The 140,705-nt window shown below is 41.0% G+C and overlaps 10 protein-coding genes and 3 long non-coding RNA genes across 28 annotated transcripts in view; 6 read left to right on the top strand and 7 right to left on the bottom strand.

Annotated features, from left to right (window-relative positions):
* tango2 (transport and golgi organization 2 homolog (Drosophila)) overlaps positions 1 to 9,539 on the top strand; it is an 11,200-nt gene extending 1,661 nt beyond the window's left edge. For 2 of the 3 annotated variants that reach the window (XM_046841422.1, XM_046841424.1), the window contains exons 3-9: positions 2,149 to 2,237; positions 3,654 to 3,773; positions 3,997 to 4,111; positions 6,052 to 6,119; positions 6,305 to 6,455; positions 8,107 to 8,211; positions 8,953 to 9,539. In XM_046841422.1, coding sequence (XP_046697378.1) covers positions 2,149 to 2,237; positions 3,654 to 3,773; positions 3,997 to 4,111; positions 6,052 to 6,119; positions 6,305 to 6,455; positions 8,107 to 8,211; positions 8,953 to 9,073 — 769 coding nt within the window. In that variant the 3' untranslated portion in view covers positions 9,074 to 9,539. The remainder of the gene's footprint in view (positions 1 to 2,148; positions 2,238 to 3,653; positions 3,774 to 3,996; positions 4,112 to 6,051; positions 6,120 to 6,304; positions 6,456 to 8,106; positions 8,212 to 8,952) is intronic. The other variant, XM_046841423.1, reaches the window with a different exon arrangement.
* A 1,467-nt stretch (positions 9,540 to 11,006) lies between these two features.
* Positions 11,007 to 16,988, top strand: tmem150aa (transmembrane protein 150Aa). Its single transcript, XM_046841425.1, has 8 exons — positions 11,007 to 11,101; positions 11,846 to 12,108; positions 12,195 to 12,242; positions 12,340 to 12,426; positions 13,666 to 13,733; positions 14,135 to 14,262; positions 14,342 to 14,519; positions 14,776 to 16,988. Exons 2-8 carry the CDS (start codon positions 12,044 to 12,046, stop codon positions 15,036 to 15,038), a joined length of 837 nt encoding a protein of 278 aa, XP_046697381.1. The 5' UTR covers positions 11,007 to 11,101; positions 11,846 to 12,043; the 3' UTR covers positions 15,039 to 16,988.
* A 110-nt stretch (positions 16,989 to 17,098) lies between these two features.
* On the bottom strand, positions 17,099 to 19,270 carry rnf181 (ring finger protein 181). Its single transcript, XM_046841426.1, has 6 exons — positions 19,147 to 19,270; positions 18,863 to 18,978; positions 18,359 to 18,492; positions 17,867 to 17,982; positions 17,628 to 17,702; positions 17,099 to 17,549 (listed from the first exon to the last, which is right to left on the bottom strand). Exons 2-6 carry the CDS (start codon positions 18,946 to 18,948, stop codon positions 17,490 to 17,492), a joined length of 471 nt encoding a protein of 156 aa, XP_046697382.1. The 5' UTR covers positions 18,949 to 18,978; positions 19,147 to 19,270; the 3' UTR covers positions 17,099 to 17,489.
* A 434-nt stretch (positions 19,271 to 19,704) lies between these two features.
* LOC124380820 lies at positions 19,705 to 21,287 on the bottom strand. Its single transcript, XR_006924734.1, has 3 exons — positions 21,072 to 21,287; positions 20,360 to 20,503; positions 19,705 to 20,227 (listed from the first exon to the last, which is right to left on the bottom strand). It is a non-coding gene; the product is annotated as an uncharacterized LOC124380820 (long non-coding RNA).
* A 2,456-nt stretch (positions 21,288 to 23,743) lies between these two features.
* On the bottom strand, positions 23,744 to 27,113 carry LOC124380379 (vesicle-associated membrane protein 3-like). The gene is made up of 3 exons (XM_046841301.1): positions 26,339 to 27,113; positions 25,259 to 25,399; positions 23,744 to 25,001 (listed from the first exon to the last, which is right to left on the bottom strand). The coding sequence occupies exons 1-3, from the start codon at positions 26,351 to 26,353 to the stop codon at positions 24,843 to 24,845; spliced, it is 315 nt and encodes a 104-aa protein (XP_046697257.1). The 5' UTR covers positions 26,354 to 27,113; the 3' UTR covers positions 23,744 to 24,842.
* Positions 27,114 to 28,670: 1,557 nt separating this feature from the next.
* vamp5 (vesicle-associated membrane protein 5) lies at positions 28,671 to 35,111 on the bottom strand. Of its 3 annotated transcripts, XM_046841297.1 has the most exons (4): positions 34,950 to 35,111; positions 33,410 to 33,534; positions 30,363 to 30,506; positions 28,671 to 29,771 (listed from the first exon to the last, which is right to left on the bottom strand). In XM_046841297.1, the coding sequence occupies exons 1-4, from the start codon at positions 34,951 to 34,953 to the stop codon at positions 29,622 to 29,624; spliced, it is 423 nt and encodes a 140-aa protein (XP_046697253.1). In that variant the 5' UTR covers positions 34,954 to 35,111; the 3' UTR covers positions 28,671 to 29,621. The 3 variants fall into 3 exon arrangements, with proteins under 3 accessions (XP_046697253.1, XP_046697254.1, XP_046697255.1); XM_046841298.1 differs by lacking the exons at positions 33,410 to 33,534; positions 34,950 to 35,111 and adding an exon at positions 32,827 to 33,179; XM_046841299.1 differs by lacking the exons at positions 33,410 to 33,534; positions 34,950 to 35,111 and adding an exon at positions 32,854 to 33,176.
* A 3,191-nt stretch (positions 35,112 to 38,302) lies between these two features.
* vamp8 (vesicle-associated membrane protein 8 (endobrevin)) lies at positions 38,303 to 42,593 on the bottom strand. Its single transcript, XM_046841300.1, has 3 exons — positions 42,391 to 42,593; positions 39,655 to 39,819; positions 38,303 to 39,536 (listed from the first exon to the last, which is right to left on the bottom strand). Exons 1-3 carry the CDS (start codon positions 42,415 to 42,417, stop codon positions 39,351 to 39,353), a joined length of 378 nt encoding a protein of 125 aa, XP_046697256.1. The 5' UTR covers positions 42,418 to 42,593; the 3' UTR covers positions 38,303 to 39,350.
* Positions 42,594 to 42,713: 120 nt separating this feature from the next.
* LOC124380381 lies at positions 42,714 to 45,719 on the top strand. The gene is made up of 4 exons (XR_006924672.1): positions 42,714 to 42,754; positions 44,942 to 45,066; positions 45,353 to 45,555; positions 45,638 to 45,719. It is a non-coding gene; the product is annotated as an uncharacterized LOC124380381 (long non-coding RNA).
* A 555-nt stretch (positions 45,720 to 46,274) lies between these two features.
* LOC124380376 (KRAB-A domain-containing protein 2-like) lies at positions 46,275 to 49,017 on the top strand. Of its 3 annotated transcripts, none has more exons than XR_006924670.1 (8): positions 46,275 to 46,392; positions 46,680 to 46,882; positions 46,965 to 47,036; positions 47,254 to 47,486; positions 47,588 to 47,694; positions 47,782 to 47,833; positions 47,916 to 48,009; positions 48,182 to 49,017. XR_006924670.1 is itself a non-coding variant. In XM_046841296.1 (7 exons), the coding sequence occupies exons 2-7, from the start codon at positions 46,827 to 46,829 to the stop codon at positions 47,970 to 47,972; spliced, it is 576 nt and encodes a 191-aa protein (XP_046697252.1). In that variant the 5' UTR covers positions 46,275 to 46,392; positions 46,680 to 46,826; the 3' UTR covers positions 47,973 to 49,017. The 3 variants fall into 3 exon arrangements, 1 of the variants encoding a protein (XP_046697252.1); XR_006924669.1 differs by having other exon boundaries at positions 48,176 to 49,017; XM_046841296.1 differs by having other exon boundaries at positions 47,255 to 47,486; positions 47,916 to 49,017.
* Positions 49,018 to 49,090: 73 nt separating this feature from the next.
* Positions 49,091 to 52,145, top strand: LOC124380380. The gene is made up of 3 exons (XR_006924671.1): positions 49,091 to 49,332; positions 49,472 to 51,640; positions 51,765 to 52,145. It is a non-coding gene; the product is annotated as an uncharacterized LOC124380380 (long non-coding RNA).
* Positions 52,146 to 52,295: 150 nt separating this feature from the next.
* On the bottom strand, positions 52,296 to 59,502 carry ncaph (non-SMC condensin I complex, subunit H). Of its 4 annotated transcripts, none has more exons than XM_046841294.1 (18): positions 59,322 to 59,502; positions 57,674 to 57,884; positions 57,495 to 57,585; positions 57,318 to 57,407; positions 57,122 to 57,239; positions 56,810 to 56,961; positions 56,335 to 56,524; positions 56,179 to 56,261; positions 55,894 to 56,099; positions 55,664 to 55,809; positions 55,473 to 55,579; positions 54,781 to 54,900; positions 54,570 to 54,677; positions 54,310 to 54,438; positions 53,997 to 54,107; positions 53,774 to 53,850; positions 53,373 to 53,448; positions 52,296 to 52,772 (listed from the first exon to the last, which is right to left on the bottom strand). In XM_046841294.1, the coding sequence occupies exons 2-18, from the start codon at positions 57,877 to 57,879 to the stop codon at positions 52,713 to 52,715; spliced, it is 2,070 nt and encodes a 689-aa protein (XP_046697250.1). In that variant the 5' UTR covers positions 57,880 to 57,884; positions 59,322 to 59,502; the 3' UTR covers positions 52,296 to 52,712. The 4 variants fall into 4 exon arrangements, with proteins under 4 accessions (XP_046697250.1, XP_046697248.1, XP_046697251.1 ...); XM_046841292.1 differs by having other exon boundaries at positions 56,810 to 56,964; positions 59,322 to 59,501; XM_046841295.1 differs by having other exon boundaries at positions 56,810 to 56,964; positions 57,495 to 57,582; positions 59,322 to 59,501.
* An 8,803-nt stretch (positions 59,503 to 68,305) lies between these two features.
* Positions 68,306 to 116,852, bottom strand: tacr1a (tachykinin receptor 1a). Of its 6 annotated transcripts, XR_006924710.1 has the most exons (8): positions 116,171 to 116,852; positions 104,246 to 104,440; positions 94,959 to 95,109; positions 94,106 to 94,302; positions 80,259 to 80,450; positions 70,409 to 75,035; positions 68,624 to 68,708; positions 68,306 to 68,534 (listed from the first exon to the last, which is right to left on the bottom strand). XR_006924710.1 is itself a non-coding variant. In XM_046841824.1 (5 exons), the coding sequence occupies exons 1-5, from the start codon at positions 116,572 to 116,574 to the stop codon at positions 75,023 to 75,025; spliced, it is 960 nt and encodes a 319-aa protein (XP_046697780.1). In that variant the 5' UTR covers positions 116,575 to 116,851; the 3' UTR covers positions 69,270 to 75,022. The 6 variants fall into 6 exon arrangements, 2 of the variants coding, with proteins under 2 accessions (XP_046697780.1, XP_046697779.1); XR_006924711.1 differs by lacking the exons at positions 68,306 to 68,534; positions 68,624 to 68,708 and having other exon boundaries at positions 69,270 to 70,585; positions 71,423 to 75,035; XR_006924709.1 differs by lacking the exons at positions 68,306 to 68,534; positions 68,624 to 68,708 and having other exon boundaries at positions 69,270 to 75,035; positions 80,255 to 80,450.
* An 8,240-nt stretch (positions 116,853 to 125,092) lies between these two features.
* Positions 125,093 to 137,169, top strand: zgc:110329 (uncharacterized protein LOC550500 homolog). 2 transcript variants are annotated; one of them, XM_046842030.1, is made up of 8 exons: positions 125,093 to 125,407; positions 127,712 to 127,897; positions 128,014 to 128,052; positions 128,175 to 128,270; positions 129,035 to 129,154; positions 130,120 to 130,170; positions 130,599 to 130,715; positions 134,533 to 137,169. In XM_046842030.1, the coding sequence occupies exons 1-8, from the start codon at positions 125,321 to 125,323 to the stop codon at positions 134,863 to 134,865; spliced, it is 1,029 nt and encodes a 342-aa protein (XP_046697986.1). In that variant the 5' UTR covers positions 125,093 to 125,320; the 3' UTR covers positions 134,866 to 137,169. The 2 variants fall into 2 exon arrangements, with proteins under 2 accessions (XP_046697986.1, XP_046697985.1); XM_046842029.1 differs by having other exon boundaries at positions 127,978 to 128,052; positions 134,533 to 136,663.
* Positions 137,170 to 140,705: the final 3,536 nt, after the last annotated feature.

The raw sequence follows: 140,705 nt of genomic DNA, 5'->3' as shown, positions 1-140,705 counted from the left end.
TCGTCTGACCAAGGAGAATTGCAACGTGCACTTTTCACTAAACTAAACTCTTCTGTTTGGCTGAGTTTCCCCCTGAAACTTCCGAGGCTGTTGTTCTATGGTCCTTTGAAGAAAAAAAAAAACATCTTTGATGTTCATCTTGCTTTGGTTAAAACCCCGGCCTCGTTTACAAACCGTCTGATTAAAGATAAAGCAGCACTTGGTTGATGTTAATGAATACAACACACACACACACACACACACACACACACACACACACACACACACACACACTGCAAATGCAAGTGATGAAAGTGTGTAAGTGTGACCTTTGCCACAGTTCCAAGCTACGAAGCCTCATCCCTCAGCTGTGTGTGCGTCTACAGATTCTAGTACATAGTGTTTATCCTGAGACAAACCTCAAGAAACGTTTTTTTTCCGCCCAAATACCGTTGGTTGTGACATTCACAATGTACTTCGTCCTCGTTTGTAAAAGTGTGCGGAGTAAACATCGACTAAAAAACATTCCCAGGTTTATTTTTTTCCCGCATTTACTTTTTTGTCCTCAATCTGCCATCCGACTCCTTGTGATGTCATTAATAGGAGCTATAACTCTGATAATGGCGTGTTTTACGAGTTTATGTTGTCACAACATCGCAGGTTCCCATGGATCCGAGGGGCAACACTGGCTCGAGTATTCTCAGCAGAGATCACGTGAAGTCTTGAGAAATATCTGCGTCTGCTTGATTTTGAAACCGGTACATGGAGGATCGAGCAGTCCTGTCCTCTGGGAGATGATCTAGAATATTCCATTATAGTTACCACTGGCTTAGGAAATGTATCGCGCCATGATTTTATCACGTTTGGTTCCATCTCCGGAGGTTCTGTTTGATCCTGACTGTTTAATGAGTGCAGGCGATCAGAGCAGAGGGATGGATGTTGCTGTGCGTCTGTGTTCGCTAATCAATCGAAGGACTTTAGCCTGTTCGTTAGCTTAACGACGTTCCGCGCTGGGTTTTTACGACCGTTAAGAGCTGTGGCGTATCAGACTCTCTCTCAGACTCACTCCTTTCGTCTCGCTGTGCCTTTCCTTCTCTTTCTCACTTCCTTCTTTATCTCGATATATATCTTTCTGATTGTGCAAGTGATTTTTGTCCCTGTGGTTTCATGGTCCAATCTAATTTTTTTCACCCAGCAGAGAGGAGCGAGTTGTTTTCTCAGATTGAGTGCCGTGGCCCTGCTTTCTTACTGGAGTGAAATGAAATGGAGCAGAACAGATGGAGGCATTAATAGACTTGACTTCATAAACCACATGAACTCCAGGTACATTCGAGTCCTGTGAAGCAGCTTCCAGAAACTGCTTTCATTTCATCGTCACAAATGAATGACTTATAGTGGTAGCTTTGAGGCCACGCCTCCTTTACAGGGACTGATTGGTATAAAGCCTCCTTCTTCAGGACTGATGGTATAAAGGCCATGCCTTCTACACTGGGACTGATACTGTAGGTATAAAGGCCACGCCTCCTTCTTCAGGACCGATGGGTATAAAGGCCACGCCTCCTTCTTCAGACTGATGAGTATAAAGGCCACGCCTCCTTCTTCAGGATTGATGTTATAAAGGCCACGCCTCCTTCTTCAGGACTAATGAGTATAAAGGCCATGCCTCCTTCTTCAGGACTGATGTTATAAAGGCCACGCCTCCCTCTTTAGGACTGATGGGTATAAAGGCCATGCCTCCTTTATAGGGATTGATGGGTATATAAAGGCCACGCCTCCTTCTTCAGGACTGATGGGTATAAAGGCCACGCCTCCTTCTCCAGGACTGATGGGTGCAAAGGCCACGCCTCCTTCTTTAGGACTGATAGGTATAAAGGCCACGCCTCCTTCAGGACTGATGGGTATAAAGGCCACGCCTCCTTGTTCAGGACTGATGGGTATAAAGGCCACACCTCCTTCAGGACTGATGGTATAAAGGCCATGCCTTCTATACTGGACCTGATAACTATAAAGAACACGCCTCCTTCACTATAACTGATATGCATAAGGCCACGCCTTCTTTAACGGGCCAGGCCCCCTTACGTTCTTTTTTGTTTCTTTCTTGCAAATAAAACCGAATCTGCATTAATTTCTTCTTTCCTCTTAATAGATCTATTTATATTTCTCTTGCAGGCTCATTTTGGCCTCGAACAGAGATGAGATTTACATCAGGCCGTCCAAAGCTGCCGACTGGTGGGGCAGCGGCAAAGACATCCTCAGCGGTAAGAGCACAGTCATGTGACTTTGACCCGCGTCGTCATCTTTATTGCTCACTATATGGTTTATAGCACCTATATATAATATCCCACTACATACCTTCTATACATACTGGATCAGTTCATATGAACACACCTTTGTGTAGACGAGTCCAAGTGTAACTTGTTTTTCAGTCAGAGCCGTAATAAATAACCACCGATGTGAGAAAAGAGCACGTTTCTCGTACCGGCTCGCTCCGCTTCTCAGGGATGAGTGTGAGTAATTGACTGATCACAGGATACTAGACGGCCTGAGGGAGAAGGTCCGGGGTCACGTTGTCGTTCGCTGGTCTCTGTTTGTGCCACTTATCATGGGGTCAGTGACCGACAAGGGCCTTTAATTGAAGGCCGCGTTGATGCGAAGTGACAGGAATGAAGTGCAGAGAGGGAGGGGAGGAAGGGTAAGAGCGGAGGAGGGGGGGTTAATCTGCTGAAAGAGGGACGAGAGGATGAATGTTGATGAAGGGCGACGCAGAACATGGAGCCCACGGGATTCTCAGGGCAACGTGAGCGGCTTTGAGAAACAGATCCGATGGTCCGCGTCATGCTTCTTTCCTACGGGCGTATACACCAAATTATATTTGTTTTGGCTGTTAAAGGTGTAGTAGGTAATTTTATTATTGAATTATTGAATTGATTCTTTTTTATTATTGTTTTTCTTCTCCTAATGTGTCGATCCCAACCCACAGTATCTTACCTCACCTGCATGATGTCTAGAAAATGAATGACAGGAGCACAGACACTAACAAACCTTTCATGGTTTTACCATTGCAACATGAATGCTTCGTTCTGATTGGCTGGAACGTGTCCGTACATCTTTCTGGTTATTCGCAGTCTTATTTATGTTTGCTTTCGTAATGCTTCAGTAAGAAATAATAGCATTTCTGAAGTAAACGTTCGGGAAAGGGGAGTCTCCAGCGTCAGGGCTTTGAAACATTGACAAGACGAGAGCGAAAGTATAAACCGGCAAAAATGAATTCGCGTGTCAGTCACTAATAGACTGGAAATATCTTCACTTCAAGGCGTGTCACACTCTGAGGGTATTATTCCTCACCTAATAGTCGAGCCTGTCTCTTAAAAATCGTATAAGATTCATTAAACGCGCTCTCAGGAGACGGGGGGGTTCGAAGTCTTCAGGAAATTAAACGCACTTTCAATGAAGTGGATATGAATTATTTAAAGAAAATTCTATCTCGCCGTCGTTTGAATAATCCCGAGCGCAGAAAACTAGCCAGGTTTAATCATATGGAAATCCTTTTTTTTTTTTTCCTTTCCATCCAGGGGCTTCTTCTGTCCGAGCTGGGTTGTTCTAATGTTCCTGCAGGTGGAGGTTACTGAAATAATGTAACATACATTATTGTGTGTGTGTGTGTGTGAACTCAGGTGTGGATATGACGGAAGGGAAGGAAGGTGGATCCTGGCTCAGCATCAGTAAACGAGGCAAACTCACAGCTCTGACCAATTACCTGGAACACAAGAACAATCCGGAAGCTCTGGGCAGAGGTGGGACCTTTCACTCTTCTGAAAATTTCAAATAAACAATTCAAAAAGGAACTAATGTGTATACGTTGATGTTTTAGGAAACATTTTCCTTCCAATGACCAATCACTGAGCACTATTGCTTCCAACAACCAATCATTGATCCTCAGTAGTTTCACCTGTGCAGCAGTTTGTACTTATTTACGTTTCTTTTCATTATTTAATTATTTCATTTATTTGCTCACAGGGTTTTTGGTGACGAATTTCATGACCGAGAACTTGGACAGCTTCTCGTACCTGCGCAAGCTGTCGTCCGAGGGTCACCTGTACAACGGCTTCAACCTCCTCACCGCCGAATTCAGGTATCTGCTCAACAGGAGTGAAGGGGGTTCCAGAAGTGCAGAAATAAAAAGCAGAAGGATAAATAGGGTATGAGGTCATATGTACAGGGGTGAGTGTGAATAATGCACAGAAAGATACCATCTTTTTTTTCATAATGAAGAAGATCTGGATTTTTTCCCCTCTCTCTCTTTTGTGATGTGGAATAGAGCTCTAAAAGAAGTAATTATGTCTGATCTCAAAGGTCTAATCCATTGATCTGGCCACCTGCTCTCGCTGCTCTTCTGAGAACTGGATGGACTTTAAGAAGCCTGTTTAGAATTCAGCTCCACCGCCGTTCCTTCCAGCACACCCAGCACACCCAGTACACCGTGTCCTCTGGGGCTTCGTGGGCTCTTTGTTACAGTGAGGGGGGTTTATATTTGAAGAGCTGATTCCAGCAGACACAGCTGTGGGATTAGGGGATCTGAATAGTAAAGCGTTGGCGTGGCCGGAACAGACGGATGGCATGGTGTTCTGGAGCGTTAAAGAGGTTCATAGAGTAAAAATTATTCGTTTCGTATCAGTATCCGGGAAGCCGTGAGTGGCTCGCAAAGTCGTAGGTCGTCTTTACAACATCTGGAATAGCAGCAAGTTTTAGTTTACATCCCCCCCAAAAAAAGGAGCCTAGCAACTCAATACGACTCTCCAGCTTTGAAGGTCCACTCACTCATAACTCTTATTCCCACTGACCAATCACTAATCACTAGTTTTTCCTCTGACCAATCACTGATTCCTATTGTTCCTGATTACTAACTATAGGCTTAGCACTGGTGTTCTGAGAGAACCAATCGATGATCACAATTGCCTCCAACAACCAATCACTGATCCACTTTTTTACCAAAAAAAAACAACCACTTCATTTCCCCCCCAAAAACAATCACCGATCTTCATTTTCCCCAAAAAAAAACCAATCACTGATCTTCATTTTCCTCCAAAAAACAATCACTGATCTTCATTTTCCTCCAAAATCATTCACTGTTTCTTCCAGTCATTTATCAGTATTATTTCCTCTGACCAATCACTGCTCACCATTGTTCCCACTGACTTATTATTGATGGCCATTGTTTAAAAAACCAAGTCACTGCTCACCATTGTCCAGAAACAACCAATCACTGATCAGCTTTGCTCGTCCCACACCACTACCTCTTTTTCTTTTCTTTCATAGTCTTATACGCTTGTTTTTTATTTGTGTAGAATGTTGTAAACGAAGAGCTTTCCCCAGAGAAAAACATTTCTCCACACAGAGCGGTAAATTCGAACGCTTTCACTCAGAACTCAGTGTTTACGTGATGGTATACGATAGCAGCCGGGCGATGATCTAAAAACTCCCCACGTAAACACGTTGCGCAAACGCATTAACGATTTTTCTCGCCAGTTCCCGCGTCTGGATTGACCTATCATGCTAGGAAGCCGCTTATCAGCCGCTCTCTGACCTTCGGCCGTGGGTTCCTCTCTGTCAGTACAGACTTTCCAGAAGATAAGGCTGAGCAACGATAACACGGGCGACGATAACGCTCCACGTGCGCTGTTAACCTGACCTGTAAAAACGATTCTCTGAGGAATTTCCTTTAGCTTAGCCATTTGTCATCAAAAAATTATCTTAACGGAATAAAAAATCGATAAAAATGTAATATCACAATTTAACTGGCTAATATACTGATTTACTTTGTAACTAATGATCCTTTCACAGGAACTTGCGTGTCTCCGTGTGACATCTGACCTCCGCGCTCCCTGGTTGTTAGCGCTGATCCTGATTAGCATGCTAGCCGTCGTCTCCTCTCTCTTGCTGCTCGTCGGTGTGTTATGGCTCTCGGGGGCCGTGCCAGTGTTGGATGGAGATAAATGGAGTGTATAATGGCGCTAATTTGTGTGTTTAGTGTTCGCTAATTGTGTTTCATATACCCGTGTCGCCCCCACGCAGAGCCAATGAGGACACTGTGTGTTACTATGGAAACAGGGGCAGTCCGGAACCTGAGCGCCTCAAAGCAGGTTTGTTGTGTTTCTTTCTGGACAAGCACACACACAGACACACACAAACAGCAATTTGTTTCCATGTACTGTACATTGTATGTTGTATACTTGACAGAAATGCATGAGCAGTGTGTCTTTGTGTGTGTGTGTGTGTGTGTGTGTGTGTGTGTGTGTGTGTGTGTGTGTGTGTGTGTGTGTTTCAGCAGGAATCTATGGTCTCAGTAACTCTCTGTTGGACACTCCCTGGAGGAAGATGCAGCACGGTAAACAGCGCTTCACCAGTGTGGTGAATAAAATGCTGCCCCCTGAAGGTCTTGTCCAGGAACTGCTGCAAGTCCTTAACGACGAGGAACTGTGAGGACCTGTCTGTCTGTCTCTCCGCCAGCCTGTATGTGTGTCTCTCTCCATGTCTGTCTTTCAATCTGTCTGTCTACCTCATATTTTGGTCTGTATAACTGTCTCTCTGTCTCTCTTCCTGTCTGTCTCTCTGTATATCCTCCTGAATTTTTGTCTGTCTATCTGTCTATCCTCCTGATTTTCTATCTGTCTATTCTCTTGATTTTCTGTCTCTCTATCTGTCTATCCTCTGGATTTCTATTCTTCTGATCTACTGTCTGTCTCTCTGTCTGACTGATTTTCTTGTTGTCTCGCTGTCTGTCAGTTACACACCGTATATTTATTACTGCATGTTTCTGCACACTCGCATTCCTCTTACACACTGAACACCCCCCCCCCCCCCTCCCCTTCATCCCTCTGATCGTGTGCTGTAATCTCGGGGTTTTCACGTCGGCGTGTTAGAAAGGTATTTCCGAAGATCTTTCAATCGCCTGCAGTCTGAGGGGGCTGATTAATGAACTCCTCGTCTGGGCAGCAACTCGCATCTGTCTGATCCGACAGATTTCCTTGGATCTGACTTTCTTTCACACACACACACACACACACACACACACACACACACACACCTCTGTCTTTCTCTACACCTCATTATCAGTTCACAAACACAGACGGCTGTAGAGCCACACGAGTGCGTGAGCACGTCTTAGCGGTGTGTGGACTAGATGGAGAAAATGGAAACTGGAATGTTGATGAGGTGTTAATGTGTGTGTGTGTGTGTGTGTGAGATTAACCCAGACTAAACTCATATACAGCTATAATGAGCTTTAGAAGTGTCTTTGCTACACACACACTCACCCACACAAGATATGTGCATTCGTTACTACTACACGTGAGTGGCATAGTGGATCAGTCCATCGAAGTTTGCTGTGGGTTTATATATAATACTTCCACACCAGCGAGTATTAGGGGGCCAAGCATTTCCCCAAGATCAGTGCAAATTCAATTCCAACGGCGGTCTAATAGATACAGACATGCTAGTTTTTTTTTTTTATGTAATGTCTTGCGCCAAAGCGGTATTAATGTGCAATCATCTCTGCCAGACAAAAACATCCACGGGCTTCACCGGGGTCGTTCCTCTGTTTGTTTCTTACCTACTTGTCTCTTACTTATCGTCTGTCATTATCAATAAAAAGGAAAAATATGAGCAAATCGACTGTAGGGCTGAAAGTCTTGGGACAGCCAACTTTCACAGCCGTACTGTATGTGGTTCGTTCCCAAAAGTTCGAGACACACAATTGTATGAGATTTTACCTTCAAACTAGCAAAGGTCTGCTTTCACTGGGCTGGAAGTGTGTGGAGGATCTCCTGCTATGACCCTCAACCCTGTTGAACGTAATGGATGTTAACCCTGACTGCACCCCAGGCCTCCTTACCTACATCACTGTAGTAACACCTTTGAAGCACGAATCTCCACAAAAGTCTAATGGAACATCTTCCCAGAAGAGTGGAGGTTATAATAACAGGAAATAGAGACTAAATGTGGAACAGGATGTTCAATCTTGTGCTCAGGTGTCCACATACCTTTGCAGGAAATAGGATGGACTGAAAGTATTAAGTAATTGTATAATTACATGATATATTTCTTTCTCCTTTCTTTGTTCTCCCTCAGAAATACACCAGACAGCATGCAGGAGAGTCAAGGTGAAGGCTACAATAAGACCTGGCTCAAAGCTCTGTCCGCTGTGTGTGTACGTGCCCCGGGTTACGGCACCAGGTAGGCGAATTGGTTTTCTTTATGGGAGTGCCACACAGGGCCTCTTCTTCCAAGAGGAAGTGGTAGTAAAGGGAGGTGACAGCTCACTGATTAAGACATTAGACTTCAAATCAGAAGGTTGTGTGTTCAAATCCTAGCACCACTAAGCTGCCACCACTGAGCAAAGCCCTTAATCCTCAACTGCTCAGTTGTATAAACGAGATAACTGTGTATAAGGACGTCTGCCAGATGCTTAAATGGTGTGTGTGTGTAAACTCAGAAACAAAAAGCTGTTGCCATTCATGTAATAATTAAATAAAAACAAAAAAACGAATGAATACAAAGTATACAGATTCCCTATCAGCAATAACCATATCAGCCAATCATTATTCAGGTGGGAGTTGGGTTACGATTAATCGGTTTTGATTGTCGATTGATTAAACTATCGGCAAAAAGCCATACAATAGTTTTTCCGGTTTGTGTCTGTTTCTGGAGCGGCTGAGATTCGTCATTATACTGTACAAGAGCGGCCTCTAGAGGTGAAATACTGACTCAACTTGCTGTTTGCTTTGACAGTAAGACTGTGCCCTGCACCTCATTCATGTTATTTTTTAGTGCTTAAAATGAAAATGAATAAAATTTGAAGAATTTCCAGTGAAATACTATGGATTACAAATTACAGAATTCAATAAAATTCATTTAAACCTATTGTTGATATTACAGCTGAAGATTCACCCATTCTTTGTTTCGTTTCGGTTTCAGGACGAACACCATCATCCTGATTGACAACGAAAACAACGTCAGCTTTACCGAGCGCACCATGTTGAACTGCGACGTCACCCAGTGGAGCACACGGTCCTTCCAGTTCAAGCTGCAGGAATAAGCAGGCCACGCCCACCACTGCCACTCGTGCCTTTTTCCCCTCGTTCCATTTCACTCTTAGACTTTTTCCCCCTGAAGGCGATCGGAGGGCTTTTTATCTGCAGGCATCGCTGGGCAGGTTCATGAATTCTTCGTCACGTGGCGGACCCTGATCATGACGTCTGTGGTAGTTTTGAATGTTGCACTAAATGTTATTTTGGCCATAAAAAAAAAAAAAAAAAAACTAACTACAGTTTCTCAACATTGATATGAGGCGTGTTATAGTAGAGTAGTGTTATATTGATCTCTAATTGTTTTGAAGGCTTTCTGCCAAAGAAACCAGACTGTTTATTTTTTCATTAGGAGACATCAGTGTTTCATTAGTCACCTGGTATAAATGGTTCAGCTCACGTATAGCACAACTCAGGAACTGCACACCATGTACAGAGCTCTGATCACCACAATAAACCTTATTTCACCTTCCAAAAGTGTACAAACTGTGGCATGGAGCGTTTTCCACCCCACGTACAACATGTACCAATTTAAAAAGCAATATATGCTCTCTCCAAAACCACACTGGAAGCCCCTGCATAGCTTTTTCAAACATCTACTAAACACCTTGACAAGTCCCATCACTTCCACAACAAGCCTGCTGATAACCAATGAGTCCTACAGCAGGTTTCACCAAATCCAGATCATTCCCAATGGTGTTAAACCACAATCACTTCCACAGACGTTTTGACCAACCCCAATCACTTCCACAGATGTTTCAACCAATCCTGATCACTGCAAAGGAAGATTTGACCAACCCCAAGCACTTCCACAGATGTTTTGACCAACCCCGATCACTTCCACATATGTTTTGACCAATCCTGATCACTTCTACAAATGTTTTGACCAACCCCAATCACTTCCACAGATGTTTTAACCAACCCTGATCATTTCCACAGATGTTTTAACCAACCCCAGATTATTTCCACAGATGTTTTGACCAACCCCAATCACTTCTAAAAATGTTTGACCAATCTTTATCACTTCCACAGATGTTTTGACCAATCATGATCACTTCCACAGTTATTTTGACCAATCCCAATCACTGCCACAGATGTTTTGACCAACCCCAATAACTTCCACATATGTTTTAACCAACCCCATCACTTCCACAGATGTTTTGACCAGTCCTATTCACTCCAAAGTGAAAGGAGCAATAATTTAGATCCCAGACATCCTCATTAACATTAAAGAATTTATCCAGACTGCTAACTGCTAACAGTTTGGCAAAGTACCACACCACAGTCAGGTGTCCCAATTAGTTTGGGACAAAGACTTTGTAGTGTCTTGTTAGTGCTCTTTTGAGTGCACAATATATCCAAAAATAAGTGCACCCCTGACCCCCAAACTGTTGTCTTAGAATGTCCCAGCATAGCGATGCTCTTGTCCACAAAGCAGCGTGGTGTAGGACGTCCGGTACAGATGCCTGATATCTCCAATCCCATGGAAGGCCTTCAGATGACCCCCAACCTCCTCATACACCACAAATCCCCACTAACATCTAGGGGAAAGTTCTTCATGGAAGAATGGAACTGACAACACACCGAATGCTGAGGTGGAACACCTACAACATATGACGACCTGCACAAACACCTGACTAATATCAAAAGATTGCATCCCTCATTGACGTTTTCTCTTATTTGACTGTGCGTCAGTAAGGTGTCTAATGACGTCATGTTCTCTTCAGAGCTGAATGTGAAAATTTGACTTATTTAGGTTTAATAACATTTTTATTTAAGTTTGGTTTTTTTTATTTTTATTTAAACAATCGTGTACTTTTTTCTACATTAAAAGTAATTTCACGTTTTTGTGGTAAATCATCGATCTGATGCATAACACGACATGCATTATGGGTAATGTAGTCCCTAATTTTCGCCATCTTTGTTTCCCGTGAATGAATAAAGCCTGCTCGGGGAACGACATTTACCAGAATGCGGGACTGGGCGGAGAAACCGGATGTAGGCGTTAGCTTTAAAGCAACACCACCAAGGTTGTTCAGGTGCGTACCGAAAAAGAATAGCGGCGCGCGAGGTATGTCTGGAATAGTTTAGGGACATTTTATTTTAGATATTAAAGATTAGTTCGCAACCGTTTTTATTATTATTTTCCGTAAAAACGAGGTGAAGACAGAGGGAAGCTAGTCGGCTAATTCCCCAGCACAGTGTAACAGGCTAGCGAGGGTTAGCTGTCATGTAAGGCGCCTTCGGTACCGGCTTTTTACCATTAATATCGTTCTCATTATATTCATTGTAGTCAAAACTATTAAAAAATAAATAAAATCAGATTAGTCGGACATTTTTAGCGTTAATTTCGCTCTCCGATACAGAAATCAGGCGTGAAGTAGTTTAGAGCCTGAAAACGCATTAAATCAACGCGAAAGTTGGACAAAAATAGTGTCTAACTCTTCAAAACAACCAATAAATCCACTTGCTGTGAAAGAAAACCTCGGATAGGATTTATAAGTTACTTTCTCCTGTAGACCAAGGTCTGGAGTGAGCTTTTTCTCCTACCCGTGTTAGTGCGCGCCTCTGTGATTCGCTGCGAGGGTAAAGGGAAGAAATGTGGCCAATCAAAACACAGGACGTGGAGTTTCCGTAGCCAATCATAGAGCCGGGGGCGGGGTTTGCCGGGATGTGATTGGGCAAAAGAGAACTCTTGGGCAGTATTATTACGTAATAATGCTTTAATAAGCATAACGTTCATTTACTTCTGTTTACTCTTTTATTTTTTTCTCTCGTTACAGGTTTCTCTCGTTTTCCGGACCTGGTGGTGAGCTGAAAGCAGCGCCTCGTTTCCGTCCTCCTCTCATGTCCGTCCTTTCTGTATCCCGGTCCATCAGTGTCCCCTTTTCCTCCCCTCTCCCTTCCCCTCTCCGTCCCCCCTCGCACCCTTCTACCCCCCGTATCTGCCCCCCTGATGTGCAGGACCGCGAGTTGGACTCATGACCGCGTGGATCATCCTGCCCGTCAGCCTGGCCGCCTTCTCCATCACCGGGATATGGATAGTGTGAGTGAAGAAGCTGCTCAGTCCTGCTTTGGGCATCATGATGGACCTTCATTTATCTCTCTCTCTGTGTGTGTTTGTTTATACAGATATGCCATGGCTGTGATGAACCACCATGTTTGTCCAGTAGAGAATTGGTGAGCGCTCGTACACACACACACACACACACACACACACACACACACACACACTGTAATTCTGTGTACATTGTTCATGTTCTTTATGTCACTGAAGGTCCTACAACGAGACGTGTTCAGAGCAAAAGGCTGAACCGGGCTTCCCAAAAACCTGCTGCACCATCCAGGACATCCCTCTCATCAGGTCCACCCCACACCACACACACACACACACACACACACACACACACACACACGCGCACACACGCACACAAAAACACATAAAAAGGTAAAGTGCAGAGCTTTAGCCTTCCTAAATAATTCAAGAGAAAACTCAGGCCAGGATTGTAATATCACTGACTGAGTACTGATGGAAACAGAAGATGGATAGATGGATGAGTGGAGAAGTAGGGGGATGGAATGATTATGTGGCAGAAAATGAGTTGATGACCGGTGGGTGGACAAATGGGTAGTGAGAGGATGAATGGAAAAAAGAATGGATTTATGGACAAGTTTACTTATGGATGGACATGTGGATGACTAGAGCTAGACAGAACGGCAGATTCTGGAATAGATGTAGGGGTGAATGGATGGACAGACAGACTGAGGAATAGATGTACCGGTGGATATATGGACAAAGATGGATGGATGGATGGATAGCTGGATAGCTGGATAGCAGAGTTGATGGGTGGACAGACAGATGTCTGGATGGAGAAGTGGATGGATAGACACATGCATGGAGGAGTGGATGGATGAACAGAGGAGTGGATAAATGGATCGACAGATGAACAGAGGCATGGATAAATAGGTGGATAGACAGGTGCATGGAGGAGTGGATGGGTGGACAGATGCATGGAGGAGTGGATGGGTGGACAGATGCATGGAGGAGTGGATGGATAGACAAATGAATGGAGGAGTGGATGGATGGGCAGATGAATGGATGGATGGACGGACAGATGAACAGAGGAGTGGATAAATGGATGGACAGATGAACAGAGGAGTGGATAAATGGATGGATAGCTACATGGAGGAGTGGATGGATGGACAGATGAACAAAGGAGTGGATAAATGAATGGATAGATGCATGTAGGAGTGGATGGGTGGACAGATGAATGGGGGAATGGATGGGTGGACAGATGAATGGAGGCGTGAATGGGTGGACAGATGAATGGAGGAGTGGATGGGTGGACAGATGAATGGAGGAGTGGATGGATGGACGGACAGATGAATGAAGGAGTGGATGGATGGACAGATGAATGGAGGAGTGGATGGATGGACAGATGAACGGAGGAGTGGATAAATGGATGGACAGATGTATGGGGGAGTGGATAAATGGTTGGACAGATGCATGGAGGAGTGGATGGGTGGACAGATGCATGGAGGAGTGGATGGGTGGACAGATGCATGGAGGAGTGGATATTGACTGTGTTGTTTTGTGTTGCAGTAAATGCGGCTCGTTTCCTCCAGAGAGCTGCCTGTTCAGCCTCATCGGCAACGTGGGAGCCTTTATGGGTGAGAGTACTGCATCACACACACACACACACACACACACACACACACACACACACACACGGTAGTGCTGAGAGATACACTTCTAATGAACAAGGGAAGTGATGCATCCGTCTGGACATTACAAGGGTGTTTATTAAACCTCTAAAACACACACACACACACACACACACACACACACACACACACAGAGAGCTGCTGTTTTGAGGAGAAGCTCTGAGAATGCTTAATTTGTTTGAGTTTTGAATTTCAAAACGGCTCTCGCTCTGTCTGGAATCTGTGCTCTCTCAAACACTGGAAGTTCTCTCTCTCTCTGTGTGTGTGTGTGTGTGCGCGCGGGGTCAAGTAACACGGCTCGGTTACGCCTCACTAATGCCCTTTGCCTTCTCATGTTGTGTGTTCAGTGGTGATGGTGTGTCTGCTGCGCTACTCTCAGATCATCGAACACAGTCATCACTGTTGGACCAACACGAGCGGCCTGGTTTCCGGCTTTACCAATGCCGTGGGACTGGTCATGGTGGGAAACTTCCAGGTGAGTGCTGCACACGACTCTATCGCTCCCTCTTCATTCCTATCTGAGCCTGGATTGAGAAATCCGGTTGTTCCTGCAGGTGGACCACGCCAAGACTCTGCACTACGTGGGCGCGGGCGTGGCCTTTCCCGCCGGCATGCTGTTCGTGTGTTTGCAGTGCGTGTTGACGTACCGCGTCGCCGTCACGCCTCTCGATTACCTGATGGCCCACGTGAGGGTGGCGCTCTCCATTGGGTCTCTGATCGCTCTCGTCCTCAGTATCCTTCTACCACCAAACTACCTTCACACACCAAATCGCACCTTCACCAAACAAATCACACCATCCAACACCTTCAAACACCAGACCATCTTCAAAACACCATGATCTCCAACAATTACCATCCAGTACCTTCTACCACCAAACCACAACACCTTCATACACTAGTCCACAGCTATAAATACTGGATGATAATTAGAAGGTTCTCTAATAAGAAACGTCTAAATCCGTTGCGTTTCTTTAACCGTGCGCGTCAGGCGGCGCCTTCTTCATCCACGAGAGCTTCGTCCTGCAGCACGCCGCTGCCATTTGCGAGTGGGTCTTCACCGTCCTCATCCTCATATTCTACGGCACCTTCACCTACGAGTTCGGCTCCGTCACCAGGGACACCATGATGGCCGGGCTTCAGAGGAACCTCCCGCTTGGGGGCGGGGCTTCCAGGGAGCTGAAGACTCCGGGCAGGAGCAGCACCACATCTACACAGCTGAACTGCATGCCGGAGAACATTGCGATGCTTTAACCAGACCACACACGCGCACACACACACACACACACACACACTGCTGCCTTGAAATAAGTCCCAGAATTCCCCTGTGCTGCCCGGTTTTACTACGATTGATAGACGTGATATTAAGCAACACCTCTAAATTGTTACCATGGCAATTAAAAGGGGGTGTGGCCTAGACAACGCTTGTGGTGAACCTGGCACACGGTGCTTAGCTGCTGTAACGTTAACGTCCTCACACACACACACACACACACACACACACACACACACACACACACACACTAGAGGGATTTGTACCGTTTGTCTATCCAGTGTCCCTTTTTTTTGTTGTTGTTTTATCTCCTCCCTTGCACAAGGGGCCGTATTGTAGCGGCCTGGAGCTGCTCGCTGCCGCACGGACATGTTTGCACGTCACGCATGAACCACGTTATGGCAGTTATTCCCCCCTCCCCCACACACAATCAGGAATTGATAATCGAGTAGTTGCGACAGTAATCACTGCCTTATAGAGAATCATATTTATGCCTGTTTTTAAAGATAATATATAGAGATATCATAGGTTCTGTTTTTTTTTTTTTTTTGGGTGAAAATGTTTTTGGCATTATCCATCATACTCGCGCCATCCTCGTCACCTTCCTCATCCCTGCATCTTTAATCTCGGAATGTCATGCCAACGTCCTTTTTTCCCACATTTCGTTCCGTTGCCATGTCCACGTGTGTCCAGTCTACCAAAGCCATCGCAATATTTTGAACTGTACAGCCGGTTTTTTGTTGTTGTTGTTTGTTTGCGTTCTGACTGAAGTGTCAACTCTCTTGGGGTTCTCCAGGCTGGATCCTGGAGAATCCGTGTTCCTTCACCGGGAAGCTTTCCGTGGCCTTAATCTTCTGTTGCTTCAAAAACAAAAACGCTCGGTCGCGTCACTCCTTCGATTCCGCGTTTGCCGGATAGACGCGTCTTTTTTTTTGTTGTTGTTGTAGGATCCCGCTGTGGGGGCTCCTCCGTCTCCACAGGATTCCGAGGAACCTGTTTACCTTCTCGGAGTAGCGAGGACCGTTTCTGAGAAGCAACAGTTAGAGCCGGGCGATCGCCATCCTCGTCGTCATTTTAATATCCACGAACCGTCCAATCAAATGCAGGGTTCCGACACCGGAGACTCCTTTCATATCAGCCGTGGACACTGAGCCACACCCAGTACGAGACGTCTCATTGGCCAGTGAACATGCTAATCAGAGTGCTAAAGTTTTTTTCTTTCTTACAAACCAATTGTATTATACACGTGTGAACACAATCATCGAGGATCAGAGTCACATTCTATCCTCCTACAGAGGAGTTTCGTCGCCTGTTTTTTTACAAAAGAAAGACGTCTCTCCGTTCTCGCTTCCGTCACAGTCTGAAGTGCAGCACTGCACCCATCTTTTTTATCAGATTTTCATCAGGCTGGAAATCGACTGACCAGCGAGGGAGCAATAGAGTCCGATTTCATCCGCGTTCACTTTACACCAAAGTCTGCACTACATGTGTGTTTTTTTTGTTTTTTCTTATAATCTAGCCAACCTGCCATTTTATTCGTTCACTCGTCCGCCAGACAATCAGGAGTTCTCCAGTCTGCCCATTTTCTTTTTTTTATATATATATTTATGATCTATAGAAAACATCCAGCCAGTTATTTAGGGTGAAAACTTGCCAGGTTTTTTTTTTTTTATTTAATATTTGTTTGTTTGTTTGTTTCAGCCTGTTACACTTTTTTCCTGCTGTATTTAAATGTATTTTTTTATCAGCACAATTTGTTCAGAAAAAAAAAAAAAAAGGTTCAAATTCCAGAAACCCGAAATACACACCGGTGCAGAGTATTTTTTACTTTATAAAATCACGTTGTGCAAAAAAAACAAAAAAAAAAACAAAAAAAAAAAAACCTGTTTCGATGATTTCCATCTGAACGATTAATAAATACATGTGATTTACGTGTGTCTTTTTTCTCTTTTTTTCCCTCCAGAATAAAAGTATATTATTAATAGAAATTGTTTCATTTTGCACATTTATTCATTGGTTTAGTGATTAGGGGGAAAAAATGTTCCATAAAATAATATTTTATTAGTTTTTTGAAAATGTATTTATAAATGATAAATGTGTGCTGTAGAGATATCATTTCCGTTTCCCCAAAAATCCAGACGACATGAAATATAGCCACGTTATTACATTTTCTTTTTTATCTCCGATGTTACAAAAAAATATCCGGATTATGAAGTAACCATGACGACTATGCACTTTTTTTTTGTTTGGAAAGAACGTGATTTTTATGGACTACAGGACACTGAGCATCGTTTCTATTTTATATAAGAATTATATAGAAATAAATTTGGTCCAACTCACTTGCATCTGAGAGACAGCAGCTTGTCAGAGCCACATGCCAACACTAAAACCCTGTGTTTAAACTGTTTGTGTGTGTGTGTGAGGGATGTGTGTCAAGTGTACATGGCTCCATGTAGATCCCCCAGACGGTGTTCTCTCTGCCTTCTCCGATCCTACACACACACACCATATATATATATATAAATAATAGATCACTGTATTTTTGATTGTGTGTGTGTGTGTTTTCTCACCTTGTCCTTTTTGAACTCTTCATAGTCAGGGCTATCGGTGGGAAGCTCATGTCGACACAGAGGACACGAGTTAGTCTGCAACACACACACACACACAATACTCATAAGACAGACTGTAGTGTGTGTGTGTGTGTGTTTTTCTTTCTATGACTGTCTGAATCCTTGTTCTTTCTTAGCATCTCTTTTTCTCTCAGACAGTATCCATGATTCTTTGAAGTGTGTGTGTGTGTGTTCCATACCTTTCCCAGCCAGGGCAGGATGCAGCTGGAGTGGAACAGATGTTTACAGGGCATCTCTCGCACCGTCTCCTGCTCCTCGAACTCCAGAAGACACACAGGACACTTCAGCCCTTTATCTACTCAGAGACAATCAGATACACACACACACACACATTTGAGACACAACCTGAGGACGAGTTGGTGACACCGGGGCCCTCTAGCAGGCATCCAATAACTTCCTGTCGTTCGATTCGGACGGTCAGAGAGCGTCGCTATTCAGAGCTCGCGACCTGCATCTGTAGCAAACTGCACAAGTTCAAATACACTCATGTGGATTTAATGTCTGTTTTTTTATTATTCCACAACGAGAAATCGATTTGGCCGCATTTCCAAAGTCGCGAGGAAACGTCCCACAGTTGATCAGCTTCACCGTTTACCTGAATTTCTAAATCCCCAGGAAAAGCGTCACGCACAGAGAAGAGCCGTGGTGTGAAGATGTTGCGAGGTGGTTACCTGCTTGCTGTGGCGAGATGACGACCAGAGGAAGATTCTGCACCTCCCTCTTGGCCGCAGGAGGAGGGAGACGCTGATCCCACTCCGAAACATCCAGAGAGCCGAAGTCCACGTCCAAACCCTGCATCAGGGACCTGCAGAGGAACAGGAGATGAGACGCAGTGACTGAGATACAACCGTGCACTTACTTTTCTCCAACAGCTTTACAGAACTTAAGAGTGAGAACTAACATGAGCACTATGAGAAACGTCCTTTCTACAGCGCAACATCTGAGATCATCACAGATCCAACACCAGCTTCTCCATGCCAGAGGCTTTAAACACTCAAAGAGGTCCAGTGTCCAAACACTACATGGAGTGGACTCCAGATGGCGCTGTTACGTCTATAGATGGTTCGGGATGTTTGGAATCTGAATCTGAACTTCTTTAATGGTCCATAATCTTCATAAGGTGAAGCTGGATCAACCCCGTGTGTGTGTGTGTGTGTGTGTGTGTGTGTTATAACCTGGCCAGTTCCAGCAGGGCGTTTTGTCTGTATTGCTCCTCAGGGTCTGTGGGCTCACAGTCATGTTCATCAAAATACGAGCTCATGATGAACACACACACACTCACTGCTCAGTCCTGTGGACACACACACGCGCGCGCGCGCACACTTACAGCTCAGTTCTGTTCTCAGTTTCACTGTCGGTGTGTGAGATTTTAATAAACAATTAATGAATTCTTATGTTATTATTGATCATTTATTGAAGATTAATTGACAATTAATTTATAATTGATGAAGTTTCTCACCGTTTCTGATGATTTCCGCCTCAGTGTGTGTGTGTGTGTGTGTGTGTGTGGACGGTATAAACTCTGCAGTATCATCCACACACACACGGGCCTGGTCCCAAACTCCTCCTCACTCACTCCACATGACCCCTACACACTACCGAAAACCACTAAACACGCGCCCTATCTAGTGCACTTAGATAAAACACAACTAGCTGTTTGAGTAGCAGCCGAGTTCGTCACTTCCGGTATTGAGTTTCAGTTTGTTCAGGGAAAAAAGAAAGATATAAATCAAATCTCAAAAAAATAAATAATTGCAGTAATTAACATAATTTTTTTTTCTCCAGAAAAATAACTAAAAAAAATATTTAAAAACATTATAGTCAATAATTTCTGTAAAAACAGCTAAATAAAGCAACATGAAAAAATAGTACATTGTATTATAATATATTATGTCTAAATTTTTTTGTAAAGAAAAATCAATTCTTTTTTTCTTTTATGAGAATATACATTTATTTACATATACAATATATACATAAATACATATAAAATAATTAATATTAGAACAGCTGAATAAAGCAAGAATATACATTTGTACAAAATAAAAAAAAACATAAAAAAAAAGATTTAAACTTAAAAAGAAATTAAAAAAAAAAGGAGGAAATGACACTCCTCCTCCTCATTATTCCTCCACTCCTGCTTCATTTGATTCAGTACTTCTTTTAATTTCAGAATTATAATTTTGAGATTGTTTTTTTAAATCGATGAAATATCTTCTCTAAGGTTTGTACCATATTATCTACTAAAGCTCTTTTTTGGTCTTCACACCTCCAACACCAAAAGCATGAAGCTAAAGCTGGAGAGTGTGTGTGAAGCTCAAGAGCACCGTTCTGAATCCTTGGAGGAACAAAAAGGAAATTCCACGAGCTGGTCTGGTGAGACATCATGAGAACCAGTGATAGTGGGTCCCAGTGATGATGACGCTGACGACGATGCAGACGATTAACAAAAACAAAAGGCAATAACAACACGTCTTCCAGTTTACGCAGTGCTGGTCCTGGTGTTCATTCAGTCTGAAGGTGGTCCTTTTGAAGAGCCGACTCTGGAATAGGAAATTATATATATATATATGAGATTGTGATTTTTCACAAGTCTGGGATGCGCCACTAGAGAGTCTTTATGATTACAGCTGCAGCAGAACTACAGTATTTCTACATAATGAAATCACACATACACACTCCAACAGCCGCTCGGCTCTCACGTCCAGATCCTGGAGGTTTTCCCCACGCACATTTATGTTGTTCACGTTATTCTGCATGATGGTCTGAACCTCGTCTAAATCCTGATTTACCTTCTGCAGCAAGGTCTGTGTTTCCTCCTGATTATAACACACACAACACACACCCAAACACACCCACACACACACACACCCACACACACACACACACACACTCATCAGTGACTGTTCAAAACCAGGAAACTGCTACAGAGAAATTCAGATACACAAACATTCTTTTTTATAAAAAGTAGTAATAAACAGATAAAGATTACACCTTTGTCAAGGGGGGAATAATATTACACTCAGGAGCGTTAATTATTTTCTGAAAACACCATCCAGTGGTTTATTCCGTATTTCTTTATCTAGCTATCTTTTTTTCCCTCTTTTTTTTGTTATATAGACAAATAACAGTAACCATGGTAACAATCTTCAAGGTGTTATTTCCCTCAAAGGTGAGCGCTGTAACAGTAAACTTTTTTTTTTTTTTTATAAAAACAGTTGTGAAGGAAAAGAGCTTCAGATTTCACATACCAACAGCAGCTTTACACTGGACCATGTAAAACATCCTGTTCTGCTTCAAATCTTTCAAAAGTGCAACAATTACTGAGGAAAGAAAGAAAAAGAAGAAAGAAAGGAAATGAGAGAAAAAAGAGGAAAAAATACTTACCATAATTGTTCTCTTTTCTGTGCTCTGTTCACTGAAGGACGTCTGAATGGCAGCACAGAAACTCCTGTAGCTCTGATCCTGAGCTCTGGTCTTGATTGCCTTATCTCTTGTGTGATTGTGTGTGTGTGTGTGTGTGTGTGTGTGTGTGTGTGTGTGTGTGTGTGTGTGTGTAGCTAGGGTTTGTCATCCTCATATAAAAGCTTTATCCAAAGCTTTCATATGAACTTTCATATGTATAAAAGCTTTCTCACCTTGTGCCGATGACTGGGTTGCCAGATAATCTGGACATTCCACACCTGATTCAGCTCATCAGTCATGTCACACACTTTAAAACACACACACGCACACACACACACACACACACACACACAAATTCTTTACCCATTAGAACTTGACACACTTTAATTCTTTATATTTAGATTTAATCAAAGATCTGATCCAGAAAAATAGAGTTTAAACATACATATTAAACAAAATATGAAATGTGACTGTGGAATTTCTGGCCACAATATTTAATGAACACACATTTAATGCTAAAGTTATTAAAAACAAAAAGCAACAAATGTCTCCCAAAATAAGTGTTTCTATGTTTTTCTTAAAAAAAAAAATGTCATCTATCTATCTATCTATCTATCTATCTATCTATCTATCTATCTATCTATCTATCTATCTATCTATCTATCTATCTATATTTATATATAATATCAAATTAATAAATCGGGAGAAAAAACTATGGAAATAATTTGAACAAACAAATAAATAATAAAAAGATGTGAACAATCATTACAAAAAAATGAACAAAATATTAATAAAAAAAATTTATTTAATATTTGAATATAAATTATTTTCTCTTTTTGAAAGCATATAAAATAGGGAAAAATAAGAGAAAGAATGATTTGGCTAATATTATTAATACGGGTACTATTAACATAATTAATAATATTAATAATGTGTAATATTAATAACAGTATTTTTTTATTTACTAACAGTAATAATTAAAAACTGTTGATTTTCCACAGCATTGCTCTGTCCACACAATCCGTCAATCTGGCAACCCTGTACTGTGCGATTTCAAACTCCTGGTAATGAGTGTGTGCTCAAGATTGTGTGTGTATATTTCACTCGCATTGTTCCTCAGGCCAATCACTTTCACTTTCACTTTCTCCAGAGACGAGGGGAAATCCAGATGTGTTGCATCACTTCGGTATTTCCTCAAGCTAACAAAGCTTTTATTTCAAATGTCATATTATTCATCTTCATATCCCTTTTGTCCCAAATTCAAGCCTTTGTGATAGATGGGAAAAAAACAGTGTCATTAGAAAAGAATCCACGGCGTGGTGTTGTGATGAAGTGGATCTACATCACACCACCTTTAGATTTGATTTATGATGATTTCCTATAATATCATAACCCCTAACTTATCACTGAACCAGACTCAGATTTATAACAGTTTCCTGATAAGAAGAGAAAAACCCCAAACGTCATATCACTCTCAGTTTCAGCCACAAAACGTGCGATGCGCAAAAAACTACATCGCACACCTGCCCAGCTGTTGCCGTTAATTACTGTAACACCGCTGTTTCGCTTCTGCTTCTTTGTCAAACTGTAGTTCTGTTTTTGTGACTTTGATCAGACATTATGTTCACGGTAGTTGGTCCTACATCGGTTTGACTGAGGAGGGTGGAAAGAACTTCCGCACCAAATTCGGGCCATGTCCTGCTAACGCTCTGTAAGGAACTCCTGAAAAGTGTATTAGAATCTATTCATTCAGGCAGAAGTCCAGGCAGGTGGTACAGGTCTTACGCTCTCTTGATTATTTGCAGAAATAGCAAAGTCTTTATACCTGGCTAAAGAAAAATTGTGCAGTTCATGGAACTTGGGGTAAAACATGGTCTTGGAATCCTTGGACCCCACACCAAATTCAGAGGTTGTGAATGCATCATGCTCCAGAACTACCAGACTCCAGTCACCTCATACCCTAATGATAGTGCCCCCATCCCCCAATAAAATAAAACCTCTTTGACCCAAAGTGACCCTCCAGACTCTGAAAAGTAAACAGTGATACAATATGATACTAACGGGTTTAGTTTGAACAATCAGCACCATTCAGTAAAAAAAAACCCTAAATCAGATGATCTTAAAAAAAAAAGGAAGTCGCACAAAAGATAAGCGAATATACATCGTTTTGATTTGACACTGTTACAACCACAAAAATCCCCTTGAGTACATTTTACAATGTTCATCATCGTGGTAAAATATCTGTTCTCCTTTTAACTGTAGCTGCAATCGTGGTGCATGGGTGGTGCTGTAGTGGAAAAATAATCAACAATGGAGAACCGGGTTTCTGAACCAATGCTGATTGGAGGCTACTGTTATTCTACTTCTTCTTCTGAGAGAAAAAGTCTGGTTAAAAACTTCAGAAGGTTCCAAGGTACATTTCCACCAATCTATCTCCATTTAGAACAATCTATCTTCTAACCATGGGGTCAAATTTGTTTTAGGTCATAACTTTTTGAAAGTGTGCGAAAACCATCCCCGGAGGTCGTTCGTAAACCAGAGGCTCAAGTGTGTAACTGGTTTGCCATTTGGGGGAATACCTGAGGTAGATTCTTGAGCACAATATAGAGAAGTGAGAAATCGTGTGGCATTCCACATTCACGCACACAATAAGATGCAAAATACACAATATTTTAATAAAATCCAACAAAAAAACAACCCTGAAAAACCAGAGATGTTCATGGTTATATTCTTATATTTATACAAAAATGATCAATTGTACAGAAAAGGTGACACAAGTAACATTCTGAAGCAAAAACCTGGAGTTTTTGGGAACAGCCCTGTAATTTCATAAAACTATAAAAAAAATTGCTAGATGAGTGTGTTTTCTATGTACTCTATCTAGATTCTGCTTTCAGAACGTTTTTTTGAGTGAGAAGTGTGAGACTATGTGGAAGATTTGTTGTAGAGCTCTGACAGATGCATTGTCTAGATAAACAACTTCCAAGAAATGTGAAGTTCACAATAACAGTAAATACTGTAGGGACAAAATGTGGGATGGGATTTTCAAAAAAATGTACATACAAATCTTTTGTCCATTGACTAGATATGAACATATATATAAGAAAAAAACTCCCTGAGACAAAATGAGAGGGAAAAAACCTGTTTCATGAAACTAAAATGAAACAGGAAGAAGAACTAAATATGCGTAAATATACAATGGATACTGAAATCTGTAACGACTGAAACCCGGAGATAACATTTAGCGTGTGCGAGGTTTAGCACAGATGTGATGCTAACACAAGGACCGTATTCGGCCATTTTGGATTTCTCCACATTTTTTTCATCAACATTTTTCCACCTCTTTGGCAGACATTCCTTTTTTTTTTTTGCCCTGTCTGTCTATCTGTCTGTCTGTCTTTCTGTCTGCCTGTCTGTCTGTCTGCCTGCCTGCCTGCCTTTCTGTCTGTCTGTCTGTCTGCCTGCCTGCCTGCCTGTCTGTCTGTCTGTCTGCCTGTCTGTCTGTCTGTCTGCCTGCCTGCCTGTCTGCCTGTCTGCCTGCCTGTCTGCCTGCCTGTCTATCTTTTAAAGACATGAAGGGAAGTGTTTAGAAATTGTATAGACAATAGATTTAGAACAAAAAGAAAATGTGTATTATTGCGCAAACATCTGAAAACATTTGAAATCCTCAGGAACTTAAACGACTGTTCTTCTTCTTCTTCTTCGTCATTGGCTTCTTGGCATTTTTCACTAGTGTCTCTGATCTCTTCATCCTTATTGTAAAACCCCAACAGCGATGCAGATGATGATGATGACCAAAGCAACCAATGCTAAGGCGACCACAACTATCTTCCAGATCTTACATTGCAAACCTGTGTTTTCCTTTTCCATCTTGTTTCTCACTCTCTTCGATGTCTTGTGAAACCTTTTGCTCTGTAATAAATAATATACCAACAAACATATTTAAAATTCAAGTTCGTATTTTGTCAATTGTATGTATGTACAGTATAGCTTAGGAACGTAATGTCCATTTTGTCATCTCACCTACATAAAAACAACTCTACTCAAATCTACTGGTGATTAGATTTTTTTTTTGGTTGAACTTTTTACGTTTTGAAAAACCTGAACGCACAAAAATGGGGAACAGCTAACGTCATATACGTGTGCATATAAAAAAACGTCATTCTTACACTCTCAAGCAGCGCCTCAGCTCTCTCATCCAGTCTCTTGAGTTTTTCCTCGCGCTCTTTCACGTTGGTGTAGTTGTCCTGCATGATGATCCGGACCTCCTCCACATTGCCCTGAAGCTGCTCCAGTTTGCTTTGTCCCTCCTTTTAAACACAAACCCAACACACACACTGAGAACGCAAAATATTTCGAATGAAAACCATCCATGTCCATTTCCAGTATGAGCATTGAGAACTTCTGAGGACATTACCCACAATAACTAGCTTAAAAAAAAAAGAAAGAAAAAAAGAGCGCCACCTTCAGGCCAAAAATAAACGTTTTAAATGTTTGAATTTTTTAAGTTAAAACAGAATTCTAAAAAAAATAATACAATAGTATCAGGGGTGTTAAGAAATATTGGTGTTTGAAGTTGTGTGTGTGAGTGTGTGTGAGTGCGTACATACGTAGCTTTGGAAACCTTAATTAATAATAAAAACTTTATTTAATAAAATTGTTGGACTCGAACGCACTCGCTTTGTTTTCGTTTTTTTGTTCTCACGTGATTTCTCGTTTGCAATTTGTTAAATAAACGCCACAGAACAATGGCTGCAATGTGGAAAGACTTGCATTTCAAGACCCAAAAATAGCAATGAGGAATCGATGTAGAGCGTTTTCGTCTCTCTAGCTAGCATGAAATGATTGTGATTGCTTTACATGATTTCTCACATGCATCATTTATTTCACATAATTCATCTAAAATCACACTAAATCGAGTTCTTTTGGACAGTTTTAGATCAGAACATATATATTGACATTATGTTTTATATATATATATATATATATATATATATATATATATATATATATATATATATATATATATATATATATATAAAATCCCCTCAGGCCACACCAGACTTTTGACATGAAGATGTGAATGTATATATACATGTATAGACCTGCAAAGACCTGCAAGGTGCTTCAGGCGTCTCATAACATTTAAAATCACGGCATACCTTTACGGAACATGAAAGCAGGGAAGGTGAAGCTATACTTTGAAGTTGATATTATTTATATAAAAATCTAAATTACAAATACTTTACCATGTCGGTGGTCATTTTCCTCTTTGTCTTCTTTTCTTCTAAAGGATGTCCGTTCCTTGTTTCTCGTTAAGATCTTCTCTCTGAACTCACTTACAGTCATCTGAGCTCTTTTTTAAAGGAGTGTTTGTTTTCAACCTGCGTGTACCTGTATACGTCACGGGTTGCCAGTTTCAAGGCAAACATGATTCAACAATGTATGTTTCCTAAGACCACTGGGTCCTCGTAAACATACATTCTTTAGATTGTCTACGGGTTCTTTTAAGCATTTTCATTTATGTTTTATTGTCAGAAAGGAAAAGAGATACCTATTTATAAATATATGTATTCCATTAAAAAAAATAGATGCTTTTCTGCAGCCTGTAACTAACTTTCCGTCTGGTTTTCTCTTTAAAACGATCACACAGGGAACCACAGACAACTGATGCCATTTGCAAGGCAAATTATGGAGAAACATTGATGCAAAGGTGAGTAGCCTGCAGGCCACATTTACCAGTTAGACCTCCAACCATGCCAAAGAGCCAGTGGCGAGTTCACAACCAGGAGAAACCTTTTATCATTACGTCGCTGAACCCTTTACCTGGGGATAGGACAACTCTCCGCCACCTCCTATCGCTGGATCCAGAATCCCTGCCAAAGACAGAAGCTGTTCCTCTTAGCCTACTTTGCTAACTCGTAAATACTCTCCTGCCCATTGATTAAAATGCCACTAAGAAATCTTTACATCCACAAAGCAAATAATTGCCCCACCATGCTTTTCTGCATGCAAACACTATACTTAAATTTGCTTTCTTCTTTCTCTTTAAGGCTGACTCCACCCCCACTTCCTAGGAACAGTACATTTGGCCATTGTCACCTCATGATGCTTGAGGTGCCCGCTAGCCTGAACCTGCCCCTGTCTGTTTCTTGTGAACTGGTTTGTTGATTTCATCTGCTTTAGACCTGCTTTATCTTCTAGTGCTTATAAACAAGGTAAATATATATGATGGCCACATGGAAACATTCTTCCCACACCAGACTGATTAGTCAAAGCAGTATTAATTGGTTTGGACTTTCAGTATCACCATAAGCTAGCGTTTGTGCATTTCTGTTGCTGTTTTAATACTGTGGGGGGCCAAGGGTTTATAAACCAGCTCAAGGTTTGACACTAGTTATTCTACCAAATGTAGCCTCTTTTGACCCCCCCAAAAAATCTGATCATTTTCAAACAGAAAAGCTGGTAGATTCTGGACATCTCAGTCAGTCTCTGTATCAGTTGCCCAGAAGTAAACAGGATCACCTCAAAGGCTGCAATGAACGAATGAGTAGATTGCATATCCCATTGCAGTCCTTTTCTGTAGTTGTTGCCACCCACATTTTCTGGCACCTGGCCTACTGAATCTGAAAATAACCAAAGTATTAACTTGGGTGTCTCTGTTTGCAGGGTCGAAATGAGGAAGAGCTTTAAAAAAAGATCAGGATGAGCCATGAAGCAGATGTTATAAACCAAACATTTAGAGAAAGACTGTACCATGTTTGGAACTCTGTGGAGCCAAATAAAAGTGTTCTTGCACAGTTGTCCTACTTGGTTTCTGATATTCAAGGACTTTTTCAAACGCTATGTGGCTACGCTACTTTTCTTCTCTAACCCCACTCTCTAAATAGACTTGAAAAGGTTTACATTTTCCCCCTCTTTTTTCTAACGTTCCACATCAAGTGTGCTCTTGAATTGGTTTCCTCTACATGTACCTTGCCACCATTGTCCTGCAGAGGGCAGTACTGCACTGATGAATCTCTCTTCATAGAACTTCCTGCTTTAAAAAAAGAAAAAAAAAATTCCTTTCTGTTTCCAGCCATCACTGATAATAGAATCTCTATGAATAGCTTTGTGTATCTTTTCCTTACATATTTTCCCACAGAGCAAAAAAATGTGATGTGCAATAGGTCCCAGTCTGCTAACTGTGATAGCAAGGGCATGGGCCATATCTCAATATACTCAACTATTGAGAACTCCTCAGGATCTCAGAAGACGAACAGGAATCTGTAGATCATAATGGACAATTTTGGTGGACAAACTTTTCTTGGTACCACATCCCTCATCTCTGGGTTTTTAGCTTGTTCACACAAAAGGGATTGCATTACCCTTGCCTAAACCTTTATTTCCTGCTTCCCTGGATCTAGTTGAAGGTTTGATCATTAACTTCTGAACTCGTAATCGACTGTAACAATGATTTGTTCCATCCAAACTCTCTTTCACTACTTTTCTGAGGTAAATTTCTTGCTCGACAACATTTAAACGTGTTCAAAATAGGACTTTTAACATAGCATTAGAAAAGTAATAACTCAGGCAGCAAAATGAACGAAATGTTTTGTATTTAGGACAAAAATCATCATCGGTCTTACAAACAAATTGACAACTCAAAAACGACAAAAGGAAAAAAATACCACATTTGCTTTAATTGTAGCAGCATGAAGTTCGGACGCACCTGAATCAGAGGCGAAAGAACGTGGCTCGCAATGCTGAACGACAACAAGCTTTTGTGAAGCGTTATTTACTTTTACAGGCAATAGAAATTGGAATCTTTGCAAATTAAACAAGCTTGCACTCTTAGAAAAGAAAGTTCAATGCTAGGTTGTACGGGTGGCTAATCGGTTTAGCGAAATAACATTCAAAGTGGGATCTAATTAGATCTTTAAAAAAAAAAAAAATAGACACCCATTCAAGACTGAACTTCGTAGTAGCATTTAGTAACAATTTCTCCACAGAATTTTATCCTACGTTGTGGATTTTCCATTCAAGGTTCCTAACAGCGACCCGTTTTTTTTTTTCTTTTCTTTTCTAAGAGTGTCCTGACAGGATGGATTCTTTAAGTTCACCATTAATAATCCACAATCACATTTTTTGAAAGTCTTCATTCCTCAGTTTGAAGAGTAACACTATGACCAACACCATCATCCAAATCCATTCCAGCAGAAATGCTTTCGAAAGTGGTTTCACCTTCGGCTTCAGTGTCCTCATCCACCGGCTCCTGTTTCGAGTCCAGATGTTTGCACAAAGGCGCAAATAGGTCAAGTAGAAATGAAAGCAAAAGACGGCAGCAGCTAACGTCCACAGGTACCACCAGATCTTTGAAGGGATGCCTCGGAGATCTGAAGACGGGACAAAGGCGACGCTTGAAAGTACTTTGAGCTTTTATGAAATGATCTCCGATTTTCCTGAGCAACCCGCGAAAAAGAAAAAAAAATAACAAAGCAAGACGACTCTTTCTTCTTTTTTTTCCCAGCAAAATTTGTATTATCTTTCTTATTAAGAAGACCTAAGGGAGACCGTGGTGACGATGATGATGACGGATATCAGGACGACTGCGCAGATGACTCCTATGATCACCTTCAGCCTATTGTTCTCCCATCGCTTCTTTTGCTTCACTTGGTTCGCAGTTTTGGAAAAAACTTTGCTCTGAAAGAAAAAAAAAGGCACAACCGTAAGAGACCAGGAACGTACTATTCTCCGTTCTCCGACATTCTTTTTGTTTTTATTGAGATTTTTTTTTCCTCAAAAAACGAGTAATTATTTCAATTCTAAATGCATGTAGTTGACTTTGATGAAGATAATAATTGAACATAGACCAGCATCTGTGGAAACTGGTTGACCTCAGAGCCCAAACTTGTCCCTCACTCCGACCCCTCCAGCTGAACACACACACACTTTGGTCGTTTCTCTCATGACAAAAAAGGAAATAGCGTTCTAAAATTACCCCTATCAGCAAAAATAAATAAATAAATAAATAAAATATCAGGATGTCAATCCTACATTCCCCTTATCAACTAGTGTTCATTTATAGCCTTCAATATGGCATTTCCTGTTCTGGCTTATAACAGTGGAAAGGATTATTAATGACACTAGAGTCTGAGAGCCAGAAAGCATGATTAGTTTGTTTCCTGGTTTCAGAAAGTCGGGCAAGAGGATGTGACCTGACTTACATAACAAAAAGAAAAGAATAAGAATAGAAAATAAAAACAGTGTGTGAGGGATTATTGTAATGGTCACCTGTTCCAGTAGATTGTCAGCTCGGTTCTCCAGGTCTCCCAGTTTCCCTTCCCTCTCACTGGCCTTGTTCAGGTTGTCCAGCATGATGCCACGCACCTCCTCCACGTCATCCTGAGCCTGCTGCAGCTGGCTTTTCCCGTTCTCCTATACACAAAAAAAATTACGTACGGTAAACGAGACAGAAAACAGGAAATGGAGAGTCTAACAGGAGAACAGGAAACAGGATAAGATCATAAAACATTACGGCAGACCAGGAAACAAAAGAAGGTTACGAAGCGCAAGGTCAGACCAGGAAATGGGGAAGAGATGGTAAAGCGCGAAAGGATAGCAAAGAAAGGGGACATGAAGAAGAAGCTGGAAATAGCAGAGAAATAAACGATGAGACAGTGAGAGGACATGATGAGAGACTGGGATATTGGACGAGACACTACTTCGGAACGTGATGGAACACCGGAAAACGAAGAAAAGACAATATGTCTGGACATATGATGGGACACTAGGAAACAAAAACAAGGTCATAAAAGAAATTATAAGACACTAGGACATGAGATGAGACAATATGTAGGAACTTGATGGGAGACAGAAATAGAACAAGACAGTATGTCAAAAAATGATAGGACATTAGGAAACATATGAAACAACAAATCAGGACATGATAGAAGACGAGGACATGATGGAAGACTTGGAATACATCAAGACATGATGGGACACACAGAATTAGGAATAGACAGTATGCTAGGACATGAAGGGACACTAGGAAACAGAGATGAAACAAAACAGAAAATGGGACATTATGGAAAAAGTGGACATGAACACGAATGTGGGAATAAAATTGTGTAAAAAAGGGAGATTACAGATGTTTGAAAATGTTATGCAGACCCAGAAGAGGAAACCGGAAAGGGACTGGTCAGTAATGTCTTTGGGGAAGAGCGAAATGTCACAGGAAAAAAAAAGAGGAAGTGAGTCTGGATGTTACAGTAGGACAGGGGGAGAGAGACAGTAATCTAGTAAGAAGGAACATGGAATTGAAAAACTGGGCAAGGGGTAAAACCCCCAAGATTGTACACTGAGAAAGACAGGAAACACAACAGGGACAAAGAACCCAGGCATGTAGCGAAAACCTTGGAAAGAGGACAGGAAGATGGGAACAGGAAGTAGCTGTGACAGCGCTGAATGCTAATAAGAAGCTTTAAGATTCCAGTCAGAGGTTTAAGCTAGTTTACAGCATGATTCAGCAAATCCGGGGACACATAGGAAAGGTTATTGGTGGACGTGGTCCAGGCTGGTTGTTGTAATTTGGGGGAATGTAAGACTGGATGCTTGCCCTTGTGTGTGTGTTTTTGTCTTCTCTCTTTTTCTCAAGCAAATACAAAAGACTGAGTGCAAAGCCTGGGCCACTGTGTACCACCAGAGTGGCCTCACAATACCCTCGCTGTCAGAGTGCCACGGGTTCAAAATGGAGGCATTTGGAGTCGCTGACCTGCAGTGACCTCTGAGACCGTTCCAGTCTCATTATCATGACAACTCCACACCCAGGGACGTAGCACAAACGCCGGCGTGTGCGCCCGAGAGATAGCTAATCACCCGGCGAGACATACTGTGAGAAAAGTACACGCCCGTGTTTGCAGGCAAACCTGCCTCGGATTTTTTCGTCTTGTAAATGATGGATGCATCAGTGCCTCTAAAAACAGGAAATACCTGCGTGTGGGGGTTACGATAGCGAGAAACCCCCCCTAACCGCGCTTTTGCCGGTTCAGCGAAGGGCACCCTGGTGCATTTCTCACTGTTCCTTCCACAATACGCCGCCCTCCCAGCATCAGTGTACGTTGGACTCCTTCCAATCCACACACACTAATAATTCAATAGGGCTGTCTATAAGCTGGAGGTGTTCCAATCTACACACACTAGTCACCTTATAGGTCACTTTACCCAGCAGGGGGTTTCAGTGTAAACATGCTAATCACTGTAATCGCTACGTAGGTTTCTCTTTAAGATGGACGTGTTCCAATCCAATCGATACAAATAAATTCCCATATCGGGCGCTATAAAATGGAGGTGTTTCAATGCACAAACACACTAATCACTATATAGGGCACTATAAACTATGTGTTCCAATCCACACACACACACACACACACACACACACACACACACACACACACACACACACACACTGTAATTACTGTATAAGGTACTTCACCCTGGAGGCGTTAGAATAAACACACACTAATCAGTATACAGAGCATTATAACCTGGAGGGAGGTGTTCCAATCCACACACACTAATCACTATATAGTACATCAGGTATAAAAATATTGGAACATAATCCCCAGCAGGTGGGGCGGCTGAGTCACTGTTACCCCAAAGATTTACCCCAATTCTGATTCTTCATTCTGTAGTCACCGCATGAGCTTACACACACACACACACACACACACACACACACACATACACACACACACACCAGCGAGAGAAACAGCTTCATCTTCACCATGGCTCGTGCTTCTCAGGGTGGAGTTTTCCTCCAAACACATCCAGGGAATACAATGAAAACATTGAGGGTCTGAACGAGGCAACGACAGGACGTGCCCAGTCCAAGCACTTCCTCCTGTCACTTCCCGCCTTCTCTTCCTCTCTTTCCTCTCTTTCTTTCTCTCTCTGTCATTCCTCAGGAGTGGGAATTTCCTCTCATCTCACTCCATCGAAGAAAAACCTCCATCCCCTCATCTCTTTTATGAGAGAAATTTGCAGCTGTCCAGAGACATTTTGGCTGAAGCATGAGACCAGCTGCAAGAAATAAAAAATAGACTCTGTGTGTGTGTGTGTGTGTGTGTGTGTGTGTGTGTGTGTGTGTGTGTGAAGACCATGTCTATCATCCAGTACTTATGCAATACCAAGTGCTCAGTTTTTTCTTACACACAATCAGCAGATATTCTCAGAGCTTTAAGGGTGTGTGTGTGTGTGTGGGTGTGGGGGGGAATGGGTGCACACAAGTTCAACGACAATACAGAAGACAAAGAAGGAAAGAAAAAAATAATGAAACTCACCATCACTGTCTCTGTCCTTGTCTCTGTATCCGTGTCACTCAAGGACGTCTTCTTCTGGACGTCTGAAATCCTGTCAGCTTCAAACTCTCCCACGGTTCTGATCCAGATGTGCGTCTCCTTATTTTCTTTTTTGTACGACAGAGAGAGAGAGAGAGAGAGAGAGAGAGAGAGAGACAGAGAGAGGGTGTGTGAGTTCTCACTTCTCAGCAGCTCCTCTGAGTGCACTGCTGTGTGTGTGTGTGTTTGGTTTTTAAAGGGACCTTCTCAGCTCTGTGGTTGCACACGTGCTCGAGTCTGTCCCTTGTCTCAGGGTTGCCAGATTAAACTAAATAAACATCCGACTTCAAATCCATTATGACTAAGGCATAAAATAATAATAATAATAATAATAATAATATATATATATATATATATATATATATATATATATATATATATATATATATATATATATATATTGTAATCCTATACATACATACATACAAAACCTTATTTAAATATATTTATTTCATTTTAATTTTTGTGTACATGCTGAAACAGTGCTGAAGGTTTTCCAATCCATACACTAATCACTATATACACTATATTTCCAAAAGTATTGGGACACCTGACCTATTCTGCTCTATGTGGTTCATTTCCAAACTGTTACCACAAAGCTGGAGGCACTCAATTGTCTTTAGATGGCGCTATAATAAAATTTAGCATTCATTTGTACTTGGAAACTTAAACCTGTTCCAGCATGGCGATGCTCCTTTGCACTATATAGATCATTATGAATCAATACTTTTGGAAATATAATTTCCCAAAATATTTAAACTGAAGGTGTCCTAATAAACACACGCTAATCACTATGCAGGGCAGTCGGATGTGTTCCAATCCACACACACTAATCACTATATAGATCATTATAACCCGGGTGTGTTCCAATCCACACACACTAATCACTATATAGATCATTATAACCTGGATGTGTTCCAATCCACACACACCAATCCCTATATAGATCATTATAACCCGGAGGTGTTCCAATCCACACACTTATCACTGTATAGATCATTATAACCCGGATATGTTCCAATCCATACACTAATCACTATATAGATCATTATACCCTGGAGGTGTTCAAATCCACACACATCACTATATAGATCATTATAACCCGGATGTGTTCCAATCCACACACACTAAACACTTCATAGTGCACTATAAATTTGATGGGTTTCAGCTGACACACTTACTCCACTACACAGCACAATAAAATGGAGGTGTTCCAATTTATGCACATTCACTCTACAATTCATTTCAAACTGAAGCGTTCCGATAAACGCACCGTAATCACTAGGCAGGGAACAATAAACAGGGAGTGTTCCAATTTAAACACATTAATTATATATAGCACTATACGCTGGTGTTCCAATTGGCACATACTCGAATTAACCATCAGGCGTTCCAATCTGCACACATTAATTGCTTTGTAGGGCACAAAAAGCCAATTTTCTGTATGTAGCACTAAAAGTTAGAGGTGTTCCAATATACACACCCATCAATCACTATGTAAAGCACCAGGGATGTGTTACAATCCACACACACTGTCCGGTCTTCTGACTGCTCGGTGGGCTGCGGAGGTCGAATGAAGACTGCTCAGGGTCCTGGGCTTTTTTGGTCTTGGTGGAGAAGGTGCACTGTGATGTCACAGATGTAACTTATCATGAATGGTAAACTGTGAACCTTTTCTACACACACTAATTAAACACTCTATCACACTCCATCCACTAAATATTACACTAGAAGCTGGAGGTGTTCCAATCTACACACACTCTAATTACTATACATGTCTATGCTGTAAAGACCAAACCGAAGCAGCCAAACACAGTCAAATCGCTCAATCTGGCAACCATGTCCACTACACTTTCAGTTTCCACTCTGGCTGCTTGCCTCCTCCACCCAAGTGTGAAAGGAAAAAGATTTCCAACGGCTCCATCCTTCTGCCCCGATCGGGTTTCATGAGCAAGACGGTGATCGTTTCAGAGCTTTCAGTTTTTATTTCCTGGCCCTGTGCAAAAAAAACAGAACTTCCCCCGTGGATGAAGCAAGTGGCGTTGCATTAAACGTGGGTGTTACTTTAGTCTGGTATTTCCTGCACAACTTTTCAACCAAGCGACACTATGCAGTGCAAAAGTATTGGGCCCAAAATGTCTTCACCATGAGATTTCAGGAGGTCCGAACCTCGTTCCTGCATGACAGTGCCCCTGTGCACAAAGCCAGCTCCATGAAGATCTGCTTTCCATGGGCTGGAAACGTCTAGAAGATCTTGAGCAGTGTGCTTAACATTACTTAACCCCCCAACACCACCCCCCTCCCTTTGGGCTGAATGAAATCTCAGAAATCTCCACAAAGATCTAATGGAACATCTCCCCCAAAAGACTGGAGGTTATGGAGACTTGGTATGGAATGGTGTCCACAAACCTTTTGACTTTTTTTTTTGGGGGGGGGGGGGACCAAAACAGAAACTGAAACCGCTATTGAAGAAAAACGAATCATGGAAAGACACACACACACACACACACACACACACACACACACACATTAAGAATTTCCCAAAATATCTTAGTCATTTAATTAGTAAGCTATTTCAGGAAATTCTCTGTGTGTGTGTGTGTGTGTGTGTGTGTGTGTGTGTGTTTCATTCAAGAGACATTCTTTGTTTCAGGGTCACACTGACTTAGAAGTGATGCAAAAAAGAAACAATCATTTACTGTCATTTGATTAGGAGTCATGATGCAGATCTCTTGAATAGAACACACACACACACACACACACACACACACTGCATGACGGCAAGACCTTTAAAATTCTACTTACCCCCCTCTAGAACAATACACACATTATTTCTCAAACTGGCGTGTGAAGGCACATGGGTTTTCTTCCTGTCACATGTTTCTCTCTCCGTCACACTCGAGCTGCACCACCATCATCATCATCACTGCAACCACATCCTCCATCACAACATCTGAGTGCAAACGTTCCTACACCCTTCGACACCACAGCAATGCATGCTGGAATATCACTATAGTGAAAAACTATTTCATGTCATCTGTTATTAAAGGAATGGAACGTGGTCTCATGATCAACCTGAACTTACTTGAAGTTGAAGGGTCTAACTTCTACACACGGACATTCTCCATCTAGTGGAGAACAAACGTCAGTGCAGCCATAAAAAAATAAATATAAATACATTTGTTGACACCTGACCATAAAACAAGGATGAAATATTTTTCATCTCAACCCACCACATAGTAAGCTGTTATACTAATCTCCACTTTTTATGGGAAGATTCGATTTACCACTAGATTTTGTGGAGATTTGTGCCCATCCAGATGCTGATGGAGGTCCCAAAGCTGTTCAATAAGGTTGAAGGCCGGAGAGATCTATAGCAGGAGATCTTCCAACCCATGGATCTTAATAGAGCCGGTTTTGGTGCCCGTCATGCTGGGTCTCATAGTTCAAGTGAAGGGAACGTTTCATGCTCCTGCATCCGAAGACTGGAAAAGTCGGCTTTCCCAATACTTTTGGCAACACAGTGTACATTAAACTGCTTGTTAATTCTATACGTTATTGTTTATCAATCACATTTTTACATCACAGTTCTGGAAGGAGTCGTCAGTAACAGTCATTAGGTAGCGCTATAATGCTTTCCGGTATTTTGTAAAATGGGAATAAACGATCATCAGGATACTGCAAACTTGATGTTCTCGATGAGAATATACACAAACACACACACACACACAGATAGACGTACACACGCTTCAGCGTTCATGACATCAGTGGTTTTTATTTGTTAAAAATTTCTCTACAGGCTTTAGATGAGATTTCTATAGAACTCTTGATTAATACATCCAAATCCCCAGCGCTGGTCAAGTATTTGATCTGTACCTGAACCAAGACACCCCTTTACACAAACTGGCTTGTGACTGAGAAGCTGAATTTAACCGGGTGTTGTGGCGCACGTTCAGAATAAACACGCATTTCATATATATATACGAAATAGAGATATTTACACGCACCGTATTAGCCCTTTATTGAGAATTAACGAGGCAGTGTACATTAACGAGGAAGTCATTCGAAGACGATAAGGCACCTAATAACAGCTTTAGTACGGAAAAGGAAATAAATAGACTCGAATATGTAACATTCTACCCTCCTCTTATGCTACAGCGGTGAGATTTCGTGTGGGAGAAAGAGACGTAAATATTTACACGACCGAGCATTTTTCACCTCGCGAGATTCCCACAGATCGACGACCAGACCACGAAAAGCAGACGTCTAGAAATTTAGAAAAATAGGTTGAGATTAAGACCCGATTCGACTATTGCACTATTTTCACTAACGGTTTAATTCTCAATTATTTTCTACTACATTAATATTATTAATCACAGTAAGACAGTTGGTAGTTCATTAAATCAAAGCTGTGCAAAATGTAAAAAAAAAAAAAAAACTAAAAATATCAATAATGTTGGAATGTTTTTTTTTCTCCTAACAACAACAAAGAGAAATATCTGGAAAGTTCAAGTTAAATCTAAGACCCATGTTAAAGCAAAGTGCATTTGCGCTATTGTTCGTTCTGATTTTAACTGTAACTTGGCCTTCAAGCATTTAATAAACAGTTATAACATTAAAAAAAAAAAAAGTAAAAAAAAATACAACGAAGTACACTTTTTTTTTTCTTGTAAAAACACAGACGCATGGCCCAAACCCTGGAAAAACTTTACAGGCTCACTGTATCATTTGTATATTTAAGATGTAGACATTTCAGGGTTATTCCAGAATTATTACAACATCTCGCAGAGAGTTTGCCATCCAGCATTCAGTGATTCAAAATGTAACCTGAAAGTATCAAATTTCTATCCATTTTTATTTCAAATAAACATTTCCAGCATTCGGGTTGAATTTCTTGATAGTTGTAACAATAAAAATTCGAATTTCCTTCGTTCATTAGTCAGAAATAATTCGTTGTAACTTCGTCCAGGAAAAAAAAACGAATCCCTTTTCTGATATTTTTCACTTCGATTGAAAAAATTGTGTTACAACTTATTAACCGTTAATATTTAAACTTCGTTATAACTTTAAGTCCCTGTGATTAATTTCTCATCTTTATTATTTTTAATGAGTGGGAATTGAGTTAGAAAGAATTGTAAAGATATTAACTTAACGGAAAATCTAAATGTAATAACTTGTAAAATATATAAATATATATATATATATTTTTACAAATTTTTTGTTAAAAAATCATTATATATTATATATTTATAACTTCTAATAAATATCCTTAAATTGTTTAATTCAACATCGAATTTCTTGAAGTACCAATGTAGAATTTCCAGATATTGTCACTAAATGTCGCAGCGTACAGCATATACAATAACGCCCTTTTAGATTTGGGTTCCTTTTCTGACACATTTTCAATATGCACTTTATAAACCTCTTTCGTTCAGATTTTCAGAAATTTCCAACATAGGATTTTCTTGAAAGAGCTACTTTTAGCCGTGGAATTCCGGATGTTTTGACGCATCACTTTTTATTGTTTATAAATTTCAGCATGTAACCATAAATGTTGCTTTTTTTTGTTTGTTTGTTTGTTTAGAAAATCCTAAGACCCCAGAATTTCACAGGTTAAATAAGAATTGGTTGTTAGCTTAGAATGAGGTTTTTTTTTTAAAGAAAGATAAAGGCAAACAGAATTTCGGTTGAAACCCTGATCTGACACTACACCAGTTCAGGGCTTTATGATATATTACAATCTATATGAATGTTATAAATTACATATTTATTTGTCTCAATGAGCTTGTTTTCGAGTTTCAGACTATTTAGCGTCCGAGTGGGATTTTTTTTAACGATCTAAAGTGTGTGTGTGTGTGTGTGTGTGTGTGAAGGTGTTAATTTCCTATTTGGGAGGTTTGGACGTGGGGGTGGTTGTCGGTGTTGAGCTGGTGGGGATCACTCCGGTAACCAGCAGCACGATGATGAGCACGATAATGATGACGACCACGATTATCGCCACGACCAGCTTGACGTTCTTCCACCAGTAGGCGCGCGCCACCTTCTGTGATGTATGCTTGAAGTTCTGCGCCTGGACACAATCAACAACGAGAAGCAACATTGCATCAGTTGTTTATAGACAGTAATCGCAACAGTTTAAGCACCTTTTTGCTTGTAGGTGTGTATGTAGTGCTTATTGGAGGCCTCACCCCGGCCTGGAGGTCCTCGGACTTGTCCATCAGATCATCGAGTCGCTCTCCACGGGCCAGGATTCGCTCTACGTTCTGCGTCATGATGTCCTTCACGCCGTCCACCTGAGACTGCAGCGACTTCACGTTGTCCACCTCCTCCACCGGAGCCGCCGCTCCCTGCTCCTGCATCACCACATCGACAAACATCAGTAACGCAGCTTTGAGCTCCGGGTTCTACCATTTTCCCCTTTCGCAAGTCCCGGGTTCTACCATTTCCCATTTTTCATTAACTCTTTACTGAAACAGTGATGGAGTTTCTGAGAAGTGTACGCTTGAAAAATTTGAATTCGGTCCACCAGGGGGCAGGAGAGATCACACCACATTACCACCAAAATGCCAGCTTACACTCGTTTCTCTGATTTGAAGTTATAGATGGCGTGATGATCGAGTTTCGCGAGAGAGGGGTGGGGTGGGGGGGATGCGGGGGAGAAAAAAAAAAAAAACACAAATTTAAACGCTGTGAAATATTTTTTTTAATTATTATTTCCCCCCGGTATAAAAGCGTTTTTTCGGGTCCGAGTCGTGTTTTAGTGAGGCACAAAACCCCTTCATCAAAAGCGTAATTATTGGCACCCCCCCATGAATATTCGGTTGTGGTTTTAACAACCTGCTGTAACACTCAGGGCAATGAATCAGCACTAACGTGCGTAGCGTGCTTGTGTGTGTGTGTGTGTGTGTGTGTGTGTGTGTGTGTGTGGTTGTATATATACAGTTACTCCAAGCCACAAAATAACACCATTTTGTGACAAACAGGCCGAGTGTGATGGTGTTACTTAGAAAGCAGAAACTCACGCTCTGAGACACTTGATACACTTCTCTCTCTCTCTCACACACACACACACACACACTCTCTCTCTCTCTCTCTCTATTTCGGTCAAGATCACCTGCTAAGTCATTAAGGTAAGAGCTCAGATTACACAGCACAAAAAAACTCTTATTTACCGGTTCAGGAGCAGCGTACGGGTTCTCCAGGTACATGTTGTGCGAGAACATGTCTGAGTGTCTGGGAGTGTGTGTGTGTGTGTGTGTGTGTGTGTGTGTGTGTGTGTGTCTCTAACACTTCACACTGGCCAAGCCTTCACAAACAACAGGGGCGGGTAACCGGGAAACCAAACAGCTCTCAGACGTAACTACCTTCAGCTCATTGTGTGTGTGTGTGTGTGTGTGTGTGTGTGTGTGTGTGTGTGTGTGTGTAGCAGAGCGCTATCATCTAACATCTGCTACTGAGAGAGACATAGAGAAAGACAGAGAAAAGACAAACAGAGAGAGAAAAAGCAACAGAGAACGGAAACAATATCAAGACAGAGAAACAGAGCGCGATAGAGAGACACATTTCCATCTTTCCCCCTTCAGCTGCCCTCTCCCTCTATCTCCATGTCCCGTCCTCATTGCTCCACTTCTATATACCCCACATCTGCCCCTCACACTCTCATACATTATAAACCTAATAAGTTATTGAGCATGCAGTGTGAGTGGGCGTGGTCAGGGGCGGGGCTTTGTAAAGATTTGGCGTAGGAGCAGCTGTGATTGGTCACAAACTTGAGTGAAGGATGTGCTGATCCTAGTCTGCTGCACTCAGAACTCACCTGAGCTCCAACACACACACACACACACACACACACAGTCCTCAGGTTACGCCACGTCTCCGATCAGAGCGGCGTCTCCTCCGATATCCCTCACATGACACACCATCACCTCTGGTTCCTCTGCAGCAGTGACTGTGGTGAAGCCCTGACACTGGAGACTCCTTCCAGAAACCTCTCCAGACAAAAAACGTCATCCCCTGAGATATTTTATATATAAATATATATAAAATTGGTTTATAAAGGTTGGGGTCCTGTGCTGCGTCCGCTCTGAGGTCGTAGAAGTGGTTACTATAGAAACCATAGCATACAAATCTAGATCGAGAGACCAAGCTGGTATTGTGTATTTTAGAAATCTGTACAAACGAAGCGTGCAAGCAAACAAACAAACAAATCGTACTTTAAAGGGGAGTCGATAGTTTGCTGCTTTTGTGCGGGGAAACGACTAGAAAGTAAAAAAGAAATTGTACTAGATGGTGGTGGGGTGCAGACAGACAGACAGACAGAATTCTGTCTGTCTGTCTGTCTGTCAGTCAAACCCTGATGAAACCTGAACCGCTGCATATCACGAGAGTGAAGCAGAAAAACCTTCATGCAGGAATGGAGGCAACAAAACAAACAAACAAACAAACAAAAACAAAATTAGGCGACGACTCGCTCTGATACTCGCTGTGTTGTTGGGCAACTTTTACTCAACTTACTCGATACCCACACACACACACACACACACACACACACACACACACACACACACACAACTCTGTAATTGGACAGAAATATTTGGGCAGTGTGTTTTTGTTTTATCTCCCACTTTATTTCTAAATAAATACACGTTCTTGAACGTGGTTAATTAGTATTCATATTTATTTAGATTTTTCTCTACACGTTTGCGTCTCTTTGGAAAGTGTCGCTCTGAAACATGCAGCACATTTACTTCCAGAAAACACACAAAAACCAGCACCACGAATCCTCAACTTTCTTATATCATGTTAATAATAATAATACAAACCATTAAACACACATTTTTAATTAAACAATTATTATATCTACACAAATATAAACACCATGTAAAAGTATTTAAAAGTTAAACCCGAGTGTCCGGGGCCCGTACCAGACTGTTCGGATCTCCGACTCCCATCTTCTCCAAACTCTGCTGATTCGATAAACTGCAGCACAACCTGGAGATAAACACCGGCTTAATCCACCGGCGGTTTGTTTACTGACCGTCAAACACTTTAGCACTTTATTCAATTAAAAATAAAACACACACACGAACTGAGCGCGTCGCACAACTTCCGGGTTCCTCCAACTTTTTCTCTTCCTCATCCAAAACCGGTGCGATTCCCATTTCCGCCACTAGAGGCGCCTCACAAGTCCTACTTGTTTGTGATTGGTTTAAAGTTCGAACTGCTCGCTGACGATTCGCACAGCGGACAATCCGATCAGCCAATAGTAGCGCACAAGCCGGAAAACAGGTAGGAGAATAAATTCTTTTTGATTCGTGTCTGAGCAACAGGTTTAACCAGGAAAAGTTGTTTTTTTATGAATGTTTTTAAATTACATTTTATACATCATTAATAAGTGAACATAATAAAAACCTTGCTGTAAAATGCCGCTAATTGTAGTAATGGAAGGGAATAATACAGTGTGTGTTTTTGTTTCTTCTGTAACGCGTGTTTCGGATGTTTGTAGGTGGTATGTGACCCACACAATGCGGAAAGACCTGAAAAACAACCACCCAGGAATAGACTCAAAAAGAAATGATATAATTGTTGTTCCTCTTGTGTGCGTCAGTATGTCTTATTAAAACAGGTGCGACAGTGACGTCACCAAGTCACGCCGGTGTTGTGCCTAATTCAAACCCCCGGTCTGAAATCAACCCCCCTACGCGTGCACGCGCACAGTACCGTCGTATTTCCTGTAGATGGCACTAAAAACACGGAAAATTGGGTCAAATGTTTTCCTGGTCCTAACGCCAAAAGATCAATTTGAAGAAAACGCACAGAGCTTCCTGTAGATGGCAGAATAAACTCAGGAATGTAAAAAACAAATTTAAATAGTTAATTTCCTTTTATTAACATGGACATAACCTAACACCCCCCCATTTCTTTTTCCTTCATACTCCGAGTTGACAAACTTGCTGTGATACACCTACACAAGTAATAATATATGTGTAAAATACTACATTTAATTTAACAACATGGACAGCTGTATTATTTAGGGGGGTATTATTTAGGCAAGCTGAATGTAAATCCCCTGCCTTAATTCTTCAACCCCCCCCCAGTTCTATTTATTTTTCTTCCATAAACAAATCTCTGTCAAAAAAAACAACAACAAAGTTTCACTTTTTTTATTTGTTTGCTGTCTTTTGGTTTGCAAAGCATTAAATAAGATTTTGTGATTCTGTAAAATAAATAAATGTATAAGTATTAATTGAATATTAATGGACAAAGTCGAAAGTAAGATATTTTCTAATAGTTTGGAAGGTTTACCAATGCAATACTCAAAAAAATATATATATACAGCTTTGCTTTTTAAAAGTTATTTCAACTTTGCTGTACTTGCTGTACAATTTAAAGTGTCATGTTTTATCCAACACTCGATCACGTGAAGGATTGACCAATCAGGACACCGTGTGCCAAAGAGGAGGCGCAAAACGGTAGCAGTTTTCCCTGTGTAATTAGTCTTTAATGACAGATATTGGCATTAACACTTTATTTTCAAGATATTAGTGTGTAAAATAATAATTTCCAGGTGTAAACAGCAGGACGTGAAGAAAACACATTCGTGTTGAATTCTTCAGGTGTAGCAAAGATTATAAGACAACTAGCTGGAGGTCATGAAAGTTCCAAAAGCTTTTTGTTACAAATGAAATCAAACTAAACCAGAGGTGGAAAGTAATAAATTACTGTACATGTACTCACGAAACTGTACTTGAGTAGTTTTTTGTGTACTTTTACTTAAAGTATTTCAAGTAATTAACTATATCTAAATCATATCTGTTACTGAATAATAAAATACAATAAAAATGATGCAAGGGGGAAAGGACACTTTCGAACTACACTAGAATCCCCCTCCCTACCCCCCACTGTTAAAGTAAACACCTCTGAGTAGAATATTTCATTACTCTTTCCACCTCAAAATAAAAGCAAACAACACCACAACAAGTAGGAATCACTTTGAGAGATTTGTGTATGTGTTGTGTACGCTAGAGGATATTGTGCTCCTAAACACTATTCACATTTTTTGGTTTGTCAGCTATAGTAGATTATCACAGCCTTGCAGATCAAAAATGATATTATTTCCTTTTTTTTTCAAATATTTAAATTATTTTTTTATTTGTATATTTATTTATTTATATTAAAATGTCTCTGTCTATCTTGAATTTAGTTGAATAATGAATAATGAATAAATCACATTAATATGTTGTAACATTTAAAGGTCCTTTCTGTGTTAGTCTACATCAAGAGGGAAACATTTCATTGTTACACTTTTGTTACCTTTGGATGTAAACATTTTAAGATGTTACACTTTTAGATGTTACACTTTTTTTTTACCATCATACTATCAATTAGTAAAATAAGATATAGAAATCTATGCGAAAAAAAAAACCCTGTTGACAGCCAACCCTTATTTATTCATTTGTGCTTTTTGGGCTGTAGATTATGGATCCTACAATGTATAGTGCTATTGTAACCTACAAAACAGGCGGTGGAGATCCTCTGGGATTATCCAAGGACCAGAAGTCAAATTCTCGGAAAAAAAACTGCTATTTTTGACATTGAAGGTATTTTGACATAAGACTATGTGATAAATCAATATTGTTATTTTTAAAACCCTTTTGCAACATAAAATGTAGCTATATATTATTATATTCCATTAGGATCATTTAAGAGAGGCCTGTTATTTTTATAATTTAATGTTATGCTAAGCTTTCTTTTTTACACAATTTGTTTTACATTGTTTGACAACAGACCCGATGTACAGATGTCTAGTTTTCTCTATTTGTACTGTATAATTGTAATTCTTGATGCTTTAATTAATAGGTATTGTATTGTTACTATATCATTCAGATAGTCAGCTCTACTACAGAAGATACAAAGGAACTGCCCGTGAACTGAGATTAAAGGTTGGCTGTGGTGCAGAGGATGCAAATAAATGCTTTATAGAGTTTCACGCTAGCAGCATTGGTGCACATTGTGGACAAAATAAACCCAAAGATGCCATATCCAAAAGGTTTTACTGGCCAGGGATGTCCGAGGATCTTGACAAATGGGTAATGACACTGATCAAAGTTAACAAATTGAATAAAATCTTTCTTTTCTTTTGATGCTTACTGATCATTTCTTTTTAAACAGGTGGCTGAATGTGTGGCATGTCAGGCCACTAAAGCATCAATTAAAGAAGAGGTCAAAATTACACCTATACAGGTAATCTATCTATCTGTCTGTCTATCAATCCAGGTAATCTGGTAAATACAGGTAAATACAGGTAATCTATCTATCTGTCTGTCTATCAATCCAGGTAATCTGGTAAATACAGGTAATCTGTCTGTCTATCAATCCAGGTAATCTGGTAAATACAGGTAAATACAGGTAATCTATCTATCTGTCTGTCTATCAATCCAGGTAATCTGGTAAATACAGGTAATCTATCTATCTGTCTGTCTATCAATCCAGGTAATCTGGTAAATACAGGTAATCTGTCTGTCTATCTTGAATTTAGTTGAATAATGAATAAATCACATTAATATGTTGTAACATTTAAAGGTCCTTTCTGTGTTAGTCTACATCAAGAGGGAAAACATTTAATTGTTAAACTTTTGTTACCTTTGGATGTAAACATTTTAAGATGTTACAATTTTAGATGTTACACTTTTTTTTACCATCATACTATCAATTAGTAAAACAAGATATAGAAATCTATGCGAAAAAAAAACCCTGTTGACAGCCAACCCTTATTTATTCATTTGTGCTTTTTGGTCTGTAGATTATGGATCCTACAATGTATAGTGCTATTGTAACCTACAAAACAGGCGGTGGGTATCCTCTGGGATTATCCAAGGACCAGAAGTCAAATTTTCGGAAAAAAACTGCTATTTTTGACATTGAAGGTATTTTGACATAAGACTATGTGATAAATCAATATTGTTATTTTTAAAACCCTTTTGCAACATAAAATGTAGCTATATATTATTATATTCCATTAGGATCATTTAAGAGAGGCCTGTTATTTTTATAATTTAATGTTATGCTAAGCTTTCTTTTTTACACAATTTTGTTTTACATTGTTTGACAACAGACCCGATGTACAGATGTCTAGTTTTCTCTATTTGTACTGTATAATTGTAATTCTTGATGCTTTAATTAATAGGTATTGTATTGTTACTATATCATTCAGATAGTCAGCTCTACTACAGAAGATACAAAGGAACTGCCCGTGAACTGAGATTAAAGGTTGGCTGTGGTGCAGAGGATGCAAATTAATGCTTTATAGAGTTTCACGCTAGCAGCATTGGTGCACATTGTGGACAAAATAAACCCAAAGATGCCATATCCAAAAGGTTTTACTGGCCAGGGATGTCCGAGGATCTTGACAAATGGGTAATGACACTGATCAAAGTTAACAAATTGAATAAAATCTTTCTTTTCTTTTAATGCTTACTGATCATTTCTTTTTAAACAGGTGGCTGAATGTGTGGCATGTCAGGCCACTAAAGCATCAATTAAAGAAGAGGTCAAAATTACACCTATACAGGTAATCTATCTATCTGTCTGTCTATCAATCCAGGTAATCTGGTAAATACAGGTAAATACAGGTAATCTGTCTGTCTATCAATCCATCTATTCATCCATCCATCCCTCTCTGACAACCAGAACACGTTATATTTAATTGCACATGTATGTAATAGAATACTTACATAATTTACTAAATATTTTTATCAAATTGTAATTTTTATCATATTTTTTGCAAGGTCACACAACCCTTCGAACTTTTGGGATGGATCTGATCGGGAAACTCGCTTGCACAGACAGTGGCAATCAATATATATGCGTAATAATTGATTACTTGACCAAATGGCCACAGGCTTATCCACTCAGGAGTAAGTCTGCAGAGGAGGTCACAAACTGTATTATCAAGTTTTTCAATCAGTTTGAGGCACCAAAACGCATACTCACAGACCAAGGGAGGGAGTTTGTTAATCAGGTAAATCCAAGCTGTAACATACCATACAGTGCTCAAATGTACTTTGAAAAATATTTACCTATATTGACAATAATTAAATAACAATTTTGTTTTATAATCAGATCAACCAAAATGTGTCCAAAATTCTTGCCATCAAAAGGAGTTTGTGCTCACCCTATCATCCCCACACCAACGGTCTAGTGGAAAGGATGAATGGAACCATACAGAGGTACTAAATTTATACATCAATTTTAACACAAAGATCCTTAAATTTTTTTACATCCACCTATATGAAAATGTAATGTGTTTATTGCAGAACTATAATGGTGTTTGTAAGGACTGTTAGAAACCAAGTAAAGAATACACAGGTATTTATATATATCTTCTGCTAAAACTATTTTAATGTTAATTATTTGATGAACACCGTGATGCTGTTATGTTTGGACTAAGGACCAAAAAACAGATGACAACAAAGTTATCTCCTTTTTATATGATGTTTGGTCGTGAGGCACGATACCCTTCTCAGGTCCCAGAAGATTATCAGGTGGGTTGTCTTCTATGTTTTGTTTAATTTTTAATTGTATGTATCGCATTCAGTATGAACTTTGACTAACACAGCACAGAGTCACTTTAAACACTTTAATAGCAGCACAAGGACAGTTCACACTGGGTCATTTTTATCTGTAATTCTATCAATGTCTCTGTTGAAGCTGTAGTGGGAATTGAACAAATGACTGAGGACGTCCTGAAACTCAATGAAGTTCTTCAAACTGCACTTACCCATACTGCTCAGGTCTAAAAAAAAAAGACAAATAAAGAATATAAAGCAAAGAAAGTGAAATTCTCTGTGGGTGACAAGGTGCGGAGATGTAATGTTCGGAGCCAGCAGAGAAAAGGTGAAAAATTAGATCCAAATTTTTTAGGTCCATACACAATTAAAGACATTAAAGCAAGAATGCTGATCTGATAGATGAGAGAGGGGTTATTTTGCCAAAAATCAATATTGACCACTTAAGATTATATATTGAGGAGATGCCACGCATTCCACACAAGATTGTATCCAGATCAACAGACGCAAATCCATCACAAAAAACCTGTCCAACTGCTGAATCATCTGCAATCTCAAAAGTGACAGAGTCATATGTCACCACCGCTGTATCTGCTCCACCATCACCAGCCATCTCCAGAAAAGCTACATCACCTGTCTCCCCAAGGGTTTTACCATCACCTGCTATCTCCAAAAGAACTGCATCACCAGTCTCACCAAGGGTTTCACTATCACCTGCTATCTCCAAAAGAGCTGCATCACCTGTCTCAACAAGGGTTTCACCATCACCTGTCATCTCCAAAAGAGCTGCATCACCTGTCTCTGTATCTGTGTCATCATCACCTACCACTAGAGCAAAAGCTGTACAGCACCGCCTCATCAGCAGTAAGTCAGCAGAAGAATAATGCATGTCAATCTCTTCATTATCTAAAATCTAAATTCATTACTGTTTAAAATCTTAAAAGGTTATGCTGCCATCTCAAAGGTGGGCTTTGTTCCTAGATCCTCTGGGAGAAAGTAAAAAAAATAAATAAATAAAAAAAAACATAAAAAAAAAAAAAAAAAAAACCAAGTTCAGCAAAACGGACACAATGCCAGGATGTAACGAGGTATTTGAAGTTGTTCATCCAAAAAATGTGCTTCTGTACAAAATTCATCTTTACAGGAAAATGACTTATTCCAGTATCACAATCATGATGATTTGATATGTTAAGGGCTTTTATGCGACAAAAGGGATGCAATTTTTCAAGGTGTTCCTGCGATACACTGCCTCACCCAAAACAGCAAGATGGCACATCGAGTGGCATCTTTGCTTTGAAAGTAAGTGATTTAAAATCGATAAATTATTTAATTACCCTGAACTTATGATCTTGGAGAAGGACAAGTTAGTTGGTAATTATAGTGTTTTATTTCCCTTTATAATGAAATTGCTTCTTTTATTATTATTTTCCTCTTTTAGTTTGCTGAATTTGTACTTAGAGAGGAGCCAATTGTTTTAATTAACACAAAAGAAGGAGTGGAAGACTTGAGAAAAGAAATAGCTGTCACTCTTCTCCAAAACAGTGGTATGTGTAATGTACAGTATCAGTCGTAACATTACTATTTTAAATATTTCTAAAAGAAGAATCTTATTTTCATTAAGCCTGCATTTATTTGATCAAAAATAAACTGAAATATAAAAAAAATAATAATGTGTTGTGAGATGCTATACAAATGTAAAATAATGGTTTTCTATTTTAATATATTATAAAATATAATTTATTTCTATGATGCAAAGCTGAATTTTCTTCTGCAGATTGAAGTGTCACACAAGCCTTTAGAATTCATTCTAATATTCTGATTTATTACCAATGGTGGAAACAGTAGTGCTGATTATATATGTATATATATAATTTTATTTATTTATATTTATTTTTTTTTTTTAAGAGAATACACTACAAGTTTGGGTCAGTGTTGAATTTTTCTTTTTTTGTTTTGAAAATTTTGATTGTGAAGGCTTATCATTTTAGAAACGATTTCCATTTTAGATGAATGCTGGGGTTTTTTTTTTACATTCTTAAATTAATCCTGAACATATCATAGCAGCCTCTAAAAAAAAGGAGCACAACTGTTCATGATCAGCATTCAGCAGTAAGAATGCCTGCCTCTTCTACACTCTACATTTCCTCCCTAGTTATTAACTGCACATCCTTCTTAATCACCACACCTCTCTGCCATCATCCTCACCAACTCATTTGACTACCTGCTTGTTTAGCAGAAATTTACCTGTACCAAACGTTGAAATAGGATATATTTTCTTTTGCAATGTACATTCACTGACTGTACATTCAATGCAAATCATATAACCTTCTCACTTGAATTGGTTATTTTAGATGACCTGAGCCAGCTGTGCCATGTCTGTGGGGAGATAAGTGGTGATAATATCTGGGTATTACTGTTTTCTATGGGCAAGATTATTCACTATCTATCACAATTTAATTATTGGTTACAGTGTCTGTCTAGTGCCTTGAAGAAAATTATGTCTTCTCTACATTTCAGATTGCCTGTGACTGCTGCAATCGGTGGTACCACCAATCATGTATCCAGGCGACATCACAAGTGCACTTTTTGTGTCATGCCTGTCAAAAGTAGAATTAAAGGAGTAACACTTTTTACACACCTCTTCTATTAGTGGATTTTTATTTTGCATGGTTTTGTTGCATGAGCTTGGGATTTTTGTACATTTTGAAAAATAGAGCTGTCTGTTTAAATCGAACAAAACTTTGTGCGTTAAATATTATTACTTGTGTAGGTGTATCACAGCAAATTTGGCAACTCTTCATTATGGGGGAAAAAGAAATAGAGGGGGTAGAATTCAGGCAGGGGGTTTACATTCAGCTTGCCTAAATAATACCCCCCTAAATAATACAGCTGTCCATGTTGTTAGATTAAATGTAGTATTTTACACATACATTACTTGTGTATTAACGCTAAATAAATACGCGGTTAGAGTTCACACAGGTGGTTTTAAAAGCAAATGATTACATTCCTGAGTTTATTCTGCCATCTACAGGAAGCTGTGCGCGTTTTCTTCAAATTGATCTTTTGGCGTTAGGACCAGGAAAACATTTGACCCAATTTTCCGTGTTTTTAGTGCCATCTACAGGAAATACGACGGTACTGTGCGCGTGCACGCGTAGGGGGGTTGATTTCAGACCGGGGGGTTGAATTAGGCACAACACCGGACACATCACCTTTCGTGCATATTAGCTGTGCGTGCATTACGACACTTACTATTGGCTGCGGCAAGGAGTAAATTAGCATATGCAAATGAGGTAACGTCGCGATATCGGCATGTAGTTCTCATAAAGCAACTAATTAAAATATACATCATCACTTGTTATCTGTTTTTAAATCAAGTATGTAGGCGGGGCATTGGAGCTCAGGAGGATCCAGACTCCATCAGCTCCAGACTCCTTCAGACCTGTGCAGACCAGCATGTTTGGTCTGAGCCTTAATCCGGGAAAGGTACCACAGGTATAGAAAACATCCTGCGTGAGACCTGTACCAAAGACATCATGCCCAAAAGACTTTGGGGACTACAGTCCAGTGGCACTGACTCGCATCTGATGAAGACCTCCGACCTCTGGTGAGCCCATCAATGGATCCATTTCAGTTTGCCCACCAACCTGGTATTGTAGTGGAAGACACAATCTTCCTCCTAATAAGTGCTTTTTCACAGTAATGTTTTCACATATTTTTGACTTTTCTAGTGCTTTTAACACCTGCACTCCTAAGGGATAAGCTGGAGTACATGGGAGTGGACCATCATCTGTCTACCTGGATATAGGATTACCTCAGAAATCGCCCACAGTATGCGAGGACTCATGCCTGAGTCTGACATGGTTGTCTGCAACACTGGGGGTCCTCAGGGAACGGTCCTGGCCCCGTTCCTCTTCACTGTCTACACTGCAGACTTCATGTTCAGCCCAGCAACCAGTCATTGGCAGAAGTTCTCTGATGACTCTGCCATAGTCAGACTGATCACAGAGTACAGAGGACTGATCCAGAGTTTTGTGGACTTGTGCCAACAGAGGTGCCTCCAGATAAATGAGGAAAAAACAAAAGAACTAGTGGTGGATAATATTCTCGATCTTCTCAAGGAAGTAGGAGGAGCTAAGTACATTATGCAAATAAGTCATCACTAGTATTCTGGGTTTTATAAAGGATGTGGTTTTTTTTAATCTACATGGCTTCTGACCGCTGATTGAAGGATGCAGCGATTCACACACTCAAAATACAAGTAATATTCAGAGATTTAATGATGTTTAGAATAGACATAAAAGGAAAAACCTGAACAAGGTAACGGGGCTGAAACGAACCAGTCGAGACATAAAAGAGAATTACAGTTCATGAAGGTATGCGCGGGTCAGACTAATGATAGAACCAGGTGCACTTCGTTAGATCTTCAGGGTGAAACTGAACACACAGGTTCCGTGTTACTGTTCCACATGATGCTGAAGGACACGTGCTGTCCTGTACATCACAGATCATAACGCACTTCAATCTTTTTTATTACAAATTGGCACCAGAGGAAACATTTTTTACTGGTAAAATAGCTGCTGTGGAATAATAATAATAATAAAAAAAGACACTGTACACTAAAACAAAAAGGCATTAATAAAAAGAAAAATCTCTTAAAACATAAAAAAAAAAAACCCTCAGTGTCCCTGTTTGATGATGATGTCTGACAGGTCTTCCACTTTGTGAAGCTCCAGATTCTGCAAGGGACAAAACACGTAAGTTTTGATGAGCGGCAACTCGCTCTGTACAAACGACATCTATGATTACAATGTACAATATGCAAATGAGTAATTACTAGCATTCTGGTTTTCATAAAGACAGTAAGGTAATTAGAATATGCAAATGAACTGTTACCAGCATTCGATTTTATTTTTTGATCAAGACAGTAGGCGCTAATCTGAATATGCAAAAAAAGTGATTACTAGCATTCTGTTATTTTACAGACAGTTGGAGGATCTAGTTAGGATATGCAAACGAGCTGCTACTAGCATTCTGTTTTTTATACAGGAGGAGGGGCTAGTCAAAATAAGCTAATTACTAGTGTCCTCTTAACTAAAGGTGTAGGATGAGCTCAATAGAACATGCATGTTATCCCTGACTAAAACAGAAGGGGGAGCTAGCTAGCTGCAAATGAGTAATTGCTAGATTTGTTTAAAAAAATAATTTGTATTCTACTTTTACTGATGTTTTGTTAGTGATTTTCCAGCCCATGACGTTTTAAAGTGGAAAGCGTTGGCAGATGCTGGGCATTTGATGATGTGGGAATGAATGGCCGTGGACTGATTTTCAGGACCTACCTTCTCGTTGGCGAGGTGCAGGAGAGCGACGAAGGCCAAGGGCACAGACAGGTTACTGGCCATGGTGCTGGGCAGCCTGGAATACACAACAAGCCAAAAGGCATGAATTATTATACACACGACGGTTTATCTATAATTGATCGGGTGCGTGAAGGAGAGCCGGCGCGTGTGAAAGATGCATGAGGATTAAATAAACGGCCGAGGCGTCACAGGTGACGGGGCGGCTCTCCTTCACGACAGCGAGGCCTATATCAATATCCACATAAAATCAGTCACAGCCGGAAATCCGGCAGATATTACGGCTTTTCTTTCGTCTGTCGATCGATGTTGCTATGGAGACGGTCATATGAATAGCTGAAATCACGCAGTGGAATATACTATAAACTCTGGAGTTTCCTTACTTTCTTAAGAGCGTCCTGGTGGACTGGCTGAAGGACTTCTCTCCTGGGACTTCTGTAGAATCCTCCCTCTCAGCATTCTTTAATAAAAAAAACAAAAACAAAAAGCGCAAAGAGAGCAAAATGAAAAATGATGAGGGATTTTGTTATTATTACTAATATCTCCTCATCTATACTGCTGTGTGTGTGTGTGTGTGTGTGTGTGTGTGTGTGTGTAACAGAATACCGCAGCTGGTTTCTCTGGGCTGTCGGTCAGGAGGCTCCACATGCTGTTCTTCAGGCGCTTCATGTCCATCTTCTTGGCTGTCTTGGCGTAATTAATCTCGATGATATTGACCTGGAACATAGATAAACACAGCATCAGTTCGTTTCACGATCCTCCGAGTCAACGTTTTCCCACGTAGCTCCCGGTGGGATCGCATTCGCAACAAACGCGTCCAATCACGTGGAGATGAAACCAACTCGACTGCGCCCCTGAAGCTTAAGTTAGTATTATTATTATTTCTCACACATTTTTTGCTTTTTTTCCTGGCACGTACTTTATGCGGCTCGGGCACCAGGCAGTCTTCCCCGTACGTCGAGACGCCGTCCGTGTCCAGACTGTCCGTCACGGGCCGAGAGTCGTCTGATCCGGCGAAGCATTCCGCCTCGTCGTCGCTGTCCCCGACCTGCCACGTTTCACCACAAGGGTGCACAATGTAGCAAAAACAAAACAAACAAAGAAAAAAAAAATGATCAGAAAAATAATTGCATGGAATAAATAATACCACTGATATCTCGTGTGTGTGTGTGTGTGTACCTGCAGCCGTGGGCAGAAGTTTGCAGTGTCATTAGCGTTGTTATAGTCGTATTCTCCGATGTCCTCTGCTAACTCACCTGATATCCTCTTCTTGTCTTTTACAATCAGCTGTGTGAGAGACAAACAAAACAAAACAAAACGAATAAAGTTTTGGTTCTTCTTGCTGAAGATTTGTGTGATTTCGAGCGGCAGGTTGTGTTTAGCGCGTCACCGTGCTGGCAGGTTTAAGGCTGAGCTGCGACAGGTTGCTGAGCGGATACTGGAAATCTGCAGGCAGCGTCGTCTTCTTGTTGCTGGTGTTCAGGGCAGATTTACTGATGGTGGTCGCTGCCTGGAAACGACAGACACGAGCCATGGGAGGGTGGAAAAAAAAAAAGGAAAAGAATTCGGTTTTAGAAACCTTCAGGAAAAATGCAGGAGCATGAAATGTGTATGAAAGGAAAAAAAGGAATTTGTTGTACAATTTTATTTCACAAATATATTTATTTCAGGTTTGACTCAATAGCACTCATTTATAGTTGATGCAAAAAAATAAAATAAAATAAATAATTTTTTTTTTTTAATCTGTGAAGTTTGTGTAATCCAGCTTCATACTATTATCGTTTATAAAAATATAAAAGCATCAATTACTCGGCATATAAACTAAATAAAACAAGAAACAATCCAATCCAGATGCTTCCTTTTTCCCCCCGATAAATTATATCAAATCCTAAAAAAAAAAAAAAAATTAAATACCTCAACCCCAAAAAGAAAACTGATATATGTATATTAAAAAAGAAAAAAAAAAGAAAAAAAAAAAAAAAAAAAAAAAAAAAAAGAAGCGTTTATATATGGTATAGCAGGATCTAAAAATAAATAAATGGGAACTGGTGCCACCCTATCCCATCATCACAGAGATCTTACTCTGGTTGTGCGGAAGTAGTTGTGAAAGTGGACGTCCTCGCTGAAGTCGATCACCAGAGGATTTTTCGGCGCTCGCTTTTTAATGTCCTTCTCCGGCTTGTGATCATCTACATGGAGGAAAACAATAAAGAACATGTTAACGTCGTGTTCCTCCTGTAAGTCACGTAATCACGTTATCGGTATGAACTCACGTTTGTGTGTGGGTTTGAAGAGCCAGTATCCCGGGCCGACCCACGTGGCCATGGTGCGAGGGCTGAAGTAGGAATACTCCCTGGGTTTGTCGGACAGCTGCAGGCACATGGTGGTGATGTCGCCTTCTCCGATCGGAATGACCCCCCTGCACAGACGCACGTTCGCATCAACACGACCGGCTGCAGGTTTATACGGGAATAAAATGTTTATCGGACGTGAACCCCCTCACCGTATTTTCTCGGGGCTCCTCCTAGAGCAGGCGTCTTTTTGCTCGTCAAAGTGATCCCCGTCCTCGGGTCCTCCGTCGTCTCCGTCCGCGTCGAAATGGTCCCCGAAATCCGGGGCGCCGTCCTCGTCCGGCTCGACGTCGGCGTTAACGTCGAACGCGTGCTCGCCCTGCTTCATCTTCTCCAGCAGCTGGTTCAGGTTGGACGTCTGTGGAGACGAACAGGGAAACGATTTGTCTTCCACTTCAGTTGAGCCGCTAGGGCTTCCTCATGACACGCTCCATTACCTGATCCGCTGTCCACTGGGTGAAGGAGAAATCTTCTAGAGACGGGCAGATGGGCATCTTCTCCTCCAGACTCTTTAAACTAACTGCGGGTACAAAGGGGAAATCCTCAGTGTTCACACTTGACCCGCGGAGACAGAGAGGTGTGTGGTGCAGTACCTGTGAAGGGTGAAGCAGGTGTGAGCTGTACAGGTGAGGGTGCAGCAGGAGGTCTGGAGTTCAGCAGGGTCATGTGGGAGGGGAACTTGAGCTCACAGCGACTGTCCTCACTGAACAGCACGGACAGAAACACTCCGGCGGTACTGTTCTCATCGAAAGATGCGGCCATGCGCTGGAACATCGGGTCCACCTGCAGCACGTACCACACGTTAATACAGTTTACTGTTAATACAGTTTACTCCGTCTTTCCTCCAGTAGGATTCTATCAATCACTGTGTAGAGAGGCGTGGCCTCAGGGGCCATTATACACAGTGAAGGAGGTGTGGCCCCAGAAGCCAATATACACAGTAAAGGAGGTGTGGCCCCAGGAGCCAATATACACAGTAAAGGAGGCGTGGCCCCAGGAGCCAATATACACAGTGAAGGAGGTGTGGCCAATCAGCAGATGTACTGATGATAATCTGAGGTCCTTTACCTCACACTTCATCTCTGACTCCGAGAGGTTGATGTTGCCCAGGTTCTGCTCCACTGTCTTTTTCGGGGGTCGTTTCTTCGGAACCTGTTTGGTGGTTGTTGGATCGCTTCCACTGCCCTCTGCTGCCTCGGCCTCTTCTCCTGCCTCGTGGTCTGCTGCAGTGAGAAACAAAATAAGGAGATAGATATAAATATTGGATTGACTTCTTGACATTGTAACAAAATGAAATAAGGCATATCAATGCATAATATTTCAAAGCAGAGGATATCAGAAGGTCAGCCGTTAATTACTGGCAGAAACACAAACACACACCATCTTTGGGTTTGGTCTCGGAGCCCAGTCCACCCAGAACTCGGTAGGCGTCGGCGTGAACGGCATCCACCCTCACCGCATAGATCTTAGTGCTGGCGTCCAGCGTCCCTGCAGCCACCTAATAAACACGGCATCACATCAGACCCCAGAATGTTTTTTTCCACCACAAAATTTAAGCTATTCAAGAAGGCCTCACCTTGAAGTTGAGCTCGGAGTCTTTCTGCTTCAGTATATCCGCCATGTAATCGATGAGGTGAAGCCCGAACGCGTTCTTCGTGGTGATTTTCTACAAACACATTGAGAAGTCATTATAAATTCACATCATCCACAAGGTTCATCTCTGCATATGTGTTTTTTCCCCCCTTCCGCTCACGTTTTCCGTTGAGAGTTTGATGCAGGTGGAGTAATGCTCCGAGATCTGCGCAGAGGACAGCTTGGGTACGGAAGCGGGGGTCCCCATGCTACTGTGGACACACCAAAGGCATCGTTTCAACAATTAGAATCGACCGAGTGCTTACGATCTGACGCATCTCCCAGAACAGCTGAACTCGCCTGTGGGCCTCGTTGATGGAGGAATCGGACCCAGCGTGAAGGTCGATGACCCTGGACCTGCGCCTCTGCCTTCGCTCCTGCTCATCGTCGTTGCTTTGGATGGATCCGAGAAGCGGCGTGCTGGTGGCCGAGTGGGCCATTTTGTGCCCCAGTGCCGGGGAAGACCACTGGCGTGGCCGGGAATTCGGGGTGCTCACGACACTCATGCTGCCTGCCGATCAAAACCAGAACAGTTAAACAGTGTTCCATGAACCAGAATACGTTTTATATTTTCGATTGTTCAAAATAGCCGTTTAAACGTTTGCTTTGATGATGGCGCTCGGTCAGCCTCACGAGGTAGTCGTCTGGAACGGTTTTCCAACATCCTAATCTGCTTGGGGTCGTTGCCATTTTGGAAAACAAATGATGGACCCACTAAGCGCAACACAAAATGCTGTGGTAGCCATAGTGGTAAGGGGCGTCCTCAATTTTCACTAATTTAACAACAGTGTCACCAGCAAAGTGCCTCCACACCATCACACCTCATCCTCCATGCTTTACTATGAGAACCACACAATCAGGAACCTTTGGTTCACAAGCTCTCGGTCACAAAAGAAGACGGGTCCCTTGTTTAGTTTTTTTTTTGTTTTAGAAAAAATTACTTTAGAATGCAAATACAAATGTATATAAATAAAACTATCAAAATCTATTTACTCTATGAAACGGTAACCACGCTGTACGGTGTTTTCTTTGTTTTAGTTTGAAATTATCCCAAACTTTGAAACCTTTCTAGACCTTTCTTTGGCCCAAATCTCCCCTACACTGTGTTCTCCCCGTTTCTCCACGTATCATTCTGCAGCGTCTACTGCGTTTACTTGTGCGTCAATAATAATGGTCCGTGGGGAAACACGGTGCTCGGCATGTGGTTAAACGGACTAAACGAAGCAGAGGCAAAGAATATTTATTACCGTTTCAGCCCTGGTTGAAATACATCTGTCACTTGAACTCTGAGAAGAATTGTTGTAAACCAGATGGTTCTAATTAATTTATCCTCTGCAGCAGAGGTAGCTCTAGGCCTTCCTTTACTGGGACGGTCCTCATCTTAGCGTTTAAAGGTCTGCAAGGATATATTGAAAGTTTTTTAAGATTTTTTTTTGCTTGACTGACCTTCGTTTTGTAAAAACTAAGTGATGGAGCGTCTTTTCTTAAAGTGTTTTTTGCCATACTATAGATTTGTATAGTTGTTGTGGCACTAATAGGGGTATTGACTGTAATCACTTTCATTGATTCACAAAATAACTGATGGTCTAAAGCACATTAAGGAGGCAAGAAATGTCACAAATGAACTCATGGCAAACGTGTGAATTAAATCCATAGAAAACGTATTTTTAGGGTAAAAATATAAACTATAAAACTAATTCTGCTTTGTTTTTGTTTTCTTTTACATTTCGGATGGCTTCAGTATTAATGTACAATGTTGAAAAACAAAAAAACCCTCTCAGGTCATGAAAACTAATTAAATAATAAATATATAATGATATATTTATATCTAATAAAATGTCAAAGTATGAAAGTAGCCATGCTAGCGCATTAGCATGCTAGCTCGCTACGTCGCTAATAAACCTTTCCAAAAACACATTTAAACAAACACAAACGGTTAAACACTCACTGTTGACGACTTTAGAATGAATATCCAATTAATTATTTGAGGAAATAATATTTTAAAAACTTTCGTATAAAAAATAATCCTGTATAAAACAACGGAACTGGAGCGCACGCGCGCGCACACACACATATACAGAGACTCAGTCGGCTTTCCTCCTTTTTGAAATTGCGCGCCGGACGGTTGGTACGTCATGCGTGCGTGATGACGACACCAGCGCACGACGGATAAAACGCTGTATAGAGATTACCGCTGTTCTGGGATCAGGTATTCAGATTAAACATGTACTTTGGATATATCCATTAGAAAATAAGAACTGTTCTCAGTACAGTTTCTGAAGAAACGTTACTATCACCAGTTATCGCCTGTGTATGAGGTGGTTCATATTCAAGCTAGTTTATTTGCTGTTTAGCAGATTATCTAATTTGGTATATTACAAGTATTTTTGCAAAAAAAGTTGAGAATATTGTTAAATAATATTAATGAAAAGCTTTTTAAAATTAATAATAAAAACCATAAAGCACATAAACACAAACAAAGCATATTTGACCATTTATATAAGAAGCTAGTAAACTTGGTAGTGGTTAACTAGCTAATTTCTACTAATGGTATTTAACTAACTACCATTAGTACCTGGATTTAATTAAGAATTTAATATGCTTTAGACCAGGGGGGTCCAATCTTTTCCACAAAGGGCCAGTGTGGGTGCAGATTTCCATTACAACCAATCAAGGGCCACACCTGATAGGCATTGACTAGTTAGATTTAAACAGGTGGATTTAGATTTAGATTTTTGGTGTGGACTTTCTGGGTTGGTAGGAGAACCTGCACGCTTTGTGGAAAAAGGTGGACACCCCTGCTTTAGACCATCAGCTGTCCTGTGAAGTGGAAAGGGTGAGAACAGAGTCAAAATCCTTATTAGTGCTACTAATACTACTACTTCTTCTACTGTACAAATCTATATTATGGCAAGAAACTCTCAAAAAAGACAGTCCATCATTACTTTAAGTGCAGTTGCCAAAACCTTCAAAATCTTTGATAAAACAGGCCCCTATAAGGACCGTTTAATTAAACGAAGACTAAGAGCTACCTCTGCTGCAGCGGATAGGTTTATTAGAATGACCAGAATACAATAAAACAATGTAAAGTGATTTACATAATGCTTCTTGGAGTTTAAGTGGCAGACATAATACAACATCCATATATACCAGTCAAAAGTTTAGACATCTTTATCTTTAGTATTTTTTATTTATTTATTTAGTTTGATTATCAATTTTTATCATTTAATACTGAAGAAAAAAACAGTTTGATTTATTTTAAGAATGCAAGATAAATGCAGTAACAATGACGTTGATTAGGGAGAGAAAAAGTGCACAAACATAAGGCACAACACTTGACTTTTCGCCTTTAGTGCTTAAAAACTGTAAATTAGCATTAAAGATAAATTGAACATGTTAATGGTGATGTTGATGCAATGCAGCTACACTAATCGGCTTCTCTAGTTATCCATCTGTGAGATGACAATGTTGTGGTTTCAGCATAAAGCATAAAGCGTCGCTGCATCGCTGTTATTTAGGTAAAATGATCAGGCAAGGGATATAAACCCACCGCAACACTTTCAAGCTGGTAGGCGCATGGTATTGTGGGTAATGTAATGATAATGGATTACCAATGTCTGGATTAACAGGAATTTCATTATGCAAGATTAATATGTCATTTAGGGTGGATTGTTTTGAGATGGATTGTAGGATCCTGATGTACAGTATAAGGCTGAGGGAAAATCGAACACTAGGTGGCAGTAACTGCACATGACCCGTAAAGGAATTCAATTTGATTTTGCAATCTATAAACCGATAAACCTATACGCTCAAAGATTGATTGTAATTGAAACTGAGTTGGCTAAGAAATGAAAATCCTCTAGACGTCTCTCTCTCTCTCTCTCTCTCTCTCTCTCTCTCTCTCTCTCTCTTTCTCTGTCTGTCTCGCATATAGACGCAAACACATTAAGGAAAACGAAGTCGGAGTTCACCGTTGCAGGCCAGAAAAAGTTTTCACGAGGTCGTAAGCTAACAAGGGATCGTGAAGCACAACTTAATTATCTCTCGACTGCTGGGAAATCAGCATCACATCACTATTTAATTATTTTTTTTACCTCTTCATCCTTCATTAACTTTTCAAGTTAAAAGCAGTCTCAGGCAACGTTCTCGATCCTCTAATTAACACGCCAGTGTTGACCGTTCCTCGCCGTTTCCTGCTGGTGGAATCCCCTCACCGTCTTCTCCTCCCTTTGGGAGGCTTAGCATCAAGAGTTTGCTTGCCGCTCGGATGAACTACCTGAGAAAACCCATGCGGTCCTTAGGGTCCAATTTATATCATGCAACTTATTTTATGTACTTGAAATTGAATGCATCGTTTTTAAGTACGTGTTTATCGTCACGCGTCCGTCTTTCCTCATAGAGGAATTCAAGGGAGTCGAATAGATACGACTCGTCACAATCACAACCTGAGGTTTCTTTTTTTCCTTCTGTCAGAATGACGAGCAAACAAGTATTCGAGTAGAAACTGTCTGTTTTTTTGTAGGCCAGGTTTATCTACGGCGCTGCACATTGACTGAATAATTGTACGTGCAAATCGGAAGATGTAGCGTTTTGCTGGAGCAAACTATTATCTGGGACCAACGCAGGAGGCTTGAACAATGCATGCAAACAAGAGCTCCTGTTAACGCTCCTGTCATGTGGTCAAGAGGGGGAGTGGAAATGTAGACACTGTTAATGTGGGCAACACACACACACACACACACTTATCTTACCCTGTCTGACACCTTCTATATTTCATTAATTGTTCTCTCTCTCTCTATTTCTCTCTCCTCCAAAATCTTCTGTACATTTCCATATTTTCATTTTTTGTTTCCGAATGCGGCTTCATATCCTCCTTTATTTTCGAGGTTATTTCCCGCCACGCAAAGAATTCCAAGTGCAACGACTCGTGATGCGATGTTTATCCTTGCGAAACCTCCTGGCCCACTATAATCTCCTCCGAATACATTCTCATTGAAATTTCGCATCGGACGAAAGAAGAAGAAGAAGAAGAAGAAAAAAACGGGACATGAAATATTCATATTGTGTGTTTACGAGACCATATCTCAAGGTGAGCTTTCGCTCCGTTGTTATGTAATTTGATGTCATAAAAATAAGAAAAAAATGTGAGCATCATGTACGAGTAAGCTGAAAGCTAAACTTTCCTGACACTTCAAGGACAAAAGTATTGGGACACCTGACATTTCCAGCCATATGTGGTTCTTCTGTAAACCTTAAAGTTGTATAGGATGCCTTTGGATGACTCAGAATGAAAATTTTACCTCAGAACAAGGAGGTCCAAATCTTTTCCAGCCGCTGTGCACAAAAATACACTATATGAACATTATTGGACACCATTATTGGAGTATTTGGACACCTGACCTTTCCTGCCATATGTGGTTCTTCTCCAAATGGTTACCAAAAAGCTGGAGGCACAAAATTTTATTGGAGGTCATTGGATGCGGTATAATAAAATTCTATGCCGCTATGCACAAAGCCAACTCCATAAAGATATTGGTTTCATGTGTTGGAATGGAAGATCTCCTGCTATAGAGCTCTAATTTTAACCCCCCGAAAAACCTTCGGGATGAACTGGAACGCTGACTGCACCCCAGGTCTCCTCACCTCACCTACATCAGTACCTGACTTTATTAACACCCTTGTGGCTGATGAACACAAATCTCCACAAGCACCACCCAAAATCTAGTGGAAGATCTTCGCAGAACATTTACATGGGTTGGAAGATCTTAAGTGGCATGCTCTAGAGCTCTGACCTCAACCCTATTGAGAATAATGAACTGTAACGAATTCCCAGGTCTCCTCACTTCACGTCTACTTCATCAATACCTGACTTTACCTACACCCTTGGGTCTGAATGAGCACACATCTCCACAAAAAACAACAACTCTGAAGAAGTTTTTTTAGCAGCAAATGGAGACTAAAAATGAAGATTAACATTCCTTATGGTCAGTGTCCACACACAGTCTATATATTATAACTAAGAAAGATTTTTCCTCAAAACAAGAGCAGGACTGTTACAGCTGCCATAACATAAGTGAATAACAGGGGAATGTTTCTCAAAATTAAAGGCAACTATAACAAGATAAAAAGTACAACACATACGTGGTGTTCTATTCTAACTCTGCACCTGGTTCGTGATCTCTAGAACCTTCTTTTCTGACTTCTCTTCATTGTCAATGTATAAACCTTATCATATCTGCACTTTGGAATGATGCAGTAGCCTACTGGTTTTAAAAGTTTCCTCACGTCTGCATTAGTGTACGCGTTTCTCCCCAGCGATAAATCCTTATATATTCCCTACAGAGGTACTTTGTGTTACGCCGCGTTCATCAAGTCCCCTCGGATAAAAGCACCGACTAGAAGTTTCAATCTAAATGAAACATAAAGTGGTGGACAGATACGAATCCGCGCCCGGCGTTCTTTTTTCATTTTTCTGTTTTTTTTACTCTCCAAGGCTTATCGCAAATCGCATCCATTTGTGGCAGCTTATCAATTTCCGAAGTGCTCCATGTTTCTTTTGGTATTGATGGTGAGGCTTCGAACGCTCATCTCAGGGTCTGGATTGGCTTCCGAAGCCATCGAATGTGTTTTGTACATTAAGTAGGATAACTGACAAAAGTATTGGAACACTTGATTTTTCCAGCCATGTTTATGGACACTTGACTATTAGATTTGAACATTCCAGTCCCCATTTTCTGTCCCCATGACCTCCACTGTTCTGGGAAGATGTTCCACTAGATTTTGTGGAGATTTGTGCTCATTCAGCCACAAGGGTGTTCGTAAAGTCGGGTACTGACGTATGTGAGAGGGTCGTTCATGAACGAATCCTACTTCAATGTGAAGAAAGTCGTTCGGAAGAACAAGTCGTCTCAAAGAGCGATTCGTTCATTTTTCTACTAAACGCGAACTGTGCAGTTAATCTCATGAGTCATGTGACTCCCATAGACACCATACAAGGCAGTAGGATATTGATTTTTTTGGAGATATGAGATGGTGAAGCTACTCATTCTTTTTAATCCTAATTTGTCCTTAGCTGCCTTGTCATATTTTTTTTATTGGAACTATAGTCAAAGTTGGTGTATGTTGGTGAATGAATTAAAAATCGAACAATTTATTTGATTTCTGATCAAAGGAACGAAATAAACTAAACGACTCCAAAAAAAAGATCCGTTCATTTTGATGAACGAGATTCAAAGAACCGGGTCACTAAAATGATCAGATCTTCCCATCACTAGTGAGAAGCTGAGGAGGCCTGGGGTGCAGTGTTGCAGCTCTTTAGCAGGCCAATCAAGATCTTCCACTTCAGTGCTGTTTTTCTTACGATCAGTGGACAGTAATGAAGTAAATGTAATTCGTTCTTGTACTTTAGTAGCTTTTTCGTGTATCTGCATATCTTAAATTTTACTCAATTACATTTTGCGAACTCAGGCGATCGTTTTTATTTACGAAGATAAAAACGTAAAAACACGCAGCAAGTCACTAATTGGGATCGAAACCGGAACGTACGTCTTATATGTGGATTGATTCATGCTAATCAGGATGCTAGTTCCAAGCCCATACCTTTCGCAGTGAACGGAACTCCTGCATCACTACAGATTCAAAAAACAGAACAACGATAAACGACGCGACAATCTTCAATCTGCGGTTTTGAGTTTTTTTTTAAAAACTAATGCAACCTGATGGTTGTTTCATTACGCTAATTATAGCTATCGTAAAACATGAAGGTTCTACTCAGGGATGACCCGAGTTATAACCTCATGAAAAAAAAAAACACACACACCTTGAAAATAACTGACTGACAAACAGATACGTTTCCTGAAAAAGAAAAAAAACGAAAAGAAATCCGATGGCTCTGATTTTTTCTCGACCCTTCGGCATGTATGAAGGTTTTTATCAGTCAAAGTCACTGCCTCGCTGTGCTCGCTGTAGATTTGGAGAGAAACAGATGGCTTTGGTGTCGAAAAAGAAAAAAAACAAAAACCCCAAAGCTTGTGTGTGTCTAATCAGAGCGTTTTACACACGACGCCTTCAGCGGCATAATCCACAAAGTCCTCCATCGCTCTCTGTTTTTTTCCTCCTCTTTCGGGGCGAGGGTGTTGATGATTTGGAATGCAACGTCGTCCTAATGAGAGGATTTGTTTGAACCCGTGCTGGTCCGAGACTAGTAGAAGTCGCTCCACTGCTGGTGAGTCTAATGGACGTCTAATCTTTTAATGCAGATACTCAGCAGTTATTAGACGTGCTGCATAAATACTCCATTACAGCACAGAAAGAGAGGAAGAAAAAGATGATGAGGCAAAAACACACCACAAACACTAGATGGACAAAAGTATTGACTTTTCCAACCATATCTGGAGACACCCAATTGTATAGGACATATTTGGGTGTGATGAAATGTTCACTTGGAAACTAAGAACCAGCTCCATGACGATATGCTTTACAAGGGTGTGGAAGAGCTTGAGAAACCCCCTCACTGCACTCCAAGGTGCATCAATACCTCAGAACGAGCACAAAACCTAGTGGAACATCTTCCCATAAAGAGTGGAGGTACAAAACCTTGGTCTATATGACGTGCTTCTGGATGAGATCTTTATCTCCGAAGTGCAGATGCTGACCAGGTCCTGCACAGGGTTTTTGTACATGTACTTGTGTATATCTGATGATTGAGATTCCCAGAAATTTGCATGTAGATGAAGCAACGCCATGAAAAGGATGGGAGAGCGTGATGAAGAAAGCTGACAGGTTCTCCCAGTCAAGGTTCAGCTCATAAATCAATTTCGCATCAAGCCTCTCTTTTGCTTTTCTGCCTTTTTTTTTTTTTAATGAAAGAGAGCGAGGGAGAGAGAGAAGGACAGTATGTGGGGGGAATGTCAGTGGCTGCCATAATGCTAATCTCCATGTGCTGTTTGAAACCATGCGAAACATCTCACAAAGTAGGTGGTGATGCGTTATTTGTTTGTCTGAAACGTTTTGTCTAATGCAATTAAAATGTGTCCCGCTGACATCTTATGGAAAACCACAACAGCACAATTTTAGTCATGTTCAGGAAAAGAGGAATATTTTCAGTCAAAAAGAGTGGACTTTTACAGCATTTGGCAGATGCCCTTATTCAGAGCGACTTGCATTTGCCTCATTCGTACAACTGAGGCCTATGCTCGGGGGCCCAGGAGCGAGAACTTAGTGAGGCTTGAATTTAAACTCGTGAATGACTGAGGCAAAATCCAATGGCTTAACCACTAAGCTGCCAAATTATTTTCATGAGCCAATGAGTCAAATGAAACCTTCCATTGGCAGCAGTACGATTGACAGGAAGTGGTTGCTCAGTGGATAAAATGTTGGACTTCTGATCGAAAGGTCATGCTGGGCCCTTGAGCAAGGCCCATAACCGGCCCCCTGACTCTTCTCCTTCCATTTCTACCACTGATGCTTGATACAACTTCCCAGGTCTACAACCTGCGTGGATATCAACAGCGCAACTGAAATATACAGTGTCAGGTTGAGGTCACAAATTTGTATATTGTGTCGACTGTGTGAGGTGAATTTGTTTCCTACAAGATCCGGTAACCGGACAACCTCGGAATAAAACATTGATGCGAGTTTTCATATAACGAGGTTTGAGCCATACAAATTACATGAGTTTCCCAGGAGAGAAAAAAAATGGCCTCCGAGTTGAAAGAATGAACCATTTGGCCATTTTAGGAGTCGAACAACAATCGATTCTTCACAATGAGCCGAACCAAATCACTGACTTTACTGTAGGATATTATTAGAAAATGAGAATTTCTCTATTATATGTCGATTAGGTACGAATATAAAGCGAGAAATCCAAACGGCCGGCTCGAGTGAGTCTTTAGACGAATCCTGTTGGCAGGTGGGGTCCGACGTTTCTTCAGTTCCCCCGCTCATGCCTTCAATTCTCATTTACTGTTAAACGAGAGAATGACCAATGACACCATGGTTTCGAGGGAAAAAACAAAAGTTTGGAGGGAAGTAGCAGAGACGGTTCCTGTGTTTTGGGTTTTGATGGAGCACTAAATGGTTGTATATGGAACGCAACAGCAGAGGGAGGATTCTGAGATATCAAAGTTTAGCACCCAAAAGCAAAAAAAAGAAACTTATTTGAGAGCCTCCTATCAGTGGAAATAACCTCATTCGCCGCCTCGTATCGCACTTCCTCGCCGCGCAACTTCCCAGGGACGCTATCGAATCGTCCGCCTATTGTGGAGTTTAATAAAGCGATTATTAAAGTTCCTGCGTGTAGATGCCGAGACTCTCGAATGCCTGTGGGACGGAGACGTTGATTTAACGAGCGTCCTTTTTCATTCTATACAGACTTAATTAGCAATGCTAGGACTGAAAAGGACGGGAGATAACTAGCGCTAGGAAATGTATTCACCGATTTGCGTGGGAAAACTACGGGATTTTTTTTCTCCATAAGCTCCAGACAGGTCAGATTATCAAATTTTATGAACCAAAACTCACACACACACGTGTGTATATAAATATGTGTGTATATTGTATACACACAAACACACACAGATGAATCCCTCAAACCGGCCAGTCATGGCCACACCAAAGGTTCAATATTTATGACTGAAATTCTGTTCAATATTTATACCTCATCATCCAGTAGCGCAGGAATTCGCTGACTCTGTGTATAGAAAAAAAAAAAAAAACACAAGGAGTCGAAGCTGGTTTCACTATTAACAGATTCAAACACACTTCCTTTCCGTCCATTCGGCTTCTTTAAAGTCTAGTTAGAAAAATGTAAAAGAAAAAAAAAATGTGCAAAAAAATGTAGAATTTAAAAAAATTCAGCTCATACTGATTCATGAGGAGTGGTGGTTTAAAAAATAAATAAATAAATAAATAAAAAGAACAAGCCGTCTTGGAAAAGCAAAGCTGGAGTTTATTCAGATTTATTCTGCTTTGAAAGAAAAACATACAAAATTCTGAACGGTGTACAGAGGGGCGCTTGACCATTCCAGACCAATATGGAGGCACTTCTGCTCGGAGAATGGCTTCATATTTTACAATTTTATAACATATTTCATATTTCTCAGAGGTTTTTTTTTTGTACAGATGTGAAAAAAATCAGCAACTGTACCTTTGATCAATTGTCCTAAAAAAAAAGACAGGTATAAGTGCATGTTTTTTAAACATATTTAGATGCTACACAATCCACATCATGTCTACCCCCACCCCCCTTACCTCCACCCCCTCCCTCACTGCCGCAGCAAAGTGTCCATCTGCCGTCCGTCATGTCTGATTTGTTCCTGAGGAACTCGGTGAGATTCTGCGATGTTGTGGTGTGTGATGCAAACATGGCAACCGGAATGAAATATGTCATGTCAAAAAAATACAACCTGTCACACAGAAAACTCACAGGTGATTCACTGAGGTGATTATAGTGAGAGGGTTTATTTTACACACACACACACACACACACACACACACACACACACACACACACACACACACACACACACACACACACACACACAGGAATGAATGATGACATACAGATTAATGTGGAGACTGAAGTCACAATCTTTACACTGAGAGACCGAACCTTCTCTTCTCTTCTCTTCTCTTCTCTTCTCTTCTCTTCTCTTCTCTTCTCTTCTCTTCTTTTTTTGTTCCTTCTTTTCTTTTTTTTCTCTTCGCTTCTCTTCGTTTATCTCAGTTACTTCTCATCTTTCCTTTCTTCTTTCTTACTCTGTTCTGTTCTCTTCTTTTCGTGTCGCTTTCCTTTTATTCTTTGACTCTTTTCATCTTTCTTTTCTACTCTCTACTCTTCTGTTTTAAATTTTTCTCCTTATCTCATTTCTTATTCTCTCTTCTCTTCTCTTCTCTTCTCTTCTCTTCTCTTCTCTTCTCTCCTCTTCTCTTCAGCTTGTATGTACTGAATGCACGTCACTCTTTGCAGCTTTCTGCGCTGCTTTTCATGCTTATTATCTTCCCATTAATGAGCAGAAGGTAAGAAGGAGCCTTCACTCAGTGCTCGCTTAATAAGTGTTGTGCAGCGGTCAGACGCCTGCAAATTGCCTCCTTTTTTATATTCATGGAGGGCAAAAGGCATGCCTATTACCACAGGAGGCCAAAGCCACAAATTACAGCGGCTTCTAGCGTCTGACTTGAACTCTGAGCGCCGCTTCCCCTCCCAGCGCTCCCAAATGTCGTCTGAGCGTAATGATGCGCGTCCTGGAGGAAGCTGCGGAGAAGGGGAAGTGCTGAATCAGGGCTGCTGGGATGTGGGTTACTCTCACCACCTGGCAACACTGACAAATCCTGACATGTTTGACGGATGTGGAGGTGGATAGTTGGAGTGCAGACGCCATCCTGAACGGATTTTCAGCAGACTGGTGCAATTCTCCAGAATTAGTTTCAGCTTATTTCCCAACCACGTTTTTCAGAGATTTCCTCATGTTGGACATAGCAATGGACATCAAGCTCATTTATATAACACCTGTGATTTGAAGCTTCTCCAAGATGCTGTTGGAGGAAACAAATTAACGCTCTTCACACACACACACACACACACACACACAGACACACACACACACACACTTCAGGCGTGACTGGCAAAAAGACAGGTGTTTCTTTTTAATGTTTTCGTACAATGGAATCCTTTCTTCACATATTCCAGTTATGTTAGGAAAAAGATGGCTAGGGCCTTACTCGGGGGCCCGAAGAGTGGCAGCTTGGCAATACCAGCGCTCAAACCCCTGAGCTTGTGATCAGTAACACAGAGGCAATTCAGTCAGCTTTGAGTGAGTGACTCATGACCAGTGACTCAATCAGTGACTCGTTGACCAGTGATTCAGTAAAATCACTCAGTGAGTCACTCAGTGACTCAGTAACCAGTGACTCAGTGAATCACTCATTGACTCAATGACCAAAGTCTGTCGTTCTTCCGACCACCAAAAATAAATAAACCAAAGCAAAATAAGCAAGTAAGAAAGTAAATACATAAATGAAACAGATCCCAGTCACCTAGGCAACAGCGATTGCAGCGATCCGGAGTAACCTCTTCGGCCCCTCCTCGTCATGGCCCGCCACGTCAAGTGCCACCCAACAATGCTCTAATTACAAACAAAGAGAGGCTTCTGATTTCGAAGCACCGCTTCGCCGGTCATGACCACGATCCACCACCACTTAAGATAAGAGAGACTGAGAAAAAGAGAGAGGAAATATGTTTAAGGAGAGAAAAATACAGGCAAGAAGGTTTTTCAAACATTTTGCTCAACCACTCAATGACTCGCTATACGATTCGTAGGGTTTCCTGAATGAGCCGTTACTATAGAAACGAGAGCACAAATGTGAAGCCCTGGTAAGCCAGTGAGTAATTGTGAGTCAAGGTGGTATACACCACCATCATCATCATCATTGTCACTCTATATAGACCTGTAACCCCGACCCATGATCCCTGTGAGTGTGTGATCCCTTGTCGGATGGCTCTCGCTCACCAGTTTTGTGAGGTCGGAGTAGACATAATTAGTGTCATCGCTGTGATTAGATGCGTCTGACCTCACGTTTGGTTAGGAACTCCGAACACGCAATCATGGATGCTGAGTCTGGATGGAGTTCCCTTTAATTGGAACCCCAAAAGATCAATAAAGGTACTGAGCAACTCAAGAACTTTACAGATAGATTTTTGAATGGAAATAATATTAACAGTCTGCTATAATGGTTCAGGACCACAGGTTGCACGAACAGTTCTGCATTTACAGCACATCACTGAACCCCTCAACAATGATGGAATGAATAAATGGACATTCGGTGTTGAGGATGAGGTTCCGTTTTGAGTCTGGTTCCTCTCAAGGTTTCTTCCTCATGCCATCTCAGTTTTTCCTTCCCCACAGTCGCCATTGGCTCACTTATTAGGGACAAACTTATAATTACAAGAAACAATTTTATAGGCAATAAACACATACACTTTTATACAACTTTATAACCTCTATCTCTGTAAAGCTGTGAATAAGAATGGTGAATAATTATCATACAAACCTCAAAGCTGGATGAATGTAATTGTATTGGACGTCTTTGGCATGAAACAGGAAGTTGAACAACCTCCATACACCTTCAGGGGTACATGGCGATTCAGTTTCTGTTACAGCACCTTGGACAGTAACACAGCTGCTAGTCACAAGTTAGTTATTGGTTCTTTAGGTAAACGTGAGGGTTGAACGTCAGACACAAAACATGGGCAGAGAATGAGCGACAGAGAGAAATGGGCAGCAAGAGACAGACAGAAAGAGATGAAAAGTCAACTTCACCCAACTAAACTCATTTCAACTCAACTCAACTGAGCTCAACAACTCAACTAATCTCAGCTCAACCCAACACCTCAACTAATCTCAACTCAACTCGACTGCACTAAACTAATCTTATTTCAACTCAACTACTCTCATTTCAACTCAACTACTCTCATTTTAATTTAACTCAAATAATCTTAACTCATCTCAGCTATATTCAACTCATCTCATTTAATCTCATCTCATCTTATCTCAACTCAACTCGTTTCAACTCATCTCATCTCGTCTCATTTGAACTCAACTCAACTCAACACACTGGAATTGAATGAAGAGGTGAGGTGAAGTGAAGCGAGGCGAACCGAGGCATGAGATAATGTGTATGAAGAACAGTGAGGGGAGACTCAAGAGATGGAGATAAATGAGGAACACACACACACACACACACACACACACACACACACACACTGCTATGACCCTGTGGCGCTGGAATCAATCCTGGAGCTTCTCTTTGTATCTGCTTTAATACTACTTTAGCCACAACACACATAAACTTTACACTACACCCTGTGTGTGTGTGTGTGTGTGTGTGTGTGTGTGCACGCTGTATCCCAGCCCAAAGCTACTTTCCTCCTGTCCCTCAAAGCTCATCCATATTGTCTGCACTTCCCTTTACAGAAACAGTCAGACATTGATTTCTCATTACCTACGCTCGGGGAGGACATTCACCAGAGTTACGGCACACGTTTTTACTGAATGATTGTTAAGAAAAGCTGGTTGTTATTTTGTCTCTCTGTGTGTGTGTGTGTGTGTGTGTGTGTGTGTGTGTGTGTGTGTGTGTGTGTGTGTGTGAACATCATAAATTGCTTCCTTTTTTTTTTGTAATGAATAAAACAGATGCAAATCCGGCAGCATTAGTGATTTGAAACGAGGTGCTCGGGATTGGAATCGACCGTGTGTTTAAAAAAAAGGAAAAAAAAGAAAGAAATGAGTCGAGCAGGATATTGCATATTAAATACACCCATTTATAACTCGAGCGTATTAGCGGGACGGAAATTGGTTCAATTATTTCTGCATGAGATTTCTTTCTCACTTGTTACTTCGTCTCCAATGAGAATTCCAGCATAAGATGCACTGAAGTTGGATGAGAAAAAAAAAAGAAAAAAGAAACAAACTCAAAGTCCCAGGATGCAATGCTGGTATATGACGCAGAGCCTTACCTTGGCTAGTTTGTGATCTTCAAGGGACAAGGAGCTGCATCGTTCTCGCAAGGACTTTGTGTAATAGATGTGGTTTAAACCCATTAAAGAAAATGCTATAAGTGTTAGTAGAAAGGAGGCATGGTCAGCAGATGAGGGGCGGAGCTAGGGAAGGTGAGTAGTAAAGATCCCACTCCTGGAAGTTTGTGGACACCCGACCACAGGATTTGTAGGTGCTTTTAAACATCCAATCACCTTCAGAACGTTTATGGGAATCACTGACAAAAGAACGAACGACTCGCACCAAGCGACTCATCAACATGCTCTGATCTGTTTCCATGTGTAATGCATTGTGTAGTGTTTATGGGAATCACGTGATAAAGAATTTAACGAGTCGAGAGTTAAACGACTCGATTCCGTGTCCTGCACATAACCGACGGAGATTTCACGATGCTTTGCTCATGTGGTGTCCGGGAGAAAGTGAACGAATCGCTCTTTGAGACAACTCGCATTAATAAATGAATCAACACCTGAACATCACATTTGCGTGTGAGCGTCCCGTTCCACATTTAGTTCCCATTTCCTGTTAGTGTATCCTCCATTCTTCTGGGAAGATCTTCCACTAGATTTCTTCTTTGCCGCTCAAGATGTTCCACACACTCCCAACCCATGCCAAGCAGACCTTCATGGAGCTAGCTTTGTGTACAGAGACATCGCCATGCTGGAACAGGTTTGAGTCTCCTAGTTTGTGGTCCCCCGACTGTTCCAATACTTTTGGCAGGACATTGTAGGAGGAAATGGCATTTAATGATCTACCCGTCATGGGCACATTTTTATAGGTGTGTATTGGTATACGTGTGTGTGTGCGTTTATTGTTGCACGTCAAACCCGGTTTCCACAGTGCTATTTGTCAGGCTCCAGGAGCAGCTCTTTAATTCCATTAAGAGGCCACTATCAGGGCAGAGAGCTCTTCCATCATGATGTCGCACAGAATTTACAGCAGCGCTCAACAACAACAACACACACACACACACAGACCTGCATGTGGCACTTTAATACAGTGTCTCCTGGTGTCTCAGTGTGTCAGAGAAACACGGTTCTGTGTCATCACTTGCTCACACACTCTTCTCGCGTCGTTTCTCTCCTCTGGCTGTCCAGCCGAAACATCTGTCACCTCTGGAGTCAGCTGTGATGACGACTTCGTGAGGAGAAACATCTGTATTTTTAGCCTCGCTTCCTATTCGAAAGTGTTTTGTAGCGTTTTTCCAGATAAACTCAGACCTGACATATCGTTCGTCTGGGAATATGTACTAAATTAATCCTGATAGTTTATTCGCTTTATTTCAAAAGTTTGCTTTTCTGTAGAATTTGCACAAAAAGTCACCACTTGCTTGAATTTCAAATCCCTCAAAACTGGAATGCATAGAAAAAGAATGCACAGGGTCATTTTCTGAGGTGAATATCGATGCTTCTGCTAAAGATGATGTATGCGGGGGTGCAGCTGTGGCTCCAGTGAAAGGAGACTTGTTGTACTGGGTTTTTTTGGTTTATACAGCAGTTTGAGTTACAGGAGCTCGTCTGTTGGATCGGACCACACGGACCAGCCTTTGCTCCTCACGTGTATCAATGACCCTGTCACGGTACACCACTGTTCTTTTATCGGAGCACTTTTGAATGATTCTGACCACTGCAGAACAGGAACATCCCACAGTTTTGGAGATACTCAGACTCAGTCGTCCAGACGTCCCAATTTGTCAAACTTGCTTAAATCCTTATGCTCGCCCATTTTTCCTGCTTCTAACATCAACTTGCTGCCTAATAAATAAATCCCACCTACAAACAGGTGCTACGATGAAGAGATAATCAGTATAATATATATATACAGTATAAATGCATAACAAATGTATACTTAATAACCCCAAACACGTTCTCATTTCTCTCTGAGAAAATGCAACCGATGTCCCTCACGCATTAAAACCCAGATGAATATTACATGAAACGTTTTTCAAGTCAGTTTTTCTTTTCTTTTTCTTTTTTTTTTCTTTCCCTCGCACCAAACGAGCTCGAGTCTTGCTGCTAACCGGATTATGCATGTTCATGACTGCATGCCTTCGTGACTGCGAGTTCACCTCTCAGAGGTCACGACCTTCTGAACATCACCATCCCTTCCTGTAAAGTCAGAGAGAAACAGAGAGAAAGAGAGAGAGAGAGAAAGAGAGAGTTGACTTTTAGAGGGGCAAAAGAGAGAAAAATTCACTACATTGAGGGTAAGAAACAATTTGAAAATTTGGATCAACATCACAAACACATTCATTTTTTCGACATACTCATGTTTATCACTTTAGTTTTATTAACCCCCTAAAAACAGGGATTACCTTTTTTCCGCTTCTCCCATTAGGGGGCGCCACAGCGGATCATCCACATGTTTAATTTGGCACGTTTTGGATGCTGGATGCCCTTCCTAACGCAATCCTCCCCATTTATCCGGGCTTGGGACCGGCACTAAGAGTCCACTGGCTTGTGCAACCCTAATGGCTGGGGTTGGTTCCCTGACCAGGGAATGAACCCAGGCCACAGCAGTGAGAGCACCGCAACCTAACCACTAGACCACCAGGGAACCTAAAGGGATTACTTCAGTTAATCCCTTTTTGGGTTGAAAGAGGCAGATGTAGAAGACAGGGCGGTATGGCGACGGATGATCCGCTGTGGCGCCCCCTAATGGGAGCAGCCGAAAGAAGAAGCGGAAGACTTCAGTCAACTATTTTCCATTTTCCTTTCACTATGAGCAGTCTACCTGGTTTTACCCCATCCTGTGATAGGATTTTGACTTTAATATTAGGTGAAAAGAGAATAGCGACTCCAGCACTAGATTCCCCTCCAGGGGGCAGATGCCATACCAGCCTTCACTAATCACGCCGCAATCGGCAGATTTATTTGTTCGGTTTCTTCAAGTAATCTGTTGGCTCTGTTTAGGTTCAGCTAATAAGCGAAAAAGAAAAGAAAGAAAAAATAAATAGCACAGGTTTCAAATTGAAAAGACAGAGGGTCACTTCCATGCTCTCCAAACCCCCAGCAGAAACAACGACGTAGTCTTTTACCCTTTTCACTCCGGTCCATAGGTGAGACTCCAGAGGGGAAATCCTGGGACTCATCGGAATTCCGATCGTATCAAGGAAAAAAAAATACGACCGCTCGTATGCGCCGCGATGTCTTCTGCTTGTCTTAGGGGGCTCTGCCAGGCTAGGAACCAAAAAGGTTGCTTCATGAGAAGGTTGACTTATGCAAACAACCTCGGCGTGATCGATTTGTCTTTTTCTTATGAGACATCAAATGAAAACAGCAAGTAGAACTTGAGAGGTTTCAAATTCACTGATCGTTTTGGCCAGAGTTCAGGCAAAAGTATTGGGACACCCACATTTTCCAGCCAAACTGTTACCACAAAGGCGAAGGCACACAATTGTACAGGATGATACTTCAACTAGGAGATCCAGAATGAGAATGCTCCTGGGCACAAAGCCAGCCCCATGAACCACTTTGGAAGTGGTTGGATGATCTGCTATAGAACTTTGATACTCATCCCTATTAAATATATTTGAGATGAGTATATATAAATGGCTCAAAAACAGAATCAGAAGAAAGGCAAGACTTTGCAAAAACAACTATTGGAGAAATGGGTAATAAAAACGTTTTGGTGAAGGGTTCCTCTAGTGGTGAGGATGAAACCGTCAGGCAAGAGGGTGACATGAACCAGCAACAAAAATAAATAGATAAATATATATATAAATAACTCTCTAAATAGGTAAATGGTCCCATTTTGTCATTGAGTTAATGGGATGGTAATTATACCCGCTCTATCATCATGACAAAACTGGATGTAGAGCATCATTATGAAGATGGCTTTGCCGCGCTTGTGTTCCAGCAGCTGCCTCGGCTCACGTCGTTGATGGATATCAATTAATGCCGTGGCTACGTGGCTGCTCATCTGTGCATTAGATTTAATTACAGATACGGCGGCAGAGCCCATTTCATGACCCGGGTCTCCTACTACAAGGCCCAGAATTGTTTTTGGAGGGGGGATCTGGATCTTTCCAAAAATAAAAGTCAATGGCGAGTTCAGCAAAGTAATTTAGATGTTAGACAAGGGGTTGATTTCTGAACAAATGAAGAGACTTGATGATGCGGCAGGTATAACCGCCAACATCTGCTTAATTACTTCAACAAACATGCTCGGAAAGCAAAAAAAGTTTACCCAAAGAAAAACTAGTTAAAATTTTTTTATATATATTATTATTATTATATATTGCATATATATATATATATATATATATATATATATATATATATATATCGAATATTCATTAGGTGATTTACATATACCTTTGTTTCTTAAGTCTGAGATTTGAATCTTTTTGAACATGTCCTTTGTAATAATAAACTCCACTCTCCTGGGAAGATGTTCTGAGTGATCCAATTTATCCCAATCGAGTGAAGGTCAGAGCTCTATAGCAGGCCATTCGAGATCTTCCACACACTTCCAAAAGATCTTCATGGAGCTGGTTTTGTGCACAGGGGCCTCATCGTGCAGGTTTGGGTCTCACAGTTCAAGTGGAGGGAAAATTCCTATGCAATTTCGATGCCTCCAAATTTGTTTGTGGAAGAACCACATATGAAAAGTCAGGAGTTACTTTTGTCCGTATGGTTGGTTGGTCAATGATAAACAGAGCTGCTTTTATAGCAACATAATCAAGCTCGTATATTTTACAGGAACACGTTCCGTTATTCCGTTTCCTTCCTTAAATGACTGACGTGTCGTCTAATCGAATCACACGGCTGAGCGGCTGAGGGCTAAATATCTGCTCGAGGCTCGGGCCCTGGCTCTGTGACAGTGCCGAGACTCGAACTGGCATCGCTCCAGTCATTAGCACCAAAAAAAAAAACCTAGCCCTGCTAATTTTAGACGAGAGGTTATTGTCGAAACTTCTTTTCGTTAAAATGAGCCTGCAAGGTACCGGAGCTGCTGACTGGAACCTTAAATCGCTGTTGCTTTCACAGGATAATCAGCTTTATTAAAGCTTCGGAGAATTTTGCACAGGAATAAACATGAAATCGAAACAAATCAAATTTCATTTACTTCAATTCAATACTCTTTTATTTGTATACCCCATTTAACATTAGTCCCAAAGAAGCTTCACAGAGAACAAATATCCCAAATGATTCCTTTTGAGTGAGCCATTGGAAACGATATCATGGGGAAAACTCCCTGAGATGGTACAAGGAAGAAGAGATCCGACCATTATAGATTCATCATAGTTGTCGTCAGTTTCTGTCGCAAACTATTTAAATTACTTAATACTGTTTGTATTAGATCTAATGAAGTTCTGGCTTGAGTTCCAGATCTTGAGAATTGGGACACAGTACACAAGGGTTATTTCGGAAGGTCGGAAAACGCTGATGTCGGGGGTTCATGTAGAAGCAAATTAGGAAGATCTTTGTTTTATGAGAGTTTGTTGACTGAATCGTTTACAGGATCCCTGGTGGTCTAGTGGTTATGATGCGGTGCTCTCACCGCTGTGGCCCCTGGTCAGGGAACCAACCCCAGCCATTAGGGTTGCACAAGCCTTAGTGCCGGTCCCAAGCTCGGATAAATGGGGAGGGTTGCGTTAGGAAGGGCATCCAGCGTAAAAACATTTGCCAAATCAAACATGCGGATGATCCGCTGTGGCGACCCCTAATGGGAGAAGCCGAAAGAAAGTGTTGACTGAATCGTTTCTAGATCTGTGGAAAAACTTAAAAGAAGAGTTTGGTGTGGCTCAATACGTCCTTTTAGGGGTTCTGTAGTTGTTCAGAAGAAGGGATGAGGGAGAGGAAATTCTACATAGTAGATACATAGAGTACCAATTGGAGGTTAGGAACCCATAATGATGCTTAAAGAACCCTTGCTTTGAGAACCACAATCTTTTGATTCGGCTCTTGTTCCCTCAAAAGGAATTTTCATGGTACTTTGGAGCAGATGATAACTATAACACTATATATATATATGAGTTCTTGAGCAGTGTTGGGCAGTGTTGGGCAGGATTGGAGGATACTTTTGACAGTAACTAATACTGTAACGCGTTACTTTTAAAAATAAAGTAACTTCGTTACCGTTACCGTATGGTGCGTTACCCGTTACTTTTTTAAATGAATAAATTTGGACTGAAGTGTAGACTACAGTCTAACCTGTTTACAGCAGCGCATTGTAGGATTGGAGGATAAACACCACTGTAAACAAGAAGAAGACGCACTGTGGGCGTGTCTCCCTTTATTCAGGTCTGTGCGGCAGTAATGGCGAGTCGAGGCGAGAGCAAGGCGTTTCTCAAACTGGAAATATGCTCATTATTTCACTTTAGTTGAGTATAAAGACAAAAACTTTTTAGTCAAATGTAAGCTGTGTCTTTCTGGTTCGAAGCTCGTATCTACTGCGATAAACAGCAACTCCAGAAACTCCATGCCTTGACAGAGCTAGAAGCTAGAAGCTAATCCGGTGTTCTGTTCTACATTGTTGATAGTTTTCATACTTAAGCTGTGAAAGGAACATTTTTAAGAGCTCAACACAACAGCTTTTATGATGCAGAAGCCACTTTAGTTTTTGATTGTGAATATATTATTCAGCTTGTTTTGTTCTTTATTTCAGAAATCCTTGTGATATATTCAGTTTGTGCTGGTCTGACTTCAATAAAATAGTGTTTAAAAATTACTTTGTGTTTAAGTCAGTTTTGTGTTTGTATACACCATAACGCATAAAAGGGCATTAATGGGAACCATAAAGAACGTTCTTTAAAAAAGTAACTGAGTTACTTTTTGAAAGAAGTAACGAGTAACTGTAACTAGTTACTATTTTTTAGTAACTAGCACAACACTGTTCTTGAGTCAAACATTTTTTGGCAAAGAGAAACCTTTAAGGAACGTAGAATGCTCAAGGAATAAATAGCTTTCATTCAACAAATGAAATTCCCAACATGAAAGCTGCCCAATAGATTAATAGGAACCTTAAATGATCCTTGAAGAACCCTTCACTTTGAGAAGAATGTCCAGAAGCACGATCTCTTAGGTTTGCTTACGGAAAACAATAAAACAATGTTCAACTGAACGTCTTGTAAAACAGTGATCCAAAATAAACAGTATTATTTCTTTTGTTTACCGACTCGACTTTAAGGCTGTCAGAAGCTGAAGCCGCCGAACTGAATATCAACACGTTCCGTACGGCTCTTGGGTTCCTCCGAGACCAAATGTCAGGGTTTGAAGACGCGCAAATGTTCTCCGAACGCCGAGAGCGACAAACAAACCAGAAGCAAAGAAAGACCACGAGGCTGAGGAAGAACGTGAGGAGCATGTGCTATGATACTTACTTACTTGTTCTAAGTGCAGTAACACCCACTGGTGTCAGCTAATGAAGATGGCGTTTTTTTTTTTCCTCCTTATTTAAACTCTGGCCGCATCTCCGGCCGTCGGAAAGCATCCCGAATAATCAGAGAGCGCAGATGGTCCGGTTCTCTCCTGAGCACTCGTTGTCTTGGAGACAGATTATTCTCACTCCTGTGATTTCTTCTTAGCGGTAAAGAGAAAGAAAAAGTGGAGAAGGTATTAATCATTGTTCACGCTGTCGATATTCAGGATTTGAACGATTTTATCATCAGCGGTTTTGACTTTTTTTTTGGTCCTTTTTTTCGAGTCGGAATTTTAAGTTGACAAAGTCAAAGTCTGAGTTTTTTTCAGTGTATTTGGAAAAAGGGCATGTTTTCCAGAGGCAGAGATCATCATGGATGATCAATGACCTTTCCCATTTTGGAGAGAAGTGTGAATGAATCAACATTTTGTTTCACCTAAAATATTGCCAATGGAGAAACACCGGAAATCTTCCTACTTTCCGAAAGGAAGTCATTTTGTTCCAAGGCTCTACTTATATCCATCTCCCAAGATTCTCTAGTCACATGTCTCATTTGTTACCTGCTTCATACACTGCATTCTGCATCTGTGTAGAACCCAAAAACAGACCGGTGTATCCCGGTCTGAACGGCTTGGAAGTAGAACCTAAGAACCTACGATTTTCCATAACTGCATCTCAGAAGCAAAACAGATTTATTGTAGGTACATATATTCCGGGGCAAGAGACATGAGAAACTAGGCACCCCCCCATTTTCATATCTTGGTGCATCCCAAATTTTCATTGAACATGTGTGTAGTCATGGAGGTCATCTCCAAAGCCCATGGCGTCACTCGGTCACTTGGTTCCAGGCCAGAAATAATGAGATCGTGCCAATTGGCGCATCCAATGATGGAATGATTGAATGGTTGGGATTTCCAAAAAAGCTCCAAATGTTTCTTATTTAAGAAAGAAAGAAAGAAAGAAAGACAGAGAGATTCAGGTTGAGGACTGTTTGTGCTCTTCAATCCATTTACAGGCATTTCTTTCCCGGTGAAGCTCTCAGCGTTTAGATAAAAGCAGGTCCTCCACCTCATCCTCCTCTCTTCAGAAGGTAAAGACGGATAATCAGCATCTGTCTAAGACCTCCCGGTGTTAGGAGTACAGTAGGTTCAGGAGGTTCTCTCTCTCTCTCTCGCTCTGTGTGTGTGTGTGTGTGTGTGTGTGTGTGTGTGTGTGTGTGTGTGTGTGTGTGTGTGTGTGTGTGTTCACTAATAAGTCCATTTCTGGAATTGACGTAGCTGATGGACTTGTAGTGCATGTCCCTGACAGCTGAAGAGCACAGCGCACAGCCAGAAAAGGCAGACAAATAAAGATATGGGAAATGAACAGAAAGATGAAGAGACCTACAAATGGAAACAACATACTGGATGAGGAGAAAAAAAACGAGAGAATGGACAGACATGGGAACAAATTGGTACAGAACAAATTGGAACAAACCGGTGGTAACGCGAATCGGATGGGGGGAGAAAGAGTGAAGAGAGATGGACAGCGAGATAGAAGAGAGCGAAGAAAAGGATGAGTGAGTGGGTAGAGGATAGAGAGAGAGAGAGAATAAGAGAGAGCTGGCTAGGCAGAGAAATTGGGAATGAGAAGGAAGTGGAAAAGGAAGACGGAGAGAAAGAGCGAGAAGGAGTGAATAAAGAGTTAGAGAGCGTGATGGATTAAGAGCGAAAGAGAAGGGATGGTGGAAGATGAAGAGACAGGAAACAAGAAAAATGGAGGCAAAGCGAAAGAAAGATAATGAAGTGAGGCCAGAGAGACAGAATGAAAGAGACAGAGAGGGTATTAAGGAAGGAGGACAAGTAATGGGTGGTTGGAGGTGGTTGAAAAAGAATGATGGAGGGAGATAAGAGAAGCAAAGACAAGAGAGAGACAGAAGGATTTGACAAAGAAAGGCAGAGAGAGCAAGAGAGGGATAGAGCATGAAAAACTGGTTGATTGAGAAGGATGGACAGAGACAGAAAACAAAAACAAGAAAATGCAAAAGAAAAGCAGGAAAGAAGAATATATTGAGAAATAAAGGAAGAGGACAGAGAATGAAAGAGAAAGAATAAGGACAAGATAAGTGCATGGCATGTGAGGGAAGTATGATGGAGTGACAAAATGGGGAATGGGGAGAAATTGTAACAGAGATGAGAGAAAAAACAAAGAGATGATAGAAAGTTTGTGGGAGAAAAGGCAGGAGATAAAAAGATGAGTAAAAGAAGAGGAGAAAAGAAAAATGTGGTGTGAAAAGAGGAGAGATACGATTTGGGAACAAGAAAGAAAGGAGAGTGAAAAGAGATGAATGAATGGCTAACCATAAGTGAAAACACTTGATGGAGAGAGGAGGAAAGACAAGGAAAAGATAAAAAGATAAAGACAGAGAAGGAAAGTAGAAAAAGTAGAGAAAATATAAAAAGGGGCAAGAAACAGATGAAAAAAGAAGAGAAAACTATGGAAGAAAAAAGAAACATAGAAAGAGAAAAGATGAGAAAATGGAGAAAGAACAGAACAAAAGATGGAGCAAAGGGAGAAGGAGAAATGTGAACGATGGAGGAGGAAAAGAAAGGAATTTGTACAAGGTGGATAACAAAACAAAGGAGAAAAAGGAAAGAAGGAGGTGAAGTTGAATATGAAGAAGGAGATTGAACAAATAGGAAAAATGAGGAGAAGGTGGAGATGGGGAAGAGAAAGAAGGAGAAAAGTAAAGAGGGGTTTGGACAAGGTGAAAAAGAGAATGAAAGAAAAAGGGAGTAGGATAGAAGTAAGTTAAATGCAAAAAAAGGAGAGGAAAAGGGAAAAATGCAGCAATAGGAAAGATAAAGATGGAGGAAAGTGTTCCGGGTGAAAATAGCGAGTGATGGTTATGTCTTTGACTCAGACGCCTCACCTCAACTCACTAACAGCTTTATTGTAGGAAATTACAGATTGATGGTGAACAACTGAAGCGGAGCCACTCAAAGGATCACAAGTGACTGCTTCTGGAGACATAAACATTTCTAACAAACACTGAGACATCTTACGTGAGAGCGCACTTTCTTGCTGAGAAAATGCATGAGCTTTATCATATTCCAAAACAGGACAGGAAATCTCTAACGTCTGCTTGGATTTGTTTCAAATATGGATGAAATTGTTTCTTGAAAGCCAAGATTCAGAATGCCAAGGCCCACGTCAATGGCATTGTTATTTTCCAGCCCATCTTCTGTCAATCAAACCCTTCAAACCCCTTTTCCTCATCTTGTTTCAGTAAGGCAGACCTATTATTCTTCATTTGGAAAGGAATAGGGGAAGATAAACAGACTTAAGTGGCTCAGGCTCCCCATGAGCAATCCATCCCTCCTAACTGGCCTTCTTCACCTTGCTGTGGCACCTCGTTGTGGCATCCCTCAATTGTATTTTTTCTCAATTGAGCGACTCCTGGCAGTTTGCCATAGTTGCAGCTATTTGTACGGGTTTCCTTCTGCCAGGACTCAATTTATGCGAACGAAATTGATTCACTGGCCCTTCTTCCAGTCCACAGGTCCTCATACTTCAGGAGTTCACTTTGCATTGAATTGAGCCAGTCAAGATCTTTTTCTCCTTGCTTTTTCTCATGATGTCACAGGCTTGATAGCTTCTGTATGGTAATGGTATATGGTACCCATGTGGTATACACTGACCAGGCATAAAATTATGACCATAAGACATTATGAGCGGTGAAGTTAATAACAATGATTATCTCTTCATCATGGCACCTGAGAGTAAGTGGGGTATATTAGGCAGCAAGTGAACATTTTGTCTTCAAATTTAAAGTGAGATGATATGAAGGTTTGGCAAGCGCCAAATTGTGATTGCTGGGTCACTGGGACAGAGCATCTTCAAAACTGCAGCTTTTGTGGGCTGTTAACAGGCTGCAAGGTCCAGTATCTATCAAAAGTTGTCCAAGAAAGGAACAATGGTGAACCGGCGACAGGGTCATGGGTGGCTGAGGCTAATTGATGCACGATTCAACAGACGGGCTCCTGTAGCTTAAATAGCTGAAGAAGTTAAATGCTCGCTGGGTCAGGACTGTTTTGGCACCAAAAGGGGGACCAACAAAATATTAAGCAGGTGGTCATAATGTTATGCCTCTTTGATGTATGTGGGACCAACAACCAACAAGGGCACTACTTACCTCACACTTGTACCATAGAATTGCCTACGAAACACACTCCAGTGGTGAGTCTTTTGAAAAACTGGGCAGATGTGGTCCTGGGGAATGGGCTACAGTCAACATAATGCATTTGACAGAGACATTTTGTGTAAAGTGATTCAAGGTGATGCAATAGTAGCAATGTCACCAGAGTCAATTAGATTTTGATTCTGAGCTTGGTTTAGTGCACGTGTTTTGCATGCTCTTTCGATGTCCACGTTAGTTTTCTGCGGTTTTCCAGGTAACCTAGCGGCTTGGGCATCTCCGAGCAATCCATTCCTCCTAACTGGCCTTTCTCACCTTGCTCCACTGTGGCATCCCTCAATAGTTTATTTCGACTATTGGCAGGTTGTCAAAGCGCATCTATTTCATTCGGGTTTCCTTCTACAAGAACTCAATTGATGCAAATGAAATGGGTTCTCTGGCCCTTCTTCTAGTTACACGTCCTAATAATTCAGGAGTTCAAAAGATTTTGTTTCTCAACTTGGTTTGGTGCCTTTGTTTTCAAGCTCTTTCTGTGACCCTCTTGATTTCTTGCGGGTTTTTCTTCAGTTGACCAAAAACATGCCAATTGTGCCAAGGGGTGAATGCGTCAGTCGCCCCCTTTGTGTTGGGCTGGTATCTCATCCAAGGACCTCATTTTGTCTTATCTCCAGAGTTGAGAGCCTGACCACTGAGGAAAAACGAAGTGTTTAATGCGTTCGAGTCCCTCTATAAGCCTGGCTATGGAAGTCACCCAGTTGCCTGTTTGATTTGTGCCTCCCAGGTCAATTATAAATCTTTGCAAATGGACAGAGTCATCATAAATACAAAGAAACTAAATTAAAAATAAGTAAAAGTGGGTTTTGGGCCAGTTATCAACGACAGTCTGGGAGCAGCAGGTTAAGAGGCTTTTTGTGGGTTATTTATCAACAGCTATTTATTTACATAAAATCCTCAAGGGTGTAGTTGAGGCAAATAATGAATCTTTAAAAGCTTCGCCTGGCAAAGTGGGAACTCCTGCAGCAGTGGCACCAGGAGAATAGACGACGTACTCTGATTCTTACAGTGTGTATAATATGAAGGTGCTCAGATCTGAACCCCCCTTAAAAAAGAAGCAGACATTCATGATCAGATGCAGGGTCATTTCTTTTCGAGGAAAGAGGAATTTTAATCAGCCGTTAATTAAATCCCAAATCACATGGCCGAAAATAAAGCAGCTTCAATTTGTCTTCAAGGCACAGCATTGTGTTGTGCACTGAATCAACCCAGAAGTTTTTTATAAAAAGAGAAAAACCCGATAATGTAGGCAATTATAATCGTACCAAGCATTTTAAAAGTGAAATTGTCAGTACAGATGAAAGATCAATCAAGCAAATACGCACTTCAGGAAGGTACTTGTTTTAAAAACTCGTTTCCACAATTAGCTCATGCCTCAAGACACAAAGTTGCCACAAAAGTTTTCCACACAATTGTACAGAACATCTCTGGATGCTATAGAATGAAATTTTCCCTTCACTTAACCTAGGAGCCCGAATGCTTTGCATGGGTTGAAAGTGTGTAGATCTTAAGTGGCCTGCTATAAAGCTCAAACCTCATGGGTTAAACTGGAACGGCACCCCCAGGCCTCCCCACCTCACCTACATCAGTACCTGACTTTACTAATACCCTTGTGTCTGAATTAGAACTCAAAAATCTCCACAAAATCTAGTGCAACATTTTCCCAGAAGAGTGGAGTTTATTGTAACAGGAAATGGAGACTAGATGTGAAATTGGTTGTTTACGAAATTTTGGGGTGTCTACACACTTTTACCCAAATTTACGTGTTCACCCTGACAATTCCTAGTTTTGAGGTTACACCAAAACGGCAGCCATCTTGGACAATCAAAACATTTTTCACTCCAAATATTCTAATGGTGAATTTATAAGAGATGACTATAAATTTTCACAAAATAAATTGCGGCTCGGAAAAATAAATAAAAGCAAGTTGTGGATTATCTTACAATTCCCGGGACTCCGCAGGTTCAGGAATGTTCGGGAACGTTAGGAATAACATTTTAACTAACAAATGTCATACATGTTTTTAAAACAAAAGATTGTATTAAAAGTGATATTATGTCTAGATGACTTCACTAAGGTACCATAGGGGGCTGCAGGGGTGCGTCCAAAATTTCCAAGGGACCACTGTAGTGAGTATAGTCCTTATGAGTTATTTGAAAATGAGCTGTCAGGGCTTGCGCTTTATATTAGCTTTGTATCTTTAGTGAAAAAAACAAAACAATGAAAAATGGTGCAATTCAGTTTAATAATGAAATCCTGCATTACGGCAGGACGTAAAATAACATTACAATATTATACAAATGTCTCGGCTGATTAATAAAACTCTGACATGTCTAGAATACATCTGGAATATGATTACAATCTGCAATAATGAAGCCATAAAGGACTCTCTGTAGGACACACTGCTTTTGTATCGTATGCCACATATATGTGTGTATACAAGTCTAATATGTATAAACTGGACTGCAGTGTCTCTATTACCAGCTACATTGGTTTAATATCCAAATGACTACAAAAAGTGAAAAGGTTTGCAATCAGAAGTGTTAGCGTCTTGTTTTTCCTCAATGTCGCTCTTTACACTTTCCACTAATGAAATGGTTGTAACTAATGCTAACCAGTCAAACACAAACGAATGAACACAATAATTATGGTTATTTAAGCTACATAATTTGTTCAGCTTCGTGCTTTCATCATCGCACTTACCAGCTACATATACTCAACAGACGCACCAACCATCTCCATTACCTTCCAAGCTCCTTTCAAATGTTTCTATACGGGTTAGGTCATATATAACGGATCTGATATCAAACCCCGAGTCTCACTGAGACGAGTACAGAAACCGAACGGCAGTCTGTCGCTAGCTAGCACGAACATTGCGACTTGCTAGCATAACGTACGGGCAGGTTTCTTTGCAAGCCATTCTTCCACCAAACTTCTATAGGACGTCATGACATTCTCCCTTTAGCTCCATGAAGATGTGCCTTTCCACGGGATAAACATGTGTGAAAGATTTTGAGTGGCTTGACAGAGCACTGACCCTCAACCCTTTTAAATACCTTTGGGATGAATTGTACCTGACTTGACACCCTTGTGGCTGAATGGGCACAAACGGGGACAAAATCTGTAACTCGTTCATAAAGAAGGATATAACAGTCTTATGGTTGGGTGTCTGCCAACGTTTGTCTCTATAGTGTAATTATGTTGCCTGATATCAGGATCTATGGATCACATGGGTTTAATTGTTGGTGATCATATCTCTACGAGCTGCTGCTGTAGCACTGAACAGCAGCGAAATCGGGTATCATCTAATCTCAGACCAAGTGCATTTCTCCAGCATCCTGCAGGACACACGAATGCCCACATCCTTGACGTATGATCCCACACGCAGGTGCACGCCTGATCCACCCCTGGGACTTCACACACAAGCATTTCACATGACAGAACCTTCGAAACAAAAGGACGACTCGTTGGTATTGTGTGATTTGTCTAATCTTAATAAAAAAAAAAGAAAAAGAAATCTCTCTCACACACAGTGAAGCATGAAATGAGGCTGCATAACATATTTTAGGATAGAGATGTCACTAGTGTGTGTGTGTGAGTGTGTGTGAGTGTGTGATAGCACAGCTGTTGTTCTGTCCATTGTGCACTTCTCTCGTGGGTAATTACTCTGATTGGAGAGCGATAGAGTTGATGAGAGCGTCCACCCAGCCTATTGTAGAGTCACCACACACACACACACACACACTGCAAGCTTCCATAGCTGTAATATGCTTGTGTCTTTTTCACAAGTTCAGTTCAACTGAAAAAAGTTGGCTCGCACTTCACTCTCTAACTCGTCCTCTCATCTTCTAAAGCGTCTAAGATCTCATCTGAGAGCAGCCGAGGAGCTGCCGTGAGTAGCCAACATTCCTCTCGGTAACAGCGAGGTTCTGGTCTGTAATGGCAAGGTTAGGTTAGGCTGTGTGTGTGTGTGTATGTGTGTGTGAATGTGTGTGCGCTGAGATTTCATTAAAGTCCTGTCAGAAGCTAGAAGGGTCTTTTCCTGGGTAAACACTGTTAGCTGTCACACGAAGCAATTTTGCGACTAGCAAGAAAGATAAAAAAAAACAAACAAACAACCCACCAGACTACATGAATTGGGGCTAGGCTTAAACAGCGGGACGTCTCGGTGATTACCACGCTGCTTTCGCGTACGAAACTAGCCTGTTCCAAAGGGACGCGAGGCGGTTTGGTAGCCGACAGCTGTTTTTTTTTTTTTTTTTACCGAGAAATACTTTATTGAATTAATCCCAGGCACACGGTCTCCTCTGGAAAAGTATAGCGGCTAGAAATGGGAACCAAAGCATTAATTTAATCGAATTATAATTACTACTAATAATCACGATCACGTAAGGATATTTGCCTGAGAGAATGAGCGTAATATTTTTTTCCACAAGCCTCTTTCTAAAATAAATGTAAAAACAAGTGAAAGAAAGAAATGCAATTTTTTGAGTTACTGAGGTCCCATGAGTTAACCCCCTACCTTCAACCTTCAAGCCTTGAAATCACCAAGCTGCCACTCTTGGGCCCCCCGAGCAAGGCCCTTAACCCTCACTGCTGCAAATTTCACTGTACTGAGTATAATGCATCTTTCTTTTTAAACTCTCCCAAAGAAAACATGCAGAATTGATATTTTCCAAAGCAAATGTAGGTTTGAATCTGAATACAGACTACATTGGCACATCAGTTCAAATCCTAGCATCATCTTCAAGCTGTCACTGCTGGGCCCTCGAGCAAGGCCCTTGACCCTCAAGCACTCAGCCGTATACAGGACATAATTTTGGATAAGCTCTTAAATCGGCAGAACGATCCTCAGAAACGGATGGTTTCAAAGAGGCGAGATAGCAGGGCCATCGGCATGGCAATCAATAGATATTTTATTGCCGCTCTGGCAATCCTCTGGAACTAAGCGGCATAGAGTAAGCTGGGACTTTAACTGCTTTAACGGCTCTGCTGTTATTTTCTTTCGTTCAATATCATCCACGCTGAGCGTTAGCCATATTCGAGGACATCGATTTCACGACTCTAGTACGGTCAGTGACTTGAAACGCTGATCTTCATGGAATACCGATAGATCCACCTTTCTCCTTATGGCATAGACACCGGAAACAACCTCATGCCGGTTTGGCGTTCGTATCGACATGATTTGGGTTGCGTTTTCTCCTGAAGGATTCGACAAGGCAAGCAGAGCGCCATGAAATCTGCAGGGGGTTTGAGTTTTATTATATTCCACCAAAGCTGGTGATTATTTCTTCGCACTTGAGCTAAGAACAATGCGTGCCAGTCCTCACGAGGGCGCAGAGAACGGCTGACTAATTTGGAGAGGCACAATTGCAGCAGGTGGCCTGAATATTTGGAAATGGAAAAGTACCAGGAGAGACATTTCTACACGCTAGTTTGTGGCACTTGTTTAATGAAGTTTGCTCTGCGAACAAATCAATTGCCAAGTGTGTGGCTGCTGATCATTTGGGAATTGTTTCTTGATGATTGGAACGCCTCTTTTTTTTTTCAATACCCTCCCAATTGGTATAAACCTAAGAGAGTTTACTTGTGCAGAAGCTACGAATGCCGGCATGTCGGTTAGATGATGGACAGGCAACACACGGCTCTCGGTTGGTGGAGGCTTTTTACAGCACGTCCGCTTTGCTCAGCAGGTGTTGTGGCTCTGCTGTGTTGAGACATATCAGGCATAATGAGGGTTTTTACGTCCTGCAGAGTGGATACTGGCAGAGACTCTATGTGCCTTCTTGGTAGAGATGATCAGGTCCAAAATGAAAAGGCATTAAGGAGCTATGCTACATCCTCAGCTTCACCTAAATCTTATAGTGTTTTAAAAGCCTGTATGGTACGTAACTGAAAGGTTGATATCTTGATGAGGACATGACGTGATAAAGTCTTAAAGAAGTATTATATCAAATGAATCACTTGGAGAGATTTATTGTGGCTTGAAAAGTTTCTCAAGGTAAGATAAGTGATCAATCTCCTATAATAGGACATCCCAAAGTGTTTTATTAGACAACATTAATTTCATCCACTTATAATGTATTTAATGCCATGGACGCTCTCCAAAACAAAGGTATTTGCTGTCACCACATTATCTCAGCTATAAATGATACAGGGAGTTGATTAGTGTGTGGAAAAGGACAGAACATACAGGACAAAAGAGAGTCTGCAGAAGTTGTGCTGTTGTCTAATTGATCTCAACAGGCTATGGGAGGGATTATGGGGGAAACGGTGAATCCTGCTCTGGCATCCCTCAACAGAAGTTGTTTACAGACACACCGACTGTCTAGGATCTGGTCTAGGACAAATCTGTAAAAGTCCATTAAAATAACACCGTCAAACGAGCTCACATGAACGACTTTGGCAAGCGCTAAATATCCTCCTGCAGTAAAAACCCGACTATGCAGAACATATTTTCCGTGATTATTCAGGTCCCTTGAACTTGTCCACATTTGGTAATGTTATCATCTGGAACTAAATTAGAGTTACGAACTAACACGAAGCATAATATGGAATTTGAGGTATTGATACAATTGAAGTTATGAAAAAAAACATTTCAGGAGCTTCACCTTCTTCCTAGTTCCTGATCAAGTTTCTGTACACAACATCTCCTGTCTACTTGCCAACTCTGACTCAAGTCAAGCCTACATTGAAGGACCAGATTGTCTGAAGTCCCCTATCCCAACTTCTACAAGTTCTCCACAATCGCTCATCAAATCTGTCTGAACACTAGCGTGCCAGAAAAGTATGAGCCCTTAACACACACTATGTTGTCCTCCTGCCTAGAAATCTGAAACCACTGTCACATACCATGTTCTGAAATCTCAAACAACAGGTGCACTACCCCTCCTCCAAACCCGGCCGAGTTTTTTTTGCCTTTCCGTTGCCACCCCACAACAACACCGCCACCAAATCCCTTACACTCCTCCGCCTCATCTGTCAGATTTGTGCACCATGTGCTGATGGGAGGCTAAAATTAAAACTCCAGGGCCCGACTCCAGAGATAATTTTGTGCGTGACCGCTTAAGCAGAGAACAGGCGAACGGTCAGAAAGGGAGAGGAAGGGGGAGGGTGACGGCATTTAAAAAGACAATCGGAGGCAGGCAGTTAGAAGCAAACAACCCGTTCCGGTTACAATTTTTCCCAGAGCGAAGTGACAAATTCACAATTCGAGCAAGCCCAAAGCCACATGGGGTCACAGCTAATAGCATTTTTGAGCCTAAGGAACCCTTGATTACATTTTGGCAGTGGAACCCTCGGCGTCATCGTTGATTTAGATGCCACTGAATATTTATTTTTTTATTCTGCAGTGTGTCCGTGCCAAGAGGCAGTTTAGATATTCTATTCCAGGCTATTTGAACTACCCTTAAAGTGACTGGCACCGATTCAACCTCACATCATGCCGAGCATGATGCCGTACCATACCAGAAGCCGTTTCACTCTAAGGTCCTAAGAATTAAAGCACTGGTCATGGGTGTGTATTGTCTTTTTTATAAAAATTTGAGAAACCAACCAATTTGTTCAGCGATTCATGTTGCTTTCAGAAACACTGTTACAAAAGAAACATTCACACAGACATATATAAGGATAGGAAAGGCTGTGTGTGTGTGTGTGTGTGTGTGTGTGTGTGTGTGTGTGTGTTTAGGCATTGTATACATGATCTGCAATGTTACAAGCTAGTATTATGTAAACGGTAATACGCAGTAGCAAGTTCCCGTACTCCAGACCGCATCTGTCTGCAAAGCTTAAATCACACCGTCCTCATTCCATCAAGGGCTCTGCTCACGTCCATGAAGGGACTCATTTGGTCAGTCATTTTAAAGCTGAACTTTCATAGAAGGGTGGCCAGAATAAAGGCTTAGAATAGAAAAAACCAAAAAAATCTACCTTCTTCCCGATTGTAGACACTGTGCATGTAGTTATGAGGCACTTTATACAAACACAAAACATTTCCAATAAATCGGTGTGATTTTAGTGCTATATGCAGATGATTGCACCCATCAGTTTTTGGTGTGGGGACAAAAGGTCAATCTCTCCAAAAGTGACCGGTTAATACACATCAAGATCGACCCCTAGCAAGGATATCTGGGACTACCCAGATATTAAACAGAGATATATTTACATTTGTCTGATATATACGGAGTTGTCCAAGGGCTTGATCGTGGCCCCCTAAGTGGCAGTTGCTCGGTAGTACCCCTAACACCAAAAGAAATGTAAATTTTGTATGTACCAGCCTATAATTCTCAATCAGTCTGTTTCCTAGCAGACAAAACAAAGATGAATAAATTCATTAAAACAACTTGAAGGAACATTTCAAACTCATAGCTCTCCGGCATGTTTGTGTGTTGTACACACCCAGCATGACTTCTCGAAACTGTCTGGTGTGACGATTATACAGAAAATTATACGTAAATGATTTTTGCAGAGAGGTAAAAGGATCCACTGTTTTTCAGTTTTTTTTTTCTCATCGCGTTCCTCTGCTGATCCGAAAAGCTCCTAGGCCGGTAGGTTATTTCCGCAGTAGAAGCTGGACGTCTCCGATATCGTCTTGGACATGCTTCGAGATGACGAGCCGTTGGACACCAGCTCTAGAGACGGACTGTTGATGACCGGCACGGTGGGCTCCGCCCGGCTCGACTTATACACGCTGGTTTGTGTCTGCAGGTAGCGCGTGGACTTGAGCTCCAGGCCTTCGTAAGAGTCAGCGTGAATGCAAGGGCACCAACGGAACGCCTGCTTGAAGCCAGCACGGAATCTATCAAACACACACACACATAACAAGATCTAAGAAGATAGTGCCTGGCGGATCGCGGGGGCGAGGACAAAAGCGTGGCATGCCGAGGGTTCGAGCACGCAGAAAAATCGAGCTTGATGAGTACGGATGCTAAACCCTGCATGAAGAGCGACGAGAGCGAACAAGGACAAAAAAGACAGTGAGAGTAAGAGAAAGAGAGAGAGCGCAAATAGCTTTCGGAATCATTAATCATTTCCACTGCTGAACACGTTCATTCTTCTGCTTCTCTCCAGCATGCACGCCGCAGCGTTGCTGTTATTTCAGACATGCAAAAAAAAAAAAAAACAATTTGAATGAGTCAGAGAGAACACTTGTGCCACAGCTTCTGAGAAACAGACCTAAATTAGCATTTAGCTTCATAACAAGCATTGTTTTATGCAAACGATTACACTTTGTCCTTTTGTTGAAATAAATTCGTTCTGATTGCACATTCTGAACTCATCAGGCTGCTGGAGGAAAAATTACAACCTGACATTTTTAAGCAGAATTATACAAATGCAGGGAACGGCCACGGAGTTGACCAAAACAAATGACCAGCCTCGACTTGTGTTTTAATCGTAAAACATTATTAGAAGTCTTGTTAATATGATCTATAACATTACCTTGGACATTATTTTGGCAATCAGTGCAGGGTAGTTAGGATTTATTAACCTATTAGTTACTGAAGTCTGGATTGAACCCATTCCGGAGGTTTTTGCATAACGAACAAGTCAAAACAAGTCTATAACTGGAAAATTTCCATGTACCTGTCGTTCAGGCAGCAGTAGATGATGGGGTTGTACATGGTGGAGCTCATGGCGAGCCACATGATGGCCAGGTAGACCTGCTGGATGAAGGGCTTCTCGAAGAGCAACGGGAAGAACTCGTGCAGGAGGAAGTACACGTGGTACGGTAGCCAGCAGACGGCGAACGTACACACGACCACGATCATCATCTTAACCACCTACACACATCCGTAAAAGAGAGAATAATAGAGAGTGAGAGTGAGAGAGAGAGAGAGAGCACAAGTAGGAGTCAAATAGGCAGGGCAAATGAGGGGTGTTAGAGAGTGCTATATGTCTGAGAGGAATAAGTGAGGGTGTCAAAGAAAGTCAAGAATGACAGAGTGTTGTGTGTGTGTGTGTGTGTGTGTGTGTGTGTGTGTGTGTGTGTGCTGAAATTGAGATTGAAATGAAGAGCCACTGCGGTCGAATGGGGAATCTCATATCGAATATTTCATGACTGCCGTCCTTCCTGACCCTCATTATCTCCCGAACCTGACTGTCGCAAGAGGGGAGTTTTCATCAGTCTGTTTTTATTCCAACCTTCAATCTCAGGGTCTGAATGGAAACATCAGAAATTCCCCCCCAAAAAAAGATTTTGCATTCAGGCGGGAAAAAAAAGTGTTCTGATGAACTCCTGTGTTTGTGTAAATATTTATTTGTTTTGTCTGCCTAGTGTTAGGATTGATTTATGTATGAAAAATTTTCAGACAACTTTTAAGTTGTTTTGTCTGTAAAAAGTTTGGATAGAAAAGGACTTGTGCCCTTTCAAGTGAGACCTTTTGTGTGGGTGTGTGTGTGTGTGTGTGTGTGTGTGTGAGAGAGAGTACAGCAGGACCTTGCGTTTAGCGGTGAGTTGCTCCTGGTAGCGGCCAGAGGAGTCTCCAGGAATCTCGCTGGCCCACAGGTTCAGTCCCACCACCAGATATGCACAACCCATTACCACCAGGGGCAGGAAGTAGATCAGAATCGCCACACATACAAAGTAACTGGAGAGAGAAGGGAGGAGAGGGGAGGCGGATGAAACAGGGGAAAAAACTAAGAAACCGACTGGAAATACGTCCATCTTTGTTTTAGTGTCCCTCTCTTGCTCTCATTCACTTCCCATTTTCATAGTGTAACGATTCTCTGGATTTTATCCAGAGTTCTGATTGGACAACCATTGTAACAGTCGACAGTGAAATGAGACAAAGATTCTTCAGAACCCTGGCGCTACATAAAAGAACATACAGCTACATCACACAACATAGAGCTACATAGCAGAACACACAGCTAAGGATAAAAATAAGTTGTCCTTCGAAACATAAAGTGCAAACAATGCAGGACAGATACACAAAATACACAAAACAGAACCAACTAATATATCTACTATGTATGTTATACACTGCAAAAAAGAGAAACATGAGTGTACTTGTAAAAATATATGCGAAAAAATGTTTCTGTTTCCGTCTGGACAGAGGAGTTCAACGCTGCGGCCCAGGTTCGATCTCCGGTCAGGGAACCAACCCCAGCCACTCTTAGTGCCGGTCCCAAGCCCGGATAAATGGGGAGGGTTACGTTAGGAAGAGCATCCAGCGTAAAAACATGTGCCAAATCAAACATGCGGATGATCCTCTGTGGCGACCCCTAATGGGAGAAGCTAAAAGAAAGTTTATTCTCTACCCAACATGGAGAATTGGGGAATTAGTAGCTCACTGGTTAAAGCTCTGGATTACTGATTGAAAGGTTTTTCAGTAGGAAGTTCAAGACCCGGTCTTGCCAAGCTGATGTTCTTGGGCCCTTGAGCAAGGCCCTTAACCCTCTATGCTCAAGGAGTGCTGCATCATGGCTGACCCTTTGCTCTGACCCCAGCTTCCTAACATCGATAGTATCTGTGCTGTCATTTACATGTGTAAAGTACAAATCTGTTTTTTTTTTTTGTCTCATTGGTTTCCAATACTGCTTGTATTTATTAACTGACAACATGCACAACATGCCATTCTTTAATTTGCCGCTGGAGTATCACAAACTCAATTAAGGTTGATACACAGAATCAAACCCGTAGCCATTTGTTTAATAGGGGCGCTTTTCGAACAGTAAAACAGCAGCTATCTCCAAAAAACAGCCCTCACATAACTGCATTAATTAAAGACAAAAAAATGAGAGAATTACTTCAATAATATTCGGCTAATCCTGGTTTCCACAGAGGCACAGGTGGCGCACTAATAATATAGCTATAAAAAAAATGTCGAATAGGGAATAGATAAAAGAAAAACGTTGGTCCAACACACAGAAGCTCTGCAGGAGGACAGAATTAATCTATTTGCTCCAACAGCAGCAACACAGCTGAGACCTATGCAGTCCATTTCTCCATCAATTAAACACAATCAGGGAGAGGAAGAGAGAGAGAACGATTGCCTGTAGAGTTAGACCACAGGTTGCTGATTAAAGCGCTCTGAAAAATGACTAAAACATTAAGCCATCAGCCTGGCTCTGGAAAGACACAGGCATATACACTTCCACATCCACACAAGCACTCTGATAGATTTATCATGTATCAGACAGACTGGCAGGTCAAAGCGGAGACAAACCGCGAGACATATCTCTGGCCAATAATTTTCCTTTAAAGTTATGTAATCAGGACTAACTGATGTCTTTGTTCTTGTCAGTAATTACGCTGAGGAAATTAGAAAGCCATATGTCCGGACAAAAGCTCCATTCATCGCCCGTAGGTGAGCAAAGAAACAGCAGCAGAAGTCATTTCCCTGAGACGGGCTCCTTGAGTTACGGCGTGAGGGTCCAATCCAAAGAAATGTCCTAATGAAGTAAAAGCCAGTGGAAGGACATCAAATATCCTGTCTTCGTTTTCCAGCGCCTGGGTCGATAGTCTAAACACTTAGGGGTCTGCTTGATAGAGCCACAGGGTAGGAATTATTATTCTAGCATTATTCGTGTTTAAAAAGTGAGACCACAGGCTAAAATGTGATCTGCTAAGAAAGATGTCCTGCCACCAGGGAATTTTGTAGGATGGACAGTCCTGCAGAGGAAGTCAGATTCAAATAAACAGTCATCTGAGATTGCAAAAAAGGAACTGTTTTCATTTCGCTGGTTATTAAAAACTGATTTATTATCCTGCCGTTGCTCACTGGTGGACTGAAATATTACATAAACCGTATGGACAATATGCCTCATTTATCAAACTTGTGGTAGCACTGATTTCTTTCATATTCATCTGCATATGTTAATTATGAGCTCTTCTTAAAAAGGGAGGGGGGGATGGGGGGTGCAACCGAGCTATGAAAGACTGTATTTTTCAGCTGAAATACACCTGAAATTTTCCAGTAATGCAGCTTAGCCATTGCAGCGCTTTGCCTAACACAGACACATATCATATATCATATAAAATCACTATAACTCAAAGAAAACTAAGGAATTTTGAAGATTCATTGAGGCTCCAAACAAAATGAATGTGTGTTAGAAAGATAAAGCCATTTGGATGAAATAATGGCCCATAACTTTTGGGGAAAAAAAAAAAACATTTGTGAATCCTTGGCTAAATTTTGATTTCATATGCAGTCTTTAATTACCCAGATGTTTGGACTCAAATTTGAATAAAATTAATGTCCAGGTCATTGGGTCCTGAGTTCCCAGTCGTGTTTTCAGTACATTAGTGTTCCTACAAACTCTAATTTTACCCTCACCTTTTAATCTGTATAATAATAAGATGAATTAGTTATCTCGATGGTGTTGAAAAAGGTGCAGGGTAGAAAAAAAAATATGCCACACTGAATATCCTAGAGGAGCACATTTAGAGATCAGATTTAGAGATTTTAAAGGAGAACTGCAGCCAAAATTGAGACTCGTACATTTTTACTCAGACATGGTTTATGTCAGACATTTGCTTCTTTGGTTTGGCACTGGAGCTAGAACGCATACAACTAAGAGTAGTTCATGACTGGCTCCTTAATAAGTCTGGCATCTTAGAGCTGGAAAAGCAACACCTATTACCTTTCCCCCCATTTCAAACCATATAGCGAGATAATAATAACCAGGGCATCTGCAGAAGACATTGTTCCATTCTGATCTCCCTGAGCAAATAGCACAAGAGTTCACCAGGCAGCACCAGAACCCAAATTTGCTACTCTGCATGGTCCAAAGCCGCCATCATCTGTGTTTGAATAAAATCAGCTTTCATTGTGACAAGGCACAGGACAGGATTTATGAGCTGTGCTCCAGATGTAATGAGGTCCTGGACTCACATTGAATGAACAGAGAAATGGATTTTAGGGTTTGATCAAATATATGCTGTGAACTGAAATGGGTTTGACAGCATGATTAGGATATTATATGTGTATACATTAATGCAATTCATTTCATACACCTGTTTTGTACCTGCACTAAACTGGCCCAACTAATTGGCTCTTGGCTGTCAAGGAGTAGGATCTTACTGTATAATTATTTGAATGGTCTGGTGTGATGCTAGTGCCTGATCTATTCATGATACATCTCTATTAATGTGGTTCCTCATCCTCCAGACCTTCCAGAGTCATCCTGATTCTTTACCTTAGCTTGGAGCTGTTTTACTTGGGGCTTTTCTTCAGGTGTAGGTGGGTGCAGATTTTCATTTCAATTAGGAAAGAGCTCATTTCTGACACCTGATTCCACCTGCACTTGACAAATCAATAGATTTCAATCAAGTGGGACTTCCACCCTGCATCCACACTAGCACTTTCTAGATTAGTCTGAACACCCCTGGTACACCACAAGTCTTTTTTTTGATACTGTAGATTTACACATAATAACAGCTGTTCTAATCATAAGTCCTGTTGCTCATCCCAGAACTCTTATTCACACTTATTAACAACTTTCATCACACCCGCACTGTTTGACTTTATTGTATACAATTGGAAAAGAGTAATGATTTATAATCACACTATCCGGTGTCACCCAGTAGAGAAGTCTGGTTCCTGTCAAGATTTCTTCCTTATGCTGTTTTTCCCTTCATCGCTCTTGCCTCTGGTTTGCTCATTAGGAAACCAGAGCTGCATCCTTATGTGATTTATTCAAGTGTCTGAAGTTACCTCTGAAGATTATTGTCAGGAGATGAGAATTTGGGTGACGGGTTAGTTAGGTACTTTACTTCATCACTCGATAAGTCACGATGTCGAGTGCCAGAATGGGGTAGTCTGTACCCCATTCCACATGTGCAGAATTGCATAAAAATGGATATGCTATGGTCAAAATTTTAGGCAGGTGTGGGTCCCAGCCCATCGTTACAGCAATTTACAGAAACACAGAGACAAACGAGACCATCGAAGTCCAGCATAAGAAGGGGGGTCTGGTTGTATGCTCGGAGAAGAAGATAAAAAAAGATAACACGTGGGTGAGAATTAGAAATCAAAGAGTTACAGCTAGACATCTCTGAGACAAAGGTGTTGGCACATGTGTTGCGGATAAATGCAGAAACGACTGCTTGCATCATAAGCACATGATGAAGCAGTGTGACGCCCAGCTCGATCACACGTACATCCGTGGATCGCTGTTGTTGAACTGTGGAGTGAGAGTGTGTGGAATTTCAGCTCTGATTTTCTGTATATTTAGCAGTGTGAGAGTGTCTGGCTATATATAAGTGTGTGTGTTATTGTGCGAGTCTGTGTGGACTATGCAGTCAGCCTGTTTCTTTCTCTCTTTCTGTCTCTCTATCTGCCTCTCTGCCCCTCTGTAGCACATGAATGGAACAGTAAGCGTAAGCTGACACCAGGCATAATGCTAGCAGAATGGCATTGCCTCAAAGGCTCCAACAATGCTGCGCTGCATCCAAAATGACAACCTGCTCGCTGTTCTCTGCCCTCGCTGGTCTTTAGGACACAATTCAGGATTCAATAAACGACTTGGAATGGTGGTCACAGATGACTCATGCATCCTGCAACTGTCTAAGGAAGGGGTCACCAACTGGCAAGGCTTCTTCCGGATATAGATCGGGCAAGTGTTTTAGCAGAGCAAACTAAAAATCTCATGAGAAGGGAAAAAGTGGCTGTAGATCAGTATATTGACTACTAGAGTATGAATCATTTGGGCTGTGGCTTCAGCAAAATAAGAAGCAGCATATTGGAAAAATATACCTACAAATGGACTAGTTAATGCTTTAATTGTAGAAAATGATAGAAAATGATTGAAAATTCAGTGTAGTCATTGGTCTAAGGGTTGCCCTGGTGCCAATTAAAAATTTGAATCGCAAAAGTGCCCCAGAAAGCATAATCAGTACCACTCACTGGGTGAAACAGTGGGCTGGTGGTAGCTTAGTGGTTAAGGCTTTGGACTTTGTTTCCAAAGGCCTTGAGTTCAAATCCCAGCCACATCAAATTGCCACTCCTGTGCCCCCGAGCAGTGACCCCATAGCTGCTCAGTTAATAAATCCAAGTCACTTTGGATAAGTGCGTCTGTCAAGTGCCATATATAAAAATGGAATAGCCTTCTTCGAAATCATGAAACCCTGACAAGGCATGTTCTCTTTCAAAAAGGTGTATACCTGCCTTGTGATTATGCAGTGGCTACATGTGCTAACAATCATTGCATTTCTACTTACTGGCTAATTCTCATTTCAGAAGGTGAGGCTAATTCCCGCCTTCTCCAAGGCATGCTTTTGAAGGGGAGCACTGTATCATAGTGCAAATTAATGATTTATATGAGTAGCAGCTGAAAGAAGAAGAATGATCCTTGTCACTCAAAATGAGACTAAGACTACCCGAGCAGTCTGGGACTGGCTCATGTAGTAAAAATGTAAAAAAAAAAAAAAAAGGCTCACAAATTTCTCAAGTTCAAATACCCCTTGCTGCACTGTGTTATTAGCTGTCTAAGTGTATGTCAGGCAGTACACAGTGTTCTTGTGTGCACAGCGTTATGTGCTTGTCCGTCCGACGATGTGCAAAAGTACGCAAAATTTTTACCAATTACATGAGACAGTAGGGTCAGCATTCTTTTCAACCCCAACATTCATATGCGGCCCAGCGACTGTACACCGAACCACTAATCAAGCGTGCTCATTATGCCTCTGCAGGTTTTCTACATTTCATCTGTCCCGAGTGAGCCCAGATGTGCCAGATATCACGCTTTCATTATAAGAATAATAAGCGCCTCAGCCACTCGGACATGATCTAGATAATTTGTATTGTGTCGCCGATTGTGCGCCTGGCCCCGCGCCAAGCAAGAGACAATGGCCTGCAGTGTTAAGCGCTCGTTGTGCGCCGGATTCAAGAAGACGAGCAGATTCCACGGTGTCTGCAGGCTCATCTGGGTTTGTGTACTTAAAAGCAGCACTGAGTCTTTGTTCGGAGAAGCGTCTCTGAAATACCGCTTCGATTTATACGCCGAGAAAGAGAAGATAGTGAGCCATGGCTTTGCTCTGACTCAAGGCACATTTTGAACTGCACTTAGAGCCAAGGATACTGAATATAATTCTTTATGCTGCAGATGCTAAGGGCTTTTTATTTAAATTCTCCTGCGGGAATAACTGAAGCAAGCCTTGCAGCTCTATTTCAGAGGGTGTGAAAGTAGGGAAAGATCTGAGAGTGTGATGCACAGACAGACATATCACATGAGGAAGAAAGAAAAAGATTTGATGGTGTTATGAGGGTGAAAGCCTTCAACGGCATAAATACATGTATTTCTAGAGGCGCCCTAACTCGATTCCCGGAGTACCTGGAAACAAGCACTGTTTGGTGATCTCCTTGCTCGGAGACACCCGGTTCTAATTAGATTGGAAAAAATCACCAGACTGTGCAGAACTCTGGCCCTCCAGCTCTCCAGATAGGCACCCCCTTCTTATTGGATTGGAAGAATAGTACACGACAAGAAGGATGTAAAAAGAAATAGAACGATATAAATGCTAATGAAATCCCTTCATCAGGTCTGCTGTAGTTTCTTCCTAAACTATCAGTTCGGATGGTGTGTGGGGAGCATCGGAAATTTCAGAAAGTATTCTGAGCTCGACTGGAGCGCGCGTGTTGCATAACAATGGTGACAGAAAAACTCTAAAGCAGCTTTCTCCCAATGAAAACATGGCCAAGAGTGCTTTTGGGGTGGTAAATGGCTCAGCTGGGGACCTGAATTTCAGGCAGAAGTCTCAGCTTGTGGTATCAAAAACTTTCTTTGTATTCACAGAAAAACATTTTCAGAAAGACTAATCCTTGTCCAGCTAGCATTCAAAATTGGTGGGTAGTGCTGGGATCTGGGAAACATCTGAAGAACAAAGGAGACATGAGCGAGAACTGTGAACTGTCTGTGTAGACAGTTCTTTACACCTAGGGTTTTGTAGGTGTTTTTAGCCAAGCCAGGTTTCTCAGTGTAAAAAATCTTATTTGACTTGCGTACCATTTTTCTTTATCACGGTGAACCGTATGTCTCATGACCACTATCGAGAGTAGGCTGCTTCTTTCTCCTTTTGATTCTCCTGCACTTTGGTGCCGTTTGTTCTGTCCGGATCAAAGCGAACAGCCATGAAATTAACTCCCGTCTTCGAATGAACCCAAATGCAGCCAGGTGGACTAAAGTAGAAACACAGAAGCATCTGTTATAATGCTCCCAGAGTCTAGACTAGTGCTTTTTTCGTGAGTATATGGCTCACAGGATTTTATTATACCTTTTTAATATAGATTTCCCCAATTAGCTAGACAGCCAAAGATTGACACTGGTCAAAGAAGTAAATTTCACCTAATCCTGTAAGAACATTCTTATTGGACATTGATAAGGTCATGATTTGGTTTTCTGAATAGTTGAGAAATATCAAAAGCATTTATTTCACTCATTTATAACCTAATGATATATATAGGAAACCCAAACCGAACTGCTTTTTCTGGACATGACTAAAGAACCCATCTTGTTTGCAATCGTGAAAAAATCTCATGTGAAGTATCCCCACGTTCCTCCCCATCCTAGTGACTTTGCTTATACGCAGGAAGGAAGCTGTTCTAATGAGTTATTTTCCTGGGTAACGTAATTGTACATGGACGCGACGGCGAAATTGTACCTAAATGACTCGCAGCATCCGTTATTACCTTTAATGAATACTGGTACATGAATTCCACAAGGAGTCAATGGTTCAAGCTCAGCTCCTTGAAACCCAGTGAGAAAATAATAATAATTCGCTGAGGGGTTCCACGTTGTCTCTTAGAGAGACAAACCGTTAACGGTGTTTTATACCTTTTACAATCCAAATCAGAAATTTAAGTTCCCCTTGTTTAGACAGATTTTCTGACAATTTGAATGGTCCTGAGATGCAACTGATCCTGTTCCCTTCTGCTCTCCGGACTTGCCAGATCCATTCTGATGCCCTATTTCTGCATGGAGTTCTCTTCAAATACTCACTAACGCTAAGGATGGATCCACCTGACCAGCCTAAGGATCCATGAAGTTGCTGTAAATGGTTAAACTCAAGAAACAATGAGGACGTATTTGGACTGTGATTAGTGTGGACAGTCTGCTGCAATGGCTTGTGGCTGTAATTGGCATGAAGAATTGTTTTCATTCAAGTGTCCATCAGTGAACTGCATATAACCTCAGATGATGGAGTTATAATAAATGGACACATTCTGTGTCATTCAGACTAGGATGATGGTTCCCTTTCAAATCTGGTTCCTCCTACACCATCTCAGGAAGTTTTTCCACTGGTTTGCCCATTAGGGATAAACTTATAGGGACTAATTTATGATGTAAAATTGCTTTGCGATAATGTCCATTGTTCAACAGATGTGACCGTAAGAACGAAACCTAATATCAGTCACTGTAATACTAAATATATGTGTTCATACTGTACTAATGTAATACTTATGACGAAGTTGTGCTTACTATTTTGATGAGTATTTCCAAATAATTCTTACCTTCACTGACTCTGCTTTTTAAAATGTAAGACATGAAAATCTCACGGTCTACAATCAAAGCCCAACATGTCTTCTACAAATCAAAGAAGTCCAAACAGCAAGAAATCTCCAGAATGTTCTCCCTGATTGAGACCAAATTGACAACAACGTTTTTCCCCCCATCATAATTAACTGTCTAGCGAAGATTGCACAGTCCAATCCAATCAATGCATCACTGCCTAAGCCTATCATCTTCCATCATCGCTCAGATTAATCGCTGCATCATTCTTACATTTTCTTGAAGTCCATGACGGTGTATTCTGGCCAGTTGATGTAACAGACGATACGGCCAGACAGCTCGTACACATCGGAGTAGTAGTACTGTGGAAAGGTGAGCAGAAAAGCGAGCACCCAGATCATGCCAATGATCACTTTGGTCTGCGTCGAAGAGAGCCGCTGCTTCAGGGGGTGGATGATGGCCATGTACCTGCAAAGAATAATACAAAAAAAGCACAGCATTCACCAACACAGATTCAAAGATTTGTCTAAAGATGAATCGGTGCATTAAATCTGCACTTGAAACGTCTCCAAATAAAAACTAATAATGACACAAATAGGGTATTTAGGACAATATTCTTCCAATTACTTATTCAATTTACTTCAGTTTTTCCTCATGAATGAGTCACGGTGACAGCAGGCTAAGAAACCTATCATAGATGTCTCGAATTCTGGCTAGAAATTTAAACTGTAAGATCCCCTCTACCCTAGGGGCCCAAATCTAGTGAATTATTAGCACCCAGTGAGAAAAAGAACCAAAATAAATGAGTGCTAATTTTACCTCAGACATATTTACCCAGTGTATAGTTTTGTACCAAATGTAACTGAAGCATGCCAATAATGTGTTAGATTTGAGGTTCATCACGGGATATTTTGATACAGAATGATACGTCCATGATCGTATCCGCTAACGGACCATGTATTGATCCGTGCAACTCAATATTTGGCCGAAGAGCACCTCATCTGAGACAAATCCGCATCTAGCATTGACTCTCACAGCTTGTCTGTTTTACAAATAATGCAGGGACGCCGCCGAGCCGGGAGCCTGCTGCGCTTTGTTGTTCCTCCATTTGGCCAAATGAAGTGCTAAATATCGAGCTAAAGAAGTTTTTGATGTTTACTGTGAAGCGAGAAACTTGGCTGTAGCATGAAAAAAAACTGTTAAAGAAGGAGACATCACACATTTTATCTCTTTATAGCTAATTTCATTGTCTCTTCTTCGTTAGCATCTCGTGTCTATTTGTTGAAGAGAAATTGCAAGGCATACACTGATTAAAACAAATTGCTGATACTGGAGACTCCTTTCATTACTTGTTACTATAGAAAAAGCACTGTATTTATGTGGCACATATATTTCAGCACAGTGAAATTTTGGCCTTTACATTATTTTCAAGTCAGAGCACATATAAAGCACCCTTTAAGAAAGAGAGTAATATGAGCCCTCTTTAAGGACCCACAGTGGCAGTTTGTATGCTTGACCCCCCCACTATTCTGATCAGCAACTTACTGACCACTGGGCCAACTCTAGCAGCAATGGAGCTTGAACTCCCGAACTTCTGATAAGTAACCCAAAGCCTTAAGTATTGAGCCTCCACTACTCTAAAACTTTAGTTTGTTAGGAATCTTGGGTCAGAGCAAAGGGTCAGAAATGGTAGCTCACACATGGAGCAGAAGAGGTTAAGGGTCCAGCAGTGGCAGTGTGTGTGGCAGTGTGTGAGCATCATTCTGATTAGCAACCCACTGACCACTTGACAACTGACCCACCACTGCCCCTTTAAAATATTTTTTGAATATCCCAGCTTGCTATGAAGCTGGGGACAGAGTGCAGGGTCAATAGATCAAGGTAATACACATCTGAAGCTATAAGATTAAAAGCTATGCTTGTGGACACAGCACTAGCAGCAATTGGGCTTGAACACCCAACCTTCTGATCAGCAACCCAAAGCCTTAACCATTGAGCCTCCACTACCCTAAATCTTTTGTGCACTTTCAAGGTTGTTAGGAATCTGAGCAAAGGCCAGCCATTATACCTCACTTCTGGAGCAAAGAAGGTTAAGGGTCTTGCTCAAGGGCTCAACAGTGGCACTGTGTGGGCTTGAACCCCCAATGTTCTGATCAGCAACCCACTCACCCCTTGACCACTGAACCGCTGGTGCCCTCTTAAAATATTTCTCATACATCTCATCTTTCTAGGAAGCTGGGGTCAGAGCTCAGGGCCAGCCATTATATAAAGGATAGAGTCTTTGCATAAGGGCCCAGAAGTGGCATTGTGTGGGCTTGACCCCCAAACATTCTGATCAGCAACCCAATGACAATTTGACTACTGAACTGCCAATGACCCCTTAATATTTTTCTCATATATCCAAGATTATATGAGTCTGGGGTCAGAGCACAGGGTCAGCCCTGATACCCTACTTCTGGAGCAGAGAAGGTTAAGGACCTTGTTTAAGGGCCCAGCTTGGCACTGCTTGAGCTTGAACCACTGACCATCCAATCAGTACCTCAGAGCCTCACCCATTGAGCCTCCACTGCTCTCTCAGAAGGAGTGCATTGATTTACAGCTGTCAGAGCTGCCGTTATAGAAATTTAATCAGCACCTTTTGACCAATGGAAAAGAAATACAACAGCCATGACTGGATAGATGGATGAACAGATCAGACAGCATGGTTACACCCTCTCCTTTGCTTCTTATGACATTTGAGGATTTATGGAATGTAAAGGAAACTGATTAAACATGGCCTTTTTATATACGATTGAACGGCAGACTCTATTAAATCCTCTTTACAAATCAGATAAAGGTCGCCAAGTACCTTTCATGCTACAACAACGTATTGCTTGAAAAAGAAAATCTTTTTTATATTAGGAACACCTGTTACACTCAGCAATCGTTTGAACAAATATACTTATAATACAGGTCACTTTGCTGGGGCACAAGTACCGACTGTCGCCTAGCTGCTTAAGCGAAATAAATTACTAGCACGCTTCTACGCTAATCGATGCAAACAGACTGCATACACTCTCCAAAAAACGATACGGAGATTCACTTTGGGGGTATTGTCTCCATAGAACGCACACATTTTTTATTTACCTTTAATTAGCAATTGGATCAGTGCTCCAATTGTTTGTACACCAGAGGAACAAAGATACAATATTTGCTTACGTTTACACTAGTGTTTCATCGCCTTTAAATCGCGAGCTCTTTCTTTAAAAGAAAAAGAAATTGCTGGACTGAGCATGGAAATACCGTTTTTTTTTTCCTGGTCAACCCTAAGTAGCTTAAACGCAGGACACGATTTTTCAAAAGGGGAAATAAAGGTCTCTGATTATTTTAAAAGTGCCCTTGATAGAACCACTGGGATGAGATGGAAAAGTACAGCTTGGTCCACTTGTTCCTGAGATTTTTGACTGAATAATTAAAACAGGAAAGTAGAATCGTGCGACCGATATGTTAAATATCTTTAAGCACACATCCCATAAAGGTCCTTCTTTTTCGATCACGTCCACGCTACAGCCATAAGAGGTGCAAAGCCGAGCTCGCTCTCCGCCTGACCCTTTGAACCGTGTCCTGGTGCTTTCAATTCATTTCCTCTTATTTGACTCATCCCGAGCGCCCCATTACTGCGCCGCATAGACCGAGCGTCTCTGCGGAAAAGAGGGCCCCCAAAAAAAACATACAATACAGTAAAACAGTAGGAGTAGAATCTTGCTGGAGGAGAAGCGTTTCTATTTCTATTCTACACAAGACCATTTGCTGCTTCCCTTGAACCTTGGATTCCCTTCAATTATCTTTAAAAGCAATGAAAGCCAATTAGGCGTTGCCTGTTATTCCGATTGCGTTCTTTTTTTCCTTCGTAGTTTTTCTCATGAATAATACACAACTCGTCTTGCATCTGATTCGCAGATTCCCTCGAATGCCTCTGAAATAATTTGTGTTTATTTCCAGGAAACAACCCCCACATCACCCGCCGCCTTCGTTCCACACCACAAATGATCACTTATAGCAATTTGTACAGCAATGAGCGGCTAATTAGACGCCTTTTTAAAAAAAGATCCTCGAACGGTTTTGTGCGCAGCGATCTTTATTTATTTATTTAGTGCCTCGCTGATTTCTTTTTTGTCCCCAAAGGAAATTCCCTCACGAGCATTGAAAAGACCCTTGATGTGATGTGCTTGTTCGATGTGTGGAAAACAGCAAAGGGGCCTTTTTCACCAGTCAGGACTCGCGGAATGGGATAAACAGCTCCGCTTTGGAAGCGCACAGAGGCATACATTAAGATGATTTGCGGCCGCTGAGGTCCCGTCTCAGGCTTTACGGCTTTAATTGGAAAGGAGCGTCAAAACGGCGACGCCGAGGTTTTATCGTGCGCGGACGTGGCTCCGTTTTCGGCTGCCAACACGTCGTCGAACTCGTCTCTGTTCCGTGTCGAAAACAGGGACGAGCATAAAAAGACGAGGACAAGTGTTTCTACGCTACAGTGATGCTTTCCTTAATATATTATGCTGATAAAAAGAGGATGAAGGTTTGTCGATCGTCTTCAACATTCTATTCCACACTGAGTTCTTTCTTTCTTTCTTTCTTTCTTTCTTTCTTTCTTTCTTTCTTTCTTTTAATCCACTTCTTTTCTTTCTTTCTTTCTTTCTTTCTTTCTTTTAATCCACTTTCTGTCTTTCTTTCTTTCTTTCTTTCTTTCTTTCTTTCTTAATCCACCTTCTTTCTTTCTTTCAAATCAATATCAAATCACATCAAATCAAATTAAATTTTTCTTTCTTTCTTTCTTTCTTTCTTTCTTTCTTTCTTTCTTTCTTTCTTTCTTTCTTTCTAAATCCACTTCCTTTTCTTTTTTAAATCCATTTTTTCTTTCTTTCTAAATCTATCTTTCTTTCTTTCTTTCTTTCTTTCTTTCTTTCTTTCTTTCTTCCTTCCTTCCTTCCTTCCTTCCTTTCTTTCTTCTTTCTTTCAGCACCAGCTACATATGAATGGCATGGAATCAAGACTCTGGTCTTTCTTGCATACACCCACTCACACACACACACACACAGTCAGAGCGAGGTGGAAAGAATAACCGAAAAGGGAAAACGATACAGGGTTGTTTTCGTTTGTTAATTGGTGCTTGTGTGAATGTTAATAAAACACACCTGCAGTGTGTGTGTGTGTGTGTGTGTGTGTGTGTGTGTGTGTGTGTGTGTGTGTGTGTGTGCATTCGAAGCACAACTAGAAATAAATCCACTTCCTGTAAAGTAGAGAGTGAACAACTACTACATATGTTTATTATTTTGTAAACAGAATCCTAGATTCTGATTGGTCCTGGCACAGTGTTTTTGAAAAAAGGAAGTCCACACGCGGCGATTTCAAATTCGGAGGAAAACGAAAAAGTATTGGGACACGTGACTTTTCCAGCCGCATGTGTTTCCACACCAACCTGTTGTAAAGAGTAGCTGCATTAGAGAACAACACATCCACCACTATGCTTCACCATGAGTATGGGGTTCTATGGGGATTAATGATAAGCCAGCAGTCCTACCATGTCGCTGAGAAGAATGTAAAAGAGCAGAAAGCTATCAGCTCTTTCTTTCTTTCTTTCTTTCTTTCTCTTTTTTAATTTAAATTTCAATTTGTATGTGGTCCCTTTCCCCCCCCCTTTTTCCTTACATTACTTCTTCATCCGTTTTCACATTGCCAGATGTTCCAAAAGCTTTCCTTTATTCCTTCTTTGTCCTTCTTTCTTTCTAACACCTCTTTTTCTCCCTTCTTTCTTTCATTCTTTTTGTGTAATAACTTAAAGTAGTTAACCTGTAAAGTATTTTCTTTCTTTTGTTCTACTTCTTTCTTTTCTCCCTACTTCTTCTTTCCTTATTTATTTTCCACTCCCCTTATTTCTATCTTTCTTGTTGTCTTTTCTCTTATTCCTTTTTTCCTTTGTGTTGCTGTACATTTTTTGGAGGAATATGAAAAAATAATAATGGACGTCATTGTGGTGGTTTCTCCACTTGCTCGTGATGGTCTTCACGATGCTGCTCTTCGGTGTATCTAATGTCTCGGAAATGGTTTTCTGAGTCAACACATCACCGCTATGTGCTTTTATCACTGCATCCTGTGGCTTTAACAGGGGTGTGTAAAAGTTTTTACACCCACTGCACATATACACGGATGAATAATTGGCTCCATGAAACCCGAGGTGCGAAGCCGTCACCTGATTCTCATGTGGAGGTGTGAAGCTCTTGGTTCACTCAGCACCAGGGCTTCTTCAGGGCTGTGTGGATGGTGTGGGAATTCTTGTTTTTTTTTTTGTCTTGTTGCCACACTGCTTGTCTAAAGTTTTCGTGAAGATCCTCATTTTCGTCTTTGTTCACTTTTCCGTGGCTCCTCGAGAACCTCAGCACTGTCTAGAAGAAAAGCATGCCAGGGCTCTCCATCTTAACCAGAAAAACCCGAGAGGAATCTCTGAAAGCCCTCAGAGAACATCAGTGCCGAGGACACAACTTTCTAAAGCTGTGATTCTGTTGTTCTTTCTTTCTTTCTTCACTTCTTTCTTTTAGTAAAATAATGGCAGTTCTTCATCTATAAAACAAGGTTTTTCTTGTTATTCCTTTCATTCCTTCTTTGTTCTTTTTACATTCTTTCCTTCCACTTTTTTCTAACACTCTTCCTTCCTTCTTTCTTTCTTTCTTTCTTTCTTTCTTTCTTTCTTTCTTTCTTTCTTTCTTTCTTTCTTTCTTTCGACCCCTTCTTTCTTTTTCTTTCTTTCTTTCTTTCTTTCTTTCTTTCTTTCTTTCTTTCTTTCTTTCTTTCTCCTTACCTTATCTTTCTTTCTTTTTCTTTCTTTCTTTTAGTAAAATAATGGCAGTTCTTCATCTATAAAACAAGGTTTTTTGTATATCCTTTCATTCCTTCTTTTTCTTTTACATTCTTTCCTTCCCTTTTTTTCTAACACTTTCTTTCTTTCTTTCTTTCTTTCTTTCTTTCTTTCTTTCTTTCTTTCTTTCTCTTTCTTTCACTACCTCTCCTTTCTTTTTGTTCTTTCTTTCTTTCTTTTTTTTTATCTCTTTCTTGTTCTCTTTTCAGTTATTTTCTTTTCCTTTGTCCAGTTAATGTTTCTTTTTTTTTTCTTTCTTTTGGCCATCGTTCTTTCTTTGTTATTAGAGTTACACACTGTAATTATAGAAACGATCCAGTATTAGACTGAGTGCAGGAATATAAAGCTGAGATGTGATTGGCTGTCAGTGCAAAAGATTTCACAGCGTTGTGGCGTAAACATCAGTGAACACTGATGAGCTTCATTTTATTTGAAGCAGGTGTTGAGTTACGCCTGTAACGCTGCCTGGTGTGGGGTATTAATATCAGCTATTTGCAGGAAATGCACTTTTGGATAACTTTTGTGTAAAACACTGCAGAACCACGCACACACTCTTGAGTAGCTTGGAGCTGTCCACATCTGAAGTTCCTCCAGACCCCGGTGTAATATCCCGAGCTTAATGTCGTGCAGGAGTGTAAACACTGCTTTGACTCATGTCCTAATATAGAGTCTCAGCATTTAGGATCGGTTCTTCTCGGCTACGCTTCTCCACTGGCTCTGACACGCGATTCAAAATGATCCTGGAGGGACTTAATGTCAGCGCAGAGACGTGCCGTCTCCCATGTGGCGCTTAAAACAAGCTTGTTCTCAGATGATCTGCCAACAGAATGTGTCTTCCTCATACTGCTGTTTTCTTCTTCGTTTTATAATTGTTCCTCGGTTTTCCAGACATCTCTGTTCAGTGAGCTGTTCACCCTGCTACACCCTGCACCTTCCACTATTCAAGTTCCTGTCCTACAGCCTGTTCCACACCCTGTTCCTCTCCCTTTCCTACATCCTGCCTATACACTGTTCCACTTCCTCTCCTACACCCTGTTTCCCCACCAAGAACTATACACTGTTCCACAACCTGTCTTACACCCTGTTCCTCTCCCTTTCCTACACCCTGTTCCTCTCCAAGTCCTATACACTGTTCCATTTCCTGTCCTACACCCTGTTCCACACCCTGTTCCACTCTCTTACCTACACACTGTTCCACTTCCTGTCCTACACCCTGTTCCTCTCCCTCTCCTACACCCTGTTCTACACACTGTTCCACTTTCTGTCCTACACCCTGTTCCTCTCCCTCTCCTACACCCTGTCCTAAAACTGTTCCATGTCCTGTCCCACACCCTGTTCCTCTCCCTGTCCTATACACTGTTCCACTTCCTCTCCTATACCCTGTTCCTCTCCGCTCCCTGTCCTATACACTGTTCCACTTCCTCTCCTACACCCTGTTCCCCTCCGCTCCCTGTCCTACACCCTGTTCCTTTCCCTTCCCTGTCCTACAGTCTGTTCCACACCCTATTCCACTCCCTGTCCTGCACTATGTTCTACACCCTGTTCCACACCATTACCTACACCCTCTTCCACTCTCTGCCCTAGACCCAATTCCACTCCCTGTCCTGCATCATGTCCTACACCCTGTTAAATGTTCCACACTATTACCTACACCCTGTTCCACTCCATGTCCTACACCCTGTTCCACTCCATTCTGTCCTAGAGCCTTGTTGCATTCACTTGAGAAAAGACACATGAACATGGGAAAAGTTATAGTTAATGATGTTCAGCGGGCTTAACCATTTCCCTCTGTTCAGAAATCATGATGAATCCATAATGTACCAACACTGAGCAAGAACATCTCGCAAAAAGGTTCAAATTATATATACATATATGCTACAACTGATGTAAGTCACACTGATTTCTGAAACAGATTTAGAAGCGTGTCTTGTGGTGAGCTAGCAGTCATGTGTGGTCCTTGAGATCAATTTGATTTTTGAACCCAGATAAAGGCCAGGTCAGTTCTCCCGAGGACAGAAGTGTACCAGCAGACAGATTTACACACGTTTTTTTTTCCGTGCGGCGTTTCAGATGCAGGATTACAGCTAATAGGATTAGCGCTAATGCAAATCTGATTCTACAATAAACAGCACAATGTAGAAATTATGATTATTACAGAGGATGAAGCAAAGTCATGGCTTTAAGACTGCAGTGAACTTTTCATTTCAAAAGCTCTTCTCAAACAAAGCCAGAGATTTTCCCATTTATTCCTGTCCTGCATTTTTGCGTCGTATCCGTCCTCGCAGTAGTTTTCATGCTACTGGAAAAATGGTTTCTTTTACCTACAAAAAATAATCCAGATGTTGCTAATCCAGGTTTTTTTTTCTGTGGAGTTTAATTTAGTCATAAATATCACCATCCTTACAATTTGTTGGTCTGATCCTAGGAGTTTTAAGTTCTATCTTGTTTGGTATCTTTGGTAAACACCTGGGAATAAAAGGAAAACAATTCTAAAGTCTCACGACATATTCATCTTTTTCCTCAAACCCAAAATCTACAGCAATGACTTGACCTTAAATCTAGGGTGATGAGTGTATGAATAAAAAGAGAGACAGGAGTGTGATGAGTGAATGATTATAATAAATAAAGAGAGACAGGAGTGTGATGAGTGAATAAATATAATGAATAAAGAGAGACAGGAGTGTGATGAGTGAATGAATAAAAAGAGAGACAGGAGTGTGATGAGTGAATGAATAAAAAGAGAGACAGGAGTGTGATGAGTGAATGAATATAATAAATAAAGAGACAGGAGTGTGATGAGTGAATGAATAAAGTAAGACAGCAGTGTGATAAGTGAATGAATAAAGAGAGACAGGAGTGTGATGAGTGAATGAATATAATGAATAAAGAGAGACAAGAGGTTGATGAGTAAATGAATAAAGCAAGACAGGAGTGTGATGAGTGAATGAATAAAGAGAGCCAGGAGTGTGATGAGTGAATGAATAAAGAGAGACAGGAGTGTGATAAGTAAAATAATATAATAAATAAAGAGAGACAGGAATGTGATGAGTGAATGAATAAAGAGAGACAGGAGTGTTATGAATGAATGATTATAATGAATAAAGAGAGACTGGAGTGTGATGAGTGAATGAATAAAGCGAGACAGGAGGTTGATGAGTAAATGAATAAAGCGAGACAGGAGGTTGATGAGTGAATGAATAAAGAGAGACAGGAGTGTGATGACTGAATGAATATAATGAATAAAGAGAGACAGGAGTGTGATGAGTGAATGAATAAAGAGACAGGAGTGTGAAGAGTGAATGAATAAAGAGAGACAGAAGTGTCATGAGTGAATGAATAAAGAGAGACAGGAGTGTGATGAGTGAATGATTATAATGAATAAAAAGACAGGAGTGTGATGAGTGAATGAATAAAGAGACAGGAGTGTGATGAGTGAATGATTATAATGAATAAAGAGAGACAGGAATGTGATGAGTAAATGAATAAAGAGAGACAGGAGTGTGATGAGTAAGTGAATAAAGAGAGACAGGAGGTTGATGAGTGAATGAATAAAGAGAGACAGGAGTGTGATTAGTGAATAAATAAAGAGAGACAGGAGTGTGATGAGTGAATGATTATAATGAATAAAGAGAGACAGGAGTGTGATGAGTGAATGAATAAAGCGACACAGAAGGTTGATGAGTGAATGAATAAAACGAGACAGGAGTGTGATGAGTGAATTAATATAATGAATAAAGGGAGACAGGAGTGTGATGAGTGAATGAATAAAGAGAGACAGGAGTGTGATGAGTGAATGATTATAATTAATAAAGAGAGACAGGAGTGTGATGCGTGAATGAATAAAGAGAGACAGGAGTGTGATGAGTGAATGAATAAAGAGAGACAGGAGTGTGATGAGTGAATGAATAAAGAGAGACAGGAGGTTGATGAGTGAATGATTATAATGAATCAAGAGAGACAGGAGTGTGATGAGTAAATGAAAATAATGAATAAAGAGAGACAGGAGTGTGATGAGTGAATGATTATAATAAATAAAGAGAGACAGGAATGTGATGAGTAAATGAATAAAGAGAGACAGGAGTGTAGTGAGTAAGTGAATAAAGAGAGACGGAGGTTAATGAGTGAATGAATAAAGAGAGACAGAAGTGTGATGAGTGAATGAATAAAGAGAGACAGGAGTGTGATGAGTGAATTATTATAATGAATAAAGAGAGACAGGAGTGTGATGAGTGAATGAATAAAGAGAGACAGGAGTGTGATAAGTGAATGAATAAAGAGAGACAGGAGTGTGATGAGTGAATGAATAAAGAGAGACAGGAGTGTGATGAGTAAATGATTAAAATGAATAAAGAGAGACAGGAGTGTGATGAGTGAATGAATAAAGTGAGACAGGAGTGTGATGAGTAAATGAATAAAGAGAGACAGGAGTGTGATGAGTGAATGAACAAAGAGGGACAGGAGTGTGATGAGTGAATGATTATAATGAATAAAGAGAGACAGGAGTGTAATGAGTAAGTGAATAAAGAGAGACAGGAATGTGACGAGTAAATGAATAAAGAGAGACAGGAGTGTGATGAGTAAGTGAATAAAGAGAGACAGGAGGTTGATGAGTGAATGATTATAATGAATCAAGAGAGACAGGAGTGTGATGAGTGAATGAAAATAATGAATAAAGAGAGACAGGAGTGTGATGAGTGAATGAATATAATGAATAAAAGAGACAGGAGAGTGATGAGTGAATGATTACAATGAATAAAGAGAGACAGGAGTGATGAGTGAATGAATAAAGAGAGACAGGAGTGATGAGTGAATGAATAAAGAGAGACAGGAGTGTGATGAGTGAATGATTACAATGAATAAAGAGAGACAGGAGTGTGATGAGTGAATGAATAAAGAGAGACAGGAGTGTGATGAGTGAATGAATAAAGAGAGACAGGAGTGTGATGAATGAATGAATAAAGAGAGACAGGAGTGATGAGTGAATGAATAAAGAGAGACAGGAGTGTGATGAGTGAATGATTACAATGAATAAAGAGAGACAGGAGTGTGATGAGTGAATGAATAAAGAGAGACAGGAGTGTGATGAGTGAATGAATAAAGAGAGACAGGAGTGTGATGAATGAATGAATAAAGAGAGACAGGAGTGTGATGAGTGAATGAATAAAGAGAGACAGGAGTGTGATGAGTGAATGAATAAAGAGAGACAGGAGTGTGATGAGTGAATGATTATAATGAATAAAGAGAGACAGGAGGTTGATGAGTAAGTGGGTATTAGTAGGTGATCAGAGAAAGTCTGAAGATCCGACCTGTCCACGGCGATGGCAGTCATGGAGTAGATGCTGGCGAACACAGCTGCGATGGGGAAGAAGTTGTGGAAGCGGCAGTAGCCGAGGCCGAAGTACCACTCGTTGTGCACCGCGTACACGAAGTTCACCACGGTGTTGAAGGCGGACATGGACGCCTCGGCGAACGCCAGGTTCACCAGGAAGTAGTTGGTGACGGTGCGCATTCGCTTGTGCGCCACGATGATCCAGACGACGGTCACGTTGCCCACCACCGCCACCAGCACGATGGCGCCGTAGGCGATCGCCCAGAGCGCGATGCGCCACGCGGGCTGCGTGAACTGGTTCCAGTATTGCGCGTCGGTGTCGTTGCTCGGCTCCGCGCTCCAGTTCTCCGGGGAGTCGGTGTACGCGAACAGCGGGTCCATCTTCACCCGACAGTCAGTGGAATGCTTTTTTTTCCTTCTATCTCTTCTTCTATATTTGGTTTCCTCCTGTCCCTAACCGGCCGTGCTCGAGCGCTCCGTTACCGCACACACCGCGCTACTAACTTCTATGGGGCTCCATGTGGGTCTCCGACGCGCGTCTCGCGCTCCGACTCCTTTTTTTCACTTTCTGCGGCGAGCGCGGTGCCGACCGATATAAAGCTCGCGCGCACACGCACACACACGCGCGCGTGCTCACGTGTCCCCTTTCTCTCTCTCTCTCTCTCTCTCTCACACACACACACACACACACACACACACTCTTTATTACGCTGAAATTGAACCCTGATACCTCAAAACCCAGCTGTGGATTACGCGTTAAACAGGAGGTAGTGCGCTCGAAGAAATGGACATTAAAGAGAAGTGTAGTGTGCACTCTATCAAGTGATCAAAAAAGAAACCTTTTGCCATCGAGCCATTTATAATCACTCCTTATTATTATTATTATTATTATTATTATTATTATTATTATTGTAGTGCACATAATGATTAAAGTGTGCACTTAGAAATAGGTTGGAGACATTCCCCAAATGCACCCTTTTATCCACCCCTCCCCACTATATACACTATTTAGTGCCCTGAGTAGTACAGGACGGTATTTAGTGTCCTTATAGAGTGACATACTGAGTGCAGTCAGTAGTGATGGGAAGATCGGATCATTTTAGTGACTCGGTTCTTTGATTCCTTGTTTGGAGTCCACCAACCCGACTTTGACCATAGTTCCAATAGTGGTGGGCGGTCAGGGTCATCAAACCCTTCTCTGCTGGCCTAAACACTATCAGAAGCACTGACCTACATTTACAACCTAAAATTGTATTCATTTATTCCCAACAGTTTATTCTCTTCATTTCGTAGCATTTCTCTCGGCTGAACTGCGTCCAGAGCGTGTATGTGGATGGTAGATATTTTTGTCCAATCAGATTTCAGCCTCTATGTGCTGCCATGTCAATCTAATCTGCCCTAGAGCCTTCGCAATCAGTACTGCTGGCCTTTTTACCTTGGTTTTCTTAATAAAGAGCTCTGTTTCTTTAACCAATCAGATTTCATATTCACCACACAGGGCAGCTAGCAGGCTCAGAATAGCTTCAGCATTTTTCCGTCCTCTGATTGGTTGGTCAGAGGGAAACAGCCAAGTTTGACTGGTAAAACACGTGTGTAGCTCTGCCCACATTAATACACCAGACTTTTTTGTGCCTACAGAGGAAGAAGAATTGGTCTCGGACATACTTAAAAATACATTTTGAAGAAAAGCTAGACATGGTGAGGAGGTCCAACCCCGCAGCTAGCTAGCGTGTCTCAGCCCGGGAAAGGGTTTGTTCTCCACTCCCAGACCAGTGAATACGAGTTGTTATGTTTTTGTCATGTTATTAGACAAATATTGATTCTGAACTGCTCCAGATGTTGTAGGTGCACAGTTTTGGTTGTAGTGTAGATGTTTGGAGTCTGAACTGGGTTTGTTGCTTTAGTAAAATGTCATTCATCCTCCATATGTGAAATGTCTCTCTCTCTGTAATGCCACGTGTTGTTATAATGCGTTTTTGCACAGTATTTAAGTTTTCTATAATCGTGACGTCATAGTGGTGGTATTAAGAGGTGGATTAAGTCGGGTACGTCCCCACTGAAGGGCCAGGTACCAAATGCACGGCCCGCCACTGTCTAGGGTTCCGTTCCATTTGTAGTGCACTTGAAGACGAGATATTGAAGTTGAGCTCATGTCAGAGCTGCTTACTGGTTATAAGAACGAGCGCTCCAGATGGCGCAGAAGTGCAGAAACAGGGTGCATATTTGGACACAGCCACTTCTTCCCTCTCGGTGACACTAGGAGGCGACAGGTCGTGGAGTGGACTAAAGTGGTTTTGGACCCTGTGTAGGAAATCTAGGAAGACTTTCCCTTGAAAGGCCTCGCTAGTCAAGATAAAGTGTATGTAGTGCACTTAAAAAGCAGTAAAGGTGAAAATGGATCTGAAATGGTTCCTGTAGATGGTGTGTAATGGGACACAGCCAATTAACAGCACGTGTATGCACTTGTATAAGTGGAAAGTCACACTCAACAAATTATTTATATATATGGTATAGAAAGTGCACTTACATATAAAGTAATGAAACACTTCCTGTCCTATTTGGAAGTAATGGAGAAGCCGTAAAAAAACAACAATATTTCACTACTAATAGTGCACTTGTTCAGAAACCCAATTGGAAACTAGCCCATATTTGAGCAACGCCATACCAAATAGAATAGAAGAAGCTTTCCACCCTATGTAGTGCACCTGTTTGGAGTGCACTACTGGGGAAAATCCTTCTGTAGAAGAGTCTTCTCCTCACACATGGACAACACACCCAGGATGCTGTAAAAGGCGTCGCTAATGTAGTGGTGATTTAAGTCGCTCACACACTCCACACACACACACACACACACACACACACACACACACACACACACACACACACTCCACAAGCTCATTCTCTCAGTACTCAGGGCTTATTGGTCGTATCCTAAATGTCAATATCCGAGTAAATGTCAGCCGTCTGATCGATCACGTCTCGAAAAAACACTGCTCACCAGCGCCCTCTGTAGGAGTCGGAGTTGGAGTGGGGCCCAGGCTTCAGCGTACGCACACGGAGTTCATAATAGGCTAATTAGCAAATCTTTTGTGCAGGAAAAGACGTACGGTGTCACGGCCCGGAAAATGAATTTACAAATGAATCGACGGAATCTGTTTCTCTTTCCTAAAGCAGATAATTAATCATGTAATAAATGAATAAATCATAAACACACTATTTACATTTACACTCCAAGTCCCTTCAGTATGACCGGTGCAAAACGCCGGACTTTGGCTTTCCAGGCCACGCAATCGATCTGAAGGAATACTTTTCCCAATACTTTTAACTAATATAGATCCAAATCCCTTTGTATGCTGGTCTTCCTGTTTCCAGGCCATGTCCTGCAACGAATCATTCATCTACTCTCCATGTGTTGGTGATTCTCCATGCTTTCCAAGATGCATTATTGTCTTCCATAAAGTTCTCCAGCTACTTCCATTTCCTTTTAGTACACTTCAGCATGTTCTACCACACACCCACACACCCACATACACACCAGACACTCATAACCTCCTCATGACCCATTCCCTGGACATCCCTCATCCCTTTTTTTTAATCGCTAGACTTCACTTATTGAAGAGAAAAAAAACATGCGATAGTAATAAGGCTCTCGAGGCCGAAGCACCTGTGAGATTGTCCCCTGAAGCCGCCTAATTGCAGAATCTCGCTTCGTTTTGATCGTTTGTCGCTTATGAGCTTCGTTTTGTCACACGAGACACGGTGTCCTAAAGCTAAGGGAGAGAAAAAGGCATCTTCCTATCACAGAAATCGATCTAAGGTGAGAAAAACCCGAAATTTCATTTCACACACCAATTGGCGTCGAGTATAATCCATGATGGGGAGGGGAAAGAGATGGCAAGCGAGATCGCTAATGGCTCTCTGGTGCGATATATATATATATATATATATATATATATATATATATATATATATATATATATATATATATATTTTTTTTTTTTTTTTTTTTACTGCTTCCTGTCCAGAAACACCATGGCTGTCAGTGTGAGGTGGGAAAAAATAAACACCAACAAAAAATACTAATATAGAAATGGTAGGATGGTGTGATATTATCTGTGTGTCCAGCAGACTTTGACTCCTCCTGATCCTGACAGGAATGCTTGGCAGGGTTTTCGAGAAAAGGCGTAAATAAATCGGAGAACCTGCTTTTATCCACTGTCACGTTTTTGACATTTTTATATATATATACCTTCTCCTTCAGAGGTTTTCATTTATTTTTTTACTTGCAGCATTGTACACTAATACTGAAGAGATCCAGACTATGAAAGAATATGTATGGAATTACTCTTCAGTCTTTTGCATTTTTTTTGCTCTTAGCCTCATTAATTTGTCACCTTGGTTTTCCAACAATCTTAAGGAATTTCCAAACGTGCTGAGTGGCTTGTTGGCTGCTTTTCCTTCACTCACCACTCCAACTCATTCCAAACCATCTCAACTGGATTTACATTGGTGATTCTGGACGCCAAGTCATCTGCACTCCATCACTCTCCTGATTGAACAAATAGCTCTGACATATCCTTGAGGTGTGTTCGATGTTATTGTCCTGTCAGAAAACAAATGATCGTCCCAATAAATACAAAATACAAAATACAAAAAAACGCCGTATGATGGTTGTGATGATGAGATGGCTATAAAATGCTTTGCCGCCAATTGTGACCAAATCAACAACAGTGTCAGCATCTCCACACCATCACACCTCCTCCTCCATGCTTCACAGTGGTAATCACACATTCATGAACCATCCGTTCACCCTCTAACAAAGACAAAATAAGATATCTCAAATTTGACCTAATCAGACCAAAGGACAAAGCGAGTCTTTTCTCCTTGTTGTTCTTCTTGTTGTTTGAACACGAAGGCCTGATTCACAAAGTCTACTCTGAACAGTAGATGCTGAAATATGTCTGCTAACAAAACTCTAAGAAGAATTTATGTTAGAATTAACTTTGGTGGCTGTTAATTCTAATAAATGTATCCTCTGCAGCAGAGGTAGCTCTTGGTTTTCCTTTTCTAGAATAGTCATAGCATTTGGTGGTTTTGGAGACTGCAATTAGGGATGCATATAAAGATTTTTTCGAATTGACTGACCTGCATTTTTTAAAATAATAATGGACTGTCTGTTCTCTTTACTCAACTGAGTGTTTTCTTTCGATAATATGGATTGTACAGTACCACTAATGGGGCATTGTCATGCTGGAACAGGTTTTCAACTCCTAGTTTAATTGAAGAACCACAAATGGTGGAAAAGGCGTCTATATTTACATATTTGGTATAGTATATCAAATACTATAGCAGTACCCTATCATCAGGTTATGTTGTAGTGCAGGTCTGAAGTGAGAGTCAAAACACAAATCGAAGAGTCTAATTGCTTTGAAAACTTGACAGGAAATTTAGAGCAAAATAAGCAAAAAATGTGATCAATCTTTTTTCAAAATAATTATTGTGTAATTGTTGTCTTTGGCATCTCAAGAGTTTGGATGGGGTTCCTCCCTTTTAGTCATGTCTAAATACCTATTTAGGAAGAAAGGAGTGGTATCAATACCGTAATACAAACCACTTACTGTTAGCTGGAATCATTTACACACTGTAAGTCAAGTCAAGTCAAGAGGCTTTTAATGACATTTCTACTTTCTTTCCGATTTTTATAATTTTTTTAGGATTAAATGGCAGACTGCCAAGCCACTTAAATCGAGGGATCAAGGAGCAAGAACTTTGCTGCATTTTTACAGCCAACGAGTCATAAAGTGATCACGGATCGGGAACATTTCGCTAGTCCCTGCACTGGTTGGCCGTAGCGCCGCTGTCACCCTGGGCGTCTTGGGCTGTAAAACACAGTGATAGAAGCCATGTTTTTGGCTGAACTTGCCAACGTAAACACGCCTTGGTGTGTGTTGCCTCCTAAACAGCGTTGGTGATCATCTAGCTTATTATTTTCTTTCGCTTTCCTACTCTTGTGGTGGTCCGTCTCATACTTGTTGTGCGTCCACATCAACGCAGCCAATAAAATGCGCCTTGCTAATTTCCACTTAAAATGAAGCAATAAAACAATGATTGCCAAGTTTTACACACCACAGTCTTGAGATCCCTGATAAGCAGCAGGTTTGTGTCACGACACCCAGTGTTCTGTACAATTCCTTCTGCAAACACTTCTACACTTTTACTTTCTAAGAAGTTCACCACTGCTTATTTATTCAGCTTATTCTAATACCACAGACACACATTTATGCCTTACATCACATCCAGCGTTTTCTTTTCTTGCGATGCTCCTCAGGGATGAATCTCCAGGGCACGTGGCATTTCCGCAGCAATTCGTTTTGGTCGCGAAAATCATTATTTGCACTGTATCAAAGTGTTCATCTTGAGCCTGTGAGGAAATTCTGGGCTTTCAAGTAGTGTAAGAACATTACTTTATGTGAGCAAAAGTTTGTGGCCATTTTGAACGTCACATTCCACTCGTCTGGGAAGATGTTCCAATAGATTTTGTAGAGATTTTTGCTCATTCAGACATATGAGCATCAGTAAAATCAGGTACTGATGTATGTGAGGAAGTGAGGAGGCCTGGGATGCCGTTTTAATGTAGCAATATGGTTAAGATCAGATGTCTATAGCTTTTGGAAAGCATATCTTCATGAAGCTGGCTTTGTGCATAGATGCATTGTCATGCTGGAAAGTGAAATCCTAAACATCCCATACAATTGTTTATCTCCAAATTTGTAAGGAAGAACCAGACATGGCAGGAAAAGTCAGGTGTCTCAAAACCTTTGGATTTATAGCTTATCTACACAGGATTTTCTTCAGGATTGTGGTATAAAAAATATAAAGCACTTCTGAGTATTTTCTATTCAATGCTACAAACACACTTTTTCTGGAGAGGAAACCTTTTTTTAGGTGTTTATTTCCACAGAGGGAAATCTGAAGAACACGCACACGCAGGACTGTCTGTCGCGGTGTCAAAACGAGAAGCCGCGTCACCACCTCAATCATCTTCCTGCTCCGCTGATCATTTTCAATTATGCGCGATTATGTTCCGGGCCACAGCTGTGACTGAGAAGAAGGCAGGTGTGTGGTGACCGGCCACATGTTCTACCATTACCGTGCTAATTCAGTTATAATCCCACGCCATCCCTGGAACCAGATGTGTCCCAGTGCCTGGGATAATACCAATACAGTGTCTGCTGGGTTCTCCTTTCCCCAGCACATTGTATCAACTAAATTTTATTAAAAAAAAGACCCTTCCAATTAATTTGGAACCTGAGGTGATTTTTGAGGTAAATCCATTTTTTCAACTCATCAAATGATGATTCAAACAACCAATGCAGCGAGATGATATGAGAGTTGATGTTGATAGTTGATAGCAGCACCAATCAGAATACAGAATTCAAACATGTACTATAAATCAGAGGAAGCAGACGATTACGGATAATTATATCATATTAAAATGCTACCTTTGGTCCTTGATTGTCAAGAATTTAAAGAAAAAATTCACGCCATGACAGGGTTGTGAATTTGCATATACAAACGGTGTGTAATTGGAGGTATAGGTTAATGTTTACCTCAGGAACACAGTGATTGGTTTAGAAACCACTTACTTAGTCCTTAGTCATTAGTTCGATGTTGTGTTGTGTGTTGTGTAGCTCTATGTGGTTTGATGTAACAACACGGTTCTGGAGAAACGTTGTTTTATTTCACTATGTACAATGCCAGCTATATACAACCACAACCACAAAACAAGCTTCTTGACTCGACTTGAATGGTCTAGAAATTGTGTGTGAGTCTTCAGCTAACTGCCTAATGCAGTTGTGGCCTGTGTCAGACTTGGTATACCATAAGCTTAAAACTTTGTTCAGAGGAATTATAGCAAAATAAAAAATGTTATTACATAAAAATGCATTAAAAAAAAGGGAAAAATAAGCACTTTTTTCAATGTTTTAGGAGAAGAGTAGGTCTTCACCCAGAAGGTCCTCACCTAGTGAAATTTGAGGAACACAATTGGATGCCTTTGGAGACCCAAACCTGGCATGACATTGTTCCTGTGCACAAAGCCAGCTCCATGGGTTGGAAGTGTGCGGAAGATCTTGAATGGCTCAATATCTTGAGCCCAAACCCCATTGAACAGGCTGACTGTGAACGCTGACTGCATCCCAGGCCTCCTCACTTATATCAGTACCTGACTGATACCTGTTCAATAAGCAAATACAAAGCATATGTGTTTAGAATAAAATTCAATATTCGATTTGAATAGTCAGATGAAACAAACATCTCCGGTGTTTGGTGTACGCGCTCGCCTATATACACTGCATGACCAAAAGTATGTGCACCCCTTACTGTTACAGCCATCTATGCTTGATGAAACTTTATTTCCAGATTTGATAAACAAACTCCACTCCTGCAGGCTTTACTCTAGATTTTTGGGGTGTGCTTGTCAGGATTAGAGATTATTCAACTACAAGAGCATCGAGACCAGACACTGATGTTGCTGAAGGAGGTCTGGGGTTCACGATCATGTTGTCAGAACGGAAAAAGATTCCTGGGAATATAAAAAAAAAATCTAAAAAAATTCGATATGGAAAAACATTTTTAATCAGTCTCGAGTGGAAAACGTGTGCGAACCAAAAGAAAGTGAAGCGACGTACACACGTATAACGCCACACACGTGTATGACATAAAAAATAGATTTTTTTTTTGTAAGGATAACACACACATTCCACACATATTAAATGTTTTATTGTTGGTGGGATTTTTATTGCATTCATGTGAGTTTAATATAAGAGCGATTTAAAAAGTGCTGCTGGCCCTTTAAAAGGCGGAGCCCCAATGTCAGGAAGGCGGAAGTGTTTTTTTGTTTTTTTGTTTACAAGTTTGGCTGCGGCGGTGCGACCATACAAACGCCTTTCATTTATACATAAAACAAATGAATGGAAATCAGAAGAAGCGAAAGTCATGATGATGTTCAGAAGATCGGGTCAGACGGAGCTCGGGTTTGAAATATAGTTCCCGGTTTATATCGATTTATTCTTGTGCTTCATGTGGTTTTATATGTAAATGGACTGAAAGCGAACTGAAAGTCATCATGCCTTCATATGAGGAGTGGAAGAAAAACATCTGCTTTTATTACTGGGTTAAATTCACATTGAACATTTATTCCATGCTGTTTTCGGTGAGTACAAATAGATTATCTATCTATCTATCTATCTATCTATCTATCTATCTATCTATCTATCTATCTATCTATCTATCTATCTATCTAATTATTTAAAAATATGTATATATACATTTTTTGCTTTCTTTTTTTATTTATTATTTCTTTCCTTCTTTTTAGCCCCAATTAATTTTTATTAATACAATTATTCCAAATATTTTGACCCCCAAAATTCCTCCCCCACTACACACACACACACACACACACACACACACACACACCCATATTCAGCAACTATTTTAGTACAAGACTATAAAAATGAAACTTGGATCTATTTTTGAGGTTCAAATGTGCAGCTTGTGTATTGTGTATAAAAAAGCTGGAAGTAAAAGTAAGTGCACCCTCAGTGAAAACAGCTGTACGGTGCAAAGCCGCATGTCCTGTTCATGTTCATGTCTGCTTGACAGAACTGTACAAATTTGTGTATCTTGTATTGGAGCAGTTAAAATGTGGTGCTTTGACTCCAATTCTCTAATACTGACCACTGGATGTTCAACATGGACCTCATGGTAAACGTCCTGAAACTGAGTTACAGTACAGTGGCAGGGTCATACAGAGGTTTCCCAAAACGGGTTCCTTTTGGAACAGACCTCGCAAGGGTCCATCAAAGAAGACAAGTCCTCGTGCTGTGCGTCAGGTGCAGAATCTGAAGGAAGTCTCTGATGAAACTGCTCATAAGAAAGCCTTCAAACAGTCTGCTGAAGAACAACCTGTCCAAGAGAATGAATTAGTGAAACCATGTCCTGTAGTCTGATGAGACTAAAATAAACGTGTTGGGCTCAGACGATGTGTAGGATGTGTGGCGACACCCTGTGTTTTACCAAACACACCCGAGATGGCAACTGCCTTGCTGAGGAAGGTGAAGGTGATTGAGCGTCCAAGTATGTCTCCAAACCTGAACCCTATTGAGCACCTGTGGGCCTCAAGCTGAAGGTGGAGAAGCGCCATGAATCTAACATCCAGCAGCTCTGTGATGTCATTGTGGAGGAGTGAAAGAGGATCCCAGCAACAATCTGTGCAGCTCTGGTGGCTTCCATACCCAGGAGTATCATAACAGTGGTGCTCACACACAATATTTAAATTTTGGACATTTCTGCACATTAAACATACTAAAACGTATCCCAGTTTCATTCAAATTAAAAGTCTCATGTTACCGCATCCAATCGTGTGCCTCCAATTTTGTGGTTTGGAGACGATCCACATGCGGCTTGAAAAGTCAGGTGTCCCAATGCTTTTGTCCATTTTGTCATTTTCTAGCTAGAACAGAAATGAAAGGAAGTCCTGCCCCTGCTTGAGGAAGCTTTTGGTCCACACCGTATCTGCATTTCCATCTGCTTACACGCCGTGTGTTCTCCTTCCGCGTGCTAATTGTTCCTCGGCCTGTATTTCCCTTGATTTCCTTTATTGCACGTTTGTGTCTTGGTAAAAATAAAAGACGACATTGTAATTGTTGTGTTGCATCAACACGGTAATTACACGCGCACAGCGTGAGGGTTTTTAACATACGGCACATGGGAAAACAACCTTATGAGCACATTTGGAGGGGAAACCAGAATTGAGGTGGTGAGTTAATGGCAAGAGGTTTGAAGAACAGGTAACTGTGGTAACAACGATTGCGTAATCAAAACTTCACCGCTAAACAAGAACCGAAGAGAACTAAAAGAAAAACTAGAGGGCGTGCTAACTTTTGCGTTACGCTCCAGGCCATGCGAGTTTCTTTATGTCGTTAGTTTGGTTAGTTATTAGCTGTTACTAGCAATTAACCAAACTACTTCTGTCTAATTAGCCAGTTCTTACCACTAGGGGCAGAGTTTGAACAAATAAAGGGTGGGGTTTAAACACATTGGGGCGGAGTTTAAACACATTGGGGCGGAGTTTAAACACATTGGGGCGGAGTTTAAACACATTGGGGCGGAGTTTAAACACATTGGGGTGGAGTTTAAACACATTGGGCGGGGTTTAAACACATTAGGTGGGGTTTATACACATCGGGATGGAGTTCAAACGAATTAAGGGCGGAGTTTGGACACAACAGGAGTGGAGTTTAAACATATCAGGGGGATTTTAAACACATCAGGGTGGAGTTTAAACAAATTTGGGGCAGAGTGTAAACAAATTTGGGGCAGGGCTTGAACAGTTCGAGGGAGGGATTTGAACAGGTCAGGGGTGGAGTTTAAACCGCTCAGTAAGGACACTCTTGATAGATGATTGTGTGTGTGTGTGTGTGTGTGTGTGTGTGTGTGTGTGTGTGTGTGTGTGTAGCTTGTAGGGCTGTGTGTGCTGTGTGTAGGTGTGTATGCTGAGGTGGAGAGACAGAAACACCGTACGCTGGAGGGCGTGTTCCTGGCTCCGGCGGTGGTCCTCATCCTGCTGGGTCTGGTCATGTTCTCCGTGTCTGTGGTGGGAATGCTGGGTTCCCTGCGCGACAACAAAACCCTGCTGCACATGGTGAGTTCTCCTCACTCTCTCCACAATCTCACGTCCGGTCAGGATGGAGGGTGATGATGATGTGAGTCTGATCTCCACAGTTCCTCAGTGTGCTGTCTGTTCTCCTGGCGCTCCAGGTTCTCGCTCTCATCATCGCTCTGCTGTTCGAGAAAATGGTGAGCGAACACAAATCTGAGCGAGATCACACTCATCAGTTTCCCCACCCCCATCATGTTCATCTACTGTCTCACTCTCTCTTTTTTTTTTTTTTTTTTTTTTTTTTCCCTCTTTCGAACAGACGTCTGAGTTGTTCCAGAAGAACATACGGCAGGGCATCATGCACTACTACGATGACCTGGACTTCAAGAACATCCTCGATTACGTACAAGAGAAGGTCTGAGACGGTTTAAAAAAACCTGCCTATTTCTCTCAAATACAATTGGATGTCTGTCTCACTCTGTCATTGTCTGTCTCACTTACTCTTTCTCCTTCTCTCTGTCTGCCTCACTTTCTGTCTGTCTCCTTCTCCGTCTCTCGCACTGTCTTTTTGTCTCATTCCTTCCTGTCTCACATTTTTTCTTTTAGTCTCACACCCTGTCAGGTGGCTCATTTACTCTCATGTCTTATTGTCTTTCTCTGTCTCACTTTCTTTCCAGCTGTCTCTTCCTTCTTTGTCTGCCTCTTTTTCTCTCTATCAACTTCATTTTCTGTTTGTCTCTCGGTCTGTCTCTCAATTTCTCTTTCTTACCATTTCTCACTTTCTGTCTGTCTGTCTCATCCTCACTTTTTCTCTGTCTCACCGGTTCTCACTATCTTTGTCTTTCTTTCTGTCTGTCCCTCTTTCTTTCGGTCTGTCTTACTGTCTCTCTCTCTTTCTCACTACCTGTCTGTCCCACGCCCTGTCTGTTCCACTCTCTTTTCAGTCTCTCTCCCTGTCTATCTCACTCTCTGTCTGTCTGCCTGTCTCATACTCTTTCTCTTTCTTTCTGTCTCACTGCCTCACTCTCTGTCTGTCTGTCTGTCTGTCTCAAACTCTCTCTGTGTTTCACTGCCTCACTCTGTCTTATTCTCTGTCTGTCCCACTCCCTCCCTGTCTGTCTGTCTGTCTGTCTCGCCGTCTCACTCTGTCTCACTCTCTGTCCGTCTCACTTTCTGCAGTTCTCGTGCTGTGGAGGGGATGAATACAAGGACTGGGAGGTGAACCAGTACCACTTCTGTAACGGTACTGGGCCGCTGGCCTGCGGTGTTCCATACACTTGCTGCGTTCGCAAAAAAGAGGTGATGCATCTGTCCATTATAATCTCTCTCTCTCTCTCTCTCTCTCTCTCTCTCTCTCTCTCGCGCTCTCTCTCTCTCTCTCTCTCTTTACTACTTTACCACACTTTCCTATAGATTTTAAAGTCTGTGTTCAAGCTTGTGCCCTGTTTGTTAACGGTCTCTTCATCTCTTCCTCTTTCGTCATGTCTCTCTTGCTTTCTCTAAGTCTCTCTCGCCCATCGCCGGCATTTTCCTCCGAAGTGTCTCTTGCTCTCGCTTTGTCTTTTTCTTGTTTGGTCTCTCTTTCTCTCTCACACACACTCGTCCTCCCTCTCTAACTGTTTGTAAATCTCTCGGGTTTGACCTCTTTGCTCACTCGGAGTCTCTCTGTCTCTGACACATGCACTCTGTGCGTGTGTGTGTGTGTGTGTGTGTGTGTGTGTGTGTGTGTGTGTGTGTGTGTGTGTGTGTGTGTGTGTGTGTGTGTGTGCAGCTTTGGCTGATGGATGATGTCTCAGGCATGTACTGGCTCAGTGTATTGAATAGGTTGCACTCTGCTCTGTAGAGACCTACCTTCATCTTCTTTACTCTGATCTCTCTCTCTCTCTCTCTCTCTCTCTCTCTCTCTCCTTCCATCATCATTTCCCTCAGACATAGTAGAAAACTGTGTCCTGGAATTTCAGAAAGCATTTGTTTGAAATCAATTAGGTACAAAAAAAACCCCTCATCAGTGTTTACTGTATCCTGAGATGTGTAAGTGCAAAAGTTTGTCAGTTTTTGTCCCCTTTTTTTCTTATAAGTAAAATAAACTTCCTGAGAAACCTTCCTGAGGATTTCCCAGCATCCCGTCTGCGCACCTGCTGTCGCTACAGTAACGCAAATTTTGCATTCTAAAGATTGCGTTTAAAAAAACGTGATTTGCAGCTGCACCACTGACCAATCCGAATAAGCAATAATGGTATAATGTGTGTGTTTTTCTTTTTTAGCCTGGAGAAGTAATAAACACACTTTGTGGCTATAAGACCCTCACCAAACAGGTACGTACTGTACACTTCCGATTGTCCTAAATCGCGTGCTCGTTTTAGGAGCAGACGCTCGTTCCGTCCATCCGGAACATATTGGATTTCTGGTTCAAAGCGCAAAACAACATCGCAATGCAACAGTAATAATAATACACCGCTTTGATATCGGCGCGTCGTTTCTGCTCGGCACCTGTTCATTATCTGTTTTTTTTTCCTCCCACTCTGATAGTTTACTGCCAAACCCCCCTCCCGTATGTGTGTTTACATTTTCAGCCGCGGTTATTCACGACCTCGGCCTTTTTTTACGAGGTCATTTACTCAGACAAACTGTTAGCGCCGCTGCCTCGGTTTGGCCTTAATGGCCCGTTGTTTGTGCACCATTCGGGGGAAAAAAAAAATCCTTCAGTCTGGATTCATTTTCTCCTCCCTCTCTTTATGCACAGCGTGAAGATTTATCCGAGGTCATACACGTGCGCGGATGCATTCACGCCGTGAACCTGTGGATGGGCGACAACATCGGAGCCACGATAGGAATCTGCTGCGCCATGTGGTTACCTCAGGTTTTAACATCTCTCTCTCTCTCTTGTCACTTACTTTTGTATTAAATTTGAAAATAATGCTTCGAATGCTAGTTTGGGGGTGTGGTCATTAATGAGGGGGTGGAGTTATGTTCGAATGGCTGTTTGTACACGCCCAGTCAAGCTGATTTTTGGTGTAGTGAGTTGCATTTGTCAGTCGGATTCACTAGCTATAAAGGATATCAAGAAATTAAACATTAATCAGTGAAATGATTTCGATTTGTTAAAAAATAAATTATTGCATCTAAAAAAAACGCATCTAAAAACATTTGTTTGCAAATCAGACTTTTTTTTACTTCAGCTTTACTTCAGTATCAGCTCCAAAATGGACTTCCATGGCCACATTCTTTTTTTTTTTTTTTTCTTGGACCCATTTTCTTCCAAACTCTAGAAAAGAATAAGAGTTAACCGCCAGCTGCACTTCTTTTAAATCAGTGTGTAGATATGGCTACGCATAGCAATTTGAACGGGGCGTTAAACACACCAGGAATGGGAGCGCTTGCCGAAGTGAAGTCTAAAGCATGTTGCGTTAGCTGCTAGCAGAATCGGCTCAAACTGACCTTTTCAAGATCCACTTTGTCAAGCAAATTTTATGTCCAGCTGACACGTTTTTTATTTTTAACCATTAGAAACCTGTAAAAAAAAAAACGCAGCAACTTTTTCGCTGGTTTTCACCACAGGAACCTTTTCAACAGCTCAGAACTTTTGACATATTTTCACCACAGGAACCTTTTCAACAGTTTAAGAAGTTTTGGCATGTTTTTACCACAGGAATCTTTTTAACCGTTTAAGATGTTTTGGCATATTTTCACCACAGGAACCTTCTCAACAGCTCAGGAAATGTTGGCACTTTATTTACCACTGGAACCATCTCAACAATTTGGGAGGTTTTGGCACGTTTTCACCACAGGAACCCTTTTAACAATTCAGGAACCTTTGGTACAAATTTCACCACATTAACCTTTTCAACAGCTCATTTAATTTTGGCACGTTTTCACCACAGGAACCTTCTCAACAGCTCAGGAAATGTTGGCACTTTTTTTTACCACTGGAACCTTCTCAACAATTTAGGAAGTTTTGCCACGTTTTCACCACAGGAACCTTTTTAACAGCTCATTTAATTTTGGCACGTTTTCACCACAGGTACCTTTTCAACAGGACTTTTGCCAAATTTTTACCACGGGTACCATTTTTCGAGAGCTTAGGAACTTTGGATGTTTTTACCATAGGAATCCTTTTGCAACAGCTCAAGAACTTTTGCTATATTTTCACAACTGGAATTCTTTTTGGAAATGCAAGAACTTCATTCCATTTAAGAAATCTATTGAAGCTTTGAAGCTTATGTTTGCTGGAAAATCTTTCCAGGAACGCACCAATTTAGGTGTTTTAAAGTAGCTCAGGAACCATTTTTTACCACTTTTGAACTTCTACACAACGTTTCAGGGAAACTTGTAGCATAGTAACAGTGTTGGCAGTCCACAAACATTTATTTCTCAAACCTTTTTAGAAGCTTTTCAAACTTTGGGCATCTTTTAATGTAGGAAACTTTTCACCACAAACTTTAACAATAATTTTACCACAAATCCTTTCAGGAAAACCCCTGGAGGCAAAGTTTATATATATATATATATATATATATTATATTGCTCTGGGGGCCCAGAAATGATAGAAATTCATCTTTTAATCCAAAGACCAACCAGTTAGATACCATCACCACTACACTACAGAAACCCTTTTTGCAGTTTAGGAACTTGAGGCCCACTTTACTACAGGAACCTCTTCAGCAGTTTAAGAACAAAGGGACCTGTTTGGCATTTTGAGAACTTTAAACCCATTTCACTAAAGGAATTTTTTTGCCATTTTGAGAACTTCAAGACCATATTAATATTGGAAGCTTTTTGGCATTTTAAGAACTATAAGCTCATTTCACTACAGGAAACTTTTGTGCAGTTTAAGACTATTAGGTACAGTTTTACCACAGGAACCTCTTCAGTAGCTCAGGAACTCCCTCTTTCAGGCCCATTTTAACCACAGGAAACAAACGATGAACTACAGGCACTGAAATGAAGGTTATTTAGGTATGAGTTCTGCCCGGCTGTCACTCTTTTCCTTTGCTGCTCTTTACCTATACCTTCTACCACCAAGTCGGTCTATCCAGTGAGCTAAATCCTTCACTGACATCATCAGCATGCTGCTTTAGCTAAAAAAAAAAAAGCGAAATCATGTGGTCTGCATTGGTCCCGATATCTTTTATGACAATGATCCTTTGATCTAATAAATGGATCAAAGGCACAATTTACAAATAAAGATCTAATAAAGAGATCAAAGCCACGTTGGAAAAATACACCAGATGCTCCAACTCGGGTTTGTGGAATCCCCATTTGAACAATACTACTAAAATAAGGTTTTCACAAGAAAAACTTGGATGCTTCTAAAACATTTAATTTCAGGATGTTTTAGAACAAGAACCTTTTCAGAAATGTAACAAATGCAGAATTTCTACAGCATGAACCATTTGCAGACCCTTTTTTTGTCATAGGAACCTTTTCAGGAACAAAACAAATGGGGAATTGCTACAGCGGGGCCTTTTTAGGCACATTTTAACTCCACAAATCCCTTTCAAAAATGTAACAAAAGAAAAAATTTTATTAAAGGAACCGTTTCAAGCACATTTTTACCACAGAAACCACAGCAGGCACATTGTTTAGACACTTTGAATGACAAGAACCTTTTCAGCAATGTAACAAATGGAGAATTTCTACAGCAGGAACTTTTTCAGGAATGTAATCAATGGAAATATTTCTACAGCAGGAACCCTTATCGGACACTTTTGTATCACAGGAAACGTTTCAGGAATGTAACAAATGCAGAATTTCTACAACAGGAACCCTTCTCAGGCACCTTTGTATCACAGGAACCTTTTCTAGGATCAGTTTGGTTGTAACCTAACTTTTCCACTGGGGGAACCAGGGCTAAAATTTTCTGGTACATAGTATCAGGATTTTCTGGACTATGACTGTTTGGGGCGTGTCTTACTAGATTAGCTAATGGCCAAACTGTTGTTTTCCAGTTAATCTTAATTATGCTAAGGCTAGATTTTGTTAATTTCCTTTTGTAGTTTGATGTTCTATAGTAGGAACCTTTCCAGGCACTTTTTCTCTTCCATGTAACATACATTGTTACCACAGGAACCTTTTTAATAATGTAACAAATGGAGAATTCATATAGTAGGAACCTTTCCAGGAATGTAGCAAATTGAGAATTTCGACAAGAGGGAACCAGGCACTTTTGTATCATAGGAATTGGATAATTTTTTTGGACAGGGCTTTTTCCACAAATGTTTGGGGTGGGGCTTGCTAGATTAGCGAGCCCCAGATGATTAACCTGCTGTTTTCCCGCTAATTTATTTCATGATAAGGGTACATTTTGTTGATGCTTTTTGAAGTAATTAGTACATTTTATTAATGTAATTTTTGTGGTTCTGGTCCAACATCTTGCGGACTTCCGACCAGTAGTGCCAGTGACCCGACAAAGCGTGTACAGTGGAACCTCGATACTCGTGATCTTGACACTTGCGACTTTTCATTTGGAACCGGACTGAGTGTAACTTTGTTTGTACTAATAATTTACATACAAATGTTTGAAAAACATTTGAGGTCATAGAACGTAGCCCCCACGAGTATCGAGGTTGCACTGTATTGCGTTCCAGCTGTAACATATAAATGTACAGGCTTGTTGCTTATGAAAGCTGAACGCCACTTCCTTTTAGATCACTGCATTCATTCTCTCCCCTATCTAGTTTCTGGGCATCTTGCTGAGCTGCGTCTTCTGGAACCTTCTGGTGGAGATGAGCGAATCGACTGACATGGTAGACTTCAAGATAATCAAGAAGGCTGGATTCGAGTACAACGAGCTGGACCTGTCTGGCGCCGGCTGGTGCATGTGCCTGCCCCGTGTAGGCGGCTACCTGCCTATACCTTACACAGAAGAAGATCAGGAAAAAGAACCGGAAGCAGAAGCCCTGACCCCTGATCTCCATTCTGAACCTGTGACCTTGGAGCAGTTACAGGCGAAGATCTCCCTCAGCCAATCGAATGCGGACCAGCTTGAAGAGGATGAGGTCGACAGTTGAGTTAAAAATGGAACCAAGGAGGCGCAAGTTTATTTATATATATTTTTCAATTTAATTGTGATTTTTTTTTTAAATTTATATTTTTAGAGCACAGGCTCTTTAATTGCACTGTAAAGTCTTGCACTACACACCAGCTTCAATGGTTTTCACGTAGACCTCATTTTAAAACACTTGATTTAAAAAATCAATTTTTTATTCCATTTTAAACATTTTCTTTTAATGTTTATACTCAAAAGGGATTTTATGTGCATATTTGTCGGGTTTTGCTCGTTGTTTTTTTTCCTGTCACGAATCGTTTGATTGACCAAAAAACTGACATTTTCTTGTATATTTTCTTCTGATTTAGATTTTTAGCCTATTTATTATGATTATTTTTTTAAATTAAATACACAGTCATTTCTATTCGCCTTTAATTTGCATGTAAGTAATTAAAAGTAGGTGTAGATGGTGGTAGGTGTCATTTCTCTATGGAATCCAAATGTTCCAAACGATTTGTCTATTTGTATTCAATTATTTTTGTTTTACTTTCATGTAACTTGCGTTTCCGTTTGAGTAGGGATGCGTTGATATTAACTCAGGAGTTGGTTCAATCGCAAATGGGGTACTAGGTGCAAGTTGACTTTAAATGATGGTAGTCTTTCATAAGTGATAGTTGAGTGAAAAAACAGCACTTACCCTGTACAGAGTTCTTGACGGTTCTTCTCTTGGTCATTGGAGAGTGAGGGATTTAAACGTTTTACAAAACAAGCCTTCTGATTGGCCACTTGAGCAGTAAACCGAACATGATGTCAAATAAATGTTCCGTTTTATTCCACAATGGATTTAAGTACAAACGTCGTATTAATGCATCCCTATTTATTTAATTTTAACTTACACACTAAGCGGCCACCATGGTAGATTTAGCCGCTAAATAGCCAGTAGGTTTAGTTGTCTATAAAATCGTTAGCGTTATGTAGCTATATCGTACGAGGGCGTTTTAGTACCACGTAAAACAATGTAATTACCATTACAAGATTCAAGTTTTAGCAATACGAGAATAAAGTGGTAATATGATGGTAGGAAAAATCGCAGAATTTGCATGAAACATTTTGCTGTTTCGTATAAAATGGATGTGGAGGATTTGGCTTAATTCGATTTATAAGGAAAAAGGCATTTGTTCATTTTTATTAGCAAACAAACACTGCAGTGGTTCAGAAATTAGCGACCAGGGTGTTTCTTAAGGGACTATGAGGATGATGATCAAATAAAAACGGCCCTAAAGGTGACCCTGACGTTTTTCTCCCCCTTAAACTATTACGACTTTATTCTTGTATTACTGTAAATTTCAGTTCAAAAACATAAATTAAAAAAAAGTTTTTTTTACGTGCCATTAAATTGCTTCCGTAACTTAGTGCTCAGGACATTATTTATTATTTTTTTTTAACAAAGGAAAACGCGTTCGATTTGGGAATTTTAGCCAATGTTGCTGCTGTTGTTCTTTACAATCCCGGGAAAAAAATCTAAATCAACCCACTGCCTTAATGCTTATGTTTTTTCAACGTATTTATTTTGTCAGCGATAATTCGGGCGATTTCAAAAAAATTGTGATACAACAATACAAAACAATTATGGTAATGCGAATTCTTTTGTTTGGTCTTGTTCATGTGCTCTCAGGTGCTGTAACAGCAAGTGCACTTTTAAAAACAAATATTAATGGTTTTGTACAAATGATGGGAATTTGTAACTGGCGTTTTATTTCAACTGTGCTTTTGACGACTGCTTGTAGTCATTTAAAAAATAAATAAATAAATAAAAGATTTTTCTTTTGTGGTAAAACACCTGGACTTCGTGACAGACGATGTCAAGTCAGACAACATTTGGTACAAATTTCTGCCTCAAAAAACATCCGGTTGTTCAGTGCTTCTGTGGTCATAGACTTCCTGGCGTCTACATACACGTGAACGAAACCTTTTTGTGGTTTTTTTTTTGTTGTCATTTTGTCCTGTACAGCTAAAAGTTTGACTTAAAGACGTTAATACAAACTGTAGCCCTATTTGGACGGGATATTTTTACTTGATAAATGTTTTTCAAGGTGACTTTGAGCAAGTATATACGTCACTCCTTGTTCATGGCATCGTCATTCTCGTAAACATCGCACATCAAGTGCAATCAAATAAGGAGAAAAATTGTACACCTTTTTTTTCTCTTCTCCACACTGTTGCTTTAAACTTGTTGCTGAAGACAGAACTCTTCTGCACCACTGGCCTTACGGGGGTAAAAAAATAACTGCTGCAGTCCTTGCCAATAAAATATGACTTGCATTAATCTGTTCCCCCGGCGTGTTTATTTCCCATCACATCCCAGAGAAGTGACTGACGGGTCATTTTTTATTTTAACATCGTCCCGCCTTCGTGGTTTACACCTCTCTAGAAGCCAGCATTGCTTTGTTGCTGGGTGCCACAGGGGGGGAAATTTTGAAGCCTGGAGAAGAAAAACTGCTCCACTCAGTATGGACTTGGAGGATTTGTTTCTGCCCACAGATCCCTCACGATCATGTATGGGAGCTAAATTAGGCTCGAAAAACTAACCTAAAAAAAGTGGTATTCTTATAAAAAACCACGCCAAGGCGTGAGCCAGACGAACCAACGGATCACCCCGTGATGCTTGGACGTGTTCCCTATCATGAAGTACGCTCAGTAATTATTTTTTTTCCAAGTGCCCTCTCTGAAGCTGGCGAAGAATAACGAGGGTGGCAAGTGGAGTAATTATAGCAGCGGCAGGAAATGAGCCGTGGAGCCAAAATAGCACTTCAACTCAGCGAGAGTAAGAGGCATGGTGGGGATGATGAGAATAAGGATTTTAGGATTGTTGCAAGTGATTATAAGAGTTACTGACTATTACTCCAATACAGCCTTTATTCTAAATCCAGAGGTGAGGTGCAGTCAGGTCCACAAGTATTTACACAGTGATCTCGCCTACATGTACCACCAAAATGGATTTTCAAGCAATCCGAAATGTGATTGAAATATTTACACAGAGCTTGGACAGTTCACTGATAAACAGTTTAATGGCCATTTGAGGCCTGGTTCTTCCTTATTTCATTACAGATTAAGGCGATGAAAGGTCTCTAGTCGATTCCAAGTGTTGACTTGGCATTTTCATGGGAACTCTAAATGTAAGGTTCTTAGAAATGACGCTGCAAGTGAGGGAGGCCGTCATTCGTTTAAAAAGAAGTGTCCAAATCTGGCAGAGAAGTAACAGAAACCTTCAAACCAAATCAACAATTCTACATTTGCTTAAAAATGTATTGGCAAGCTCAGCATCACTATAGAAGACCACAGAGGATGACTAAAATGGAAGACACAGATGTGGTAAATAAAAACCCTTTCACAACATCCAAGTCAATCAAGGCATCCAGCATAAAAACGTGCCAAATCGAACATGCAGATCATGAATATGGATGATCCGCTGTGGCGACCCCTAATGGGAGAAGCCGAAAGAAAGTTTTAAACCAAGACTAACGTATACCAGAGTTATAAGAAGAGAGTATGGAGAAGGAAAGGAAGGGCGCATGATTCTAAGCAGATTACATCATCGACTGCTAATGAGTAGAAGTGGGATTTGTTCTGAAGTGTATTGAGTGTATTTTTTGAAGAAAAAAGTCCTTTCTGTTAAGATCGAGTCAAACGCTGCGAAACTGCTGGAACAGCGATAGATAATGACCCAAAATATAACGATGAAAGAACCCCAAAAAAGCTTCATAATGCAAAGAAATAAAATTATTTTAACTGCTGGTCACCATATCACTTACTTCACTAGCCTAAACTGAAGGCAGAAAGACCCGGCAAATCATCAAGGGAGAAAACGCCACATCTCATTATGTCTACAGGTATTAGGACGGTCAGTAAATACACAGAATTTGCATCCAAGTAGTAAAAATAATGCTTATATTTATAGTTATGTATAACAAAAAAAACTGAGCACCTGATTTTAATGTTCTTTGAAGAGATTACCGTCAGTAGTAGGTTTTTAGAGTTTCACATGGGGTCTGTATATTTTTTTTTTTTAAAAGAGTGCAGGTTTCGAATACTAATAAGGCGAATAAAACTATCCACTGCCTTCCGTTTATTCCCACACAGACTTGGCAACCTTGATTTAAAACCACTATGCGGATGATGCACTGCACCCATCTGCTCTTTCAGCTGGCTTTTTGAGTCACTCAGTAACGCTGATTTTGCAATTCTGGAAAATCACACACTTCTCACTGGAAAGAGGAGCAATATTTGAAATGAATCTTCTTTTCCAGGCTGGATGCCATCCCTGTGGAAACACAAAATATACCTGTTTTATTTAGTGTGATGATATGGGGCTATAGCAATAGATCAGCCATCGATATGAAACCAAGGGCAATGTAGACATTTTACTGGTTTACACTGCCAAGATGGAGAAGGAGTCTTAAAATACCCACATTTTTCTATTTCAGTATATCGTAATGCAAAACCATTGATGAATTTAAGTTTGTTTGTTAATTATCTTATAGAAAGCCTTTCTGCTGATTGGGAATTTACTGCCCCGGACCCTCCGCCCACAGTGAGAGGGATATAACTGACTCTTAGAGGTGTAACTGCAGTAGTAAGAAGAGAAACAAGTTAGACTAGGTATAAAGAAAGGCTTATTTGCTTCTGTCCTTGTGGTTTCCGAAAGCCAAAGCATGTTTTTTTTTTATGTTGAGGAGTTGTTGTGTCTAGAGGTAAAGAATGGTTCCACCCTGCCTACAAATATGTAGGTAGAGTAATGGAAGTACAATTCTACAGTAGTCTAAGATGGAATATTTCATCCTATCTAGCTGGCTGTGTTAATATGCAAGGTGTGTATATGAGCCTGCGCCCATGTTCTTTTAATTCAAATGACTTTTCCAGGAGTTCCGCTTGATGACCTGCATATTTTTTTTGGAAAGTCCTCCTATTTCGTGGTCTGCCGGCTGACCCGGCCTGAGGGATGTATCTCCTGTGCACCGCACACCACTATATGTATGCTAGAGAGTGCCAGACACATGTAAGTAAATAAACACGATGGGATAATACCAGGATAATGGGTACAACTCAGCCTCGCAAAATGGGCAGAAAATGGGCTTAAATTGCATGCCTGGCTTCGCTTCAATATAAGCTTCCATCCTGTTCCGAGCCTCATCTTCCTCTTCAGCGTCACGCTCCCAATTACGCGTGGCTCATTCTGAAATTTCACCCGAGCCTGTTTTTGCTGTGCAGCTTGAAGGGAGGGATATTTATCTGCTCATTCCTGGGTCAAATCTATTTCCCATATAGTGCAAAAAAAAACCAACTAATGGGCTGCATTACAAATTGAAAAAATGGATTACTACCAAGATGTGGTATGGTGTAACGATATGGAGAAAGAATGGAGTCTAAATAAACAAGAATTCAGTATTGTTAGTTCTCAGGAGTGCAGTTATGCAAAGAATAATAGACCCTGGAATGTGCTGATATAAGATGATGATGATGATAACAATCAGTTGTGGCTTAACAGTTAAGGCTCTTGGTTAAGCAGAAGGTCAAGGATTCAAGCCACCGGAACACCAAGCAGCCACTGTTGGGCCCTTGAGCAAGGCTCTTAATCCCATGGCTCCAGGGGACTCTGTATCACAACTGACCCTGTGCTCTGACCCTGAATTCCTAACAAACTGGGATAAGCTAAGAAAATAATTTCAGTGCGCTGCAATTTTTGTGCAAAACAAGTTCTCACTTACTTATAGAAGCTAAAAAAAAAGTCACGACTTACCTTTTTTTCGGAGTTAATATGAAAATGTTGCTTGCTACCTTCATCCCAAAGAGTTCACCATACAA

The sequence above is a fragment of the Silurus meridionalis genome, chromosome 27 (genome assembly GCF_014805685.1).
Source record: "Silurus meridionalis isolate SWU-2019-XX chromosome 27, ASM1480568v1, whole genome shotgun sequence".
NCBI lineage: Eukaryota > Metazoa > Chordata > Actinopteri > Siluriformes > Siluridae > Silurus > Silurus meridionalis.
Note: the sequence above shows the minus strand (reverse complement) of the source record. Positions and strands in the feature narration are given on the sequence as shown.

What these genes read in the sequence shown, in the direction of transcription:
- LOC124380376 (XM_046841296.1), top strand. Translation starts at nt 46,827, where the DNA reads ATGCCATATCCAAAAGGTTTTACTGGCCAGGGATGTCCGAGGATCTTG. An exon ending in CCGAGGATCTTGACAAATGG is followed by an intron (nt 46,883 to 46,964) that starts GTAATGACACTG and finishes CTTTTTAAACAG; the next exon opens with GTGGCTGAATGTGTGGCATG. An exon ending in ATGAATGGAACCATACAGAG is followed by an intron (nt 47,695 to 47,781) that starts GTACTAAATTTA and finishes TGTTTATTGCAG; the next exon opens with AACTATAATGGTGTTTGTAA.
- tacr1a (XM_046841823.1), bottom strand. Translation starts at nt 116,574, where the DNA reads ATGGACCCGCTGTTCGCGTACACCGACTCCCCGGAGAACTGGAGCGCG. An exon ending in GTCATGGACTTCAAGAAAAT is followed by an intron (nt 95,110 to 104,245) that starts GTAAGAATGATG and finishes TTCTCTCTCCAG; the next exon opens with TTACTTTGTATGTGTGGCGA. An exon ending in AACTCACCGCTAAACGCAAG is followed by an intron (nt 94,303 to 94,958) that starts GTCCTGCTGTAC and finishes GGATGTGTGTAG; the next exon opens with GTGGTTAAGATGATGATCGT.
- rnf181 (XM_046841426.1), bottom strand. Translation starts at nt 18,948, where the DNA reads ATGAGCTCGTATTTTGATGAACATGACTGTGAGCCCACAGACCCTGAG. An exon ending in GCCCTGCTGGAACTGGCCAG is followed by an intron (nt 18,493 to 18,862) that starts GTTATAACACAC and finishes GTTCCTCTGCAG; the next exon opens with GTCCCTGATGCAGGGTTTGG. An exon ending in AAGAGTTCAAAAAGGACAAG is followed by an intron (nt 17,550 to 17,627) that starts GTGAGAAAACAC and finishes GTGTGTGTGTAG; the next exon opens with GATCGGAGAAGGCAGAGAGA.
- tmem150aa (XM_046841425.1), top strand. Translation starts at nt 12,044, where the DNA reads ATGACCGCGTGGATCATCCTGCCCGTCAGCCTGGCCGCCTTCTCCATC. An exon ending in CAGGACATCCCTCTCATCAG is followed by an intron (nt 12,427 to 13,665) that starts GTCCACCCCACA and finishes TTTGTGTTGCAG; the next exon opens with TAAATGCGGCTCGTTTCCTC. An exon ending in TCATGGTGGGAAACTTCCAG is followed by an intron (nt 14,263 to 14,341) that starts GTGAGTGCTGCA and finishes TTGTTCCTGCAG; the next exon opens with GTGGACCACGCCAAGACTCT.
- LOC124380379 (XM_046841301.1), bottom strand. An exon ending in CTGAGGCGCTGCTTGAGAGT is followed by an intron (nt 25,002 to 25,258) that starts GTAAGAATGACG and finishes TATTTATTACAG; the next exon opens with AGCAAAAGGTTTCACAAGAC.
- vamp8 (XM_046841300.1), bottom strand. Translation starts at nt 42,417, where the DNA reads ATGGGAGTCGGAGATCCGAACAGTCTG. An exon ending in TCGGAGATCCGAACAGTCTG is followed by an intron (nt 39,820 to 42,390) that starts GTACGGGCCCCG and finishes GTGGTGATGCAG; the next exon opens with GAGCAGGGAGCGGCGGCTCC. An exon ending in CCGAGGACCTCCAGGCCGGG is followed by an intron (nt 39,537 to 39,654) that starts GTGAGGCCTCCA and finishes GATTGTGTCCAG; the next exon opens with GCGCAGAACTTCAAGCATAC.
- zgc:110329 (XM_046842029.1), top strand. Translation starts at nt 125,321, where the DNA reads ATGCCTTCATATGAGGAGTGGAAGAAAAACATCTGCTTTTATTACTGG. An exon ending in CTCTGCTGTTCGAGAAAATG is followed by an intron (nt 128,053 to 128,174) that starts GTGAGCGAACAC and finishes TCTTTCGAACAG; the next exon opens with ACGTCTGAGTTGTTCCAGAA. An exon ending in GCTGCGTTCGCAAAAAAGAG is followed by an intron (nt 129,155 to 130,119) that starts GTGATGCATCTG and finishes TTTCTTTTTTAG; the next exon opens with CCTGGAGAAGTAATAAACAC.
- ncaph (XM_046841292.1), bottom strand. Translation starts at nt 57,879, where the DNA reads ATGAGTGTCGTGAGCACCCCGAATTCCCGGCCACGCCAGTGGTCTTCC. An exon ending in ACCTGCTTCACCCTTCACAG is followed by an intron (nt 56,262 to 56,334) that starts GTACTGCACCAC and finishes TTGTACCCGCAG; the next exon opens with TTAGTTTAAAGAGTCTGGAG. An exon ending in GCCTTAAACCTGCCAGCACG is followed by an intron (nt 54,678 to 54,780) that starts GTGACGCGCTAA and finishes TCTCTCACACAG; the next exon opens with CTGATTGTAAAAGACAAGAA.
- vamp5 (XM_046841297.1), bottom strand. An exon ending in CAAGGACAGAGACAGTGATG is followed by an intron (nt 30,507 to 33,409) that starts GTGAGTTTCATT and finishes TTTTGTGTATAG; the next exon opens with GAGAACGGGAAAAGCCAGCT. An exon ending in CTGACAATCTACTGGAACAG is followed by an intron (nt 29,772 to 30,362) that starts GTGACCATTACA and finishes TTTTTCTTTCAG; the next exon opens with AGCAAAGTTTTTTCCAAAAC.